General features: G+C 48.7%; 4 protein-coding genes across 14 annotated transcripts; 3 read left to right on the top strand and 1 right to left on the bottom strand.

The window, feature by feature from the left end:
* The first annotated feature begins 1,300 nt into the window (after positions 1-1,300).
* On the top strand, positions 1,301-80,700 carry SAE1 (SUMO1 activating enzyme subunit 1). The gene is made up of 9 exons (XM_004271119.4): positions 1,301-1,506; positions 14,924-15,035; positions 19,436-19,609; positions 21,794-21,936; positions 23,407-23,506; positions 34,386-34,491; positions 68,632-68,776; positions 75,980-76,049; positions 79,680-80,700. Exons 1-9 carry the CDS (start codon positions 1,409-1,411, stop codon positions 79,770-79,772), a joined length of 1,041 nt encoding a protein of 346 aa, XP_004271167.1. The 5' UTR covers positions 1,301-1,408; the 3' UTR covers positions 79,773-80,700.
* A 5,670-nt stretch (positions 80,701-86,370) lies between these two features.
* On the bottom strand, positions 86,371-95,719 carry BBC3 (BCL2 binding component 3). Of its 5 annotated transcripts, none has more exons than XM_012533496.3 (4): positions 95,497-95,719; positions 91,330-91,618; positions 89,745-89,935; positions 86,371-87,491 (listed from the first exon to the last, which is right to left on the bottom strand). In XM_012533496.3, exons 1-4 carry the CDS (start codon positions 95,551-95,553, stop codon positions 87,375-87,377), a joined length of 654 nt encoding a protein of 217 aa, XP_012388950.1. In that variant the 5' UTR covers positions 95,554-95,719; the 3' UTR covers positions 86,371-87,374. The 5 variants fall into 5 exon arrangements, with proteins under 5 accessions (XP_012388950.1, XP_004271166.1, XP_033286531.1 ...); XM_004271118.3 differs by lacking the exon at positions 95,497-95,719 and adding an exon at positions 94,323-94,463; XM_033430640.2 differs by lacking the exon at positions 95,497-95,719 and adding an exon at positions 91,998-94,316.
* An 18,999-nt stretch (positions 95,720-114,718) lies between these two features.
* CCDC9 (coiled-coil domain containing 9) lies at positions 114,719-126,815 on the top strand. Of its 7 annotated transcripts, none has more exons than XM_049703182.1 (16): positions 114,750-114,822; positions 116,537-116,610; positions 116,765-116,869; positions 118,416-118,517; positions 118,710-118,973; positions 120,434-120,517; positions 120,606-120,779; positions 121,379-121,560; positions 122,135-122,242; positions 123,214-123,260; positions 123,375-123,507; positions 123,935-124,025; positions 124,112-124,571; positions 124,909-125,001; positions 126,064-126,113; positions 126,676-126,815. In XM_049703182.1, exons 2-16 carry the CDS (start codon positions 116,608-116,610, stop codon positions 126,691-126,693), a joined length of 1,914 nt encoding a protein of 637 aa, XP_049559139.1. In that variant the 5' UTR covers positions 114,750-114,822; positions 116,537-116,607; the 3' UTR covers positions 126,694-126,815. The 7 variants fall into 7 exon arrangements, with proteins under 7 accessions (XP_049559135.1, XP_049559136.1, XP_049559138.1 ...); XM_049703183.1 differs by lacking the exon at positions 114,750-114,822 and adding an exon at positions 115,815-115,860; XM_049703177.1 differs by lacking the exon at positions 114,750-114,822 and adding an exon at positions 115,873-116,274.
* Positions 126,816-127,754: 939 nt separating this feature from the next.
* On the top strand, positions 127,755-128,532 carry INAFM1 (InaF motif containing 1). Its single transcript, XM_004271347.4, has one exon. The coding sequence runs from the start codon at positions 127,755-127,757 to the stop codon at positions 128,283-128,285; it is 531 nt and encodes a 176-aa protein (XP_004271395.1). The 3' UTR covers positions 128,286-128,532.
* The last annotated feature ends 12,647 nt before the right edge of the window (positions 128,533-141,179 follow it).

A 141,179-nucleotide genomic window follows, 5' to 3' on the forward strand; every position in this document is an offset into this window, starting at 1 on the left:
CCCCCTGCATTGGGAGTATGGAGTCTTAACCACTGGACCTCCAGGGAAGTCCCTTGAATGATATTTTGACCTCTGATGAATTGCTACCCTTTTCTGAGTCTCAGAGTCATATTGTAAAAGGGGAGGAAATATCTATCTCTGAGGTTCATAGGGTATGTACCTCACTGGACAAGGTCAGAGCACATAGCAGGAGCTTAATGTACCACCAGCAGTATAACCTCCTGAGGAAGCACATGGGCCTGGATTTGAATCCTAGCTTCACTACTTCTAAGATATAAGACTTTGTTCAGGCCACTAATATCGATACTTAACTTTGCTGGACCTCAGACTCTTTAGCTGTGAAATGGGAATATTAAAGAATTTATCTACTCTTGCAAGGGTTAGAGAAATAATCCATATAAAACCCATTTAAATTCCATGAGAGGGCAGCTATTTTTAATTCTTATTTAAAAATTAAAAAAAAATTTTTTTACTGTTCTACCCCTAGCACAGAGACTGATGGTTGACAAGCACGTTCTAGGGATTGAACCAGGGCCCTCGGTAGTGAGAGCGCAGAGTCCTAACCCTGGACTGCCAGGGAATTCCCAAACAAGTTCCCAATAAGTATTTGTTGAATGAATAATAAAAAGGTATTTTGCCTAGGGAAAATACATATTAGCTATTATTAGCTATTACTAACCTACAAGATTCCCCACCTGCTTCATATTATGATTTAATCTCTTACCACCCTCTCACTCTGCTCCAGCCACCCTGCCCTCTCCACAGCTCCTTAATTACGTTAGCATGTGCCAGCCTCAGGGCCTTTGCAGCTGCTGTTCTGTCCAGGAATGCTACATTTCCCAGTTATCTACCCAGCTTGTTTCTACGGTTCCTTCAGATCTCTGCTCAACAATCACCTGTCACCCTGTAGTCCCATATCCTGTTTTAATTTTCTCCAAAACATTTATTGAGGGCCTGATTTATATATTTTTTCCTTTGGGCCCTCCTCAAGGGAACGTAAGTTCCATGAGGGCAGGATTTTATCTATTTTACTCACCACCCTATTTCACAACATCCCCGTTACCGGGATTTCGGCAGACGCTCCATTTTACTTGCTGAATTGAAGGCCTCATAAACAACCACTTGGGTATCCTTGTGGGGCCAGAAGCCGCGCGGATTTTTGGCCAGGATTGGCAGGAGACTCCATCACGTAACTGGCTGATGCCCGCCCAGCTCGGAGGCTAAGGAGGTCCACGTGGTTCCAGGGTCCAGGGGCAGGCGGGGCTTGGAGAAGGTAGTGCGCAGGCGCGATCCCTGGCGCAGGCGCAGATGCGGCCTGGGCGCGCGGCCCGTGGCGGTTGGCGGCTTGTGGGGCCGGCGGGCGGTTGCCGTGAGCAGGACCAGAGCTCCGGCGCTGAGAGCCGGCGCCATGGTGGAGAAGGAGGAGGCAGGCGGCGGTATCAGCGAGGAGGAGGCGGCTCAGTATGACCGGCAGATCCGTCTCTGGGGATTGGAGGCCCAGAAACGGTAAGGGCCGGTGCGGCTTGTGGGACTGAGGGTTTGGAGGGTGGTCTGGCCTGAGGCGTTGGGGAGCCGGAGGGTTTAATTTGAAGAGAGGAGGCGGGAATCGTGTACCCGGCCGTGGTCGCCTTCCTGAGAGGACTGGAGGGGTTGATTTGGGATGTTTCCTCGGAAGGTATGGGAAGCGGGGACGTGCTAGGTTGTGGGAGGGCTGTTCCGAGGAATTGGCGACCTCTAGAAGGGGAGCTGGGGGAGTTCTGAGCGATCCGGAGGATGCAGACTCAGGAACTCGACGCCCGAAGGGAGCGATGGTGGCGTTTGGATCGGGGTTGGGGACTTAGGGAATAGGAGGGGCCAGGAATGCATGGAAACGATGAAAGTGGCGGGGGGGCATAGTTCATTCATTCATAGGTAGTGGAAACCTGTTCTCTGCTGGTTGCTGGGGAGACTGGCGAGCCCAGTAGATGAGAGCTTGCATTCATTTTTGTGGCCTTTAAGGAGTGGGCCAGTCTGAAAGAGTGAGGGTTTTTTCCGAGGGGTTTGTAATTTCAAGTGAGGTTCCTGAGAGGCTCGGAGAGTCTGGGGGTGCTGGAGGTACCCGAAGAGATTGCTTGTGTCTATATCTGGGGGTGTGTCCCGAGAGGACAGGATTGGGGATACCTTGGGTATGGGGGAGTAATTATCGGAGGGGATGAAGTCTTTGAAAGAGGTGGTCGATATGATCAGATATTTATTGAGCACCTGCCACCGGCGCTGAGCGGGTATTAATGAACTAGGCAGACTCCTTGCCCACATGGAGCTTACGTTCCGGTGGGGGAGGCAATGCACATAAAAAATAATAAAATATTAGGTAATGCAAGTGCTAGGGAGAAAAAATAAAGCAGGGAAAGAGGATCAATAACGGATGGTGGGGTGGGAGAGCTATTTTGATAGGGTGGCCAGGGGAGGCCTCTGAAGAGGTAACATTGAGCCTCGGACCCGTATGAAAGGAAAGAGCCCTGTGGCCATCTGGGAGGATCTTCCTAGCATAGGGGACAAGTGTAAAATCCTAGAGGCCAGAGCATGCTTGGCAAATGAGAGCAACAGGGTGGCTGCAACCAAATGAGGGGTACCTTTTTTTTTCTTTTTTAAATTAATTACTTGATTGATTTTTGGGCTGCGTTGGGTCTTCGTTGCTGCGCGCGGGCTTTTGTCTAGTTGCGGCGAGTGGGGGCTACTGTTCATTGCGGTGCGCGGGATTCTTATTGCGGTGGCTTCTCTTGTTGCGGAGCACAGGCTCTAGGCATGTAGGCTTAAGTAGTTGTGGCACGTGGGCTCAGTAGTCGTGGCTCGCGGGCTCTAGAGCGCAGGCTCAGTAGTTGTGGCGCACGGGCTTAGTAGCCCCACGGCATGTGGGATCTTCCCGGACCAGGGCTCAAACCGTGTCCCCTGCATTGGCAGGTGGATTCTTAACCACTGTGCCACCAGGGAAGTCCCAGGAGGTAGCTTTTGAACTCTAAGTGTGCTGGGAAACCTGTTGGAGAGTTTTGAGCAGAGGAGTAACACGATCTGAATTGTGTTTGAAAAGGATCGCTCTTGCTGCATGGAGAACAGGTGGAAGTGGGCAGAAGTGGAAATAAGGATTCCGCTTAGGGGGCTACTGCGGTAATCCCCTTGAGATGCAAGTAATGGTGGCTTGGAACTCTAGGGAAGGGATCAGATGTAGATTCTGGATATAATTTGAAGGTAGAGGGGACAGGCTTTGCTGAAGGATTAAATGTGTGGAGTGGGAGAGGCAGAACTCAAGGTTTTTGGCCGAAGCAGTTGGAAAGACGGAAGTGCCTTCACTGACTGAGGTGGGGGAAGAGTCAGCAGTTCTATTTTGGACTTAACGTTTTAGCTGTTTACTACATACACATCTAAGTAGAAATAAATATGTGAGTGGTTGAGTTCAGCGATGAGGTCTGAGTGATGGGGGTGGTTATGAGATGTGCCTGAGTACAGAGGGCAGAGTTAATTGATCAAGGGTTGGGTAGGCAGGCGGTTCAAGAGGCTTGAGGGGCGGGAGCTTCTACAGCTTTGTGGTGAGAGAGCGTGTGTGGTGGGTGGGGTGAGGTGGGGCTTACTTCAGGCTCATTTGAGGTGTGTGGAGCCTTCTGTGACTGGGGAGGAGGGCGCATTACGAGGCATTAGCAAGCACTGGTCTGAGGGTTGAAGGCACCTGAAATAGAAGATTGGGGATTAAATGATGAGAATGGGGCTGAAGACACAGTGTCGAATGAGTTTAGGAACTGCCGTTTGAAGGAGTGTTAGGGGTTCCTGAAGGGTTGAGAAGGGGATCCTAAGTGTACTAGAAGGGTTGATTCCAGGCGTTGGGGGCAGTAGGTGGTTTTGTTTGAGGCGGGGTAAAGTTGGTGAGGATTAAACTGGAATTAGTGAGAGATCTGTCGGAGGGGTAGGAATGAATGATTTATCTGAGGAGCATTAAAGAATGGATGGAGGGCTCCTGAGGGAGAGGTGACCTAAGGGGCAAATCAGAGTCGGGGTATGGAATTCTTGGGAGATGGGAGCTATTCTGAGGAAGTGAAGATGTCTGGAACTCAGCGGAGAACCTGAAAAGGATTGGCTGAGGGTCCTGGGAGGGTAGGAAGGGGTTACCCTATAATTTGGAATCTATAGATTTGTATACAGTCTTACAGAGTTGATTAAAGTGCTCTCTTGTCCCTTTTTCAGCTGAGTCTCATAGCAGCTCTTTGGAGAAGGAAAGGCAGTGATTTCCTCCTCTGTACAGAAAGGAAGGAGGCTCCGCAAAGCAAATTGACTTGTCTCTAAGGGAACTCCAGGTGGGATAGGAGAACTTTGGGGACTGGGGATCCTTGTGAAATAGAAAGCAGCCTGCGAATGGACAGACTGCATTCTGGCTACAGTTTTGCCTCTGACTCTATAATGTTGGACCAAGGTTGTCAGAGAATTGGAAGGGAGACAAATAATAATAAAAAGGGTCTTCAAGGGAACTCATACAGTCTGGAGGTTAAAAACTGGTGTGTGGGCTTCCCTGGTGGCGCAGTGGTTGAGAATCTGCCTGCTAATGCAGGGGACATGGGTTCGAGCCCTGGTCTGGGAAGATCCCACATGCCGTGGAGCAACGAGGCCCGTGAACCACAACTACTGAGCCTGCACGTCTGGAGCCTGTGCTCCGCAACAAGAGAGGCTGCGACAGTGAGAGGCCTGCGCACCGCGATGAAGAGTGGCCCCCGCTTGCCACAACTAGAGAAAGCCCTTGCACAGAAACGAAGACCCAACACAGCCAAAAATAAAAATAAATAAATTAAAAGAAGGCTCAAAATTAAAAAAAACCCAAAAAATGGTGTGTATCTCTCATACAGTGTTTTAATTTTTTTGAAATTAGTTGCTAGCATTTAAAAATCTAGAGAATTGGCCAAATTTGGGGCAGTTTGAGCATCAGAAGGAATAAAATCGACTTCACGTAGAAATATTTAATAATGTGTCTTCTGATGTAGTGAAATAAGAACCTCAGTGCATCATCTTCTATGTTTTCCTGCCAGATATCATGTTTTCACAGAACAGAGGAACAAATTAAAGGACACCATTGAGGTAATGATGAGATGTCCAGAATGTGGAACGTTTTACAAGACGACTGCCCTGGTTCTCTTCCAGAAGTCAATGTCATGGAAAAAACAAGAGAAGGGACTGTTCTAGATTAAGAGAGTAAAGAGTGGAGCCAAATGCAAGGTGTAACCCTGACTGGATCCTGGTTCAAAAAGAAAACTTCCCTAAAATACATCTTTTAGGCAATAGGGGAAATTTGAGTATTCAGTCCTGTTAGATGATATTTGGGAATTATTTTCTAGATGTGATAATAGTGTGGTTAGGAAGGAGAATGTCATATTTTTGGAGTTGCATGCTAAAGGTGTGAAGTGCTGTGATGTCGGCATATGGGTAAAGCCAGTAGAGCAAAACATTAACTCTTCTTTCTGTTTTTCTGTATGTTTGAAATTTTTTATAATGAGAAGTTGGGAAGATGTGTCTGTCTTCCTCCCAACCAACCCCACCCTTCCCACATATGGAGATTTCACAGTTTCTGATTTCTGTCTTTTGAAAAATAGTAAGGTCAGACATCTCCACATTGGTTGGAGCTAAGCAGTGGCCACCTCTCTTATTCGGCCGCACCGCGAGGATGTGGGATCTTAGTTACCCAACCAGGGATCGAACCCGCGTCACCTGCATTGGAAGTGCAGACTCTTAACCACTTGACCGCCAGGGAAGTCCCGAGGCTCTTTTACACAGAGCCTGGGCTCTCTACTTGGCCGTCGTCTCCAGCAGCTCTGCTTCACTCATTGATAGAATTGCCTGGCCCCTGTAAGCACGTGAGTTTGCATCTCTTGCTGTGGCGCCGAGCCCATTTTGTGGGTGAGGTTCAGGGAAGGGAGCCACCTCTCCCAAGGTCACACACCAAGTACATAGAAGAAGGAGGACTTGAATCTAAGCCACTAACTTCAGGTTCACTGCTATTTCCACAGTAGCTCATTAGCCACAATGGGAGGCTCATTCTTTCAATCAGATGAACATAAAGGAGAGTGTTGAAGCTGGCAGCCCTGTATGTTCTCAGACTGTGCTTCAGTTTTTGCACCGACTTTCACAACAAAGGCATGTCTAATTTTTCTCCTTCCACTCAGCGGTCATTTATCCCCTATCTAAGAGTGAGGAAGGAGGGTGACTGAGAAGGGAGAAGTAGAGGATAAGCTCCATGAGGGCAAGCACTTTATAAATGTCCAGTAATTAAGATGTGGGTTTTGATTGGTCTCTATTAAATTCCCAGTGCCTGCAAGTATGTAGGCATTCAGATATTTGTTGAGTGGATGAAATGATTGTACACTGCAAAGACCTAGGAAGTCCAGAAGCCTGGGTTCAATTCCCAGCTCTGCTAACTAGCTCTCTGACCCTGGGTGAGTCACAACAGTTTCTTGGCCTTAGGTTCCACATCTGCAAAAAAGGAGGGGTGAGTGTGACTAAATCTTTAAGGACTCAACTGAAGTTTTTTTTTTTTTTTTAAGATGTTGGGGGTAGGAGTTTAGTAATTTATTTATTTATTTTTGCTGTGTTGGGTCTTCGTTTCTGTGCGAGGGCTTTCTCTAGTTGTGGTGAGCGGGGGCCACTCTTCATCGCGGTGCGTGAGCCTCTCACTGTCGCGGCCTCTCTTGTTGCAGAGCACAAGCTCCAGACGCGCAGGCTCAGTAGTTGTGGCTCACAGGCCTAGTTGCTCCGCGGCATGTGGGATCCTCCCAGACCAGGGCTCGAACCCGTGTTCCCTGCATTAACAGGCAGATTCTCAACCACTGTGCCAGCAGGGAAGCCCTCAACTGAAGTTTTGACTTTACAGGAAAGGGGCTCCAAAAACTTCCCTGTTTTCAAGCACTCATTACCCTACACTGCTGCTGTTCAGACAGCGCTTCAGTTGGTTCCATAGGCACCTACTTGCCATGAAAGTGACTGAGTGTGTACTGGAGGCCAATCCTGGTTGTTTCATATAAGGATCAATTTTTTAGTTGTTAATAGTTGAGTTTGAATCTCAGCTCCAGAACTTCGTAGTTATCTAACCTTGGATACATTTCTTAACTTCTCTGTGCTTCAGTTTTCTCACTTATCAAATGGGAATAACAGAATCTACATCATAAGATTATTGAGAAAGAAATGAGATTATGCATGAATAGAGTCTACGCACAGAAAGCATTCAGTAAGTTATAGCTACCATTATTTGACAAGTATAAATCACCAGCCACAAAATAAGGGAAACTAAATAGGAAATAGGTTGAGATAAATGAGATAAAGCAGGCGTCAGTGGGATGAGTGGAAACTCCAAAAGGACAAGAAAGACTGTAGGAGGAGCAGATTTGCCCAGGCAGATCGAGGTGAGGAACAGTCTTAAGGTCTGTCTTGGATTCTGTCAGGACATTTAAGTAAGTATAATGAATGGGCAGTTGGATGGGGCAGGATTGTAGATTTAAGTGAAAAGGACTGTACTGTTAGTTAAGCGGAGAGTATTTTTAGAAGGAGAAAATGGTCAGATCTTCCAAGTGGCCCCATCATTTTCCTGGTCACAGTGACCAGAAACCTAGGAACCTCTGTCCTTTCTGTCCACATCCAGTCTATAGGGAATTCCTCTAGGCTCTGCTTCAAGCTCTGTCTCATCCTCCCTTCTTAGTCCAAGCTACCCGCATCATCTCAGGTCACCTCAACGGTTCCTCCCTGGTCTCCCCTGTTCCACGTGTGACTCTTTATAATCCATCCTCCACACAGCAGCCAAACTGATTTAAATTTAAAAAACAGATCACAGCAGTCCTGCTTAAAGCCTTCCAGTGATTTCCTGTATACTCAGATCTTTAAAAATCCGTTGCCTTTCCTGCCCTGCTTTGTCCGACCTTGCCTGCATCTCCCTGGCTCACTCCATTCAGGCTGCTTGTATCTTTATGTTCCTCAGATATGCTAAAGCTCTCTCTGGCCTCGGGGACATTGTGCTCGCCCTACTTGAAATCATCTTATACAAGATTTTTGCATGACTCACTCTCACGCATTAGACTCTCAATAAATGTGGTTTGAATATGAATTTGGTCGTCTTCAGAATTTTTAATCATGAGTGGAATTCATTGTCTTGACTTACCTTGCAGTATGTATTGTGAATTCAGATTGTGGTGTAAAGACTGGTTCCTTCCTTCCCAGAAATTGAAAAGGTATTCCCATGGCAGCAGAAGTAGAGAGGAGAGTAAATCAGCAAGTATTTATTTAGAACCTACTATATGCAAGGCAGCATGGGGGAGACATTGAGAGAGGGAAAAAAAAAATCACAGATCCTGGTTAGAATTGAATTTGGGATCCCAGCTCTGGGCACCCGTTAGCTGTGAGAGCTTGGACACCTTTTCTGAACCTCAGTTTTTTCGTTTCTCAAGGCAGACATGGATCCTTTCCTATGGAAACGTGATGGCCTACTTGGGGGCCTGTGGAGCCACTTGGCCTTTTAGGGAGAGAAATTGTATGCAACATTTAGGATGTGTGCTTTTTTTCTGAGAGAAAAACAGTGAAGAACCATAATCAAGGTTTCAGTGAGGCACTGTATGTATTGTACCTAGCTCAGTGCCTGGAACTTAGTGAGTCCTCTGTGGTTGGTAATTACTGTCACTGTTTTTTGTTTTTTTTTAATTTATTTTATTTTTGGCTGCATTGGGTCTTCATTGCTGCACGCAGACTTTCTCTAGTTGCGGGGAGCGGGGGCTACTCTTCGTTGCGGTGCGCGGGCTTCTCATTGCGGTGGCTTCTCTTGTTGTGGAGCACGGGCTCTAGGAGTGTGGGCTTCAGTAGTTGTGGCACACGGGCTCAGTAGTTGCGGCTCGCGGGCTCTAGAGCGCAGGCTCAGTAGTTATGGCGCCCGGGCTTAGTTGCTCCGCGGCACGTTGGATCTTCCCAGACCAGGTCTCAAACCCGTGTCCCCTGCATTGGCAGGCGGATTCTTAACCACTGCACCACCAGGGAAGTCCTGGTGTAAGTCCTGGTGTATCTATTAATTCAATAGTAATTGGAGTAACAGTGTGATAAGTCCCAAGCACAGTCATAGATGCTAGAGATACCATGGTTTCTGGAGCTTACTTACATTGTAATGGAGGAACGAGGAATGAACACATAAACAAGTAGCAAAATTCTAGATAGAAAAGACGTAGACCTATTTTGGATTAGGTGGCCAGTGTGGACTTTTTTAAGGAGGGGCAGTTGAGCTGAGACCTAAAGAATGGGTTATGTGAAGAGTTAGGGGAAGAAGCAGAGAGAACAGCTAATGCTAGAGTCCTACGGTGGGAGCAAATGTGGCATTTTCTGGGATCAAGGAAGGCCAGCCTGGCTGTAGGCAAGTTACCAGGGGAGAGAGTAGGATGAGACAGGCAGGAGTGGTATGCAGGGCTGTTGGTAAGGAGCTTGCATGGGAACCATTGAAAGGTCTGAGCAGGAGAGTGGCGTGGTCAGGTTTAGAAGGTCTCTACCTGAGATGGGGACAGTGGATTGTTGGGGGCAGGAATGTAAGCAGGGAGGCCAGGTGTCAGGCTCTTGTGGGTTTTTTTTTTTTCTTTTTTTAAGGGAACGCTATTTATTTATTTAACTTTTTGGCTGTGTTGGGTCTTCGTTTCTGCGCGAGGGCTTTCTCTAGTTGTGGCGAGCGGGGGCCACTCTTCATTGCGGTGCGCAGGCCTCTCACTATTCGGCCTCTCTTGTTGAGGAGCACAGGCTCCAGACGCGCAGGCTCAGTAGTTGTGGCTCACGGGCCCAGTTGCTCCGCAGCATGTGGGATCTTCCCAGACCAGGGCTCGAACCCGTGTCCCCTGCATTGGCAGGCAGATTCTCAACCACTGCGCCACCAGGGAAGCCCACTCTTGTGGTTTTTATAGGTGAGAAATGGTGACTCAGAGTAGGGCTGTGTGGCTGTGAAAATGGAGGGAAGTGGTGGACGACGCTGCTGTGAATAGCATTGTACATGATTTTTGTGCCCACGTGAGTATTTCTGCAGGATTGATTCCAAGAAGGAAATTGCTGCATTAGAGCCTGAGTAATGATAGCTAACATTCATTCAATGCTGACTATGTGCCAGGTACTATTTTAAGTGCTTTTCATGTAATTGAGCCATAAATAAGCAGTAATCTCAGGGCCCCTAGAATGGTTAAGGATTAAAAACATAAACATGATATTCAGTGTTGTTGGCAGTTGAATTAAAAAACTTCCCAAGGGACTTCCCTGGCGGTCCAGTGGTTAAGCCTCCAAGCTTCCACTGCAGAGGGCATGGGTTCGATACCTGGTTGGGGAACTAAGATCTTGCATGCTACAAGGCATGGCCACAAAGACAAAACAAAACAAACAAAACCCCAAAACCCTCCCGAGCAGTCAGAGTCTATGGAGCTCTCTAGGATGGAGGGATCCTAGAGAGGCCACGGGCTGCATGTGATTTATGTCAGAGGCATTTTTGTGGAGCAGTTACTGGAAGAGTTTAGAGGGTACTCGCCTGAGTGCCGTGATAAGGACTTTTTGAGGAAATGGCATTCGAGTTGGGGTTTGAGGTCTGGAGGAAAGGCTTGACTAGGCAGAGAGAGGAAGACAGGGTGTGTTTCAGGTGTGTGGAATGTTGTGATTTAAAGTCTGCAGGTGGGGGACTTCCCTGGTGGTGCAGGGGTTAAGAATCCGCCTGCCAATGCAGGGGACATGGGTTCGAGCCCAGGTCCAGGAAGATCCCACATGCCGCGGAGCAACTAAGCCCGTGCGCCACAACTACTGAGCCTGCACTCTAGAGCCCATGAGCCACAACTACTGAGCCCATGCACCACAACTACTGAGCCTGTGCACCACAACTACTGAAGCCTAGAGCCCGTGCTCTGCAACAACAGAAGCCACCACAATGAGAAGCCCACGCACCGCAATGAAGAGTAGCCCCCGCTCGCTGCAACTAGAGAAAGCCTGTGCACAGCAGCGAAGACCCAACGCAGCTAAAAATGAATGAATGAATGAATGAATAGCTTCTCTTGTTCCTGCACTGATTTTTATTTATTTATTTATTTATTTTTGGCTGTGTTGGGTCTTCGTTTCTGTGCGAGGGCTTTCTCTAGTTGCGGCGAGCGGGGGCCACTCTTCATCGCGGTGCACGGGCCTCTCACTATTGCGGCCTCTCTTGTTGCGGAGCACAGGCTCCAGAGCGCAGGCTCAGTAGTTGTGGCTCAGGGGCCCAGTTGCTCCACGGCATGTGGGATCTTCCCAGACCAGGGCTCAAACCCATGTCCCCTGCATTGGCAGGCGGATTCTCAACCACTGTGCCACCAGGGAAGCCCTCTGCACTGATCTTGATGCTAGCAGATTTGGGATTTCCTTCAGTGATATGACCAAAGGGTAAAATGGGGGGGGGGAGGGAGAGAACATTGACATAGGCATATGTCTGGGGCTCAGCTTCTCCATTATTGCTTTTTTCTACACGGCCCTTCCACTGCCAACCATAGCCTAGGTGACAGGAGCCTTTCAAGTGACAATTCTACTTCACCAGAATAATTGGGCAGAGGGCTTAGGGCATACAAGCAAGGTAAATAACAGAGATGATCTGGTAGTAGTGGAAGGTAAGGCAGGGAAAATGGGAGGGAGCCAAGACTGAATGGGTTTAAATGCCAGCTTAATGGGTTTTTTTTCCTCTGTCAGATTTTTTGAACATCAGAATCAAACCCATCACTGAGCCCTTTTGTAATTAAGGCAGTGGGGATTGAAGAGATGTTCAAATAACTTTTATGGAGCACCTGTTCTATGATGGGGAGGATGCCAGGTGGTTTTGCATACATGTTTGACCAGGTCGTCGAGGAGATTAAATCATGAAGTCAGAATTGGTATCTCCATTTTACAGATGAATAGACTGAAGGTCAGAGAGGTCGTGCAGTTTGCCTGGGTCACCCAGTTAGGAAGTGGCAGAGCCAGAAGTCAAGCCCAAGTCTTCACACCTGGAGGGCGTTAGTGATGGGCCATGCTCGTTGCTGAAGGAGCAGCAAGGAAAACAGTGCCCGAGGAGAAGTTAGTGGGTTTGGAGATGAGGGGACCATCGGTAACGTCTGAGGGTACAGATTTCCCAGAAGTGAGTGGGGCCGGTCTAGCTGTATCCTTGAGGTAGATACAGCAGCCAAACGGGAAAAGACTGTCACTCAGACTGAGAGGGACCGTGGAACCTGGAGTTCAGGCGCAGCAGTGTTAGGACCAGGTAAAGGGAGGGCTCGCAGGCTAACAGTGAGAGCAGAGACCTGGAAGGTACAGCTAAATGCACGGCTGCTCAGCCTTTCTAATGTCAAAGGTTTGGTATGTGCACGATGTTCTCTTTGGAAACATTGCATATTTATTATATGTGCTGATTCTCAAGGGATTGGAGCGACTCTGGAAGGCTGCGTGGCTTCCTTCCTCCTCCCCTCTGCTGGTGTAATGCTATCAATCTGTGATAAGAGACCTGCTCATTGCTAGCATCTCTGTTATTTACCTTGCTTGTATGCTGTAAGCCCTCTGCCCAATTATTCTGGTGAAGTGGAATTGTCACTTGAAAGGCTCCTGTCACCTAGGCTATGGTTGGCAGTGGAAGGGCCATGTAGAAAAAAGCAATAATGGAGAAGCTGAGCCCCAGACATATGCCTATGTCAATGTTCTCTCCCTCCCCCCTCCCCCCTGCCATTTTACCCTTTGGTCATATCACTGAAGGAAATCCCAAATCTGCTAGCATCAAGAATCAGAGAAGCCCGCACACCTCAACGAAGAGTAGCCCCTGCTCGCTGCAACTAGAGAAAGCCCGCGCACAGCAACGAAGACCCAACGCAGCCAAAAATTAAAACAAAAAAAAAAAGAATCAGTGCAGGACTCGATTTTATCAGCCATCATTCCCATTAAAGACTTCTAGCCTGATGACATGCAAGTGTCCATAATTATTAGAACCATTTTTGGAAAAGAGTTTCTGCATGTTCTCCTTAGTAGTGGTACTTGATGAGAATGGACTCATTTCATAAATTAGGAGCAAACTCATTGGTCAGCAGAACTTGAATTTAGGTGAGACCGTTCTTAGTTCTTACTAATGCTTTTCAGTGTGAATAATCATACATTTGCTGCAAAAATATTAATGAGTTTGATTACAGGGTGCTGCCTAAGATCCTGATGGGGTTTTTCATGATATATGATGCAAACTCTTTGTTTCCTTTTTTTGGCCTACTGGGCGGCTTGTGGGATCTTAGTTCCCCAACCAGGGATTGAATCCAGGCCCTCAGCAGTGAAAGCACGGAGTCCTAACCACTGAACCCCAAGGAAATTCCCTTTATTTCCTTTTTCAAATATGAAAAATTCTGATTCTGAAACACTTCTGGTTCAAGGGATTTCGAATAAGGTATTGTGGACCTATACTGCCTTCTGCTGACCTCAGAGTTAAGTCCAGACTTCTCTGACTACCTTTTTTTTTTTAAATTTATTTATTTTTGGCTGCATCGGGTCTTCCTTGCTGTGTGTGGGCTTTCTCTAGTTGCTGTGCGTGGGCTGGTCTTCATTGCAGTGTACGGGCTTTTCATTGCGGTGGCTTCTCTTGTTGCAGAGCGTGGGCTCTAGGTGCGCGGGCTTCAGTAGTTGTGGCACGTGGGCTCTAGAGTGCAGGCTCAGTAGTTATGATGCACGGGCTTAGTTGCTCCGCGGCATGTGGGATCTTCTCGGACCAGGGCTTGAACCCGTGTCCCCTGCATTGGCAGGCGGATACCTAACCACTGCGCCACCAGGGAAGCCCTACCATTTTTTTTTTTAAGCCTCATCTTCTGTCACTCTACAGGCTCAGAATGAGCTAAACACTTCCCAGATGCGCCCTCTTTCATGCCACCTTGTGTGTTATAGCTTAAATAGTACCCCTTCTCCCCTTCTCTTCTGCTGTCACACTAGTTCAAGCCATCATCCTCTCTCACCTTAACTGTGACACTCTTCCCCTTCCAACTGTAACCGCCCCCAATGGCTTTCCATCATGTTTAGAATAAAATCCAGAATCCTGACAGTGCCTGTAAGAGCCTTCATGATGTGGCCCCTGACTCTGTCTACAGCCTCATCTACCATTCTTACCTTTTTTAAAGATTTTTTTGATGTGGACCATTTTAAAAGTCTTTATTGAATTTGTTATATTATCGCTTCTGTTTTATGTTTTGGTGTTTTGACGGGGAGGCATGTGGGATCTTAGTTCCCTGACCAGGGATCAGACCCCGCACCCCCTGCATTGGAAGGTGAAGTCTTAACCCCTGGACCACGAGGGAAGTCCCCCATTCTTCCCTTTGCTCACTCTTCCCTTTGCTCTTCAGCTGCTCTATCTGCCTTCCTGCTCCTGGAATATGCCAAGCACTCCTCTGCTTCAGGGCTTTTGCACTTGCTTTTTTCTCTGCCTGGAATGTTCTTCTCCCAAGTGTCTGTATATATATGTCCTTCATTTCATTTCGATTTTTGCTCAGCACCTCTGTGGAAAGGCCTTCACGATCAGTCTGACTAAACTCACATCCTCCATCATTCCTGATCCATACCATGCTTGATTTTCTTCACTTTTTGAGATATTATATATCTCTATTTGTTTGTCTGTCTCTACAAAATACAAGCTCTGAGGGCAGGAATTGTGTCTGTTTATTCACTGCTGTATTTCCACACCTTGGAGGGGGGCCTGGCATAGTAGGTGCTCAATAAATATTTGTTGAATGAATTGTTCTCAGCAGGATAGATTGGAGCCTGTCTCTTTTTCAAGATTTGAGGCCTGGATGCTTAAGTGCAGTTAATGAAATCCAAGATCATTTCCCTATTTTTGTCTTGTTTTGTTCTTCAATAACTCGGAGAGCTTCCACTGTCCTCTTTCATCCTGTTGACAATATCTGCCTTGTAGGCTGCGGGCCTCCCGGGTGCTTCTTGTTGGCATGAAGGGACTCGGGGCTGAAATCGCCAAGAATCTCATCCTGGCCGGAGTGAAAGGACTGACCATGCTGGATCACGAGCAGGTGAGATGCCGCCTTATCACTCTCCTTCGCCATCTCCCCTCTTTGGTATAAACACGTGGAGATTTCGTGCCTTCCTACTTGCCCCTTCTGGGCTGTGAAAGAGGAGGGCTGGCGTCAGTGGCACCGTAGCCCTTGGAGACTGACAGCGCCAGCACCGGGTTTGAATTCAGCTCCACCATATCCTACGGGGTGATGACCTTTCCCATCTGTAAAGTGGAGTTAGCATCTCCCTTGGAGGGTGATTGTGAGGAGTAGAGGAGTGCTCTTCCAATTTGTACCTTTAAATCACCTGAATCACTCATTTAAAATACAGAATTGCCTTGGGGCTTTGTTTTGGTGTAGCTTTCACCCCTAATGATTCTACTTTACAAAGCCTGAGGTAAGGCTCAGGAATATATACATTTAAAAGGTATCTCAGAAGAAAAGCAGAGGTGTCTCAGGAGATCTTGATGGAGGTGCTTCACAGGCATTACCTTGGGAAATGTTGGATCAGAGAGAATGTATATGGACCACTTAATGTAGTGCCTGCATGTAATAAGCATCCAATAGTTAATTATATGATAAAATATTATTTAATTGATAATAGAACCATAGTGCCCAACCCCTATGTAGCTTTCTCTGACCTATCTTTTCTCCAAAGTGAAAATAACTGCTGCTTTGTCTACATTCTCATGCCTCAATGACATTTTGGTTTTCTTTTATAGAAAATTTCAAATATATACAGAAGTAGAATAATATTTGACACCTCACCTACTTGGCTTCTACAGATACCAATGTTTTGTTGATCTTTTTATTTATCTTTTCCCCTGTATTTTTTGGGACAGTTTTTTAAAGCAAATTCCAGAAATCATGTATTTTTTCAGTTAAAATATTTCAAAAATTGTGTTGTCACATATTATTTGTGTCTTTTTTTCCTTTTAGGCAATGAACAGGGGTCCTGTCTCATGCTAAGTAACTAGCACACACAGTGCGAGGTATAGGCTCTGTAGACAAAAGTAAATGTTAATGAAATTTTTAAAAGCTCTCCTGTTTGGAGTTTCAGGAGAAAATAATATCTAGAATTTTTGTTGTCTTAATTCTCCTGCAATACGAAGAGACACATAGGTTGGCTCACTTAATATCACAGTCACAAATTGATTTTTGACTTGAATTCAAAACTTTCTAAGGAAAGAAAATCCCTGCAAGCAAGCTGCCAGATAATTAACTGAACCCTCCCAGCTTTGACATCCCCCCCGCCCACCAGCCACAGTGCCCCCTAGTGGCAGGAACACCCCATCCAGGGGAAGAATTTGTTTGCTTGGGTAGAGAGGGTAAGAGTGGAGACCCAAGGAAGGATGGTTCCAAAACCTGGAGGCCGTTGGTGTAGAAAAACGAAACCACAATGGGATGGTAGTTTCCTCATTTGGTTGGGAAATCTGAGAATGGGGATGGAGAACACCGAGGCCATGTGATGTGGTTCTCTCACTGCCTCGGCACTGGCACGAATGCCACCCAGAGTTGGAGTCAACCGTTGCCTCTTCAGTTTAAAGACTGATAGTGCCTTCTACTTGCCTTCCGCTGTAAGGCCTGACTCCTCTGACTGGTTTTCAAAGCCTGACATGGTGGTTCTCAATCCCATCTGTGCTTTAGAATATTTGGGGAGTTATTTAAAAATAAAAGTTCTCCAGGTGAGTCTGTAAGTCAGGGAGGGTTGAGAACCACTGGCTTCGTATAACCTGGTCCCAGTCAACTTACCCAGCCTGACTCCCATCTCATAAATTTCATAGTTCGTGAACACTTTCTGGTGGTTCTGCCTTTTGTAGTTTGCTTGTTCTTTTGTCCCTGACTAGGAACGTCCCAGGAAGATGGTGCTGCATTTTGCAGAAGCTTTGGAATCATGAAGGCTTGGGCTCAAATCATACCTTCTAAAGCTGGGAAAGGGAATTAACCTCACAGAGACTTAGCTTGTTCATCTATAAGTTGAAGATGTTAATTCCTGCCCCTTAGAGTTTTTCATTTCGTTTATGTCAGCAAGCATCCAAGAGCACCTGCTGCCTACCCTGAAGTAGACTAGGTACTGGCGATAGAAAAATGCGCAAGATTTGCTTCCCATCCTCAATTTTTTTCCAGAAATCAGAGCACGCTACCTGACTCAGGTTGTGGCATATGGACATGAGAGAGACTTCCTGGAGTCTCTGAGCTGAGCTGAGTCTTAAAAAACAAGCAGAGGTTTTTCAGGGTTTGAGGAGCTGTGTTTTAGGCAGGGGACATTAGCACAAGACAGCATGGTAGAAATCGAATATAACAGTTTGGTGTTTTTAGAGTGTGAAGCCCGTGGTGCTGCGGGGGTTGCAGATTGCAGGTGAGGTCCAAGTCATGAAGGGCCAGCTGGTAAGCTCTGCTGTAAACTTACTTAATTCTCTAGGTGGTGAGGAGTCATTGAAGAGTTTCAGATGGGCGAGGATTGACTTCAGCTTTGGGCTTTCTGTAGATCACTAATACTGTGTAGACTGTGGTTGGCACAAGATATGGGGCAGAAGACTACTTAGAAGGCTGCTTTAATAGTTTAAGTGAGAGATGAAAAGGGTCTGTGGAATGACAGTGGGGATAGAGATGGAGAGAATCACGGAGAGGTGAGAGATGCTTCGGTGGTATAGTCAGTAGGATTCTATATGGGAAAGCAAGGAGGAAGTACAACAGCTGACACTTACTGTAAGTGCTGGACGCTGTTCTAGGAGCTGTAGTTGTAGTATCTCACTTAGGCCTCAAAACAACTCTGAGATGTAGGGATTATCATTCCTGCTTTACACATAAGAAAACGGAGGAAAAGGAAGTGAAGTATTGGCCCGCCCAAGGTCACAGCAGTTAGTGGTACTACCAGGACCCAGGCGGTCTGACTCCTGGCAGAGGCCATGCGCTTAGCCACGTCACCTGGTGGCTGCTATCAAGGAAGTGTAGAGGATAGGAAGACCAGGTTTCTGGCTCTGGTGACTGGATGCGTCAGAGATGTCTCTGTTAACAGAGACAACAAACATAGGAATTGGATTATGATTGGCCCATGGGATCTCCAGGAGGAACTTTCTGGTGGGCAGTTTAATATAAGACTCAGATGGATCAGGAAGCAATCTGTACCAGTAAGAGCAATTTGAGAAATAACAGCAGATTTTGGTAGAAACTATAAGGCATGGAGTTGGTTTATGGAGCTATATAGAGTGAAAAGATGAATGATTCCGAGGTGGAATCCTGAGAACAGCTGCACCTAAGAGGGCCCATATAGAAACTGGAATGTCCAGCGAGGGAGAAGGAGAGCCAGGAGCTGTGAGGCCAAGGAGTGGGGCACAGGTAGTACTGACTCCCCTGGTGGAGTGATTAGCAGTGCATCGCTTTTAGTAACGTCCTCATTTTACATGTGATTCCCTCATACTCACTCAAGGTCACACATTTAGGTGGTTGAGCCAGGATTCAAATCACGGCTGTGAATCCAACCTGAATTATCCCAGAGCATGGCTTTTAACCACTATGATGTATGATCTCGCTGTGTGTGGTGAGATCCCTGGGATGGGATGGGATGGGATGGGATGGGTCAAGCGTACTGTTAGAGGGCTGGCCTTGAACGGGAGGAGGACCAGCTCATTTGCTTGGAGGAAAGATAGTAAGGGAGAGTGTATACTGTGGATAGTTGGCAGGAGAGGAGGATTACTTCTGTTGAACCCAGTCTTGGTGAAGGTGGCGGGGTCATACATGGAGATTCATGATTAAATGAGATGTTTGATGTGTGAAGAAATGCATTTTGAACAGTGGAATCTGTAATCCTACTGGTGGCTGTCAGGTGACTATGTTATCTGTCTTTGAGGCTCTCTTCTGCTGACGTCCAGCCTTATGAGTGAAATTATCCCTCTTCTCCAACCTCTGCTCAGCTGTCCTCCTTTCTGAGTTTTAACTGAATTTAAGAGTTCGTTTCAGACATTCTTAACTGTGTCTAATTTTTGTGTTGGTCTGATTTTAAACCACTTGTAGGCAGGGACTGCATCCTTTAAATTACTTATGTCTCTCTCTGATTGCTTAGAATTGGGCACATGGTAGGGATTTGGTCAACTCTTAGCACTGATGATTATGTCATTTTGTTAGCAGTTAAACATTTACTTAAGAAAGCATGGACTTCTTTTGTTTAGAGTGAATTTTCATTATAAACACAAGGGGGTGCTCTTTAACCATCAGTGCCCAGTTTAAAGAAAAAAGTTCAATGTCTATTTTAAAGCCTCAGAAGGAAAGAGTATAGGGAGTCTGCGCTGGGCAGACTCCTATAGGAACAGTAGTACTACAATTAGATGGTAGATGTTTTAGTTATTCTTTAAAGTGGAAAAGTTCATTTGTTTTTCCCTCGAAATTCAAGTATTTAAAAAAAAATGTATTATTCCTAGGTATCTCCAGAAGACCCCGGAGCCCAGTTCCTGATCCGTACTGGGTCTGTTGGCCGAAACAGGGCCGAAGCCTCTTTGGAGCGCGCACAGAATCTCAACCCCATGGTGGATGTGAAAGTGGACACTGAGAATATAGAAAAGAAACCTGAGTCGTTTTTCACGCAATTTGATGCTGTAAGTTTCATAGAGAATGTAAAGTCTGCTTCAGGAATTCAGCAAATTAAAGCACTAATTGTATGTATACTAGGTACACTGGCGCATTAGAATCTCAAATCTGAGCTTTTTCCCAAGTAAGTTTTTAAGCTGTTTCATTCTTTAGTTTTAATATATTGCCCTAGTAGATTGAAGTCTTATATTGCCTTAGTGTATATGCCTTATTAGTGTATTGCCTTAGTATGCTGAGTGTGTCGGTAGGCAGATCCAGTCTGTTGAAATCTGCGCTGGCTGCTTGTGAGTTGCTGCCTTTTGGTTTCTTCTTTGGGCATATTTTTCCCAAGACCAGGTTTTATCATTGGTGTTTTGTCTTCCTTCCAGAATTTTTGCACATAGCTTCTATACATTTTATTGCAAATGTTTTCTTCTGAAAACTTAACAAGTTGGTGAATATCTGTAGCAGAGTCTTTTTTTTGTTGTTGGAAATACCAAACTACAGCTTGTGTTTTGTCTTTAAAAGGAGCACACCTGATCTTGGTCTGTCTCTGTCTCTTTCTTGCACACAGCCACTTTGACCATGTTGCCATGGTTAACTAGACAAAATCACTGTAGTATTAAGCCAAACGAGGCATATCCAGCCTCATTTGATTACACTGCCAAATCTTTGCAGAGGTGAAAGGATAAGTTAAATTCTGTTTCAGTGTCTGTGACCTTTCAGACATGGCTCCCTGTACCCTGGAAAAGCTTAACAAATGTTGGATAACCGTGCAATAGTCACAGATGATCTATTTGTTTTTTAAATGAAGGGCCCATTACGTGAGAGGTTAGAATTTGGGTTTGGTAGTTTTGTTTTTCACACTGTTGTATTTCATATGTGCATCTGTTCAAATGTGGGCTTGGAATGATGGATCATCTGTGCATCTTGTCCCTTAAAAAATTTTTTTAATTCTGTTTTGTAAGTCCAGGTATTGGAACATTTTCCATTTGGACATAAGTCATCTCTTCATTTCTTTATCCGTAGTAACCACATTTGGTTTACTCTAGGTGTCCTTTGAACTTCTAGCAACTAGAAGCTTTATTAGAACTGAAGCATGGGGCTGTTGCTTGTATAACGCATGTGCACAGGGCAGGCGTGACTTCCTCATATTTGAGCCACGTTTGACTGGTCTTCATAGGTTTTCACGCTCAGTTTTGACTGCAGGGCTCCATTCGGTCAGTTGATTGCATGTTCAGCTGCACCTGTCTTATCTTTTAGATTTGACTTTTCCTCGGGTGACTGCATCCTTTGAATGGCAGCAGAGACACACGTTGCTCTGTGAGCGTTATTTCAATATTCAGGCTGCCAGACAACAGCAAGAGGTTTATCAAATGAAAATCCTTTTGAAATTTCTTCTCCAACTTTCTATGTTCAGAAGAAAACATGTGCAATTTAGAAGTTGTCTTCTTGGCCCTGATCACAAAGCTTCTCCCCTAAGGTTGTGTTCTGTGCAGTAAAACTTAGCCATTTCTAATACCTCAACTTACTGGAACGCAACTTAGAGGCCTCAGAGCAACATTGATAATTCCACTGAGTGAATCACCGTCTCATTGTCTAAGTCTGAATGGGAGGTCACTTGGGCTGTAACCTTTTCTTTTGTCCTTAAATTCAGATAAAGTTTCACATCGAAAACTGTGGAAAAATAATCTCAACAGGACTTGTTTATTTTCTTTATCTTAACATATCAGTCAAAAGAAGGGGGAAAAATGCCCTTGTATTTAAACATGACCTTTGGGTAAATTTAAAAAACTGGTTTTGTTTCTTGCTGTAGCTTATTCAGATATTAATAGGTTTAATGATTTAGAAATAACTTCCTCTAAGTTATATTATTGTCTTTTCCTTTTCCTGAAAACTGTGAAATGTGGTTTATATATGTTCATGGTTTAGGGGAAATAAATTCATCGAGTGCCTTTTACTTAATAGCTAAACACGTTTCATTTTGGTTGCAGAAGGTGAAGTGACTGTCTCATGATTTACATTTTCTACACACTGAAACCTGCAACTTTTCTTTTGTCTTCTAACCATAGCATCCAAAGAACCTGTTGTACCAGTTTGAAACTGGCTTTAGCTATGCCCAGAGAGACTGTTCATTAAGGTGTATTTAGACATCAGGGCGGTGATTCACAGTCTTTACAATTCACACCCAACCACTTTCATTCTTTCTGCAGGTATGTCTGACTTGCTGCTCCAGGGATATCATAGTTAAAGTTGACCAGATCTGTCACAAAAATAGCATCAAGTTCTTTACGGGAGATGTTTTTGGCTACCACGGATACACGTTTGCCAATCTCGGAGAGCATGAATTTGTAGAGTAAGTCTGGGGAGAGGAGGAGAGAACATAACGCCTTTTCAAAATGTAGTTCTATTTACTGGTAGGAAATGAACCATTTAAGGAAAGTATTTAACTATAATACTTAGAACTTTGGGAAACCAATTCATTAACAGCTTACTGAATATATAGATTGTGTGCTCAGAATTATAGGAGATGTGGCCCCTGCCTTCCAAATTGATGATCTCCTCTAGAGCATGAGGAAAGCAGTTCTAAGGTGATCGAAACACACCATGTGGGTATCTGATCAGTTTGGACTTCAGGTGGTGAAGCCACACTTTCTATTCAGGGAGAACCTGCTCGGATTGTAAACATTTGTTCCCCAGCTGGGGCTTGCGTGTGTTCAGGTTGAGAGATGGTAAAATGAGTACTAGTTGGATGGGCAGCTCTGTAGGCACACTCAGCCAGAGTCTACCTTGGAAAAGCTCCAAGGTCTAGAGACTGCTCTGGCAGAACAGACAGACCTCCTCTCATTTTGAACACTGAGGTTCCAGACCATGGTGATTCTCACATAATGAGACCTGCAGTGTTTTGAACTTGTAGCTTCTAGATGAAAGATGGCAGATGATACCAGTGCTGTGAAACTACAAGAGTTGGTTTTGGGGCTGTAACTTTTGACCACCACCCTTGCCGATGAGAGGTAAAGAGAGACCCTGTGTGGTAGGTGAAGCCTCCTACCAAGAGTCAAGAACTGCTCTCTTTCGTTCAGCTTCTTAGGCAAGTCACTGAACTTTCTCCAGTCTGCAAGTTTCTTGCCTGTAAAGTCGAGATGGGGGAAGGACAAACATGTTCAAAATCTCTTGTATCTCTTTTTTTTGCGGTATGTGGGCCTCTCACTGTTGCGGCCTCTCCCGTTGCGGAGCACAGGCTCCGGACGTGCAGGCTCAGCGGCCATGGCTCACGGGCCCAGCCGCTCCACGGCATGTGGGATCCTCCCGGACCGGGGCACGAACCCGCCTCCCTGCATCGGCAGGCGGACTCTCAACCACTGCACCACCAGGGAAGCCCTCTTGTATCTCTTATGTTTTATGACTTTAAGAAAATCTAGTTCTTTGGGCACCTTATAAATAGATAAAGAAGTCACAGTAGAGAAAAGAAGGCCAGATTACTTTAATGTGAGCTCCCCATGGCAGAGAGGAGGAACTGAGTTCAGCTCTTTATTTCATGATTCAGGTGGAACATTTACAAAGTTTATTGAGAGTATACTATGTGCTAGGCAGTGTGCTAAGCAATTTGTTATTTCTCTTCTGATAATTCTTCAGGGATTATTATTCCCACATAGCAGGTCAGTGAGGCATCAGGTAGTCAGTGGCCGGGCTGGGATTTGAGCCAGATCTGTATGAGCTTTTGCTCTTAACCACCATCCTATTCAGTGAGCCACTGATGCTCTTTTTGTTCTCATGGCATGATTCATAGGGTAGAACTCGATTCCCTCCCCTTGTCACCCTCTAGGGAGAAAACCAAAGTTGCCAAAGTTAGTCAAGGAGTAGAAGATGGACCTGATACCAAGAGAGCCAAACTTGATTCATCTGAGACAACCATGGTCAAAAAGGTATGTGGAGGAGAGGGGTGGTGTCAAGGGTCAGAAGCCCTGGGGCTTGTAGGCTATGGGCCATAACCATTGCCAGCAAGGGAAGCAAGCATGTAGTCCTGAAGGGGGGCAGTCTGGACAGACTAGGCCAGCGCTTGTCCCATTTAAAGGGGCAGCTGTGCTTGGTGCCAGCCGGCTGTTGCTGTGAGGGAATGTGGACCTAGTGATGTCAGATGTGATTTTTCAAGAGAATGAGAAAGAAAGATTTTTTTTAATATGCTCTGTCCCAAACTTTTTAATACTGGCAACCTTTTTGCATGCTGTTTCCATCCACCCTGTAGAGACTAAAGAGGACACGCCTGCAAGACTTACCTGCTCTGTGGGCCACAGATTTGCGCCTCTGATGTATGGAGCAGCGTCAGAAAGACTGTTTCTCAGCACAGCCCCTTACTCTTTTTTTTTTTTTTTTTTTTAAACTTAGGTCACTTTTATTATTGCTACATCTGTTTTTTTAATTATTTATTTGGCTGAGTCAGGTCTTAGCTGTGGCATGCGGGATCTTTTGTTGCGGTGCACGGACTTCTCTCTAGTTGTGGCACGTGGGCTTTAGAGCTCAGGCTCAGTAGTTGAGGTGCGCGGGCTTAGTTGCCCCGCAGCATGTGGTATCTTAGTTTCCCCACCAGGGATGGAACCGTGTCCCCTGCATTGGAAGGCGGATTCTTAACCCCTGGACCACCAGGGAAGCCCCCACTCTTATACAAATTTTTTTTTTTTTTCAGATTGATAGACAATTTAGTAAGGTCCTAAGTGGGCAGGGAGACAGTTTAAACTTGAATTGCTTAATTGCTTTTTTAAAATAAAGTTTTTGGTTTTTTCCTACCAAATAACCTTTTAAGAAGAAAGGTCTCAATGTTGACAAGTGTTATCAGATGTATATATATATATACATATATATATATTTTAATGTAGTTTACGTTAGGGGCTTAGTCTCTACTAGGACTGGTGCTGTAATTCATGTTATAGAAAGAGGACTGGAAAGGGAATCAGTAGACAGATGATGGTTTTGTAGCTAGTGTTGGAATTTGAGAAGGGAATTCATGCGATGGGGAAAAAAACAAGATGAAGTGGCCAGAATTGGTTTTGTTGAACCGAGAGGAAAGACATGGCCAAGCCCTTATTTACTCTTTGCTTTGTAGATCTAAATGTTGAGAAAGAAAAACAGCTGGTCAGGGCGTCGAGTTAAAACTGCTCTAAAGGGGGGATTCTAAGAGTGCAGAAACCACAAAAGAGACTGCAGAAAACCACAAAAGTGGAACTCTTTTGAGTTTCCAGCAAGGCTGCGTTGGAGATTTTCTTTTCCTTGCTCTTTATGTTTGTATTGGAATAGTTTGATGCTATGAGTGTAATACAGAGGAATTATTAAGCCCTAATTTTAGTGTCTATTCACAGGACCATAATTATCCGGAGTGAACATTGGTGTTTTGGCCAAAACTTGGGTCTTTTTCTTTCTTCCTTTCTTTCTTTCTTTTTGAGGCCCAGTCAAGCTTTATCTGAATAGCTCCGTGAGTTTGGTGGGGGAGATAAATTGTTAACTAAGGGAGGAGTACAAAAGCAGCTTTGTGGGTGCTGTCAGTTTATAAATCACACCCTCTTACAAGTGTGACACTTGGCCTTGGTGTGAAGGGTTTTATGGCTTAAGGGCCTTCTCTGATTGAGGCAGGTCTTTCACATTCAAATGCAGAGAGCCCTAGCTTTGTTTGCCCTTCACAGCTGGAAGTTTCCTGGGAGTCAATTCTGATGGTGCCCACTGGGGCAGATCTGGAAACCTCTTTTGGGAGCCACTTTAGCTAGCTATGAGGAGAATGTGGGCAGCCCTGGCAGGCACTCGGCGGCCTTTGCGTACCATTCCTAGGGCTCTTCAGTCACACAGCTCTTTGTGTGGCCTCTTCCTACTTGGGGCCCAATTTGAAGGTATCAAAATATTCCCCAGCTGACATTGTTAGTCAGCTGTTTCACTGGGACAATTCAGGCTTGGATTCCAACCCTGAGCCCTTAAGGTTCCAAGGCATTCAGTGCATTCCTGATGACAATCCCTGGGATTCCAAACCTTGTCTTTGTGCAGCCTCACCGAGAGCGCTGTGGAAGGACCGGGCTGAGCAGGGTCTGGGCCTTGGCTTTGCCACCTTGCAATAACGCGCCGACTCCATTTTGGCAGGGACTACTCCACGATTTCGAAGTTTTCCTCCAATTCAAAAATCCCTTGATTTAGATTCTGCCCTTTCAACTAGTTGGGTTATGCTCAGCGTGCAGGATGGGGGTGGGGAAGCAACCACTTCCCGTTTCCTGTGAAAGGCTTCTGGTTAGGGTTCCCTTCCCCTCCCCCTTTCCCTTAGGCTCAACCCAGTGTTGTAAAGCCACTTTTGCTTCAAGGTACACATTGTGCTCCTAAATTAGAAACGTTAAAAAACAAAGAGGAAAAACAGAGCTTGTGGTTTTCACACCGTCTAGGAAGACACTGGCTGGGCCTTTCTAGCACCTGTGCCATCATGATAAATACGGCAGTGGGAAAATGCCCAGCCCAGAGATAGGCATGCAGTAGTAGATTGTTTGCTTCCTTTGGTGCCCAGGAGAAGTGATGAGACAGATTTCGTCAGAAACAGGTGTTGGGCACAGACCTGATGTGGGCTCTAGTATGCAGTAGATAAAGGAGATTGCAGTGGTTTTGTGATGAGGAAGTGTCCGGAAAGGCTTCCCAGAGGAAGAATTGTTCGAGTTGGCATGTGAAGGACAGTCTGCCAAGCACCAAAGCCAGGACCGGCATCCAGTCACAGGAAATAGGGTCAAGAAAAGGCACAGCTGTCGAGACGGAGTGACTCTGGCTTCCTCGCTCCAAGCAGCAAGCCCTTGCTGTATCTGCGAGTTGCAAAATGCCTGCTGTGGAGAAGGCACTGTATTGGGTGCAGGGAAGCAAATTAGCCCTCTTGTCTCCGTTTACAGCTGACACTAAAGCCAAGAGAAGTTAAGGAATCCCGCCCAAGATCACACAGCAGTGTAAGAAGGAAGGAATAGGTGGGGAGAGAGCATAGGCAGTGGCGAAGGGCACAGGCGCACCTTACCACCCACAAGGTGAATCCCCTTGGAGTTTCTAGGATAACTTGAAGTTTTGTGAGGATGGTGGGATGAAGTATGTGAAAATTGGGATCACTCCAGAAAACTTTAAAAAGCCACCAGCGTGCTCCCGTGCTGCTGCTCATATTTCTTTATTGTTAGGGGGCTGCCCGATAGGAGTAGATAGATGCCTGGTGGTGGGTACTCTCCATAATAGCTCTTTAAAGATTAAACATAAAGTAGGATTTGCTTCTGACATGCTAAGAAACCACAGATTTAATTTTACCACTGCTTCTGATGTAGTGGGTGGCTAATTTGGGCGCCGTAATCCTTTTTTCATGAATTAGTTGTGAAATTCCACAGTTGAGGAGTGATTCATTATTTTGATTTCCCCCTTTGTGAGCAATTTGTTGACAATTCTCTCATCCTCCTCTCACCCCCATCCTTAAAGCATCATTCCTGATGACTGACTATTGTAGTTCCTCCTCTTTCCTGTGGCACGTTGATTTGTAATGCTGGCTACACCTCAGATTACTTGTCAGGGTCTCCCTCATTAGAGTTGAAGCTCCATACGGGCTGGGCAGTTCTGTTCGCTGCTTTGTTCCTAGTGCGGTACCCCGCACACTTGTGTTCAGGCGATTTTTTTTTTTTTAATAAATTTATCTATTTATTTTTGGCTGCCTTGGGTCTTCTTTGCTGCGCATGGGTTTCCTCTTGTTGCAGCGAGTGGGGGCTACTCTGTGTTGCGCCAGCTTCTCATTGCAGTGGCTTCTCTTGTTGCGGTGCACGGGCTCTAGGCACGTGGGCTTCAGTAGTTGTGGCACGCAGGCTCAGTTGTGGCTCGCGGGCTCAGTAGCTGTGGCTCGTGGGCTCTAGAGCGCAGGCTCAGTAGCTGTGGCTCACGGGGTTAGTTGCTCTGCGGCATGTGGGATCTTCCCGGACCAGGGCTCGAACTTGTGTCCCCTGCATTGGCAGGTGGATTCTTTTTTTTTTTTTGCGGTACGCGGGCCTCTCACTGTTGTGGCCTGTCCCGTTGCGGAGCACAGGCTCTGAATGTGCAGGCTCAGTGGCCATGGCTCACGGGCCTAGCCGCTCTGCGGCATGTGGGATCTTCCCGGACCGGGGCATGAACCCGTGTCCCCTGCATCGGCAGGCGGACTCTCAACCGCTGCGCCACCAGGGAAGCCCGGCAGGTGGATTCTTAACCACTGCGCCACCAGGGAGGTCCCCAGGAAATGTTTGTTCAGTGTAGTTGTGGCTGTTCCAGCATCATAATGTGACCCAGCTCTGGAGGAGATTATTGTCATTGTAAAACGGATTTATTCAGTTAACTTTCTTTGTGATCAAATAAATGGATTAATGTTGTAGTACATTAGTTCTCATAGTTTAGGTTATTTGAGCTGAGCTGAGAGAACAGACTTTTAAAGAAGAGAAGGTTCTTGGCTAGGAATATGTAGAAGTAAGTCATTGGGTTGCCTAGACCAGAACCTGCAGGCCAGAGAGGTTCAAAACTAAATTGTCAGAGAATCACTTGGTTCGGGTGAGGGGAGCAGGCAGGGAGGTGCAGGGTGCAAATCGCAGAGAATTTGGTGGACTGCTGATAGTAGGTTTTGCAGGTAGGACAGTTGTGGAGTGTGGGGTGGGTGCTGGTGGTGCCTTGTCTCACCTGAGAGAAGTTTCTTGGCTCTACGGATGAGGAAGAGGAGTCCCTCCCATCATCACAGCACAGTCTAGTCTTGTGTGTATGTGTGTGTGTGAGAGTGAGAGAGAGATATTCAATATACAAAAATCCCGCGACATCATTGCAAGTTATGGAACATAACGGTAAAACAAATACTATGCAACTTAAAAACCAGAACGTTCCCAGTACTGTTGTACCAATCTGGGTGTTCTTTCTCTGTCTTCTCAGGGCTGCTGGTACATGTGTGTGGATTTAATAAGGTATCCAGGAGGGGTGGATATAGCCCTGCTTGGCATGGTGTTTTGTCATGTGTTTGTAAATCTAAACAGTGGACTAAAGCTTATTAGGTGGTGTTGTAGGTATAAATTAAAAATGAAATTAAGAATAGTAGGGCTAGTCACCATGTACCCACCACCCAGTTTAAAGCATAAAACATTACTGATGTGATCGAGGCCCCCTGGTTATCGCTCGCCAGCATGAGCACCCGCTGTCGTCGGTTGTGGTTCTTATTCTGGGCATTTCTTCTCACTGCACGTGTTTGTTTTTCCAAGTAACATAGAATTGTTTGGTGTGCTTTTTAACTTCTTAAAAGTCGGTTTTGCGTTTTAGGTTTGCTGCCGTGTGCTTCTTAAGAGCAGCTTTGCGTTTGTGAGGCCATCTGTGTTTGTGTGTGGTTCTGGGGCTTTGCTGTCCATTATGGTCGCCACCGGCCGCATGTGGCTATTTAAATTAAAATTAATGAAATTGAAAATAAATTAAAAATTCAGTCTCACCAGCCACATTTCACATGCTCAGTAACCACAGGTGGCTGGTGGCAGCCATATTGCAAAGCACCAACATGCAGAATGTTCTTGTCATCATTGCAAGTTCTCTTGGACAGCAAGCACTGCAGTTTTGTTTGTTTGTTTTGTTTTTGTTTTGACCATAGAGTATTTGTTGTGTGAAAACATTACTATTTATTTATTCTCCTATTAATGGGCATTTAGGTATATAAGGTTTTGCTCTTACAAATTGTGCTGCAGTCATTTTGTGTGTGTGTGTGTGTGTGTGTGTGTGTGTGTGTGTGTGTGTATAGATAATCTCCTTGGGTAAGTGTGTGATTTCTCTAGGATATAGGAGATTTAGGATGTGCACATCTTCAACTTTACCAGACCCCGAAAAATAGCTCTCAAGTAGTTTCCTCAATTTACATTCCAAACCCAGCAGCATGTAACAGTAACATTTGGTAACTTCAGGCTCTTTTGCCACTCTGCAGAGTGTGAAAACTGTCTCGGGTTGTGGTTGTCAGTTGTTAATATGCTTTTGAAAACTATAGTCTCCCATGAGTAGGTGTGGAAATTAGACCTAGAAATCTGTAGTTTGAAAGTTGTTTCAATTCTGATTTACATTCAGCTTTACATCCAGATCTGTATCACTTGTTATAGATGTTCAGCCTGATCTAAAAAGTAAAGTAGGTTCACAAGTCCCAAATGTGGAAAATACAGAACAAGTTGAGAAAATGTGAACCCTGTTACCCAGTGATGTCAGTATTCTTTTTATGCATGTACATAATAAATTAGAGCACTAATTAATATATATTAGTACATGCAAGACATGTATAATGATCTAATGTAATATATGACATACATATGTATTGTCTTTTCCTTTTTTCACTCCATATATTTTCATAAGCACTCCTCAAATCTTTATGCCTACTTTGGAGAGCATGATTCTATTCTATTCTGTTTATTTTTTTATTGACATATAGTTGGCGTACAATTGGAGAACACGATTTTGAATGGCTGTGTGTGTCGGTCTTCCCCTTTTTGCCTTGCCATCATCTATTGAGCCAGTTTCCTGTTGCAGTCTCCCACTATTCTAAATGGCCCAGCACAACCCCTTAATTTGATAGCTGATAGACTGTGTGGAGAATTCATCTTTATATTTATTGTTGGGCTTTTCGGCAAATGAAAAGCAGGTAGGTCCTGTCAGCTCAGGGGTATTTATTGAAAATCTAGTCCATTCAATGCTGTGCCTTTCACTGTGGTCCCTGCCTCAGGAAGCTGCTACCCATCTGAGGAGAGGGGATCAGTTAACGGTGTGAGAGGGCTTATTATTAGTCTTAACTAGACTCTCAGATTGAAATCCTCAAGGCCCAGAATCGTCAGAGGAGAAAATGGACAGTGGAGGGGAGTGGGTTAGGCATTCGAGGCAGAGGGATCCATGAGCCAAGGGCATGGAGGAGCGGGAGGGATGAGTGAGGTGTGAGAGTTACCTTCATTCAGGGGGGTGGTGGATGCTACTACCTGGCAGGCACTGCTGGCTGCTTCATCTGAAAGGCTCTTCATTCCTTGAAAGCACCGTCGAGCGGGCTTTTTATAAACTCAATGCCAGTGAGGTCGGTAAGGCAAGCACCACCTTTTGCATCTGTGCTACTACGATAGGCAGCTTGGTTAAGTTTTGTTTTATTTTTAATAGTTATGAGCCATGATAGTAGACTTTGGGTACCTTGAACCAGAAAAGGGGGCGTTAATTGAAGGCAGGCTGGAGTAGCACAAGAAGCATGGAGTAGCTCCTGTGATCTGAGAAGGGGAAAGACCAGGGCAGCTGGGGAGCCTTGGAGGCAGCAGGGGTTTGGCCTTTCTCTTTAGAGCTCTGACATTAATGTATCTCCATTTCCAACTTTCATACTCACGATTCCCAGGAGAAACAATCTGATGGGTCTGGCTTGGGACATGTGTCCACCCCTGGCTTTGTCACCTGTGGCTGGAGGGCTGGTACACATTAAAGACAAGGCCACAGGGGGTCTCCTCCTCAGATACCAGGAAACTTCTCTAAAAGTTGTCAGCCACTGACAGGCCCAAGAGAGGTTAATTCATTTGCCTAAGGTCACAAGTTAGTGGCAGAACTGAGTCTAATTCTGCCCTTAGAGTTGAGGGAAAGGGGCCTCTATCCTTGGCCCTGGTGCTATAGAAGGTCCCACTCTGGCCTTCCTCCAGCCATTCCCCTCACAGGGTAAGGATCCCATGGGATGAAGGAGCTGCATCTGCCTGGATCTTGTAGCCTTCCTCCAGTTCTAGACCACATTCTGGATACCTGGACCCCTGGAATCTCCTGCCCAGATAACCCCAGGCTACTTCCCGGGCTTTTGTGGGCTTCTTCCCTGATCTGCCTCTGGAGTACAGACCTTGCCACAATGTCTGCATGCCTAGGCCTGAGGGGTGGATGTTTTGGGGGGGAAGGATGGGCAAAGCCTTTTGCAAAGTTAAGTGCAAAGCCCCTTGCATTTTGAGTCAGAGCCAGAGCGGGGAAAGGGTACGGGTACGGCCTTCCCAGGGTATCTCGTTCTGGCACAGTACTCCCAAGGAGTGTGAGAATTCCAGATTTGAACCTGGTCTTCCAGGTGGTTATGAAGAAGGTTTATTTGTCAAAGCAGGAGAATATAATATACTTAATAACTTATTAGTGTGATTTATAACTAAATATGTAGACATGGGTTTTCATTTGTACTCTTACCCTCAGGCCCTGAAAGTGTTAGCAGTGGGCCTGCCTGGGACTAAGACTGTAAAAACAACTTTTTTCCCTTCATTTGTCATATAATGGCCTAACGAATCAGTGGATTCTTAGCATTGGTCTTTGCCAGGCAAACTACCAAAATTCTGAATTAAGGTCTTGGTAGTTTCTGAAACCTGGTTAAGACTTTTCTTATTGTGATGGCATTTCCAGACCATACTGCTGATGGCTTGATCTGCATTGTAAGACTTGTTAAGAAGGGTCTGGCAAGTCTGTATCAGGCACTAAATGTCACTCCGCTAACTACGTGACTTATCTGTTAAGGTCAAACAGACCCATTGACCAAAAGGTTTGAGGGCAGTACAAACATCTTGTATGCCAGCTTTTACAATGGATCCAGACACCAAAGGAGTGATTATGGGGAGGCAGAAAGCCCCCTTGAAAACCACACTGTTTTATCTTCACCAGCAATTTGAACTTTCATCTTTCAAATCCATTACGGTCTTCAGCAAGCTGCCTGGTAGCTGATAGGTCTTGGTTCACTTAGCCTGCTAAATTGTACCTTTGTTGTCTTTTTTCTCTTTTATTTTTAAAATATCTGGGGTGTGTGTGTGTGTGTGTGTGTGTGTGTGTGTGTGTGTGTGTGTGTAGAGAAGACAGGAAGAAAGACGCACAGCTCTGTAAGTTTGAAATTATTTATACACTTACACACATATACCATCTTAAACTTGGTAAAAGTAGCCAGTACTGACAAAAATTTGAGAGTAAGGTGCTACCACCTTATTCCCAAATGTTTCAGTCTGTATTTTCTCAAACAAGGCGTTCTCCTTAATCAGAAACCAACCATCAAAATCAGGAAATACACATGGGTACGTCGCTGCCATCTAATCCTCAGACCCCATTCCACCTTTACTAGTTGTTCCAATCATGTCCTTAACAGCAAAAGGATCCAGTTCAGAATCATGTGTGCATCTAGATTTTCATGACACCTGAAGGTTGCTAAGCCAGTTATTTTGTAAAATGTCCCTTAGTTTAGGTTCATCTGATGTTCCCTCGTGATTAGACTCTAGCTACACATCTTTGGCAAAAATATCACAACATGGATGCTTCTCATTGCATCCTGTGGTCTGGTGCATGGTTATCACATACCCCTTTACTGGTCATGTTAACTTCGATCATGAGTAAGATTGTTTGCCAGACTGCTCCTTTGAAAACAGTTTTTTTTCCCTGTGTGACTAATAGGTATTCTGTAGAGGGGTATTTTGAAAATATGTAAATACCCCATTCCTATCAAACTTTATTAATTAGTTAATTGTAGGTCTGTGGACTAATGGATCATAGTTTACTTACAGTATTATAGTCTATTTTTATCCTCAAATTGTTGTAGTATATTTATCCGCAGATTTGACCAGTGGAAGCTTCTTTAAGCTGGCTCCTATTACCTCTTGACATGGCCCATCATTCTTTGAGGACTTTCCTTGTTTCAGGCTCTTCTGTTCCTGCTGCCCCAGTTTTGAAATCAGTCATATCTCCAAGGAGAAATGTTTCTCTTAGTGGTGATTAGAAACCAAAATCTAGGTGTTAGATGTGCTCATTGCTATCAGAGTATCATTGCTTTTAGACCTTCTCAGTGGACACAGCAGGTAAATATTTGTATGTGTACACATACAAACACTTGCATCTACATTTATTTCTTTATCTGCCTATATATATAGAAAACGGGTTCATGCCAATAACTCTCACCACAGGCTTCATTCTCCTTTTCTCCTTTTCCATATTTCTAATTCTCTTCTTCTCTGACAGTGAGAAACCTGGCTCCCCAGATTCTCAGTGTAATTTCTTGTTGCATCAAGTCCTTGGATGTAATCAGTCTCCTGTTGCTGCCCTTGGGGATGCCCTTCTTACCCTGCCCTGCTCTGTCCCCTCCAACCAGGCCACCCAACCCCTCCACACACACACAGTTTCCCTGCCCTTCCTCAGTCTCAGCAAATGGCTTTTGGACTTAATTGTTTAGGAAAGGGAAAGGAAAACCATTTTCTCATTCATATTTAGTTGTTTATATTTAAAAATATAATTGTCTCTTGGCATTTTTTTGAGAAAATTTGATTTAGCTTAATAGGTTTCAACCATATTTCCTCCTACCACAGAGCTTTTGCAAATGCCATTTCCATTTCCACAGCCTGGAGGTTTCATTCCATCCCCTTTGCTTGTTTTTCTTCTCTGTTATTTATGAATATTGTTGTTTGTTTCTGTTTACTAATACAAAGAAAATTTATTGAATATCTTTAGATACACATTCTTGGTCACTTATGAAGGTATTTCCGTGGCGTAAATCACCAGAGTTCAAGAAAGAGCCAGAATGGAACTAGGTCTTTAGCTTTGCTCTGTCTTTCTTCAGTGCAGGGAGTACATGTCGTTGATTTCTGTGTCCCCAGTGCCCAGAGGAACACACAGTAAGTGCTCAATAAACATTTATTGGATTTGAATGGGCCTCAGCTTCTTTTAATGAACAGTAAACCTTACAGAATGACATTTCTCCTAGAAATGGTGAAGAGTTACTGCCTTGTGATTTAAAGCCAACATATTTTATCCCTAAGCAATTTTGTCTTTTTTCAACAGAAGGTGGTCTTCTGCTCCATCAAAGAAGCACTGGAAGTGGACTGGAGCAGTGATAAAGCAAAGGCAGCTCTCAAGCGCACAACTCCAGATTACTTTCTCCTTCAAGGTGAGGACTGGAAGCAGAGCTTCCCAGTGCGCGATTTGTGCTTTGATTTCTGCAGATGTGGCTGCAGAGGCCAGAAGGTTTCTTGAGGTTTGCCGTGAGTGGAGTTCCCCCTTAGCTGGTTCTCAGTGGCCTCTTAGAACAACAGAGTGAATGGAGAGGAGGCCTGTCACTGAGCTCTGGCTTCTTAACGATTTTTGCTTTTTTTATTATTTGTTGAAGTGAACTGCCCTCTCAAGTTGAGCCTGAGATAACAGTGCCATAAATCAAGCTCTTTTCATCACTGCTTTCCCTCTTCAGAGTTCTTCCTGGGCCTTAAAACCAGGCTTCCTCTCCTGAAGTCTTTTTCCCCACTCTCACCATCATTGCTGGTGTTCAGGGAGCATTGGCTAGGTATTGGTTGGCGTCTTAGTGTTCTTGTGCCTGGCACTTTTATTTTTTAATATTATTTTTATAATAATAATCATAAACATTGAGTGCTTACTAGCAAGAGCCATTGGGAGTTGATACTATTACTATCCCTACTTCACAGACAAGGAAACTGAGCACAGAGAGATTAAGGTTACTCGTGTTCTCCCAGTAAGCCAAGTAAGTGTATAAATAACATCGGTTTGTTAATTAGTTTAAAATAATCCATATTTGTTATAGAAAACACCAGAAAAAGAGCAAAAAAAGTCACCTCGACATTTTTGTACTTTTGGGGATGTGCTTCCCAGCTTCCCCCCGCCCATGTTGGCACATAGAAGGCCCTCAGTAAACAGCTATTAATTTGGAAAGGTTTGGGGTATAGCCTGAGCGTTTCAGTAAACAGCTATTAATTTGGAAAGGTTTGGGGTATAGCCTGAGCGTTTCAGTAAACAGCTATTAATTTGGAAAGGTTTGGGGTATAGCCTGAGCGTTTCAGTAAACAGCTATTAATTTGGAAAGGTTTGGGGTATAGCCTGAGCGTTTCTAACTGCTGCTTATAAAAGGAGTCAACCGGTATTTGAGTTTACCATAACCTGGGGATTCTCTCAGCCAGGGGCAGTCTTGTCCTCCAGGGAACACTGGCAGTGTCTGGAGACATTTTTGGTTGTTATGACTGGGGGTGGGATGGGGAGAGGGCAAGGATGTTGTTTAATATCTTATGACACACGGCACAAGATAGCCCCCCCCATGACAAGAGTTATCTGGCTGCCAGTGTCAATAGTGCTGAGGTTGAGAAATCCCGATCTAACCCTTTGCAGTTTCCAGAGTATTTTCTTGTCCGTCTCATCATCACAGCTCGGTTATGAGGTGGACAAGGTGGGAATTATCCGCAGTTTGGTTTCTTGGGATGAAGAGACAGAGTCCCAGAGAGGCTCGTGTTTTGCCTGAGGACGCAGAATGCAGATGGCAAAAGAGCAGCCCAGGTCTTTGAAGTCTAATTAATTAAATACTGTGAGAGGTCCCAGGTAATGAAAGCATCCGGGCTCCATTCTCAGTGCTCTGTGGGTATTAGCTCGTTGGATCCTCACCACATTCACATGAAGCAGCTGCTGTACCCCCACTTACAGGCGTTTTAAAAGGTACAGATTGATGAAGACACAGGCATGTGGCCACCCCTGCCCTCAGGAGCCCATCATTGAGATGGGGAGGCAAAACTAATGGCCTGGAGACAGTGTGGGGGAAAATGTTTATTGAATCCAGATAGATTCTGCTGACCATCACTATCAGAAGTTACAAGGGGCTGGGGCGTAGACAGGTCGTGAGGCAGAAGCAGGAGCTTTAATATTGTGACCCAGATGGCAGGCAGTGGTACACAGTTCAGAACTAGTGCTCTGGAATCAAAACAGACCTGCCTTTCAGTCCTGGCACTGTCATTTTCTTAGGTGAGTGACGTTGAGCCACAGACTTAAATTCCCTGAGGCTCCCTCAGATTCCCCTCTGACCATGGGGGTGTTAGTAGCGCTTGCCTCAGAGGGCTTTTGTGAGGCTTGCATGACACACACGCAAGGGGCTTAGCACACAGCAAGTCCTAGAGACCTAATATAGTTATGTGCTTGGAGGTGGGAGGTACTTCGCAACTGTGTAGTAGAATTTTGGGATTGACTCAATTTACCCTTTTCTAAAAAAATTCATTTATTTTTAAAAATTTTTTTGGCTGTGTTGGGTCTTCGTTGCTGCACGCAGGCTTTCTCTAGTTGCGGTGAACGGGGGCTTCTCTTCATTACAGTGCGCGGGCTTCTCATTGCAGTGGCTTCTCTTGTTGCGGAGCATGGGCTCTAGGCACGCGGGCTTCAGTAGTTGTGGCACGCGGGCTCAGCAGTTGTGGCTCGCGGGTTCTAGAGCTCAGGCTCGGTAGTTGTGGCGCGTGGGCTTGGTTGCTCCGCGGCATGTGGGATCTTCTCAGAGGAGGGCTTAAACCCGCGTTCCCTGCATTGGCAGGCGGATTCCTAACCACTGCGCCACCAAGTAAGTCCCTCAATTTACCCTTAATTCCATACTTGAGTAAGTATTATCATAGCAGCAATCCTATTGGATTTTAGTTTTTTGCCTGTGACACTTTGTTGGATAATATACTCCATATGTTTACTTCTCTTTTCTTTTTTCTTTTTAAAAATTTTTTTTATTTTTAATTAAAAAAAAAATTTTTAACGTTTTTATTGGAGTATAATTGCTTTACACTGGTTTACTTCTCTTTCTAAATGGTACTAATTATCTTTTTAGTTTCAAGTTCCAGGGCTTAGGATTTGGTGATTGAAACTATGTTCATAAAGCAACTATACTCCAATAAAAATTAATAAAAAACCTTCATAATTAATAGTCATATTAATTATGAATATTTCTTTATTATGGTAAAAACCACATACCATAAAGTTTACCATCTTAACCATTTTTATGTGTATAGTTTTGTAATAGAGAATTTTTATTTTTTTGCAGGCTTTTTAAATATATATATAAATTTATTTATTTTATTTATTTATTTTTGGCTGCGTTGGGTCTTCATTGCTACGCGCGAGTTTTCTCTAGTTGTGGCAAGTGGGGGCTACTCTTTGTTGTGGTGTGTGGACTTCTTATTGCGATGGCTTCTCTTGTTGCAGAGCACAGGCTCTAGGTGCGCAGGCTCAGTAGTTGTGGCGCATGGGCTTAGTTGCTCCACGGCCATGTGGGATCTTCCTGGACCAGGGATCGAACCTGTGTCCCTTGAGTTGACAGGTGAATTCTTTCTTTTTCTTTTTTTTTTTTTTTTGCGGTACGCGGGCCTCTCACTGTTGTGGCCTCTCTTGTTGTGGAGCGCAGGCTCAGTGGCCATGGGTCATGGGCCCAGCCACTCCACGGCATGTGGGATCTTCCCAGACCGGGGAACGAACTCGCATCCCCTGCATCGGCAGGCGGACTCTCAACCATTGCGCCACCAGGGAAGCCCGACAGGTGAATTCTTAACCAGTGCACCACCAGGGAAGTGTCCCTGTAATAGAAAATTTTAAAAGGAGGCAGCCCCACATATCATACCGTCTAGACCAAGGCTGGCAGCTGTGCGCTTCCCACTCTCCCCTCCATCCCTTACCTGTGGCAGACGCGGCTAATAAGGCCTTATCATTGGCCAGCCACTTTTCTCATAGCCTTGGGATCCTTTAAACAGCACTGCCTGCAGTTCCCTCTCTGATTTGGCATACAAATACAAATTAAGCTAACTCTCTCCTTATAAGAATGAGGCCTAGAAGGGAAGTAACTCCTCATGGCCTAGGTCTAAAACCCAAGTCTCCTGATTCTTTCAGGATCTAGTTCTTTTCACACCATCCCCAGTGTTCTTCCTGAGTTTTTTGGATATCCAACATAGCCTTTCCTGGGCTTTTCTCTTTGTAGCAGATGACATGTCCTAACTTTTCTTGTGTGGCGTCATATGCATATTCCTGATGATATTTTTTTTGCCCTCTTGGGTCGTTTTGAGCTCTGTGTGTCTTTCCAGAGGTGCTGCAACTGGAAGTATAAGGAGTGTTCCAAATTCAATGAGCATGAGGGCCTGCTTTGCTGTCTGGGAGTTTTGCTCTTGGTGTATATTTGATTAACTCCTTTGACTAGGGACTGGACTAAGCTTCTGGAAGTAGAGGGAAATGGCTCTCGTGATCTCTTTCCCTGGGTCCTGCCGGCAGCTTAGACTTCTGCCAGAATTCAGCTTGTAAGTATTAAGCTGACTTTCTGAGTATATCATCTTATTATTTCTTTTTTTAAATTTTATTTATTTATTTTTTTATACAGCAAGTTCTTATTAGCCCTTAATTTTATACACATCACTGTATACATGTCAATCCCAATCGCCCAATTCATCACACCACCATCGGCTTTCCCTCCTTGGTGTCCATACGTTTGTTCTCTACATCTGTGTCTCAACTTCTGCCCTGCAAACCGGTTCATCTGTATCATTTTTCTAGGTTCCACATACATGCGTTAATATACGATATTTGTTTTTCTTTTTCTGACTTACTTCACTCTGTATGACAGTCTCTAGATCCATCCACATCTCAACAAATGACCCAGTTTCGTTCCTTTTTATGGCTGAGTAATAGTCCATTGTATATATGTACCACAACTTCTTTTTTTTTACCACAACTTCTTTATCCATTTGTCTGTCGATGGGCATTTAGGTTGCTTCCATGACCTGGCTATTGTAAACAGTGCTGCAATGAACATTGGGGTGCATGCGTCTTTTTTGAATTATGGTTTTCTCTGGGTATATGCCCAGTAGTGGGATTGTTGGATCATATGGTAGTTCTATTTTTAGTTTTTTAAGGAACCTCCGTACTGTTCTCCATAGTGACAGTATCAATTTACATTCCCACCAACAGTGCAAGAGGGTTCCCTTTTCTCCACACCCTCTCCAGCATTTGTTGTTTGTAGATTTTCTGATGATGCCCATTCTAACTGGTGTGAGGCGATACCTCATTGTAGTTTTGATTTGCATTTCTCTAATAACTAGCGATATTGAGCAGCTTTTCATGTGCTTCTTGGCCATCTGTATGTCTTTGGAGAAATTTCTATTTAGGTCTTCTGCCCATTTTTCGATTGGGTTGTTTGTTTCTTTAATATTGAGCTGCATGAGCTGTTTATATATTTTAGAGATTAATCCTTTGTCCGTTGATTTGTTTGCAAATATTTTATCCCATTCTGTCTTTTCATCTTGTTTATGGTTTCCTTTGCTGTGCAAAAGCTTTTAAATTTCATGAGGTCCCATTTCTTTTTTTTTGTTTTTATTTCCATTACTCTAGGAGGTGGATCAAAAAAGATCTTGCTGTGATTTATGTCAAAGAATGTTCTTCCTATGTTTTCCTCTTAAGAGTTTTATAGTGTCCGGTCTTATATTTAGGTCTCTAATCCATTCTGAGATTATTTTTGTGTATGGTATCACCTTATTCTTATATTCAGAAATACTTCTTTTGGGACTTCCCTGGTGGTGCAGTGGTTCAGAGTCCACCTGCCAATGCAGGGGACACGGTTCGTGCCCCGGTCCGGGAAGATCTCACATGTCGCGGAGCGGCTGGGCCCGTGAGCCACGGCCGCTGAGCCTGCGCGTCCAGAGCCTGTGCTCTGCAATGGGAGAGGCCACGGCAGTGAGAGGCCCGCGTACCGCAAAAAAAAAAAAAAAAAAAGAAATACTTCTTTTGATTTGATGTGGGGCCATTCATATAACTAGCTGTGAGATTCTCCTGTAATTTGACTTCATTGGTTATCTAGGAGAGCATAGTAGCTTCCAATGCGTGAAGTTGCCTTTTGCCAAATATACTTGCCGTCAACTGTCTTTGCGACTTGAGTCAGGTAAGTCAGTTTGCTGCTATGCTTTTGTTTCCTCACCTGTAAGGTGATAGGACTAAGTTATCTGCCTGTTTCTAAAATCTCTTCTCATTCTAGGTAGTCAGTGACTCTAATAAAATAAAAGTTCCTCCTTGTGTCTCTGTATTTTTAATTTTTGTACTTTTGACAACTTGACTGAGGTGTGATTGATGCCAGAAAATTTACTCATTTTAAGTGTATTTCTTTTTAAAATTTCTAGAAATTGTTTCGTGAATTTGAACAAAATGTCCTCCAGTTTGTCTTAAGGTCTAACTGTAGTTTTGCCCAGCCAGTTTTGATGGTCAGCCATAGCAGTGGAAGTGTAGTCCAAGTAGAGTAGTGGGCAGTCTTGTGTCAGGGAAAAAGACGGGCTTTGGGGACTACCAGAGTTGAGCGCAGGTCCCAGCTCCTACGTGAAATTGATATAATTTAAAAAGTGGCCTTGATTTTGTTATTCAAGTCAAACATTGGTGACATTCTACTGGGTTGGCCAAAAAGTACCTTTGGTTTTTAAGTAAAAATAAAAGACACATTTTTCATTTTCACCAAGAACTTTATCGAACAATGTATTCACCCTTTTGTTCCACTACCTTCTGCCATTTTTCAGGCAACTTCATAATTCCATCTTCCCAAAACTTTTTATCTTTCTGAGCAAAGAACTGTCCCAGGTGCCTTTTACAGTATTCCAGGGAATTGAAACTTTTTCCATTAAGAGAATTTTGTAAAGACCGAAATAAATGGAAATCCGAAGGCACAATGTCTGGTAAATACGGCAGATGAATTAGAGCTTCCCAGCCAAGCTGTTAATGGTTTTTGCCTGGTCATCAAAGAAACGCGCAGTCTTGCGTTATCCTGATGGAAGATTATGCATTTTCTGTTGACTAATTCTGGACGCTTTTCGTCAAGTGCTGCTTTCATTGGGCTAATTGGAAGCAGTACTTGTTGGAATTAATCGTTTGGTTTTCCGGAAGGAGCTCATAATAGAGGACTCCCTTCCGATCCCACCATATACACAACATCACCTTCTTTGGATGAAGACCTTTGGTGTGGTTGGTGGTGGTTCATTTCGCCTGGCCCACGATCTCTTCCATTCCACATTATTGTACAGTATCCACTTTTTAAAAATTAATTATTTTATTTTATTTTATTTATTTTTGGCTGCTTTGGGTCCTCATTGCTGCGTGCGGGCTTTCTCCAGTTGTGGCAAGCGGGGGCTACTCTTGGTTGCAGTGCACATGCTTCTCATTGCAGTGGCTTCTGCTGTTGCAGAGCGTGGGCTCTAGGCATGTGGGCTTCAGTAGTTGTGGCACACGGGCTCAGCAGCTGTGGCTAACGGGCTCTAGAGCACAGGCTCAGTAGTTGTGGTGCAAGCGCTTACTTAGCTGCTCCGAGGCATGTGGGGTCTCCCCGGACCAGGGCTCGAGCCTGTGTCTCCTGCATTGGCAGGCAGATTCTTAACCACTGCGCCTCCAGGGAAGCCAGTACAGTATCCACTTTTTTTTTTTTTTGCGGTACGCGGGTCTCTCACTGTTGTGGCCTCTCCTGTTGCAGAGCACAGGCTCCGGACGCGCAGGCTCAGCAGCCATGGCTCACGGGCCCAGTCGCTCCGCGGCATGTGAGATCTTCCCGGACTGGGGCACGAACCCGTGTCCCCTACAACGGTAGGCGGACTCTCAACCACTGCGCCACCAGGGAAGCCCCAGTATCCACTTTTTTTTTTTTTTTTTTTTTTAACATCTTTATTGGAGTATAATTGCTTTACAATGGTATGTTAGTTTCAGCTTCACAACAAAATGAATCAGTTATATATACACATACATTCCCATATCTCTTCCCGCTTGCGTCTCCCTCCCTCCCACCCTCCCTATCCCACCCCTCCAGGCGGTCACAAAGCACCGAGCTGATCTCCCTGTGCTATGCGGCTGCTTCCCACTAGCTAACTACCTTACTTTTGGTAGTGTATATATGTCCATGCCTCTCTCTCGCTTTGTCACCGTTTACCCTTCCCCCTCCCCATAGCCTCAAGTCCATTCTCTAGTAAGTCTGTGTCTTTATTCCTGTTTCACCCCTAGGTTTTTCATGACATTTTTTTTTTTAATTCCATATATATGTGTTAGCATACGGTATTTGTCTCTCTCTTTCTGACTTACTTCACTCTGTATGACAGACTCTAGGTCTATCCACCTCATTACAAATAGCTCAATTTCGTCTCTTTTTATGGCTGAGTAATATTCCATTGTATATATGTGCCACATCTTCTTTATCCATTCATCCGATGTTGGACACTTAGGTTGTTTCCATCTCTGGGCTATTGTAAATAGAGCTGCAATGAACATTTTGGTACATGACTCTTTTTGAATTATGGTTTTCTCAGGGTATATGCCCAGTAGTGGGATTGCTGGGTCATATGGTAGTTCTATTTGTAGCTTTTTAAGGAACCTCCATACTGTTCTCCACAGTGGCTGTATCAATTTACATTCCCACCAACAGTGTAAGAGGGTTCCCTTTTCTCCACACCCTCTCCAGCATTTATTGTTTCTAGATTTTTTGATGATGGCCATTCTGACTGGTGTGAGATGATATCTCATTGTAGTTTTGATTTGCATTTCTCTAATGATTAGTGATGTTGAGCATTCTTTCATGTGTTTGTTGGCACTCTGTATATCTTCTTTGGAGAAATGTCTATTTAGGTCTTCTGCCCATTTTTGGATTGGGTTGTTTGTTTTTTTGTTATTAAGCTGCATGAGCTGCTTATAAATTTTGGAGATTAATCCTTTGTCCGTTGCTTCATTTACAAATATTTTCTCCCATTCTGAGGGTTGTCTTTTGGTCTTCTTTATGGTTTCCTTTGCTGCGCAAAAGCTTTTAAGTTTCATTAGGTCCCATTTGTTTACTTTTGTTTTTATTTCCATTTCTCTAGGAGGTGGGTCAAAAAGGACCTTGCTGTGATTTATGTCATAGAGTGTTCTGCCTATGTTTTCCTCTAAGAGTTTGATAGTTTCTGGCCTTACACTTAGGTCTTTAATCCATTTTGAGCTTATTTTTGTGTATGGTGTTAGGGAGTGATCTAATCTCATACTTTTACATGTAGCTGTCCAGTTTTCCCAGCACCACTTATTGAATAGGCTGTCCTTTCTCCACTGTACATTTCTGCCTCCTTTGTCAAAGATAAGGTGACCATATGTGCGTGGGTTTATCTCTGGGCTTTCTATCCTGTTCCATTGATCTATCTTTCTGTTTTTGTGCCAGTACCATACCGTCTTGATAACTGTAGCTTTGTAGTATAGTCTGAAGTCTGGGAGCCTGATTCCTCCAGTTCCTTCTTTCGTTCTCAAGATTGCTTTGGCTATTCGGGGTCTTTTGTGTTTCCATACAAATTGCAAAATTTTTTGTTCTAGTTCTGTGAAAAATGCCAGTGGTAGTTTGATAGGGATTGCATTGAATCTATAGATTGCTTTGGGTAGTAGAGTCATTTTCACAATGTTGATTCTTCCAATCCAAGAACATGGTATATCTCTCCATCTATTTGTATCATCTTTAATTTCTTTCATCAGTGTCTTATAATTTTCTGCATACAGATCTTTTGTCTCCTTAGGTAGGTTTATTCCTAGATATTTTATTCTTTTTGTTGCAATGGTAAATGGGAGTGTTTTCTTGATTTCACTTTCAGATTTTTCATCATTAGTATATAGGAATGCCAGAGATTTCTGTGCATTAATTTTGTATCCTGCCACTTTACCAAATTCATTGATTAGCTCTAGTAGTTTTCTGGTAGCATCTTTGGGGTTCTCTATGTATAGGATCATGTCATCTGCAAGCAGTGACAGCTTTACTTCTTCTTTTCCGATTTGGATTCCTTTTATTTCCTTTTCTTCTCTGATTGCTGTGGCTAAAACTTCCAAAACTATGTTGAATAAGAGTGGTGAGAGTGGGCAACCTTGTCTTGTTCCTGATCTTAGTGGAAATGCTTTCAGTTTTTCACCATTGAGGATGATGTTTGCTGTGGGCTTGTCATATATGGCCTTTATTATGTTGAGGAAAGTTCCCTCTATGCCTACTTTCTGCAGGGTTTTTATCATAAATGGGTGTTGAATTTTGTCAAAAGCTTTCTCTGCATCTATTGAGATGATCATATGGTTTTTCTCCTTCAGTTTGTTAATATGGTTTATCACATTGATAGATTTGCGTATATTGAAGAATCCTTGCATTCCTGGAATAAACCCCACTTGATCATGGTGTATGATCCTTTTAATGTGCTGTTGGATTCTGTTTGCTAGTATTTTGTTGAGGATTTTTGCATCTATGTTCATCAGTGATATTGGCCTGTAGTTTTCTTTCTTTGTGACATCCTTGTCTGGTTTTGGTATCAAGGTGATGGTGGCCTCGTAGATGGAGTTTGGGAGTGTTCCTCCCTCTGCTATATTTTGGAAGAGTTTGAGAAGGATAGGTGTTAGCTCTTCTCTAAATGTTTGATAGAATTCGCCTGTGAAGCCATCTGGTCCTGGGCTTTTCTTTGTTGGAAGATTTTTAATCACAGTTTCAATTTCAGTGCTTGTGATTGGTCTGTTCATATTTTCTATTTCTTCCTGATTCAGTCTTGGCAGGTTGTGCATTTCTAAGAATTTGTCCATTTCTTCCAGATTGTCCATTTTATTGGCATAGAGTTGCTTGTAGTAATCTCTCATGATCTCTTTTATTTCTGCAGTGTCAGTTGTTACCTCTCCTTTTTCATTTCTAATTCTATTGATTTGAGTCTTCTCCCTTTTTTTCTTGATGAGTCTGGCTAGTGGTTTATCTATTTTGTTTATCTTCTCAAAGAACCAGCTTTTAGTTTTATTGATCTTTGCTATTGTTTCCTTCATTTCTTTTTCATTTATTTCTGATCTGATTTTTATGATTTCTTTCCTTCTGCTAGCTTTGGGGTTTTTTTGTTCTTCTTTCTCTAATTGCTTGAGGTGCAAGGTTAGGTTGTTTATTCGAGATGTTTCCTGCTTCTTAAGGTGGGCTTGTATTGTTATAAACTTCCCCCTTAGAACTGCTTTTGCTGCATCCCACAGGTTTTGGGTCGTTGTGTCTCCATTGTCATTTGTTTCTAGGTATTTTTTGATTTCCTCTTTGATTTCTTCAGTGATCACTTCATTATTAAGTAGTGTATTGTTTAGCCTCCATGTGTTTGTATTTTTTACAGATCTTTTCCTGTAATTGATATCTAGTCTCATGGCGTTGTGGTCAGAAAAGATACTTGATACAATTTCAATTTTCTTAAATTTACCAAGGCTTGATTTGTGACCCAAGATATGATCTATCCTGGAGAATGTTCCATGGGCACTTGAGAAAAATGTGTATTCTGTTGTTTTTGGATGGAATGTCCTATAAATATCAATTAAGTCCATCTTGTTTAATGTATCATTTGAAGCTTGTGTTTCCTTATTTATTTTCATTTTGGATGATCTGTCCATTGGTGAAAGTGGGGTGTTAAAGTCCCCTACTATGAATGTGTTACTGTCGATTTCCCCTTTTATGGTTGTCAGTATTTGCCTTATGTATTGAGGTGCACCTATGTTGGGTGCATAAATATTTACAATTGTTATATCTTCCTCTTGGATCGATCCCTTGATCATTATGTAGTGTCCTTCTTTGTCTCTTCTAATAGTCTTTGTTTTAAAGTCTATTTTGTCTGATATGAGAATTGCTACTCCAGCTTTCTTTTGGTTTCCATTTGCATGAAATACCTTTTTCCATCCCCTTACTTTCAGTCTGTATGTGTCTCTAGGTCTGAAGTGGGTCTCTTGTAGACAGCAAATACATGGGTCTTGTTTTTGTATCCATTCAGCCAATCTGTGTCTTTTGGTGGGAGCATTTAGTCCATTTACATTTAAGGTAATTATCGATATGTGTGTTCCTATTCCCATTTTCTTAATTGTTTTGGGTTCGTTATTGTAGGTCCTTTCCTTCTTTTGTGTTTCTTGCCTAGAGAAGTTCCTTTAGCAGTTGTTGTAGAGCTGGTTTGGTGGTGCTGAACTCTCTCAGCTTTTGCTTGTCTGTAAAGGTTTTAATTTCTCCATCAAATCTGAATGAGATCCTTGCTGGGTAGAGTAATCTTGGTTGCAGGTTTTTCTCCTTCAACACTTTCAATATGTCCTGCCACTCCCTTCTGGCTTGCAGAGTTTCTGCTGAAAGATCAGCTGTTAACCTTATGGGGATTCCCTTGTGTGTTATTTGTTGTTTTTCCCTTGCTGCTTTTAATATGTTTTCTTTGTATTTAATTTTTGACAGTTTGATTAATATGTGTCTTGGCGTATTTCTCCTTGGATTTATCCTGTATGGGACTCTCTGTGCTTCCTGGACTTGATTAACTATTTCCTTTCCCATATTAGGGAAGTTTTCAACTATAATCTCTTCAAATATTTTCTCAGTCCCTTTCTTTTTCTCTTCTTCTTCTGGAACCCCTATAATTCGAATGTTGGTGCGTTTAATGTTGTCCCAGAGGTCTCTGAGACTGTCCTCAGTTCTTTTCATTCTTTTTTCTTTATTCTGCTCTGCAGTAGTTATTTCCACTATTTTATCTTCCAGGTCACTTATCCATTCTTCTGCCTCAGTTATTCTGCTATTGATCCCATCTAGAGTACTTTTAATTTCATTTATTGTGTTGTTCATCGTTGCTTGTTTCATCTTTAGTTCTTCTAGGTCCTTGTTAACTGATTCTTGCAATTTGTCCATTCTATTGTCCATTCTATCTCCAAGATTTCGGATCAACCTTACTATCATTATTCTGAATTCTTTTCCAGGTAGACTGCCTATTTCCTCTTCATTTGTTAGGTCTGGTGGGTTTTTATCTTGCTCCTTCATCTGCTGTGTGTTTTTCTGTCTTTTCATTTTGCTTATCTTACTGTTTTTGGGGTCTCCTTTTTTGCAGGCTGAAGGTTCATAGTTCCTGTTGTTTTTTGTGTCTGTCCCCAGTGGCTAAGGTTGGTTCAGTGGGTTGTGTAGGCTTCCTGGTGGAGGGTACTAGTGCCTGTGTTCTGGTGGATGAGGCTGGATCTTGTCTTTCTGGTGGGCAGGTCCACGTCTGGTGGTGTGTTTTGGGGTGTCTGTAGACTTATTATGATTTTGGGCAGCCTCTCTGCTAATGGGTGGGGTTGTGTTCCTGTCTTGCTAGTTGTTTGGCATAGGATGTCCAGCACTGTAGCTTGCTGGTCGTTGAGTGAAGCTGGGTGCTGGCGTTGAGATGGAGATCTCTCGGAGATTTTTGCTGTTTGATATTATGTGCAGCTGGGAGGCCTCTTGTGGACCAGTGTCCTGAAGTTGGCTCTCCCACCTCAGAGGCACAGCACTGACTCCTGGCTGCAGCACCAAGAGCCTTTCATCCACAGGGCTCCTTAATTTGGGATGATTCGTTGTCTATTCAGGTATTCCACAGATGCAGGGTATATCAAGTTGATTGTGGAGCTTTAATCCGCTGCTTCTGAGGTTGCTGGGAGAGATTTCCCTTTCTCTTCTTTGTTCTCACAGTTCCCAGGGGCTCAGCTTTGGATTTGGCCCCGCCTGTGCGTGTAGGTCGCCGGAGGGCGTCTGTTCTTTGCTCAGACAGGACGGGGTTAAAGGAGCCGCTGATTCGGAGGCTCTGGCTCACCCAGGCCGGGGGGGTAGGGAGGGTCACGGAGTGCGGGGCGGGCCTGCAGCGGCAGAGGCCGGCGTGACGCTGCAGCCTGAGGCGCGCCGAGCGCTCTCCCGGGGGAGCCGTCCCTGGATCCCGGGACCCTGGCAGTGGCGGGCTGCACAGGCTCCCCGGAAGGGCGTGTGGCTAGTGACCTGTGTTCGCACACAGGGCTCCTGGCTGCGGCAGCAGCGGCCTTAGCGTCCCATGTCCGTCTCTGGGCTCCGCACTCTTAGCCGCGGCTCGCGCCCGTCCCTGGAGCTCTCTCAAGCAGCGTTCTTAATCCCCTCTCCTCGTGCACCAGGAAACAAAGAGGGACGTAAAAGTCTCTTGCCTCTTCGGCAGGTCCAGACCCCTCCCCGGACTCTCTCCCGGCCAGCCGCGGCGCACCAACGCCCTGCAGGCTGTGTTCACGCCGCCAACCTCAGTCCTCTCCCGGCGCTCCGACAAAAGCCGGAGCCTCAGCTCCCAGTCCCGCCCGCCCCAGCGGGCGAGCAGACAAGCCTCTCGGCTGGTGAGTGCCGGTCGGCCCGATCCTCTGCGCTGGAATCTGTCCGCTTTGCCCTCCGCACCCCTGTTGCTGTGCTCTCCTCCGCGGCTCCCAAGCTTCCCCACTCCGCCTCCCGAAGTCTCCACCCGCGAAGGGGCTTCCTAGTGTGTGGACGCTTTTCCTCCTTCACAGCTCTCTCCCGCTGGTGCAGGACCCGTCCCTATCGTTTTGTCTCTGTTTAGTTTTTTCTTTTGCCCTAACCAGGTACGTGGGGGGTTCCTTGCCTTTTGGGAGGTCTGAGGTCTTCTGCCAGCGTTCAGTAGGTGCTCCGTAGGAGTTGTTCCACGCGTAGATGTATTTCTGGTGTATCTGTGGAGAGGAAGGTGATCTCCGCCTCTTACTCTTCCGCCATCTTCCGCGATTTCCCAGTATCCACTTTTTATCACCCGTCACAATTTGTTTTAAAAACGGAACGTTTTCATTACGTTTAAGTAGAGAATCGCGTGCGGAAATACGGTCAAGAAGGTTATTTTCGCCTAACTTAATGTGGAACTCGAGCATAAAAGCGATTAGCATAACTAAGCTGGTACAAATGATTTTCAGCGCTTGATTTGGATATTTTGAGTATGTTAGCTGTCTCCTGTGTGGTGCAACATTGATTATTCTCAATTAACGTCTCAATTTGATCTCTCTGCACTTCACCTCGTCTACCCGACTCTGGAGCAACGTCCAGTGAGAAAATCTCTAGCACAAAACTTTGCAAAACACTTTTGACGTGTTCGATCAGTCATAGCACCTTCTCCATACACTGCACAAATCTTGTTTTGCATTTCAGTTCAGTTTTTATCTTTCTTGAAATAAATAATAAAGCATAGTATGCCAAAAATGTTGCTTTTTTCTTCCATCTTCAGTATTAAAATGGCTACACAAAAATTCACCAATTTTGATGTCTTTTTTAAAATGCACGCTGATATGACAGCTGTCACATACAATCTAACAAAATTGTTTCTAATGAAGTTAAAGACGACTAAGTGCTACTAGAGCCATCTTACAGAAAAAAACCGAAAGAACCTTTTGGCCAACCCAATAACTTCAGGCTGTGGGATGGCCTTGGGGAATATCCAACTTGAATAATCAACTTTTTTAGGCAGTACTCTAGTTTTCATGTTTGCTTTGGAAGAGATCTTGGAGCATATATAGAGTGACCTCATTTGTCTTGTTGGCTGCAAAATGTATTTCTTTGAGTGTACTATCATTTGTGACCAGTCTCATCAAATGTAGATTGTTTTCAGTTTTTCTCAGTCCTTGGAAATTTTTCCCAAGAGCCTTTCTGGAAGTGTGACTAATATACCTGATGGCACCTTAGGAATTCCTCATGAAGTCAGGGTGCTTGGCTGTGATACACACGAGAATACCTTTGTTTCACCATTGCCTAATGGAACACTTAGTAGGTGCTCAATAAATAAATGGGTGCTCGATAAATAGCTTTTGCATGAGTGACTGGTTTGCTTGTCTGGTCATTTCTTCACCCTAGAGAGAGAGCAGCCTGCCCACTGGTGTCCCTGCAGGCTCCTCTTTCCTGCCTGCTTCCACGAGCACTTGTCAGGCTTTTGATCCCAGTGGCACCCTGGTCCTAGCCTGCCCCTCTCACATAGATGGCTCTTTCTGCCCCATTCAACTGAATTGTGAAGCAGCTGCCCTGCCGTCCATGTGTGTGTGTCGTCCATGTGCATGTGTTTGCCTTGTTTGGGTGTTGAGTGTTTTTCCAGTTTACTTAATAAGATGGTGGCCAGACCAAACGCTTCCTGCTGCATTTTTCCACCATCTTGAGAGTCAGCCTCACCATCTGTGAGCCAAAGGTCTCATCTTTTTATTATTCTCCCATGGCATGTTGCAAAACATGAAGTGTGAGCTGGTTTCCTGTGGCAAAAAGTTGACTTTGATTTGTTCTTTTTGAGGTTACTGTGAGTTTATCATAACAGGAGTGCTAAAAATATCGGGTCTAGTATGGAAACAGCATTCACTTACCAGCATGAATAATAACACACAGGTTTAGTCCAGAGCAAGGAAGAAATGGGCTTGATCTCAAGATGTGAACTACTTAGCAGAGAATCCTTGGCAATCTTAACTTTCTCAGTCTGTTCTGACGAGTCGTGGAAAAGTACTTAGGCCGTTTCTGAGCCACAGAATTAAAGATGAAAATAATCTTAGACCATTTTTGGAGCACCTGATATGTGTCAGATCCCGTGCCTGGGAATCGTCACGGGAAGAAGTCATCTCCTTGCCAATGCAAAACTCAATCACAAATAATTCTCCTTGTGAGGAGAGCTGTAACAGAGAGCTATTGACAAAGCTGTCGTGTTGTGCTGGTCTGTTTTTCAATATGTGTGAATTATTCTACCATCAAAAGCAAACTGTTATGGGAGCTCAGGGAACTGAGGGTCTGGCTCTCTTTGGGGAGTTGGGAAGTCTTCAGAGAGGAGGAGACATCTGAGCTGGATTTTAAAGAATCGGTATTGGCCAGGTGGTAAAGGGAGGTGAGAGTGTTGCCGGCAGAGAAGCAGTGCTTGCAGGCGGCCAGTGGTGCAGGGACCATGGCACAGCGAGGTTGGAGCTTGATGGGTGCCGATCAGAGATAAGATCAGGGCCTTGCTTTTTTTAGGTTTTTATTCTTACAGCCAGTTGTTTCCCAACTAAGAGGATATCAGGCTCACTCGTGGAACATTTGAAAAATACAGATTCCCTGGTTCTAGCTCAGATTTACTGAATCAAAATAATTAGGAGTGGCTGGAATATGCATTTTTGTAAACCTCCCAGGTTTCTGAAGGATCAGCCAATTGGAGGGAAACCACTGCCTTAAGGACAAAAGGAACCCATGTCCTGTGTCAAAGCCCTGATTTACTCATGTGTGGGTTTTTTTTAAATGTGTTAAGTACTGTGTTTCAGATGAGGGCATGACTGAAGCAGGGGTAAGGAGATAACCCATGTAGCTCTTTTTTTTAAAATTACTGAATGTGTTTTTTTAATTAATAAATTTATTTTTATTTATTTATTTTTGGCTGTGTTGGGTCTTTGTTGCTGCGTGCGGGCTTTCTCTAGTTGCGGTGAGCAGGGGCTACTCTTCGTTGTGGTGCGCGTGCTTCTCATTGTGGTGGCTTCTCTTGTTGCGGAGCACAGGCTCTAGGCGCGCAGGCTTTAGTAGTTGTGGCATGAGGGCTCAGTAGTTGTGGCTCGCGGGCTCTAGAGCGCAGGCTCAGTAGTTGGCACAAGGGCTTAGTTGCTCTGCGGCATGTGTGATTTTCCTGGACCAGGGCTCGAACTCATGTCCCCTGCATTGGCAGGCAGATTCTTAACCACTGCGCCACCAGGGAAGTCCCCATGTAGCTCTTGAATACAGAATTTTGACTGTATACCCTCAGATTTTAAAAAGTACCGTTGGGGCTTCCTTGGTGGCGCAGTGGTTGAGAGTCCGTCTGCCGATGCAGGGGACACGGGTTCATGCCCCAGTCCGGGAAGACCCCACATGCCGCGGAGCGGCTAGGCCCATGAGCCATGGCCGCTGAGCCTGTGCGTCCGGAGCCTGTGCTCCGCAACGGGAGAGGCCACAGCAGTGAGAGGTCCACGTACCGCAAAAAAAAAAAAAAAAAAAAAAAAGAACCGTAAACAAATATGAAGTCTCGTAAGTTGGTTTGCTTTTTACAGTGGTGTGGGTTAGCAAGTCTGAAACTATTTACTGTTTATTCTAGGATTGAGCAAATAGGCAAATATATTGTGGATGATGAGACTCAGACTTTTTTATTGCCAGAAAAGGGAGTTAGTTTTTTAAATACGGAAGGTGGGAAAGGCTAGAAGGAGCCCTGTGGGGTTGGATTGGTATTGCAGTCATCTGGATGAACTCGTGGTTTTTTGTATGTAGGTACAGAAATAGATGTGTGTATGTCCGTGTATTTACATTCATACTTATATATTTCCTAGCTCTGGCTGTTGAGAGGGCTGAGGAGCAAAAGAACTCTAGTAGCAATGAACAGACTTCATGCCCAGATCATGATGGCTAATATCCAAGGATCCAGGAGTCCTTGGAGACATGGCTGATTCTGGGGCTGGGGGAGGAAATTTACAGGTGAGCTTGGAACATCCTGCTGTGCCTGAAAGTAAGGAAGTGCTCAAAGAATGATGGGTCATGTCAGAAGATCACAGGAGTCAACTTGAAAGGGCTCCTATTGGTCAAATCTGGGACAGTTTGAGGATCAGATAAATGATAGTAATAGATTGTAACCCATAGACTAAAACAAGAACCCATGAGTCTATACTGATAATTGAATAAGTAAATGAGGGAAAGAGCAAAGTTCTTTTTTTTTTTAACAGAAGAATAACAGTAAATAAAGGAGGAATGATGAAGATTTTTAAAAAATCTGTATTTGGCCATCGTCATAGTAGTAAAAATTGTTTTAAGAATTATTGATGGATGCTAAAACTAATGGGAAAGTTCGCTGTGAAACAGGGTAGATGTCTTCTCAAGACATGTTTTAATTAATTGCAAAGAAAGACTAGAAAACCCTAGCAGATTGTTCCTCAACCAAGAGATCACAGTTAACATTCCAAGAATAGGACAGTAGGTCTCATGCGTCCTGATAGGATGCACTGAGCAAGACACGCCACCGCTCTGGTTCCCTGCCCAAAGTGGGTAATCTCAGCCTAATTATGAGAAAGCATCTGACACGCTTGGATTGAATAAGACTCTAGAAAATAGATGGCCTGTACTTCTCAAAAGGGTCGTAAAGGACCCAGGAACTCCACTTCAGATTAAAGGAGAATGAAGAGACATGATAGCTCAATGGAACATAGACCTCCCAGATTGGATCTGAGAGCAGGAGATTTTTTTTTTCTTTTGCTCTCAAAGACATCAGTGGGACAGTTGGTAAAATTTGAAAAAGGTCTGTAGATTAGATGGTAATACTCCATCCATGTTAATTTCACAGTTTTGACCATTGTTTTGTGGTTCTGTGAGAATATTTTTTTTTTAATAAATTTATTTATTTATTTTTGGCTGCGTTGGATCTTCATTGCTACGCGCGGGCTTTTCTCTAGTTGCGGAGAGCGGGGGCTTCTCATTGTCGTGGCTCCTCTTGTTGCGGAGCACGGGCTCTAGGTGCTCAGGCTCAGTAGTTGTGCTGCACAGGCTTAGTTGCTCTGCGGCATGTGGGATCTTCTTGGACCAGGGCTCGAACCCGTGTACCCTGCATTGGCAGGCAGATTCTTAACCACTGCGCCGCCAGGGAAGCCCCTGTGAGAATATTCTTGTTTGGGGGAAATACATAGTGAAGTATTCAGGGGCAAATTTCAAATCATTTTTAAAAATGTGTAATTATAGATATAAAGAAATAATGACAGGGCTTCCCTGGTGGCGCAGTGGTTAAGAATCCACCTGCCAATGCAGGGGACACGGGTTCAAGCCCTGGTCTGGGAGGATCCCACATGCCGCAGAGCGGCTAAGCCTGTGCACCACAACTACTGAGCCTGCGCTCTAGAGCCTGCGTGCTACAACTACCGAAGCCCGCGTGCCTAGAGCCCATGCTCCGCAACAAGAGAAGCCACTGCAATGAGAAGCCCGCGCACCACAACCAAGAGTAGCCCCCACTCACCGCAACTAGAGAAAGCCCACGGGCAGTAACGAAGACCCAATGCATCCAAAAATAAATAAATAAAATAAAATAAAATAAAATAAAAAGAAATAATGACAAATGTGGTAGAATGTTAGCATTTGCAGAACTAGGTGAAATTATGCAGGAATTCCGCGTACAGGTTTTCTGTTAAGTCTAAAATTATTTCAAAATAAAAATTAAAATAACGAAAAACAAAAACAACCTCCAAAACCCCAGTTCTCAGCACCTGGAAACATCCCGATATTGACGGCTGATGAGTAGTACCTGCAAAGGGCTCTATCAGTGCTGGGTCCGTAGGAAGGGCACGTATAACAGCACATCCTCATCATCTCTTCACATGTACAGTTCCTCTGGAAAGGAGCCATACAGTTCCCCCAGATTTTCAAGGGGGGCTAGAGACCTCTGCTGTGGGAGAAACAGCACACCTCTGTGACTGAGAACAGAAAGCCTTCATGCTTCAGGTAGGAGATAGTATAGTAAATAGCACCTCACTGCTGAGCCAGCCTGGGGTGGTCTCCACTTAGGGCCCTTGCTCTGCAAAAGGAATTTCTTCTTCCAGGCAGTAGTGTTGGGCAGACTGTAGGGGGTGTATTTGCATAGAAACACTTAACCCGTCTTCAACTTTCATGTAGAGCCAAGCAGGACCTTACTAGGAACAAATACAAATGGTGGCTTGGAGGTGGGTACTAGGGGTACAGAGGGTGAAGGGGTGGCCTCTTCCGAGTCACTTTCCCCTGCTGAGCCTCATGGTTGGTTGTTGGGCGGATTAAAGAGGAGCTGTCAGAGCTCTTAATATACTGCCTGTGTTGGAAACCAGTGGAGCTCTTCTAACGCATTTGCCATTTTCTCTTCTGCACAGCGTTCATCAAGTTCAAGAACTTGACTGGCCTCTCCTTTCATCCAGAAAGCACTCTGTATGGGGCTCGGTGGGACTGGAGTTCAGCCTAGACATGATCATGCGTCCTCCCGTGGGGCTGCCTTTCACCCTCAGCCTTCATCGGTGGCTTAGCTCTTTACCAGCCTCCTCCTTCAGATCTCTTCCTTTTTTTTTTTTTTTTTTTTAATATTTATTTATTCGGTTGCACCAGGCCTTAGTTGTGGCAGGTGGGCTCCTTAGTTGAGGCTCGCCGGCTCCTTAGTTGTGGCACGCATGTGGGATCTAGTTCTCTGATTGGGAATTGAACCCGGGCCCCCTGCGTTGGGAGCGTAGAGTCTTAACCACTGCGCCACCAGGGAAGTCCCCAGATCTCTTCCTTCTAATCCATTTTCAGTCACCAGTCCGATCTGTCTAAAAACTAAAACCCTTCCATGATTCTCTTTTGCCTTCAGGATACCATTTAGACTTCCTGGATTGGCATCCCAGACCTGGGGCCCACTGACCTCCTTTTCTCCTTTCCACTCCCTTCTGCCCTCCGTGAACCCTATACATTGCTGTCCCCAGACATCTGTCAGTCCCTCGTTTCTACACGTTTTTATTCCTTCTGCTTGGAATATCCTGCTTCGTCCCTTCCCACTTTATCCTCACTGCTCACTCTGATGTGACCTCCAGGAATGTAGCTGCCCTGATGTGAGTTGGGTTTCCTTCCTCTGTGATCCCATACCATCCCCTGGACAACAGAGTCCCTTGAGGGCAGGGACCACAGCTCACCATCTCTTGACTGGGCCTGACTCAGAGCAGGGCCTTGCTAAATGTGGATTGATTGATTGCTGCGGCCACCTGTCCCAAGCTTGGAGAATCTTGCCGGTTCTTAACCTGTGGCTTCATTCATTTATTTTAGGCTCCTGTAAAGCCATCTAGGTGGTGCTAATTTGCATAGTTGGCCTTTGGCCCTTTCCCTGCTGTGCCACGAGGCACACAGTACCTCAAAGCCCTAGACCTGGCTGTAGGACTGTGCCTAAATCCAAAGTATCGGGGAGCCCTTCCACTTTCCTTTAGCTCCCCACGTGCGGGGAACAGGGCTTGTTTATGACTGGAAGCTCCTATCGCTCCTAGGCGCTGGCAAAGTCAGACCTAGGGCCTTCCAGGGGAGAAATTAGAATCTTTTCTAAGATGGCTGATTGTTCTTGGTTCATAAATCTAGCCAAACAAGTTTAGAGTTCATGTCTACTTTCTCCTGCCACTAGAACCTTGATGTCTCCAGCTTTGGATTTGAAAGAAAGGCATTTTGGTCCCACTCTATCATATACTGCCAGGCCTTGAGCAAGCCTCTTTGCCTTGTGGCCTCTGTTTTCTTTTATAGAAATGAGGGAGATGTTGATAATCTCCTCCCAATGATCATGTATAGGAGAGCCTTAGAAATAGCCCTATTTTCTCCTTCTTTGAATTGTAAAAGTAAGACATCTTCTTAGTAAAAAAAAATATTCCGATACCTCAGAGGAAACTGCCATTTCTTGTGTATTCTTCCAGAACTTTCTAGTATTTTGTACCTCATTCTTCCTCATCACTGCAAGGATTCTCTCTCAAGATTTCTTAATGGTAGACACTTTGTAACTTTTTTACTGTTAGAAAACTTAGTTTGATTCCTCCTTCCTCAATTTTCCCTGCCCTCACCACAGGGAAATTTTATGATTTTTTTAATTGACTTTCTCTCTAGACCTCAGCTTGATTGGGTGATCAGTTCTCTTCAGAAGGAACTTCTTATTTTAGAACTTGTAACCTTTGCAAACCAGCCATTGCCACTTGGGCCGGCGTTCCCCAGCGGGTGTTTTGGTGTCCAGCAATGACAAGAACTGCTGAGGAAGAGACAGCCACAGGGAAATGGGTTCCGATAATGGGGCAGCAGCTGAGTGCTTGTTGATTTGCTACTGTCATAACCACAAATGTTTAAAAATAATTTGTAGAGCGGGAGGAAGAAAAAAGCAGTGGGTTTTGTTGTGTTTCTTTTTTTGTTTGTTTTTTTTCTGGTGCCACTGCCTTATCAGAGGTACAAAACGCAGACCACAGTCATTCAGAAAGGAAGAAGGCACTGCCGTGCAGAGAAGAGAGGTGAGGGAAGGGGCAGAGCTGACCCATAAGTGCAGTTCTGGGCTTTACCGCCGCCAGCAGGTGTAGAGTCTGGTCAGAGAACCAGCTGTGGTTAGGCTCGTGCTCCACTCCTCAACCTGAAAAAGAGGCATAACTCCAAGTCCGCCACATAGGGTCACAGGGATTAAATGATGGCCGGGCACATCTTGTGCACTAGTAATTGTTGATTAAGTGCTTTGTATCCATCGTGATCACATTACATCTTCACAGCACCCTCGTGAGAGCAGATCTACTATGATCACGTCATTTTCACAGGAGGAAATTGAGTCTTGGAGAAGCTAAGTCATTTGTCACCAAACCTAGTAAGTGTTTAAACATTGCCCAGTACCCCGTCTCTCAAAGCGCTCAGTCAGACTTTAATTATTAGCCTTACTAATACTAATAGCATTATGTCCATTTTTAAAGTCTGAACCTCACAAGAGCCCTGTGACATTTTCTTATTCCACTTTTGCAGATGGGAAACTGAGGCCCACCGAGACCAGATTGTAATAATGGGCAACACTGTCAGCAACCTGCCTTGTTTTCTTCTTTGCAGGCCCACATCTCCCCCTCCCCCGCAGTAGCCTATGTTTGAGCTGTTCTCGGGCCCCAAGCCCAGCTGCAATTCTTGTTTAAAGCCTCACATCTTTTCTCTGACTGTCAGACAACAGTCACGGGAATGTCCTGTGCCATCTTCCCTGGGTAAGAGCAGTTGGCAGAGAGCAGCAGATGCCCAGAGTCAAGGTCATGTGCCACTCAAGTGCTGGCCTGGAGAAAAGACCCTGTCTCTCTGCTGCTTGTGACCAGGCAGGGTGAGTGTGAATGGAAAGGGCTTTGTCAGAATAGCTCTGTAAGCGGAGGGTGCGGCTGGCAAAGCTAGTAGATAGGGGCCCTTGCAGTAGGGGACCAGCGATCTCCATACTTGGCCTCTACATCATCTGCCTCTGCATTTTAGAATGTTTTTGTCCCGTTCTGTTTGTAAATTACAGACTTTTCAGAATGTTCCACTTTATTTAAATAAATAAATTTATTTATTTCTGGCTGCGTTGGGTCTTCGTTGCTGCGTGCGGGCTTTTCTCTAGTTGCAGCAAGCGGGGGCTACACTTTGTTGAGGTGCCTGTGCTTCTCATTGCGGTGGCTTCTCATGTTGTGGAGCACAGGCTCTAGGCGCGCGGGCTCAGTAGCTGTGGCACGTGGGCTCAGTAGTTGTGGCCTGCGGGCTTAGATGCTTTGTGGCATGTGGGATCTTCCTGGACCAGGGATAGAACGGTGTCCCCTGCATTGACAGGCAAATTCTTAACCACTGCACCACCAGGGAAGTCCAGAATGTTCCACTTTAAAGGTGAGAGTCAAGCTTGGGAATCATTAGACTTTTTTTTTTTTTAAGAGGAGAACTAGAATATTTGGTCAGACTAGAGTCTGAATGGGTGGTTTGCATTATTCCAAACTGGTGGACTCCGAGGTGGGAAACTAAGGTCACTTGAAGTGATATTCTTTTTTCTTTTCTTTTTTTATACTAGCCTATCTTCTGTCTTCTCTCGGCTTCCAGGGAGGTAGTACAGCATAGAGGTTAGAAGTGTGCTGACTTTGGAGTCCATCGTGATCCTGAGCCTCAGTTTCCCACCTCTAAAATGAGGATGATAACAATTGTACCTACTTCATTTTTTTTTAAAATTTATTTATTGATTTTTGGCTGCGTTGGGTCTTTGTTGCTGCGCGCGGGCTTTCTCTAGTTGCGGCAAGCGGGGGCTACTCTTCGTTGTGGTGCACGGGCTTCTCACTGCGGTGGCTTCTCTTGCTGCGGGGCACGGGCTCTAGGCGTGTGGGCTTCAGCAGTTGTGGCTCGTGGGCTCTAGAGTGCAGGCTCAGTAGTTGTGGTGTACGGGCTTCTCACTGCGGTGGCTTCTCTTGCTGCGGAGCACGGGCTCTAGGCGTGTGGGCTTCAGCAGTTGTGGCTCGTGGGCTCTAGAGCGCAGGCTCAGTAGTTGTGGTGTGCGGGCTTAGTTGCTCCGCGGCGTGTGGGATCTTCCCAGACGAGGGCTTGAACCCGTGTCCCTTGCATTGGCAGGCGGATTCTTAACCACTGTGCCATCAGGGAAGCCCTAATTCATTCTATTTTATTTTACATAGGAGAGCTCATTCTGAATATAGGCTATTTTTGCCCCCCTTTTTTTAAACCTAAATGCTATTAAAATTTAAAAATGTGACTAAAAACTGCTTAAACATAATTTTAATAGCTGAATAATATTCCATTCTGTCAATTTATCATGTTTCATGTAATCATCGTGTTATTGGATATGAGATTATTTCCAGATTTTTTTGAAATATGCATAAATAACATGGCAGCGACCGCTTACACATAATTAAGTCACTGGCCAAGGAGCATGACCTTTTGTAAAGATCCTCGATACCACATCTTCACATGGTTTGGTGAGCATTCTCACTCCCACCAGCTCTAGGTGACAGAGCCAGTCCCTCTGCCTCTCGCTCAGGTGGAGTAATCGTGGTCTTTCATTTGGTAGGCAAAAACTGGCAGCTCATTTCTGAGAAGTAGGACTCTCCTTTCTCCCATCAGCCACTTTCATCCAGCTGCCTCAGGTTCTTTTCAGAAGAGAGTGGGCTGTAAATAACAGGAGGCAACTTTCTTTCTCTGTTTTGAGCTGATATGTGATGAGATCAGAGACTGGCCTTCATAGGAGAGGTGAAAGGGTGGCCAGGACTTGGTGCTTAGAAGGGGTGTTTCAGAAAAAGTCTTCAGGGGAGGCCGGTCTGGAGGTGAAGTTCTCTGGAGAAAGAGGTCAAAGGATCGTGTGGCCGTGGTGACAGACGGGGGCTTCTGCGAGTGCCCTCCGTGGATTGTGAGCTCTGCCGTCCGGGTCCCCAGCACAGCTCAGCACAGGCGGTGGGGGTGGAGTGCAGGTGCTCAGGAAATGTTTGTGGCTGAAAAAGTGAATGAATGAGTATATGCACATGCATACTTTTAAGTTTCTGGATTAAAGAGAAAAACTAAGAGTGAGGTAGATGCAGGGGGGAGAGGTGTGGAGCTGAGCTGAGCACATGGACAGATGCCGCAAGAGGTGGGAGGCTGAGAGCCAGCAGAACTCATGGTGGCTTCCTGGAAATGCCCCGCCTTCCTCAGTCCAGCTGTGTCCCTCCTCTGAGCTTCACCCCCGTGGGCTTTAGCCAGGCTTCTATCTTGTTTCCCTCTTGAGGGCAGATGTGGTACACTGTGTATCTTTTTTCTGTTTCTTGCTGGACATTCCATGTTAAGCATGTTTGTAAATAGTTAATAAGAGAAACAGATCCATCCTCGGTATCTTGAGGACTCCATTCAATTTGATTAGTAATAGAGCAGGCCTGGTTAGGATCTGTGAGGGCCTTGTGTCGCCTTGTTGTGAGCCTTCTGCCCACCCGTGTGATGATTTTCCTTCCTTCTCCAAACATTGAAGCTCCCCATGGAACAGATACTATCTCAGTGCCTACTATGGGGCAAGCCCTGTGCTAGGCATTAAGTAGATAATAGTGAACAAAACAGATATGGTCTCTGCCCCACGGAGCACCAAAATCTGGTGGAGGAGACAAGTCAGTCCTTGTACAAGTGAATTTACACAGATGACTGTAAAATCACAAATTGAGATTAAGACCCTGAGGGATAGAACAGGGTGCGGAGAATGAAGAGTATAGTTCAGAGCCGAGGCGCTGTGGTCCCCCGAGCTCACTGCTGAGTTAGTGGTGGTTACACAGTCACATGAGGAATCACAGCATGAACAAGTGTGTCAGCTTCTCTAAGGGCCATCCGTGCAGGCTGGATTTAGGGAGATGCGGACAAGCAGTGGCAGTTCTGGAGTAGCGCCATTTACCTGATGCTTACCTGGCACCGTCCGAGGTGCTTTACGTTTATTAGTTCCCTTAATCCTTAAGCCCCTTAATAAGGTCAGTGCTCTTTCGATTCCCATTTCACAGACGAGGCTCAGGGTCGTTGTCACTTGTCCAGGGTCACAGTAAGTAGGAGAATAGGGGATCCAGAGCTGTGCTCCTCGCTGCTGCGCGCTGCTGCCTGCGGATTCCCAGGCTCCCCAGGCCTAGGAAGGGCTTTGCAGAGAGAAGGCGCAGCAGGCCCTGACAGTGTGTGAGCGTGCTGAGGGTGAGAGGTAGGGAGGATCAGCATTTGGGGCCGGGGGACCTGTGAAGATGAGGTGGTTCTGCCCACTGGGGAGGGAGCTTGGCAGGCTGCTTGGCGAAACCACTCCCTTCTACCCCATCATGCTCTCTCAGAGCTCCTTTTCTAGTTCCCACCTTTTGTTATTTCATATGTAGTTTTTGTTTGTCACCCTCACAAAACGCTCTGAGAGGCAGAGCGTGCATTTTGCTCTCCCCTGCCCAGCTCAGGGCCCAGCACAGAGTCAGTGCTCGCTACGTATTCATTGAATGAACAGTTGACTAAATGTGAGACCTAGCGTCTTGCCTGAGCAGATAAGCTACCAGCTAAGAGGATAACTCTATTTTTCATTTTCTTGGAAGTTTATGTCACCCAGGAGTGGATCTGATTTCCAGGCCATTCCCAGAGATAATGAGTCGCCATTAAGTGAGCCACTTTGGGGAGAATGGGTGGGGAGCTCCAGAGAGGTGGGGATGGTGTCTGGCACAGAACAGCTTTAGGCATCAGCCAGGCAATTTTCTATAGATTTGACTTTGTCTCAGTTGAACTGTTTTGGGAAACAGCAATTGGGTTGGAGCTAGTTTGCAACATTGATTTCATTTTTTCCCTATAAAAATACTGGAGTCTTTGGATGGCCTTAGTGATTATGCTAAATATAACCATGCCATTTAAATGCAATAAGAAATGTTTAGAAAGAAATAGAGTGATTAGTAACATTGCTTCCCAAATTCCTGTTATAACACTAATCTGGTATTCTGATTCAGATTAAATTTGAATTTGAGTTAATTTCTTTTTGCAAAAGTAGTAGTTTATTCACACATATGCAGTTTTTCTTCTAATCCATGAAAAGGTGCTTGGTTTCCCCTTTTCAAAGTTTGTCTTCTCTGTTACATGGGCAAGTCCTGAACTATAGCAGAGACCCCAGCCTATCCTCCGTAGCGGTGAATGTCATCCCCCCCGGACTTCTGCAACCTGAGTTAATTAAAAGGTGCAGATGAAGTTAATCAAGTTTGGAACTCTTATTTTGTGCAGTGTTTTAATATGTTTCAATGAGTCATCTTTTTGGCATCCCTGACAGTATTTGATCTTCATGGAATAGTTTCATAATTTGGAAACTGGTGGGGAGGTGCTCTTCAGAAATGCAGAGTCAACAGTGCTATGTGTGTGTCTGGCTATTTGGGAGGGCAGACAGCAGAACAAAGAGGAGAATTTAATAAGCGAGAACTCGTCCAGGGCTAGGGTCAGTTCTGAGGCTGCTGCCCGTATAGAACACTGGGCTTCTTCCCACACCCCCTCCACCCCTGCTAACTGGAGTGCTGACATTAGAAAAAGAGCGCAAAATACAGCCTCTGTTTGCTTTGCTGCAAATAAGTGGCCGGACTGACTGGCCCCCTTCCCGGAGGCCCTGAGCGGTCTTCAGATGTGGTCAGCAAGGTATCTGGATGGTGCCAGGCTGCCGGCCCACGTCCAGGCGGCCTGCACCAGGAACAGGCAAGGGGCCCAGAGAAACAGCGGGGCCAGCTGCTGGCTGCCTCTGCTCCTCCTCTGAGTGCCATCTTATTTCTTTCTGAGATGAAACTGGTCTTACCCTCTGAAGATTGATGGGCAAGGTTTCGTACGGCTTCCACGTCCACTTCTCACCCACTGAACTAGTAACTTAAAAGTAATGGACTAGGGGCTTCCCTGCTGGCACAGTGGTTAAGAATCCTCCTGCCAATGCAGGGGACACAGGTTCGAGCCCTGGTCTGGGAAGATCCCACATGCCACGGAGCAACGAAGCCCGTGTGCCACAACTACTGAGCCTGCGCTCTAGAGCCCGCGAGCCACAACTACTGAGCCCACGTGCTTAGAGATCGTGCTCTGCAACAAGAGAAGCCACCACAATGAGAATCCCGCTCGCCACAACTAGAGAAAGCCTGTGCGTGACAACAAAGACCCAACTCAGCCATAAATAAATAAATAAATAAATAAATTTATTTATTTTAAAAGGACCAGTTAAGAGAGGGCAGGGCCCCGTCAGGAAAATGCATCTCACAGAAATGTTGTTGAATAGGAGTCTTCCTGAGGTGGGGGGCAAAGAGCCAGACCACTTGGAATCCTTGGGCTGCGTTCCTGATGGTCCTGGCTTTCTCCTGGATCAAGAAGCACGGATTCCGAATGCCAGCATTAGCATTTCTGTGCCACTGCTCGTTGGCGGTCCCATTGATGAAGCCGCTCAATCTCTGAACTTGTTTCCTCACCCGTAAAGTAGGAAGAGCATTCGGACCTCCCTCCCTCCCTGGGTATGGCGGATGTAAAAGGTTTAGAATGGTGCCTGGCATAGAGTAGGCACTGCTTGTTTTGCAGTTGTTATAATTGTTTGAGTATGCTTCAAGAGCTGTGTTTCATAACCAAAAGATGAAAAGTTTTGTGGTGAGGGCTGAAAAAATGATCCTCTCTCCTCTGTCCCTTGTGACAGTTGGTGCTTCTGTCCCAGTGACACAGAAATAAGAGGACTGCACAGGAGGCAGCTAGGGCGGGACTCCTGCTGCTGTCCAGCAACCTCATTCCGTTCCCACGTGCTTGCCACTGGGCCTCGGATTGTGCATTACAAGCGGCCTGCCCTTGGCACTGCCTCCCTCATCTGCTCGGGCAACACTGATGCACATTCTGGGTCCATCTTCTCAAGAGTGATTGACAGAATTAGCGCTGACATTCGATACAGTCCGCTCGGAGTATCCTCTTTTGACTGGACTAGCAGATTTCCACGTTCCTTTGTCTTCACCAGACATTGTTGGAAAAGAGGCGTGGTGTAAACAGTGATGACCTGCCACTTCTGCAGTCTTTTCTCCACCCTGTCCCCAAATGCTTGCTTGATTGCATTTGTTTACTCCAAATTGGAATCCCAGTGACACATCTGCAAAGTTGAGCTTAGGTGATGGCAGGTCTGTGTTAGCCAGCATCCAAATTGCCATCGACTTTTGAGCTGTCTGCCAAGTGGTCAGGTAGAATTGAGGGTGGTAGAAGCTGTGTTCTTGAAAACGAGAGGAGAGTAACATTCCCAGACAACAAACAGTATTCAAAACAGGTGTTCTGGAACCTTTTTAAGATAAAGAATAGAAAACCTCTGATGTGCAGTGCCCTATGCTGGGGACATGACAAGCGATCTTCCTCGGACGCCGGCACTGAGAAAAGCATAGCCCAGAAGCAGCTTGCGTCTTCTTTTACCTGGGCCTCCATGTTTTGGGATCTTCTCAGAACACTGTGTAGCCCATTTATGAACTTCTCTCAGGCTTCAGTGGAGCCATCTGTCTTGACCCCTAAATTCCCCATCCTCGCCCGCCATCGCTTTCAGACTGCAGAGACCAAGACTCCCTTGCTCACCATCGGACCTTTGGCACGTAGGTCAGCCTTGCACACTGAATGCTCGCTCGTACTGGTGAATGAATGAATTCCTACTGCTTCTTGGAGGGCGGTTCTCACCGCACTGCTCATCACCAAAACTGTTTGTGAGTCTTAAGAAAACAAAGAGAAGGACAGTGATTCCTTACTCTGGGGCAAGTTCCAAATACTTGCGTTTTTAAAGAGCCTCGCAACAGTTGCCTGAGTTTTCAGGCCACCTTATCTTTTAGGGAAGAGCCCCTTGTACTGAGAGAGAGTGTAACTTGCTGGATAAGTTCACTTTTTCAGTCAGCAAATGCTGATGAAACTTAAATGGAAGCAGTTTGTGAACTGTGAGTGTGAGGGGCTATCCCAGGGCACCCGGGGATCTACCCATCTCTACCTCTGCTCTGAAACAGCCTGTGTGGTGTGGGAGGAGGACTGCCCTAGAGACGAGGCTCCAGGCTGACTGTCCGCCTGCCTTGGGGAGCATGTGGGGAACAAGAATGCCACCCAGCCAGCCTGCAGTGGACATCCAGACAAGGTGTTGTGGCAGTAGAAGGTGCTTGTATTTTGATCGGTCTTCTGCTCCTGCCTGTGTCTTTTCGTTTGCGCTACAATTTCAAGCCTTGTTAGGGTCTTGTTATACCGTACTGCTGATTTGCTGCCATCATCTGAACCTTTCCTCTGGTTCACATCCAAAACAAAACTGTCCGTTTCTGGAGGTTGACATAATGGTTGTACTAAGTAAGGGAGTTTTTGTTTGTAATGATCTGCCTGTCTGATGAGTCTGAGCACTTGGCTGGCCTTTCTGGCTGAAGCAGTTCATCCTTTGAACTGATGCCTAGAATGCATGCCTCCTCCACCTGACCTCTCTTCTGGGTCATAATAGGGCCTTTTCCCTCTGCTGGAAGTTGCCCCTACCCTTCTTCCCAGGCCCACACATACTTCACTCATGTTGCTTCCTCAGGGAACCTTTACTTGACAGCACCCTGTAGAGGATGTCACATCCTCTGTTGTACTGTCATGGCACTCATCACAGTAATTTTAGTCATTTTTGCAATATTTGATTACCTTTCTGACTATATTTGTTGAATAAATGAAAAGTATTACCTTTCACTTGGCCCACATTTATATTTTTATATATGTGTGTGTGTGTATATATTTATTTATTTATTTATTTATTTATTTATTTATTTATTTATTTATTTATTTTTGGCTGCATTGGGTCTTTGTTGTTGCAAGTGGGCTTCCTCTAGTTGCGGCAAGCGGGGGCTACTCTTCGTTGCGGTGCCCGGGCTTCTCATTGTGGTGGCTTCTCTTGTTGCAGAGCAGGGGCTCTAGGCATGTGGCCTTCGGTAGTTCTGTCACGTGGGCTCAGTAGTTGTGTTTCGTGGGCTCTAGAGCGCAGGCTCAGTAGTTGTGGCGCATGGGCTTAGTTGCTCCGCGGCATGTGGGATCTTCCCGGACCAGGGCTTGAACCCATGTCCCCTGTGTTGGCAGGCGGATTCTTAACCACTGAGCCACCAGGGAAGCCCCCACATTTTAATTAATGTACTACTTCCTGTAGAATGAAAAAAAAATGTGTTTAATTATCAATATCTATAAAGATTTATTTATTATGAAAAGGCTTTTTAAAAAATTTATTTTATTGAATGAAGTATAGTTGATTTAAAATGTTGTGTTACATATATATGGAAACTAAAAAAAAAAGAAATGGTTCTGATGAACCTAGGAGCAGGGCAGGAATAAAGACACAGACGTAGAGAATGTACTTGAGGACACGGGAAGGGGGAAGGGTAAGCTGGGACGAAGTGAGAGAGTACCATTGACTTATATACACTACCAAATGTAAAATAGATGGCTAGTGGGAAGCGGCTGTATCCCACAGGGAGATCAGCTCAGTGCTTTGTGACCACCTAGAGGGGTGGGAAAGGGAGGGTGAGAGGGAGGGGACATGGGGATACATGTATACATATAGCTGATTCACTTTGTTACACAGCAGAAACTAACACAACAATGTAAAGCAATTATACTCCAATAAAGATGTTAAAAAAATTTTTAAATAAATGATAGTACCATAATCATTGCTAATTTATGTCAGCCTCAATTCTAATACTTTCCACTAGTCTGTGTTTAGTTGCTGTCTTGATATTGTTTTTGCAGATGGTTTTAGTCTTTAAAAGAGAATTCACCAATAGAGATGTGATGCAAAAAAAAAAAAGTCAATTTCTGCTGTACAGCAAAGTGATTCATTTATACATATATAGACATTCTTTTTCATATTCTTTTCCATTATGGTTTATCACAGGGTATTGAATATAGTTCCCTTGTGCTATACAGTAGGACCTTGTTGTTTATCCATCCTGTATATAAGAGTTGGCATCTATTAATCCCAAACTCCCAATCCTTCCCTCCCCCAAACACCTTGGCAACCACAAGTCTGTTCCCTATGTCTGTGAGTCTGTTTCTATTTCATAGATAAGTTCATTTGTGTCATATTTTAGATTCCACATATAAGTGATATCTTATGGTATTTGTCTTTCTCTTTCTGACTTAACTCAGTATGATAATCTCTAGGTCCATCCATGTTGCTGCAAATGGCTTTATTTCATTTTTTTAGAATAAATAAATTTATTTATTTATTTATGGCTGCATTGGGTCTTCGTTGCTGTGTGCAGGCTTTCTCTAGTTTCGGCGAGCGGGGGCTACTCTTGGTTGCAGAACACGGGCTTCTCATTGTGGTGGCTTCTCTTGTTGTGGAGCACGGGCTCTAGGTGCACGGGCTTCAGTAGTTGTGGTGCGTGGGCTCAGTAGTTGTGGCGCGTGGGCTCAGTAGTTGTGGCACACAGACTTAGTTGCTCCGCAGCATGTGGGATCTTCCGGGACCAGGTCTCGAACCTGTGTCCCCACATCAGCAGGTGGATTCTTAACCACTGCACCACGTATTTCATTCTTTTTATGGCTGAGTAGTATTCCATTGTATATACCACATCTTCTTTATCCATTCATCTGTCGATGGACATTTAGGTTGTTCCCGTGTCTTGGCTATCATGAATGGTGCTGCTGTGACCGTAGGGATGCGTGTATCTTTTTGAATTATAGTTTTGTCTGGATATATGCCTAGGAGTGGGATTGCTGGATCATATGGCAACTCTGTTTTTAGTTTTTTTTTTTTGCGGTACGCAGGCCTCTCACTGTTGCGGCCTCTCCCGTAGCGGAGCATAGGCTCTGGACGCGCAGGCTCAGCGGCCATGGCTCACGGGCCCAGCCGCTCCGCGGCATGTGGGATCTTCCTGGACCGGGACACGAACCTGCGTCCCCTGCATTGGCAGGCGGACTCTCAACCACTGCACCACCAGGGAAGCCCTGTTTTTAGTTTTTTGAGGAAGCCTCACACTGTTCTCCATAATGGCTGCACCAGTTTACATTCCCACCAACAGTGTAGGAGGATTCCCTTTTCTCCACACCCTCTTCAGCATTTGTTATTTGTAGATTTTTTTTTTTTTTTTGCGGTACACGGGCCTCTCACTGCTGTGGCCTCTCCCGTTGCGGAGCACAGGCTCCGGACGCGCAGGCTCAGCGGCCATGGCTCACAGGCCCAGCCGCTCTGCGGCATGTGGGATCTTCCTGGACCGGGGCACGAGCCCATGTCCCCTGCATCGGCAGGTGGACTCTCAACCACTGCGCCACCAGGGAGGCCCTGTAGATTTTCTTTATGATGGCCATTCTGACCTGTGTGAGGTGGTACCTCGTTGTAGTTTTGATTTGCATTTCCCCAATAATTAGCGATGTTCATGAGCCTGTTGTCCATCTGTATGTCTTCTCTGGAGAAATGTCTATTTAGGTCTTCTGCCCATTTTTCGATTGGGTTGTTTGTTTTTTCGTTGTTGAGTTGTATGAGCTGTTAGTATATTTTAGAAATTAAGCCATTTTTGGTCACATTATTTGCAAATATTTTCTCCCAGTCTGTAGGTTGTGAAAAGACTTGCTTTTTAACCTGTCTTCTTCCTTTCCCAGTGCTCCTGAAGTTCCGCACAGATAAAGGAAGAGATCCTAATTCTGATACCTTCGGGGAAGATTCTGAGTTGTTGCTCCAGATTCGAAACGATGTGCTTGACTCCCTGGGTGTTAATCCTGACCTGCTTCCTGAAGACTTTGTCAGGTTGGTCTCAGTACTTATCACAGTTTAGCCTGGACTGATAAATGTCTGTTTTCAGTATTCGCCTTAATTTGGGGAGATGCTTTATTAAGACCGAAAGCCCTGAGTAGAGCCTCCTTTGTCACATTCTGCCACCTCCTGTGGCCCTCTGTCCTTCTGTTGGCATAACAGCAGCATATGAAAAATCGAGGTGACCTTGTATGTGTGCAGGTATAACTGCACGATAAATGGAGTGGTGGGGTCAGAAGAATGGGTTTATCATTTGGTAGATATTGCCCCATTGCCCTCCATTGATGACCTATCAGTTTATACCCTCAGCAGCAAAGGCATCCCTGTTCCCAGTGTCCTCACCCTTAGGTGCTGGGATGCTTTCACCTTAGGCGACCAGTCTTTTGCTCTTATACACAGTCAGGTTTAGGATTTGATTGGATCGGTCCAAAGGGAGACTGGGTCAGGAACCCCTTCCAAGGAGTTCTGGGGTCATCTCATTACTCTCACTCTCTTTCGGTATATTTGGGGGACTCCCTAAACTGCTTTGCTGTGCTCCAGCTTGTAGCAGTAATAATGATGGCTAGAATTTACTGAGCAGCTGTTATAATACCAGGCATTGTGGTAGTTGCTTTCTGTACATGCTCTCTCTTGACAACAGCCCATTTTATAGGAGAAGAAAAGTTAATTTAGAGCTCAGAGAAGTTCAGTGACTAGTCTGAGGTTATACAGCTAATAACAACAGCACCACGTATTGAAGACTTTCTGTGCTTTACCAACACGGCCACGTTTAATTGTTGCAATAATCCTCAAAGTGTGTATTATTATTTTCTTCTCAGTTAAATGAAGAAACTGAGACTCAGAAAGGTAGTCACTTGTCCAAGGTTTTAGTAAGTAGCCAACCAAGATCTCACCACACTGCTAATCGCTGGTAACAGCACAGTACCTTGGCTCCTTTTCAGCAATAAAGTGAATCGGAGTCCCTTCGTTCCCTAGTCCTTTCCTTCTTCACTCGTGGCTGGGATCCTCACTTAGACACTAGCAAACCTCAGCCGATTTAAGATCGGCAGTGGGCTTTGAATCCCCTGCCGGGCCCTCAGCCAGAAAGAGGCAGCTGTCTACAAGGTGCTTTTGTAAATTAGCACTGGGAGGTCGGGGCTGATGACACTGCAGGCTGGGATGGGGTGCCTGTTTCGGGCTAACAGCAGGCACACTTCTCTTAGTGGAGGAGCAAGTGGTGCCTGGCTCTGCCCTTCATGGCAGGAGGCAGGCAGGCTCTGCAGGGCTCCAGATTCAGTAGACGTAGCCAGGCCGCAGGGCCACCGAGCACACCCAGTGCCGCGTGCCGGGCCTGAGCATGCTGCCGAGTGACTGATTTGGGTGTTTAGAGTGATGAACGGCCTGCCTCTGCATCGCCAGCCAGTGGCAGAGGCCCCACTTCCCAGAAGGAGAAAGCCACAGCCTAACTGCTAACAGCCGGACTAGCTGCCGACTAGTTTCCTCTCCAAAGTGTGTCCCCTTACCCCTTTGCAGAAACCACTTTCCCGTGACTACGCCTCGTGTGCTCAGCCGCTCCCTCTCTATTGTCTTTTAAGTAAGAGGTGGTTGACGGCCTCTTGAAGTCCGTCTGTGGCTGGTGGAGATGAGGCTGGTGGAGATGGGATAGGGATGCGGCAAGGAAATGAGCTGCCGTCTGGCAGCTGAGCTACCCTCACAAATTACCCACTGCCAGCTCCGAGCAGGGTGTGCTTACTTGAATAGGGAAAGCTGTGCCCAAGTCTCCATTTCCCTCATCTGTCTGTGAGCTGCTTGTCCTGTCCCTTCATGTTAGGTTATTTATTCTCTTTTCAGAGAGCTTTATTGCTTTTCTGATTATGAAAGTAACAGATGCCCATTGCCAGCAAATATAAAAGGGAAGAAAAGGATCATCCCTAGTCCTCCCAGTGAGAAGTGGCCACTGCTAACTTGGGGTTTCATTTGGGGGTTTAGCCTCACAGACATCGGTATGTGTATTTATTCAGGTTTTTTCTCTTTTTAAATATCAAGATTGTACTTTTCATGTGATAGCCTTCTTTTTCCAGCATATCATGGACTTGTTTGTGTCACAAATACAGATCCATAACTTCACTTGTGCTGCATAATGTTTCATTGTCTGCCATATGGTTATTTATTTAGCCATTACCTTATTGGTGGGTGTGTGAGTTATTTATAGTTTTTCACTATTATAAACACTTATGATGAACATTCATAATTTGTACGTGTAATATAACTTTTACTGTTTTAAAAAAATTTTTTTATTGTGGTGAAATACAACATAAATTATGCCATTTTAACCATTCGTAAATGGACAGGTCAGTGGCATTAAGTACATTCACATTGTTGTGCACCTGTCACTATTATCCATCTCCAGTACTTTTTCATCATCCCAAACTGAAACTCTGTCCCTGTCAAATACTAACTTCCCATTGTGCTGCCCCAGCCCCTGGTAACCTCTATTTTACTTTCTGTCTCTATGAATTTGATTGTTCTACGTATCTTGTATAAGTGGAATTATACAATATTTGTCCTTTTGTGAACTTACTGGTTTTCAAGTTTCAGAGATAATATACATATATTATGGAAAAATCAGATAGTGTAGAATAAATTCAAAGATGAAAATGAGGAGGCGTGGAGGCACAGACTGTTGGGTATGAGACAGGCTCAAGGATGTATTGTACAACACGGGGAATATAGCCAGTATTTATTTATTTTTTTGGGGCTGCACCATGTATAGCTAATATTTTGTAATAACTGAATGGAAAGTAACCTTTAAAAATTTTATGAAAGTTATAAAAAACAATTTAAAAAGAGGAAAATGAAAATTACTCATAATTCCATTAACCAGAGAAAATCACTGAATTTGTTATTATATTTTCTATCAGAGAATATGTAAAATCAAAAAAAATCCTTTGTAGATTAAAAAAACATATTCATTGTTAGTAAGCATGATGGGAAAAGGTACAACCTTTTAAGGAGGCAGTTTGGAAATAAGTATCGAGAGTCATTTAAGTGTTCCCTCTTTAGCCCAGTAATTCTGCTCCTTGATAATGAGAATATACCCGAAAGAAATAATGTGAGCAAATACTTATGTACCGAAGATATTCATTATCATATTTATAAGAAAGAGAAATTGGAAAGGCATTAGAGAGTTAATATTACAGAGCAAATGCAAGTACACAGATTAAAATGATATGAAAAATGTCAAGCATACAGAAAAACGGAAAGAATAGTGAACAGTAGTAAACATCTATATACCACTCAGTTAGATTCAGTTGTTAATATTTTGCTTTTTTATTTTGGGGAGGGGGCAGAATGATGACATGATGCTTAAGAACGCATCAGAGTTCATCTGTTGCATTTGGTTCTGTGCTGCTTTTAATCTGGGAGTTGGCAAACTGTGGCTTGCCACCTGCTTTTGTAAATAAAGTTTTATTCCACACCTACTCATTTGTGTATTATTTGTGACAGCTTTTGTAGAGTTTTTACAAAGAGTTTAAACAGAGACCATATGGCCTATAAAGCCAAAAAATTATTTGGCTTTAAAGCAGAATGTTAATGTCTGGTTCTTTACAAAGAAGGTTTTCCAACTCCTGATCTAGAACAGTTTACCGCCTTTTTTTTTTTTTTTTTTTTTTAGGAGTCCAGGCCAGTTATATTGTAGAATATCCCATATTCTGAACTTGTCTGATTATGTCTTGAGATGATGCTTGTTTTTTTCTTGTTTAGTTTTTATTATTTAGACTTATACAGTGAAATTTGTTCTTGTTTCCTCATGGTGTTTTGGTTTTATTTTTTAAATTTACATACAGTCAAATTTATTCTTTTTTGTTATGCAGTTCTGTGAGTTATTTGTTTTAAAGTTCCATAAAATTTTATGAAGACACAGAGTTGTGTAACTACCACTACAAACAAGATACAGAAAAGTTTTGTCACACACACACACACACACACACACACACACACACACACACACACCCCGCCAAATTCCCTCATGCTGCCTTGGAGTAATCAGTCCCTTCCCTACCTGCAACCACTGACCTGTTCTCTATCCCTGTAGTTCTGCCTTTTTCAATAATGTAATATAAATGGAATCATACAGCATGTGTATTCTTTTCAAGTCTGGCTTCTTTCCCTTAGCCTAATACCTTTGAGATTCATCCACGTTGTACGAGTCGATAGCTCATTTCTTCTTATTGCGAGTAGTAGTCCATTGTATGGATGTACCACAGTTGATGCACCAGATGAAGGACATTTGGGTTGTCCCCAGTTTTTGGCAATTATGAGTAAAGCCACTATAAACATTCATGTGTTTTTGTGTGAACATAAGTTTTCATTTCTCTTGGATATGTATACCAAAGGGTGGAATTGATGGCTCATATGGTAACTGTTTAACAATTTGAACTCTCTTTCACAGTGGGCACACCACTTTACTATCCCACCAGCACTTTATCCAGGTTCCAGTTTCTCCACATCCTTGCCGACAAGTGTTATTGTCTGTCTGTTTCAGTGTTAGTGGGTAATAAGTTGCATCTCACTGTGGTTTTGATTTGCATTTCCCTAATGACTAATGATGTAGAGCATCTTTTCATGTGCCTACTGGCCGTTTGTGTATGTTTTTAGAGAAATGTCTATTTAGATCATTTGCCCATTCTTAAATTGGGTTATCTTTTTATTGTTAAATTGTAAGGGGTCCCTGGATACAAGTCCTTTTGTCAGATACATGATTTGTAAAAATTTTCTCCCATTCTGTGGGTTGTCTGTTCACTTTCCTGATAGTATCCTTTGAAGTAGAAATGTTTAACTTTTAAGAAATATAATTTATCTTTTTTCCCCCCATTTTTACATGTATGTTCCCGTCTGAAGAGTTTTACAGTTTTAGCTTTTGCATTTAGGTCTGTGATCCATTTTTGAATTAACCTTTGTACATGATGTGAAGTAGGGGTCCACATTAATTCTTTTGCCTTTAGAGACCCAGTTGTCCCAGTAACATTTGGAGAGTATTGCCATCTTAACAATATTAAGTCTTCTGATCCATGAACCTGGGGATATCTTTCCATTTATTTAAGTCTTTTATTTCTTTCAACAATGTTTTATAGTCTTCAGAGTATAAGTTTTACACATTTATTGTTAAATTTATTCTGAAATATTTTATTCTGTTGGATGCTATTGTAAATCAAATTCTTAATTTCATTTTAAGGATGTTCATTGCTCATATATAGAAATAGATTGATTTTTGTATGTTAATCTTGTCTTCTGCAGCCTTGCTGAATTTAATAGTTCAAATAATTTTTCTGTGGTTTCCTTAGAACTTTCTGTATACCAGATCATGTCATCTATGAATATATATATTACTTCTTCTTTCCAGTCTGGATGCCCCTTATTTCTTTTTCCTTCCTTCCTTAAATGCCCTGGCTAGAATCTCCAGCACAATGTTGAATAGAAGTGGTGATAGCAGACATCCTTGTTTTGTTCCTGATCTTTCAGTCTTTTGCCATTAAGTAAGATGTTAGCTGTGGATTTTTCGTAGATGCCCTTTATCAGTTTAAAGAAATCTCCTTCTCTTCCCAGTTTGTTGAGTGTTTTTATCTTGAAGAGGTGCTGGATTTTGTCTCATGCTTTTTCTGTGTCTGTTGAAGTGATCATGTGTCTATATGTTGCTGGTTTGGTTTGCTAGCATTTTGTTAAGATGATTTTAAAAAAGCAGAATGTTAAATTTGTATAGTACGATCACATAGAATGTAGGTGAATTTTTTTTTTCTTTTCTTTTTTCGGTACGTGGGCCTCTCACTGCTGTGGCCTCTCCCGTTGCGGAGCACAGGCTCCGGACGCGCAGGCCCAGCGGCCACGGCCCACAGGCCCAGCCGCTCCGCGGCATGTGGGATCTTCCCGGACCGGGGCATGAACCCGTGTCCCCTGCATCAGCAGGCAGACTCTCAACCACTGCGCCACCAGGGAAGCCCTGTGAGCTTTTTTTTAAAGGAAAGATATTCCCACATTTGACTGTCTTTGAGTAGTAGAATTATGGTGACTAGTTTCGCGTTGGCATAGTTCTCTGTGTATTTTATAGTTCTGCAGTGGACCTTGGTACGCGGGAGGAAGAGCTGCCTCTGTGGATGGACAGATGGGAGTGCTGGGCCCGGCCAGGGGGTGAGGAGATGGGCATCCCCAAGCACAGTTGATGTGAGCTGAATGGGTATAGCCTTTCTGGAGGGCATTTTGGCACAATGTGTCAGGACTCAACAATTCTGTATTTTGGAATTTGCCATAAGGAATTGTTTGGACACCACTGCCAAGATGTATGGTCACAATGTTGAACCGCTTAAATATCCATCCGTAGGTTACAGGGCACAATGAGTAACAGCTGCTATGACTTGGGTTTTAAATTATATATGTTTAGATATGTGCCCTTTTAAAAATGTCTAGAAGGGTGTGTACCAAACCAAGAAGACGGGAGGTGGTCTCCTCGTGGTAGGGTTCCGTAGGGAAGCTTTCCTCTTAACTTGCCTGCACCTCAATTTGCTCATTTAAAAAACCCCTTTGTGTTCAGGGATGGAAACTGGCGAGGCATGCTTCCTCTGGGGAGGTGGGGGGAGAAGGCGTTCGGCTGTCCAGGATGGGTAATTGGGGCAGGTGACAATATTAGCTAAAATTTCTCCTCTGGATATCCATCCTGGCCCAGAAGGGTGGGTAGCTACGTGGGTAGTGAAGGCTCTTTTCTGCTCCCGTGCTTTAATCTCAGGCCCCAACTTTCCTGTGCCTCCTGCATGTTAACACAGGCCTGCTCCTGACATCTGTCTGGGAAGAGCATATAGAACCCACTGCCCATGTGGGTCAGGAGAGAATTGCGAGAATGTGACCAGGGCACTGAAACATCTGATATTTGTAGGGCTTTATTTTTAGGACGCACAGATATAGCCTTTCCTTTAACTTTAAAAAAGAAAAAAAAAAAAGTTGTGAAACAATTCTTGCCTGCCAAGGTTCAGAGGTCCTTCCCAGCCACCTACTAACCTGGATCAGATTTAATTTTCACGCCTAGTTGCCAGCATTCGCATTGCTGTCTGAATTGACTCCTCCCGGTAGGAGATGTTTTCATTCAGGTGAACCTACTACTGACCTTTTCCAGATGTCCTTACCAGCCTCCCTGTCTCAGTGCGCCATTTCATTTGTCTTCTCTTTTAGGTACTGCTTCTCTGAGATGGCCCCAGTGTGTGCAGTGGTTGGAGGGATCCTGGCCCAGGAAATTGTGAAGGTAAAAAGTCACTGTGGCATAGAAAATCGCTGACCCTCCACACCATGACCTTGGATGTGCCAACAGAGAGAACCCAGGACTGTCTTAGAGAGCTGCCTGGTTTCTCTGACTCCACTCACCCTGTCTCCTGCCCTCCCCATTCTCTTCCTTCCTTCCTTCCTTTTTCCACCCCGTCCTCTTCTCTCCAGCCCATCTAGGTGGGCCTGCGGCAAATGATCTTTGAGTGCCTGCCTACTCAGAGCTGGACAAAGAGCCCGTGAGGTGCTGCCCACCGTCCCCTGACTATACCAGCCAGTCATCTGGCACTTATGATATTTGTCAGGTATTCTGCCTTTGCAGCTCTATGAAATGGGCACTGTCCTGACCCCCATTTAAGGGGTGACACCGAGGCCCAGAGAAGGGATTCCACGACCCGTGCTTCTCCACCTCTGCCTCACGGTTTCCCTCCACACATGGCCATGGCGTCAAAGCACCCTCTTGTTACTGCACACACCATAGGCGTGTATAGAGCAGGGGCAGATCAGTACCAGTGGAGCCTGTGCAGTGTGCCAGGAGCCCCACAAGGCTCTATCCAGTGTGACCTGTGCCCACATTAGGCAGGTGTCGTTGTCCCTCTCAGAAGGGAAGCATTTCATGTAGGGTCATGGGGTAACCAAGTAACTAGCACAGCCTTTTGAGTCTCTTCTGGAACGTTTGAGTTGCCAGAACTATAGCATACCCCCAAATGTATTTTACTTTCTTTGGGGACTTTTGATCTTTGCCCAAAGATATTGAATTTGCCTTTTGCAGGTTCTTAACTGCTTTAGTGGACTTGCAGTGATGGGGTGTCCTTTTCTTTCATGGAGCAGAGTCGTGCCTGGTCAAATAATTCTCCACGTCCATTTACATGTCAGGTTTGAGCTTAGGAGGACGATTTGGAGACCAGCTGTCACTACTTTGTCCTGCTCTGGAAACATTTGACTCAATTTGATGGTCCCACCATCCTCTCAAGGCCTTTTTTTTCTCTCTTCTTTCCTGATCCTTCTCTGTGGATCAGTTGTTTCCCTAAATCTAACTTTCTAAGTCATAGGCAGTAGGGGTGAGCACCGAGGAGGTACAGTGGAGAAGAGGAGAAGCATGGGATGCTGTGCCTGCTTTCTCGCTCATGCCTTCTGCTTAACCCAGACTGATAAAAAAGTTCAGCTGTGTCCCCAGTCTGAGAAGTTAGCTGCCCAGAGGACTGTGTTGAGAAGGATTCTGAGGCTGCCTATAGAGAGTCTTGGCAGGAAAGAGTACAGTGAAAAATAAGGGGGGGAATGGGAACATAATATATTTTTTGTAGCCTACAGTGACGACAACAATAGTAGATATTCATTGAAAGCTCATACGTACCTACTGCACAGAGACCATGTTCCCTACATGGATAGACTCATTTGATCCTTACAACAACCCAAGAGGTAGGAGCTGGTGATCCCTCCTGTATGAAGAAGGCACTGAGGTGCAGAGAAGCGGCAGAGCCAGGACTCGAGCCCCTGCCATCTGGTTTCTGAGCCTGTGCTCTGCCATCAGGCCTCAGGTGCCCTCCCTAAACGCCCTCCCGTCCGGCAGGGCTCTGTGTGGACCCGGGGCCACCATCCTTGCACCCTTAGCCTCACCTCCATACCTCCCATTGAGAAGCTGCTCCCTGAGTTTTTCATGTGGGATGGAGATGTGGGTCAGGCAGGTGGCCCTGACCCCACTGTGTGCAGGGGCTTCTCTGCATCCCAGTCCTAACCTCTAGTGCAGCCCCCTCCTTCCTGCCTGCAGGGGACAGCTGTTGCCCAGCATCTTGTTTCTGTTTATCCCAGATAGCCAGAGTACTCTGCATTCTTGGTTGCTGGGTGTGTTTGGAATCTCCTCCTACCCCCGTCTTGTTTGGGAAGCACTTTACCTTTTGCCCCATGTTCACCCCATGCCCTGCTGTCTTGTCCCCACCACTCCCCCTTACTTAACACCGTTTCAGCTTCGGCCAGCTGGTGGTAAAGGCCTGCAATCTGAGGGCCGTGGACCTCCCCCTTTTCCCTGGTGGGACCATCTGACCACCCGTAAAAAGCAAACATCGGAAGATGGGGGGGCAAATGTATAAGTCTGTTCCCTTGGAATCATCTTTGTTTCCCTCCTTCCTTGCATCATTCCAGACACCACATGTTCTATCCATGTCCTCTGTCATGTCCCGCTTCCTTGGGTTTAATCATCCTTCTTTTCTCTCCCCACTGTCCGCGGTCGGTCTCCCCACCTAGAGTACTAGAGGTGAGAGTGACAGCAGCAGCCTATCAGGCTCCACGTGGAAACGCCTTGTAGCACCTCCTGGAACTCGGGTTCTTGGGCCTAAGATCCACCTGTGGGCTCTTGGGCCCTTCCCCCTGGCTGAGTGCTTGGGGCCTCAGCTATTGGGAAAGGACCTCTGGCCCCCGTTAGTCATAGCAGCTCCCAGTTATTGAGAATTTACTACATGCCCGACACGTTACAAGCTTGATCGCATTTCCTACTCACCAGGGGCCCTAGCAGGCAGGGGCCATTTATTTGCCATTTCATATGCCAGCCCAGAGAAGCAAACCTCTGATCCAAGCCCCAGGCAGGGAGGGACTTCAGAATCCTTAATATCTAGCACAATACCTGACACAGAGTAGATGCTCAATACATTGTCCTCAGAAGAATGGTTATTTCCGGAATAACCACTTGGAATAGGTATAATTGTTTCCATTTTACAGATGAGAAAGTGGATTGGGATTGGCACTCAGTCCAAGGAGGAGAGGTTCGGGACGTTTAGAGCACACTCCCGACCTTGTAAAGGAGGTCCTGCCTTAGGGACGACAGCATGGTGCTCCCGGAAACCTTGAAACCCGCCTAGCAATCTGCATAGGTGATGTCTTCCTCTTTAAACAGTAACCCTTCTTGTGTTGAAAATGTCCACTATCACCTATGGACCTTTCCCAGTACACAGAGGTACATGCATGATTCAGCATGTAATTTCAGGGACTCTTAACTGCATCTCTAACAGTGCTGTGAACTTCTGTTAACCCCACGAGATAATCATCATTTTCATGGCTGACTGGCATGTCCCAGGCCCTCTGGACCCCAGCCCTGTCCTGTCCTGTGGAGGGCAGGCAGCACTGCCTTCTCGTGGAAGCACCGCTTCTGCATCAGTGAGTGTCCCCCTAGGTGACGGAGGCTGCAGCCTCAGACATGTTGGAATGAATCAGTGCCTTTCTCAGTTGAATAGTCATAAATAATTATTACTGCCGTTAGCCAAGTGGTGCTTCTCCATGTTAGGCATTGTTTTAGATATTTGAGGTACAGCATCTTTTTTAATCCCTAGGATAAAACATTTGTTATTTTCATTTTACATGGGGAAAGTAAAGGTCAGAGAGGCTAAATGATCTGCTCAAGGACACACAGCTGGTAAGGGACAGAGCAAAGGGACATGACAATTACAATCAGAAATGTTTCCCAACATAACCAGATAGCCCCTGGGGAGCAAAATCAACGTCTCTTGCGAACCACTGCCCATGTTGCTTTTAGAAGATTTCAGTTTGGGGGTTTATTCTCTTTTCTCCATTTTATCCCTTTTAAAGCACTTGAGCTGAACCCTCTTCTTGTTTTGCTCCCCAGGCCCTGTCTCAAAGGGACCCTCCTCACAACAACTTCTTCTTCTTTGATGGCATGAAGGGGAACGGGATTGTGGAGTGCCTTGGCCCCAAGTGAACCCAAGACTTGGCAGCCCTGGTGATGCTGCCCTGCGGCATGCCCACATGTGACCCCTGTCCCCTTCCCCCGTGAAGGCCCTCTCCAGGCGAGGGAAAAGTGAAGTCATCGAACCAATACAAACCATTTCCTGTGAGCAGTGAGGTCATACAGATGTGCTGCTTCTAAGCACCAGTGGCTGCTAAGCAAGGGGCGTAGGTCCTGGCTGTCGCCGTTCCCGTCCCAGGCCTGCGCGGCCAGCACCGGACAGCCCCCTCTGACTCCTCGTCGCGGCGTCACCAGTCCCCCCGGCCAGGAACCAGCACGCCTTGTTGCTTAGAAGCCTCTTGCCATCTTCTTGGCCTTAGTCCCCGCCTGATGTCACACAGAGAGGAGCATGACTTCAGGTGGGGAGTAAGGCCTAGGACTGATGAAACACTAGTGGAACCACAGTTCCAAATGCAGACAGGTGCCCTAAGAGAGGAAAAAACATGGCAGGCGGAATGTATTTCCTCCAAAGTTTGAGACTCTGAAAAACAACAGGTGGCATCTGGTGTGCTATTCTTGAGTTTTAGTTGAGGATTAGTTGAGTTCCAGCCTGGATTTTGGACGAGAGGAAATATCACCAAGTCCTCTTGGGTATGAGGGTGAGACCTTGCAAATGGAATATTAGCGGGAAAGCTCGTTTTAAAAAGGCAGATTCCCTGGTCCCACCCCCTGGGGATTCTGACTCCTTGGCCGTGAGCTGGGACAGAGGAGCCTGCCCTTCCCACGGAGCCCCACTCCGACACCGTGCTGACCCTCGCTCTGGAGGCTGTCGCATGTTAAGGGCTGTATCGGCCCTTCATTTACCCCCCTGAATTGCAGCTGTTCATGTTTTTTTTATATTTTCTATATTTCCTTGGTTCTTTAAAAAGGAATGATTGAAATAAAGTTATTTGCTTTAGGATTTGCTTGTTTTTCTTCCACATTAGAAACTTCTTCCTCTGACAGGGAGCGATCCTATCAATTGCCTAAACCTGAAGAAATGTCCCTGGATGCTTTAACATGACACAAAGATCCTCCCCTCCGTCACTATTCCTGGGCAATGCAGCAAGAGTTATTCTAGCATGCAGAAGCTTCTGATTCTTATTGTCTGTTGAATAATTCAGTTAAGTAGTGGCTGTTCTCAGGGATAGCACTTGTAATAATAGTGGAAAAGGAGTAAAAGTGAGTGATAGTTAAGAATCTGCCTGCCAATGCAGGGGATAGGGGTTCGAGCCCTGGTCCGCTAAGATCCCATGTGCTTCGGAGCAACTAAGCCTGTGTGCCACAACTACTGAGTCCACGCGCCGCAACTACTGAGCCCACGTGCTGCAACTAGCGAAGCCCCTGCACTCTAGAGCCCGTGCTCCGCAAGAAGAGAAGCCACCACAATGAGAAGCCCACGCACCGCGGCAAAGAGTAGCCCCCGCTCACTGCGACTGGAGAAAGCCCGCGCGCAGCAGCGAGGACCCAACGCAGCCAAAAGTAAATAATATAAATTTAATTTAAAAAAAAGTGAGCGATGGTCTCATAACGGTTAAGTGACATTAAATAAAATGCCCCAAGTCGCACAGCTGGACGGGTCAGAGCAGTCGTTGGAGCGCCAGGTTTGTCTTGACTCAGCAGCATGTTCCAAGTCTCCTTACCCTCACTTGGCTTTTCCACGATGTAAATCCTCTGGCTGGTTTGAATGAATAAATCAGCTCCTTTCCTATTTCAGCCCTGTTGCAGTCAGTGAAAAAAAAACTGATCCCCTCTTGAGAGGAAGAACTCAATTCCCCCAACCCGCCTGGTCACCTCTGCTCCCACCCTAGGTGAAGCTAGGGCTGCATTTTTGGAGCTGCCCCTTTCTGGGCCCTATTAGTGTTGAGTCAGGGAATCCTTGCATGAGTCTTGCAGGGTCTTAGAAAATTTGAGCTAATTACACCCTTTACTTTGCAATGTGGGGCCTTGGTCACAAGGGGGAGCAGGTGGGTCTGCATGGATTAAAAACAAAATTGTTGAATCTTCTCTGAAGCTTTTCAAACTTTTCCACCCCTGTACCTGTAATGGCAGAGACTGAGTGATCCCGAAAGGACCCCTTGGGAATCTGGGAGGTGATGCTGGAAGCTGCCAGCCCTGGGCAGGAAATGTCTTTATTCTCTTTGCTCCAAATTTCATATTTTCCCATATTACATGTTGGTGTTATAAGAATAGATTTCCCTAAGTCTCCAGGAAGTCCACAGTGATTATCCTGTGGTTTCTAGCACCTCAGGAGATAATATAGCCCACCTGAGAAAGGGGATCTGAGCTGAGATGGTAGCAAATATTTTGGGGGTGCTGGAGTTAGCAAATGAAAGGAAATGAGTTCTCTTTGGGGCTGCCAGCCTTCTCTACTCTGTACCCCACTTCTCTTGTCTCTGGTATGTGTAGTAGCCAAACTTCGTTAGGTGCTCAATGGTTGAATTTTCAGACAGAACGTTCTAGTGAACAGGTGCTACTCAAAACGAAAAAAAAAGGTCTTGGTCCCATCTCAGCCCCACGTTCCATGATTTCCCTTTGCCGTGCAGACCCTTTTTGTCAGTTTCTTGCTTTTTTATTGGTAAGTATAAATGTATATCTTTTGAGGGATCACCTATTTGCCCCTTTACAGGTGGGGAAACGGAAGTTTAGGTTGTAGTTGGCAAGCAAAAGAGTTTTATAATATTAATAGCTAACATGCTCACACTGCTTGCCTGATACCTTTCAAAATACTTGTACTTTAGCTAAATGGTTTGAATCCTCACAGAAACTCCATGAGGGTAGATACTGTCGTGCCCATATTGCAGGCGAAGAAAGAGCCTCACCCAGCAAGTCAGGGGTGGAATGTGGGCAGACGGGGAAGGCTTCTGTACAGGACACCTAGTAAACATTCATTTAGTGGCTCAGCTTCTTGTGATCTTGGTGAAGACAAGAAAACACTGGCTTTTCCTTCCCAAGGTCCTGAGACCTAGGAGTCACCCCTGAAAACCATCAGTCAGGCCCAGGTGCTCAGCCTTCAGCTGAGTCCAGAAGGGAGTGGCTTTTGTTTTTAAGCTTCTAGTAATAAACATTCAAGCAATATTTGTACAAGTCTAAGAGGCAAAAGATTCCTCTTCCCATGCCTGTCAGCTCAGTGTTGGCCACATAGCAGGAGCAGCTGACTTAACAGCTAAACTTGATTTTGGAGAGAAATGTGAGATGCTTTTTGTGGATGTTAGCTGTATCCCTTTTCATATTTACCTCCCAGAGGGCACCCTGGCAGCCACTGAGAGTGAATCCTTCCAGACTGTCAGGTTCAAACCTGGACTCTACCACCTAGCCACATGACCTTGGGCAAGTGACGTTTTTGTACCTCAGTCGCCCCATCTGTAAGATGGTAATAGTAGAACATTCCTCTGATATGTTGGGATTAAATGACTGAATATATTCTTTTTTTTTTTTTTTTCTTGTGGTATGCGGGCCCCTCACTGTTGTGGCCTCTCCCGTTGCGGAGCACAGGCCCCGGACGCGCAGGCTCAGCGGCCATGGCTCACGGGCCCAGCCGCTCCGCGGCATGTGGGATCTTCCCGGACCGGGGCACGAACCCGTGTCCCCTGCAACGGCAGGCGGACTCTCAACCACTGCGCCACCAGGGAAGCCCTGAATATATTCTTTGAGTAGAAATCGCTCAGTGTTAGCTGCTATTATGCAGATTCACAAAATAACGATTTTTCTGCATTTTGCTTTTTCTCACTGTGTCTTAGAAGCCTTGTCAGTTCAAGTTTGGGATTACCTTGCTGGAGGCTGCACGGTTTGCAGGTGGCAGCGTACTAGCTGAGGGCTTCATTGCCAGGTCCTCTGAGCCTTGACTGCTACATTGCAGAACCACTCGGCACCTGGGTTCCAAGAGCGAAGGCCACACAGATGACTTCAGGGGTTTCCCTTCCCTCTGAACAACTGATCCCTCCTTTGTTTTTCTGGGAGCCCTTTGGACTTTGCTAACAAAATGTGGCCTTCTATTGGCCTTGATTATCCCTGGGTCTCTGCTTCTTTCCCTCCAACCTGGATGATAGGGTGGAATTCCCCACTTTCAGTCCTTAAAAATGGTCCTATTAAAAAGAAAATACAGGGCTTCCCTTGTGGCACAGTGGTTAAGAATCTGCCTGCCAATGCAGGGGACACGGGCTCGAGCCCTGGTCTGGGAAGATCCCACATGCACAGAGCAGCCAAAAATAAATACATAAATAAATAAAGCAAAAGTTAATACATGTCTTGTGGAAGTTAAGGTGTGCAGATGTGATCCGTATGACAACTACTGCATGAAATCCATCATTTCATGGAGGAGTAGAGGGTCAGCAGGGACGTGCAGTGGCAGAGCTTCTGTATTGTAAGTGACGTGGTACAATAGACACATAGCAGATAGGTTAAGGATGAGTTTGTAATCCCTAGAGCAGTCCTAAAAAACTGCTGAAACACCAAAAGATACATTTAAAAGAATTCTTAAAAAGTATTCAAATAATCCAAGAGAAGGCAGGAGAGAGGAAGCAGAAACAAAAATCTGATGAAGGGCTTCCCTGGTGGCGCAGTGGTTGAGAGTCCGCCTGCCGATGCAGGGCACACGGGTTCGTGCCCCGGTCCGGGAGGATCCCACATGCTGCGGAGCAGCTGGCCCCCTGAGCCATGGCCACTGAGCCTGCGCATCCAGAGTCTGTGCTCCGCAACGGGAGAGGCCACGACAGTGAGAGGCCCGCCTACCGCAAAAAAAAAAAAAAAAAAAAAAAAAATCTGACGAAGAGAAAACAATAAAATCGAGACTTAATCCAACCAGAGCAATGGTTCAGCGACAGGAATTCCCTGGCGGTTCAGTAGTTAGGACTCGGGGCTTCCACTTCAGGGGGCCTGGGTTTAATCCCTGGTCCGGGAATCAGGATCTCACAGACTGTGTGGCATGGCCAAAAGAAAAAAAAAATTAGTTCAGCAAACTGTTCCTGGACAGGGGAGGCCGTTGGTCGCAGGAGGAGGACGCGTTCTCTGCCAGGGGAGCAGTGAGGACCAAGCAGAGCTTCCCTGCCAGATGGTTGGGTGGGCACACCACCTCCCACCTCACCTCAGGGCCTTGGGCCCCATGCACAAGTACGTAAGCATGACGAAAATACGTAATAATATCACAGGGTATACACCCAGTACCCACCAATCATTTTGCTGCTTGCTCGCCATTATTTGTTGTTTATTCATAGGGATAAAGTTCCAGTTCATTCCAGTTCACTGCTGTCTATTGTTCTGTTGTACAACAGCAGACTTGATTTACCCTTCCAACTGCTGTTGGTACTTAGGGGGTGGCTTTGCGCATTGCCAACTCTTGGACACCTGTGCACGTTCACTCCTAAGGGAGACACCCGGGAAGGCACTTGCTGCCGTAGGTGTGTGCATCCTCAGAGTTTTGCCAAATTCCTCTCCAAAATGATGGTTCCCGTTTCCCTCGGCCTGGCCTTTTAGAAGGGCCATTGCCTCTGAACTGCCCCTTTACCAGTGAGGACAGCCAGGAGAAGGGGCAGAGCTGGGTCTGAACCTGTGTCTGGGGCAGTCCTGTATGGAAGACAACACAGGGGAAGCATTTGGCTGGTTGCCCTGTTTTCTCGAAGATCATGGTAGAAGCTCCCCTTCTTGTTCGGTTTTTTAATTTTTTGGCCACGCTACGTGGCTTGTAGGATTTTAGTTCCCCCACCAGGGGTTGAACCTGGGCCCTTGACAGTGAAAGCACTAAGTCCTAACCCCTGGACCACCAGGGAATTCCCTCCCCTTCTTGTATTAATTCAACACAGGTTTTTAATGCTAGGCCTTACGGTTAAGAGTATGCTAGGGTGGCTACATGGGTGAAGTTTCACCTTGATCCCAGATGTCATATCTGTGTCCCTGAGGGCAGGGACCAGGTCCATCTCATGACTGACAGTTCCCCAGGACTCCTCCCAGTGGGACTTCTGAGTAAGTTATAGGTCATTCATTTATTCCGTAAATATCGAGCCCCCCTGACATACTTTATCCAGTGGGGATAAAGTAAGGAGGAAACACCCAAAAAGGCCCTGTCTTCAGGGGCTTAGCTTTTAGTGGGAGCTGAGGAAAGGTGCATGAAGGTTGGTTGCACACAGTGGCACCGGGGCTGTCCTTTTTTTTTTTTTTTTAATTTTATTTATTTATTTTTGGCTGCATTGGGGCTTCATTGCTGCGCGTGGGCTTTCTCTAGTTGCGGCGAGCGCGGGCTACTCTTCGTTGCGGTGCGCGGGCTTCTCGTTGCGGTGGCTTCTCTTGTTGCGGAGCAGGGGCTCTAGGCGTGCGGGCTTCAGTAATTGTGGCATTCGGGCTCAGTAGTTGTGGTGCACGGGCTTAGTAGCTCCGCGGCATGTGGGATCTTCCTGGACCAGGGCTCGAACCCGCATCCTTTGCATTGGCAGGCGGATTCTTAACCCTTGCGCCACCAGGGAAGTCCCCCGGCGCCGTCCTTTAAACACAAGGACAGACACCTCAGGGTGATGTGTGCACTGCCCCCCACCTCCTCCGAGACAGGGCTCACAGATTCTGCGCACGCCCCTCTGCAGGGAAGGAGAGCAGGAAGAGTATCCACTGTTCCAATCTGATTTTATTGAAAAGGAAACATACAAAAATCATGTACAAAAAAAATTAACCAAACATGTACAGAAAATTCATTCCGGTATCTACAGCAGCGCATATACAGTATTTTACAGGCTGGGCCATCCCTCCCCGCTCCCAGACTCCTCCCTCTTCTGAGATTCCCCCCCTCCCTGACTCCCCGTTTCCCCCCAGCGCTTCGCCCTGGGGACTAAGGCTGGGGCGGTTTCCGCCAAAATATCCCACCCCCCAAATGAATGCCAGTGGTCACACGTGCTCTCTTCTAAACCTATGCAATGGGATTGATGGGGGGGCGGGGGGTGGTCTCGGGCAGAGCACAGGATTCACAGTCTGGGCCCCTCCTGGCCACCCCCAGATGAAGGTGAGGCAGGCATGCCCACCACCCGCCGGCTGGCTCAGGGAAGATGGCTGGGCGCTGGGCTGGGGCGGCCGTCAGACACACCCCACTCTCTGGCTCCAGGAGGCTAGTGGTCACGTTTGGCTCATTTGCTCTTCACGGGCCCCCTCCCCGGGAGGAGGGGGGGAAGCACCAGGGGCCTGAGGCCAGGCCCAAAGTGAAGGAACACTGGGAGAGAGAGAGAGAGAGAGACACCCCCCCCCCACCAGTGTCACCCCTGCAGCTGGAACGGGCAGCCAGCACCAGCAGCCTTTCCTGAGATGGTGATGGGCGGCAGAGGCGGGCGGCTCAGTCCCCACCGCCTCAGTCACCGCCGCCTTCAGACGCTGAGTCCGTCAGCCCTCTCTCCCCTGGCTCCTCAGCCAGGGACCCAGGAGTCCACATCTCCGTCAGTGCCCCGCAGGCTAGGCCGGGGCTGGGTCCGGAGTGGCTGCCCTGGCCCGCCCCTGGGACAGGCAGGGCTGGTAGTCCAGTATGCTACATGGTGCAGAAAAAGTCCCCCGCACTGGCCAGGGCGTCAGGAGGTGGGAGGGTCCTGCCCCCCACGTCCCCGACGTCCACCGGGCGGGTGCAGGCACCTAATTGGGCTCCATCTCGGGGGCTCCGCGGCCCCTGGGTAAGGGCAGGAGTCCCATGATGAGATTGTACAGGACCCTCCAGGGGGAGGGGCGGTGTCGCTGCTGCTCCTCTTGTCTCTAGGGAAAGAGAGCGAAGACCAAGTTAGAGTGGCCCTGAGATGGGCGCGCGTAGGTGGTCGGGTCGAAGGGCAGCGAGGAACAGGGCACGGTTCTAAGAGTGAGCTACGCCCTCAACCAACCCTCTGAGGTCGGTACTATTATTATTGTTCATGGGGTCCAGATACATTTCTCTGCCCACCTTGGGCCAAGGTCCTCTGGAACATGAGACTAGGACGGAAGGGATGCAGACAATGTCCTCAGCACAGGGCCTGCACATATTAGCTGTGGTCTCCTAGTCCCTGGTCTCCAGATGAGAAAGTTACCCAACCAAAGTCACACGGGGCTGAGGGGTGGGGCTGGATTGCAGCCCATCTGCCCTCCCATAAAAGGCTGGTGAGCCACACAGGAGGGGGCAGGGAGCTCACAGTCTCAGCAATTCTAGAACAATCTGTGGAAGAACTGGGAATGGTTCACCATCTGCGCTGAAGCTGCACGAAAGCATGTCGAGGTAAAGCTAACCCCCTGCCCTTTCCTCAGTGGCAGGATGAAGGCTGGGGGTAGCCTCTAGGACCATCTCAGTTCCACAGTGTTAGAAACGAAGGAAGCTAGATACAAGAAAAGGCCTCCCACCAATAAAAATTAACAATACTAAAAAACTTATGAATACCTATAGTACTCTCCACTCCCTGTACTGAATGCAGGGCTAAATCCGGTGCTAATTAGCAGGGCCCACCTAATCTCAAGAAGGTCAGATAGGGCTTCCCTGGTGGTGCAGTGGTTGAGAGTCCGCCTGCCGATGCAGGGGACACGGGTTCGTGCCCTGGTCTGGGAAGATCCCACATGCCGCGGAGCGGCTGTGCCTGTGAGCCATGGCCGCTGAGCCTGTGCGTCCGTCCGGAGCCTGTGCTCCGCAACGGGAGAGGCCACAACAGTGAGAGGCCCGTGTACCGCAAAAAAAAATAAACCATCCTAATGATCCTAATGGGTGCCTGGGGGTGGGCTGCCTGGTACCAGCCTGCCTCCTTATCACTCCCCACTAAACTTTGCAGCCAGGAGAAGGTGGCCAAGGGGGCACATCAGATTGGCAGAAATTTAAAAGCCTGCCGCTCTTACACTGCTGTGGAGTGCCACCTGGCACAGTCACCTTGGTGAGCAGGCTACCATTTACTAAGGTTGAGGGCCGGCAGACCAGACAGGTATCTGCTCTGGAGACACATGCGTGCACCTGGAGATGTGTATTTTTTTGAAGAGCCAAAAAAAAAAGCCCAAATCAACCAACAAAGATAAATAAATAAATAAAATTTTGAGACATTTCTCACCAATGAGAAAATGAACAAGGATACTACATGTCGATCCAATAAAATGCTACATGGCCATGAAAATGAATGAATTAAAGCTCCTTTGCCCATATGGATGAATCTCGAGCCTAACACTGAGAAGCAGAGAGTTTGGAGAGGAATACATACTATATCATGTATATTAAGTCTGAAACGCCCCACAATCCTAAGCATTGTTTGTGGCCTGGTAAATATGTAGTAGAAGAATCAACACCTGCAGAGGAATGGACAGGCCAATTTGAGAGGTTTGAGAGGTTTCCTTTGGGAGGGGTGAGGGGAAGAGGGTCAGGGAGGGAAACAAGGAGCTTCACAACATCCGGTTTTTGTTTTTTCTTTGAATAAGCAAGCAGTGTGGGTGTAATGTTCAGGTTGGACAGATCTGGGTGGTGGGCGCCCTGGTGTTTGTTATTCTCTGCTCACTGCTGCAGGCTTCAAATATTTTGTTTTAATGAGAGGTCTGGCTGTGGGCCTTGGGGGCGGAGCCTCAAGCGGGGCGGGGCTTCCGGCGGGGCGGGCCTCCTCCGGGCCCGCCCCCGGCCCGCCCGGGAAGCGGGGTGGCGCGCCGCAGCCGCGCGGGCGGGCGGGAGGGGCGGGCGCGGCCGCGCCGCCGCTGCTGACTCACCGGCTATAAATAGCCCGGGATATATGAGCCGCTCAGCCGAGCGCCGCCCTCAGTCCCCGCCGCGGCCGCGGACCCCGGGCGCGCTGCAGGGCTCGGGGATACGCCGGCCCCGGCCCTCCCCCGGGCCGTGACAGCGGCGGCGCGGGCCTTAGCCCTACGGCGGCTCCGCGGACACGCCGCCCCTCCCACCTGCCTGTCCCCAGCGCGACCCCGCCGCGCAGGGCGGCAGCTGCCGCACATCTGGCTGGGCCGCCGCAGCCCCCTCCCCGGCGGGAAGTCCCACCTGCCGTCTACCCCTCCCCCAGCACTCACCCGCCGTTCGTACAGCGCGTTGAGATCGTCCGCCATCCGCCGCAGCTGGGCCCCGATCTCTCGGGCCCACTGCTCCTCCTCCCCCCGGACTCCCGGGGCCGCTTGGGTGGGGCCGCCCGCCAGGGCCCCCGGGGCGCTGGGCACTGGCGATTCCAGGTGCTGCTCCGCGGGCGAGAGTGAGGGTTGTGGACCTGGGAAAAGCCGGGGGCCGTGGTCACACCCACCACCCCTCTAGGCCCTGAGGTGTCCCGGAGGGACCCGTTATCCAGGGCCTACTTCTCCCTTTTCCAGCCGCCTGATTTCTCTCCTGCACCCCACCTCATTTTAGAGATTCTGTTTTCCCCTTTAAGAGCCAGATTTCTCAGCTCCTACTCCCCAGGCAAAAAAGAAGTCCTGGGGAGGCCTTCCTGGGGTCACCTGTCTAGCCAGCCACCACCTCACTACCCGTGTTAGTTTGGAAGTGCTTCCTCTTATCCTACCTAAATACTTCCAAAACGGTGCCAAATTTTGACTGCTCCACTCAACAGATGGGGAAACTGAGGCTCACCCTAAGAAGTGGCCCAAGGTCACACAGGGCTACGGTGACTGACTACACCCAGTCACAAGCCTCAGGTCTCCTGCCCTCTAGTGTCCAACCACAGTGAAGCCACACCCCCGGATGTGGCCGAGGCCTGGAAACCTGAAGGCCAGACTGTGGCTGCCTCTGAGCAGGGGCCTGGGGGCTGGGATGCGGGAGATGCCTTCCTGCCTCCTCCCCACACGCACATTCTGAGCTCCCCTGACGTCTCTTCTTCCCTTCTGTCACGCCAGGTCCTGGCACGAGGGATCCCTGAGACCTAAAATCAGGGCCTCAGTTTCCACACCTGTGACTCTGGTCTAGAAATCGGGTCTCCTCTTGCCGCTGCTGCCAAGGAGCAGAGCCGGGGAAGTTTTCTCTCTCCTGATCTCTCTGGGGTCCGGGGATGGGGTGGGGAGGGAAACCGGGACAATCTTTCCATTGCCACCGAGTGTGCCGGCTGGGATGGGGCTAGCCGGGCACCACGGAGTTAACAGCCCATCAGGCAGGGGACCTTTAACCCTTCCCTCCCCAAGACCCGTCTCCCACCCTTTCCCCATACAATTGCCCCTCCCCCTCTCCTTCCTCCGGCCGGACTGCAGAGAGGGCGGGCCCTGGCCAAAGAGATGCAGATAAAAGGCAAAAGGCCACCCTCGACCCCTCCCCAATGTCCAGAAGTGACAGTCATCTCTGCCCACTCTCTCCAACTACAGTCCTCAGGGGGCTTCAGGGGACCCAGACCGGGAGAAGGGGGCTTGGAAACAGCTGTTGCCCGAGGCCCGGAAAAGGCCGTGGGCTGCAACTCGGGGACTGCAGTCAGATTCCAGGAGGGACTTCCCATTCGGCTTCCCCCCACCCCCTGCCTCCCACTCAGTCTTCCTGCTTCTTGCAACACAAAGACCACACTGGCCACACCCTCCCCGTGGCCCGGCCGGCTCGCCACCTCCCGCCACTCGCTCCCACTTCTCCGGTTCCTCCGTGTCTCTCTTTCCCTGCTCCCAGCATCCCTGGTGCGGGGCGGGCACTCACCGTCGGGGCGCGGGCCTCGGGGCCGGCTGCGAGGACCCCCAGGCCAGCGGGGGGCCCCCAGGGCGGCGGTGACGGCGGGCGGGGCGGTGGGGGCGCAGAGGTAGGCGGCGGGCAGCAGGGCGGGGGCGGCGGGGGCAGCAGGCAGGCCGGGTTCGCAGAGGCCGCAGGATACGGCCGAGGGCACCAGGCGGCTGAGGGGGAAGGGACGCGGGCCGTCGCGGGCCAGGCCCTCTACGGGCTCGGGGGAGCTGCCCTCCTGGCGTGCTCGGGCCATGGCGCTCCCTGGGGCCTGCAGGACAGGGCAAAGGGATGCGGTCAGCCGGGAAGTGCAGGGACCCATCCCACCCGGGGTACACAGGGCACCCCACTCCTGTACACATGGCAGGCCAGGCAGCCCAGGGCTGGTGCCCACAACACACGCAGGGCCCAGACGGAGGGGACTGTAGGTGCGTGTGATGGCCCCTCAAGACACATCCCTCCGGGCTGACCCGAGGCCTGGGCTGGCCGGAATAGCCTCCCGTGCACATGGTGATGGGCACACATGAGGGACAAGGAGGCACAGGATGGCTGTCACAGCAAGGACAAGGGCTCACGCAGGACCCAGACTTGTGGGTCTGTCAGGTGTGTGTGTGTGTATGAGGGCTGACAGCCCCGCAACACAAACTCACCCAACGTGGGACTCACACAGGGCCTGGGCTGGTGGGATTAACTTCCGGAACACAGTGATGGGCACACAGGGAGGGCAGCCAGGTACTGTGATGCCTCGCAACACACATGGGGACTCACACAGGACCCAAAGGGGTGTGTGTGGAGGGTACACAACACACACACAAAGGCTCACGCAGGACTGGCCAGCCAGACCTCCCACCTCGTCTCCCATTTGCACAGAAACATTGAGATGTCCCAGGACAGACACATACAAACACTGACCAAAACGTGGACACACACATACACACAGGCCACAGGAAGAACTATCCCCACAATGCAGAGTGGCTGGCACAACCCATCCCCTCCACCCCATACACACACATATACAAACTGTCAGGATCTCACCCGCTGAGCCACTGTTAATAGGCCCACAGACACACACATACACACTATGCAGCCCTCACAAGCACAGACAGAAACACACACCAAATAGGCACTGCCACACTTCTCAAACACACATGCCCCTCCCGACAACACACGCGCAATAGATAAGACCCACACACCTCAGTACTCACACACATATCAACACAAAACAGACCTCCATGGACACACACATGGACCGACACAACCGAAACACACCCACTTGTCACCAACTCTCAGACCCCAGGACACATGTAAAGCTGGCACACACAGACACATGTCATCAGACCCAGATGCATCACCACATGCCGGCAACAACACAGAGACGCAACAGCAGAACAGCAGACACCAACCCTCCCTCCTCCCCCAACCTCCAAACACCATCACCAACTGTCAGCCCCGGACACACACGCAAATGCACGCGTGCATGCACGCACACACGCGCACACACACACACACTACAGCTAACTCTAATCCTACACTGCCCTGGCAGCGCGCACACCTAAAGCACCCACAGAAAACACTGGTCTCACGTGACTGACATAAACACTACACACACGCAGCCCACATGACACACATGAGCCAGCCAGCCGATCAGAGACAAGCCCCTCAGACCCAACACACACACACACACACACACGCACACACACACGGGCTCAGACACAGCCTCATACAAGAGGCTGCCAGCAACATCCACTGACTGCTCTGCTCAGACCCCACAGAGCCCAGCTCCTCAATTCCCAGACGCCGATGCCAGACACACAAGGCAAACACAGACCAGACAACCCCCAGCACACACACACACACAGACACACACACCACGCAGAACTCACACAGACACCTGGAGAGAAAACAGACATCGGCACTGGGCAGGCACACCATCACAAACGCTTAGCTGAGATAGTCACAGACAGTCACAGACAGTACACACAGGCAAGACACACAAGCACACACAAACACAGCACATCGGGCAAGACACACATGTAAACACACAAACAGCTCACTCAAGCAACACATCAACACACTACAACCACACACTATAACACAGGCAGGCAATACAGACCCACAGAATCACCCCCAAACAGCACACACAGACAACTCTCACAGAGGACACAACACAGGTACACCACACATAAACAGAGCACCCGCCTTCAGGCGCGGCGTACACAGACAGAACCCCACACAAACACGCATGGGGACGGCGCGCACACCACGACGGGCCACAGCCCCACCATTCCCCGGGACTGACACAAGCACTCCCTGCAGACCCCAGCACAAACTCGGAGCCAGACACACGCACACACCCAGGCGAGACACCTGCAGATCCACAACCCCGCACACGCGCGCTCCCACGGCGGGCCCAGACGCCCCCCTGCGCTGTCACAGCCCCCCCTACCCCGCCGCCGCCACGTGCGCCCGCCCCGCCCGCCAGGCGAGCGCGGGGCCAATAACAGGCTGTTGCTGGGGCGCAGCCCCCGCCCGCAGGAGCCGCAGACTTCACGGCCCGCGAGCCGCCCCCTGTCGCCGCCCCCGGCGCGCGCGCGCGCCCGGGGTGTGGCCGCCCCTCCACGCCGTTCCCCCCCCACCCCCCGCCCCCCCCGGACTGCAGGGGCCGGGGCAGTCGGGGTCGACTCACTTCCCCGGAGCCGCACTGGCCGCCAGGAGGCGCTGCCGAGCCCGCACCCCATTGTTTGTAAACAAACCCGTCAGACCGCTGAGGCACCTGCGCTCTCGGACCCTCAGTGCCTCCCGCCCAGCGACACCAGCCTCATGGGGGGTGGGGAGGGCAGGGAGAGAGGGAGGCACGGTGTAGGGACTCAGCGTCCCCCCCACTGCTCTCCGAGTGCACTCCCGCCACCTCCTCCAGGGAGCCCACCCGGCCTGGCCAATCGCCGCTGGCTGGGACTTGGGGCGCGCACACTCACCCCGGGGGCATGAACACGCCGGAGGGGACGGTGATGGGGGGCGGGCGGCTTCCTTCAGGAGGGCGCGCCCGCCGAGCGCCGCTCGCTGCGGCTGCTGCTGTGGCTGCTGCTGCTGCTGCTGCTGCTGCTCTAACTGCAGTGGCTGCCGCTGTTGCCGTTGCTGTTGCTGCCTCGGCTTCTCCTCGGGCCGCAGGCGCGTCCGCGTCCTGGCCGCCGCCGCTGCTGGTTTCGCTGCCGTCGCCGCCGCCACCAGGCACCCGCTCGCATGTGGCTCGCGCCGCGTCTCAGGCCGCCCGGCAGATCCCGGGCCCGCTCGGCGGCAGCCCCGCCCCGCCCCGCCCCGCCCCCGCCTGGCGGGTCCCACGCCCCGCCCCCGCGTGACGCCACTGCCCCGCCCGCCAGCCGCGGACAAGTCGGGACTTGCTGGCGCGCGCCGCGCCCCCAACCTCGGCGCGGGGGGTTTCCCTGCAACCGGGGGCGGGGCAGGACCTGGCCCGGGGCGCGGAGGCGCGCTGATCGGCCGCTCAGACAGCGGGACAGCCGGACACACACACTGACACACTGACTGGGACCCACAGACACACACACCCAGAGACGTGTACGGAGACTGACCGTCTGGCGCTCCAGGGTACACAAAGTCACGTGCTGACAGGGCCTCGGGGACAAGCCGACTTGCAGACACACAAATGCACACCCTGGACAGAGGCGTGGATGCACAAACGCACACACTGACGGAGCACTCACACATCCAGACACAAATACATAATCTGACTTGCTAACAGGGTCACTGGGACGCACATACTACAATGTCAGGGACACACACAGTTGCACAAACACCCACAATGCTGAGCACACCTAGACCCACAAACCTATCAGGTTCACAAGCATGCCCACTGAGCAGGTACCCACAACACACACACAGTCTGAGAGCTTCTCAGGAAATAGAAACTTCCTGATAGGCTCAGCTGAACACACACACATACACACACAACACCTGTCACAGGGACACCTGGACACACAGCTTGATCTCGATGAAACTCCTACAGAGACACACACAAACACACCCACCCCAGCTCACAACTGACACATTAAAATTGTCAGAAATTGACCGTCACAGACACAGATCAAGTCAGACATAAACTCCCCCCATCAACAGACAGTCACAAAGTCACACCTGTGACAGGTTCCTGCTAACTGGCCCACTGATGGGACACTCCAGAAGCGTGCACATCTGACCACACTCGCCACGAGTCTGGTGGGGGAACCAGGGCTATGAGAAAGCCCCGGGCACCTGGCACGGGACATGCCCGGGCAGTCCCTGCAGTGACTCTCACTCGGGTTTTCTGCCTTTCAGTTCCCTTTCCTTTCTCAGTTTCCCATTGTCACTCCTTCCCCCACTCTGATGTGGTCACTAGGTGGTGTCCTGCCCCCCCACAAAGACTCTGGGTTCTGTCTCCCCTGCACCTTCCATTTCCTCTATGTCACACCGCAAACCAAACTGTGTCATCACAGGGCAAGTGTCCTCTGAGTGCCCAGCTCTGGGCTAGCTGAGAAGGGGTGCCAGACCCCAGCAAAGGTGGGCATATCCAGGTTCTCAAATTTGGTTCCCTCCAAGGCCAGACCCTTCGACTTCTCAAGAGCAGAAAACGCAGATCTCAAGGGTAATCTCCCTACTTTGAATATTGAGGACTAATTCAGCCTCCCTCTCTCCTTCCCTTTCCTTCCCTCATTCATTCATTTCCCCTTCCTTCCTTTCCTCCAGTGTTTTTTTCAAATCTTTTAAAATATTTATTTTAATTTTTTGGCTGCACTGCCCAGCTTGTAGGATCTTAGTTCCGTAACTAAGAGATTGAACCTGAGTCCTCGGCAGTGAAAGTGCAGAGCCCTAACCACTGGACCACTGGGGAATTCCCCGTCCAGTGTTTTTCAAACTGTGGGTCATGACCCACACGAGCAAACCATGGACTGTGAAATCACTTGTGTGGATCTTATTCTGTTTTATTGAAGTTTATTGAGATATATTTACATGCCATAAAATTCATTCTTTTTAGGTGTATAGTTTGGTGAGTTGGGACAAATGTACGCTACTGTACACCACCACAATTGAGATTTGGACCGTTTCTATCACCCCCAAAACTTCCCTTGTGCCTTTTTATAGTCAGTCCCTTTTACCTGCAACTTTAGCAGCTCTTGACCAGACTTAAAAAAAAAACAAAACAGAATATAATTTAAAAAAATTATGAAGTCAGAGGAAATATTGTTTCCTGAAAATTTTATGTATAGTGGATACATACCAAGCCACAAAGAAAATGGATGTATTGCTGACTGTAGGTTGAAGTTAACGGTGCTTGAGGGATGCTGCTTTAGACGTTTATTAAATGAGATCATTCATGGAAGTCACTGAATACAGTGTCTTACACGTATAAGTGCCTAATAAATGTTGGCTACTATCACTAGTATAACTAATTATTGTCAGTGTTTGCTCTGTGCCTGGCAGTGATCACGTTGGGAGAGAGGCTCGCAGACCAGCCTGTACCCCTTACTCCCCTTACTCACTGATCAGCGCCCTAAAGCTGCCTAGTCTAGGACTGGACACCAGGACGCCAGATGTGCTGGAATGTTCTTCTGAGAAGAAAATGAATGTGAAGGAATCTGGCTTGGTGGGTAGGAGTGGGAGAGGAGAGGGCCAAGAATCTACCAGGCCATAAGCATTGGCACCAGTCAAGATCCTCCCCACTATGTAGTCCAGATTCTGTTCCAAATTCTGGCATCCTCTTACCCCCAGACCAGGGATCTCAAACTCAAGAGCCAATACGAAATAAATGAGAGAAGTGAGTCCAGTGTAAGACAACAGGGCATGGTGGGGACTGTGGCTAAGGAGAGAAAGTGTGTTTCTCCTAGAGACATACAAAGTCAAAATTAAAAACTATATTGTGACTGGCTGAAGGGCTGCCTTTTTGAGACCCCCTACCCTAGGGGCCCAAGGAAGGAGAAGCCCCAGACTCTGTCTTCCAGACTAAATTCCCCTCCACACCTACACCAGCAGGTCTCCTGAGGGACCAAGGGACTCCCTCCTCTAAGTTCCTGGAGGAGCATTCTGGGCCTCCAGCCCTGCCTCTGGTCCCTGCTCCCCCGGAGAGGGGCCGAGAGGCTCTGAAGACCTGAGCAGGCAGCAATGCCTCTGATAGAGGATTAGAAACAGAGGCGAATAAAGGTACAAACAGAGGAGTCAGATGAGGGGAATGGAGGGAGTCAGAAAGAGAGAGGGAGAGACCAGATGGAGAGAAAGTGAGAGGGGTCAGGGATGGAGGGATGGCTTGGCTCAGGTCGGCAGTCAGGCTTGGCAGAGAGTGGAGGTTGTTTTTTTGGTTGTTTCTGTTTTTGTTGTTGTTTTGTTGTTGTTTGGGGCTGCTGGCATGCAGGATCTTAGTTCCCTGACCAGGGATTGAACCCGGGCCCCCTGCAGAGGAAGCGCGAAGTCCTAACCACTGGACCGCCAGGGAAGTCCCTAGAGCAGTTTCTTAATCTGTTCTCTACTGACATTTGAGGCCGGATGATTCCTTGTTGTCTTGTGCTTTGTAGGATGTTCATTAGTCACTCTGACCTCTATCCACTAGATGCCAGTAGCACCCCCTCCCTCTGTGAGAATCCAAAATGTCTCCAAACACTGCCAGATGTGCCCTGGGGGAGGCAAAATCAACCCAGGTTGAGAACCATTGGCTAAAAGAAATCCGTCAGGGTCTCCATAACTGTGGCTCAACCCCCCCAAAGCCTACACAAAAACTCACCCAAGAGCCGGAGCTCTGGGAACTTGAGGGCCTGACCTAGAATCCCCAGCTCGGCCACCTTCTGGCTGTGTGACATTGAGCAAGTTGTCACGTCTCTGTGCCTCAATTTCCTCACCTGTGAGTTGGGACAGCACAGGTCCCTACCTCATAGGATTGTGCAGAGTAAGAAGGTCAGTAAAAATCGGGCTTCCCTGGTGGCGCAGTTGTTGAGAGTCCGCCTGCCGATGCAGGGGACACGGGTTCGTGCCCCGGTCCGTGAAGATCCCATATGCCGCGGAGCGGCTAGGCCCGTGAGCCATGGCCGCTGAGCCTGCGCGTCCGGAGCCTGTGCTCCGCAACGGGAGAGGCCACAACAGTGAGAGGCCCGCGTACTGCAAAAATAAATAAATAAATAAATAAATAAATAAAATAAAGCACTGGGGCCTCCGTGGGTCCTTAATACATGTTACCCATCATTACTACTACCAGTGTGGGGGGGCTATTGACTCTGAGAATCCAAACAAGATCTTCAAGCTAAGACCCTCAGGTTGGGGCAGGGGTTTCAAACCGCGCCCGCAGGCCAGCCACTAAGGTGTTTCTCCAGGCCGGCACAGTTTCTCATTTTGAATTAATGCCTCTCAAAGGGACATTCAACACAGTGAAGAGATAGAGCCTCCAGACTTCGGAGCCAGGCTGCCTGCGTTCAAATGATGAACGCGAGGAAGTAGCTTCCTCTCTCTGAGCCTCAGTTTCCACACGTGTACAAAGGGGATCACCGTAGGACCCCCAAATGAAACGTGAAGATTAAATGAGTTCCTATTTGTAACGCACGTAGAAGAGTGCCCGGCAGCAGCTGGCTCCGTGTGAAGTCCCGCTTAAAGAAAATAAATGTCCCAGCTAGTTCACTGCAGACCCATAACCTTCCCTAACATCTTGAATGCCGTTCCGGGGAAGTAGATTTCTCAGCACGGGAGAGGGAGTTGGGAAGGACTTAACTTTTCACTGCAGGCTCTGAGTCCTGGCTTTCCGCGGTGGGGAGGGGGCCTCCTGGGTCCCCTCAGTGCAGCCGGCCTCCCAGGCCCGGAGGCTGGACGGGAGCCTGGTGGGGGCTGGGCGGGGGCGCCGGTGTCCGCGGGGTCCGAGCGGCCAGCGCGTGTGAAGGTTACCGCTCCCTGGCGGGGCGGGGGCCGCGCGCTGTTGCTGGGGTCTGCGGGGCCTGCCTGCGCCCGCGCCCCCCCTCCTTCCCGGCCAGCCAGTGAGCGGTACCCGCCGCCGTTGCCAGGGGAAACTCGCCGCCCCGTTACCCAGCAACAAGCCTGGCCCAACCAGGCGCGAGGACCCCCCAGGCCCCGCCCGCCGCTGCCCACCGCGTGCCCAATGCCAGGCGGGCAGAGCCGGCCCGGCTCCCGGAGACGGCGAGCGCGCTCATTGGCCGCCGCAGCGCCCGCCCGCCCGCCCGGATCTGGGGGAGCCCTCGGCGCGGGGGGCGGGGAGCCGGGCCCCGGGGAGCTGCCAGGCTCACTGCCTGCAAGCCTGCGGCCGGCTGGGGTGAGGCCCGGACTGGGCACTGTCCTCCCTCCCCCGCCGCCCTCCTCCCCCGCCCCATACTCGCACTCTGGGGCGAGGATGGGCACTTGGGGTGGGCTGGAAAGAGAGGCTGCGCCTCCCATCCCTCCCCAGCAAGGTACGCTAGAGATGGCCTTGTGAAAACAGAGAGCAAGTGTTCCCCTCCCAGAAGGAGTCCTGGGCATCCTGACCTCGTGAAGACAGGGGCTGGTTGTCCGCACAACACGCCCCCCACTACGCGCCCCAAACAGGATTCAGGCACCGTGACTTTTAAAAACAGGGGCTGAGGATCCCCCACCAGAAAAGGACTCAGGCGTCCTGAGCCCATAAAAATAGGGGTTCCCCCCTCCCCAAAGGACTCAGGGTGCCCTGTCCTGTGACAACAGAGATATGAACCACCTCCCCCAAGGGGAATGCTGGTTTCCCAGTCCCTGGAAAGAAGGGTTGCGGATGCCCCCAGAAGGGCACCCAAGCAGGTCTGATTCTGGGAAAGTTAGAACTAGGCACTCCACCCCCACAGGAAACAGGGGCTCAAGGCTTTGGGCCCCAAAGCATAATATGCCTCAGAGCCCCTGGGCATCCTGGTCCCTCACCATATTGATACCGGAAGACCCCACACATACACCAGGTACCAGACCCTCAGGTGTCCAGTTCATCCGGAGGACCATCTGCCCAGCCCCAAGGTGTAGACTGCCAGCCCCCCTCCCCTCCGAGTCATTTCCCCCAGGGTCTAGCTTGTTGATCTCCCAGGAAGCAGGCATCTGAGCCCACAGCCATCCCCTCTCCTCCCTGGTACTCAACCTACACCCCTCCCCCTGCCCACACACATGCCAAGGACCCAGGAGTCTAAGCCCCCAGTGTCTCAGACCCCCCATCCAGACACCTGGCGAGGTGACCCAGCCCCTCACCGTGGTGCAGGGGGCCCATTCCCCGTCCTGGGGCCCTGGGATGCCCAAGACCCTAGATCTGGTAGATCCAGTCTCCCAGTGCCTTTAGTTGGCCACCAGGGATCCAGGACTGGGAGCCTCCAGCCTCAAGGCGTCCTGATGTGAGCGCCCAGGCCACTCCAGAGAGGCTCAGATTCCTCAGTCCCCACCCCCGGGAGACCCAGGCAGCGGAGCCCCCAGCTCCAGACCCTGGTTGAATCCAGGTGCGGCCTGCCCCTACCCTGGTACCTGGGGGGGTGGGGGGGCGGAGTCGAGGATTACTCAGCCTCCAGAATGAGGCGATGACATCATCCTTGGGGGGGTTTGACTAAAGGCCGCGCTGGGGGGGGGGGCGGGGAAGTTTACCCGGTAACAGCGGCTGCCGCATGGCCCTGCCCCCCCACCTCCCGGAAGGGCCGGGAGAGGGAGGCATAAGCACACACACACAAGCACACACACACACACACACACACACACACACACACACGCCCACTCAGCATCCCCCCCTTCCCCCTGCAGCATCCCACATCACACACATCTTACTGGGGCAAGGGCAGGGATGAGTGTGTGCGTGTTTGTGTGACTGTGTGTGTGCTGGAGAGTTCTCTAAGTCTGCTGGGCCAGTGTGCTGCGTGTCAGGGGGTTGACTTATGAGAGTTGTGGTTGTGTCAGGGTGTGGTGTGTGGTTGTGTCAGTGTACTGTTGTGTATCAGTTGATTGTGTCAGTGGGATGATGTTGTGTGTCAGCATTTGTCCCATGGGATGGCTGACTATGTGATTGTGTGTCAGTGTGCTAATGTATGATACCTGGGCATGCTGTGTGTGAGTGTGATGGTGTATCTGTGTGTTAGTGTCCATGTGCTGTTTTGTGCAACGTGCTTGTATGCATGGGTGAGATGATGTGTGTCCATGTGATTGTGTGACAGGGTTGGAATGATGTTGTGTGTTAGCAGAAATGTTTGTGGACATGCTGTGTCTTACTGTTGTGTTAGTGTGGTTGTATGTATCAGTGTAACACCGTGTGTCAGTGTGGTTGTGTCACTATGATTGTGTCTGGACAATGCTGTGTATAGTGGGATTGTGTGTGTAACACTGTCATTGTATCTCAAATGTTGTGTGTCTGTGGGACTGTGTGTTACTGAGAGTATGTGCGTCTGTGCAGTGCTATGTGTCCTTGTGGTTGTCATTGTAATTGTGTGCCACTGTGATTGTGTTTGTCAGTGTGATGCTGTGTGTCCATGGGACTGTATGTTAATGAGATTGTATTTGTCTGTGCAATGTGTGTCACTGTGATTGAGTGAGCTATTGTTGTGATTGTGTGTGTCACCGTGATAGTGTGTGTGTCAGGACCAACTGGCTGTGGAATTATGAGGTGTCACTGATATTGTGTGTCTTAGGGATTAAGTCACGGAGATTGCATGGGTCTGGGCGACACTGGGTGTCATTGTGGTTGTGGGTCTGGGCAGTGCTGTGTGTCCTGGAACAACATCTGTGTCCCCGAGACTTTGTGTATCTGTGTGATGCTGTGTGTCTCTGCGTGTTCCTGGGACTGCGTATGACACTGTGTGTGTCACTGTGATTGTGTGTGTGTGTGTGTGAGGTGATGCTGCGTGTCCCTGGGACAGTGTGTGTGAGCCACTGTGATTGTGTGGCAGCGTGCTTCGCTGGGTGTCGGGGGAAGGTGCATCTCCAGGCCTCCTGCCCGAGAACAGCGACGCTGCTCTCTGATTGGCTGCGGCCTCGCCAGTGAGAAGCTTCCGAATCCTGCGGTAACTTGGTAACTCGGTAACTCGGCCGCCGCCGCCGCCGCCGCCGCTGCTGGGATGGGGGGTGTGGGAGGGGAGGGGCCCCGCCCAGATCCCGCAGGGCCCGCCCCTGCAGGCGACCCTAACCCCGTGTGCCCCTCCCGGATCCCCCTCACCCCACCGGCTCCCCAACCTCACCTCCGTCTCTACATCCCTGACTCCTTCTCCCTCACCTCTGCCTCTCGGCTTCTGCTTCCCCATCTCTGCCACTCGCTAGCACTCTCTCTCCGCCTCTTACCCCTGTTTGTCTCTCCCTATCTCTGTGTCCCTGCGTGTCTCTTTCTCTTGTCTCTGTCTCCCACGTCCCAGCTCTGTCTCTCCCTGTCTCTCCACCATCTCTGTCTCTCCTTGATCTCTCTCCCCATCTCTCTCTTCTTTTCTCTGTCTCTCCACCTCTGTCCCTCTAGAGACTTTCTCGGGCTGTGTCTCCGTCTCTCTGTCTCTGTCTCCCGCTCCTCTGCCTCAGTCTCCCCATCTTTGTGTCTTTCTGCTTCTTGGCTCTGTCTCCCTCCCTTCCCCGTCCCCTCTCTCTCCCACTCCCACAGCCAGGCTCAGAATTCACTTTTCACTCCGCGGAGACAGCCAGGGGACCATTCGCTACTTCACCCTCGCCCCTCCCCGCACGCCCAGGCTTCTGCCAGCAGGCCTCACGCAGGTCAGACTTCAGGAAGGACTTCCCGCCCTGGTTCAGCACCGGAGTTTTATCGCTAGGGCCAGGCGGAGCCCCGGAGGCCCCGTGGCTTCCGGAGGCGCCCGGGCGGGATGAGCTCACTGCAACTTGGCTTGGATTTCATCAGCTTCCTCTGCCGGAGTTGCCCCCGCTCCTCGTCCCGCGCGGGCCGTGCGGACGAATCCGCCGGGAGCCTGCTGCCGCCCAGTGGCGAAAGGAGGAAGCGCAGGCGCCGCGTAAAAATCCCACCTCTCCAGTTCACGATGTCACCAGCTCACGAGCGCTGCAAATATGAACCCATTTCACCCTCACGACAACCCCATGAGATAGAGATTATTTTAAATCCCACTTACAACTGGGAAACTGAGGTCAGAAACTTGAGGTCGGCCGTCTGAGGTCTCATTGCTGATGAATGGAGCCCTTTGGAGGCTGGAAGGTCTGGAAGGAAGTGAGCAAGGCGGGGGGGAGGTGAAGTCCGATACAGGATTAGATCGTGGTGAGGACTTTACTTTTTACTCTGAGTCAGGTGGGAGCCACCGGAGAGTTCTGAGCAGAAGAGGGGACGTGAGCTGACCTAGTTCTTAAGCCGCCCCCTGGCGGCCAAGTGGGAAACAGGTTGTGGACAGAGAGAGCTGCGAGCCCAGGGAGGAGGAGGTTTTAATAACATAGGTTGAGGTGCTGGAGACTGGACCAGAGTGGATACTGTGGGGTCAGGTTGAACGTGCAGCCGATGGGATTGGCTGAGGCATTGGGTGCAGATGTGTGGGAAAGAGAGGAGTTTAGGGGGTTCCCGTTTTGGCCTGAGCAGCTGGAAGGATAAAAGGGTCAGGGTGGTAATGATAATAATAATAATGGCGATTCTCACATTCTGTGCACCTATGTGCCAAGCTCTGTGCCAACTCACTGCTTTACACACCTGACGTCGTTAAATCCTTAGGACCATCCTGAGAGGCCAGAGCTGGAGGTGGGTGATGTAGGATTCTGAATGTACTGAGATTTTATTTTGCAAGTAGAGTCTATATGATTTGCTCAGTAACTATGTGTGGATTTGATGGATAATAACAATAATAATCTACAAATAGAGTGTGTGTCTGGCATGTTCTCAGCGCTTTAACTATATCATCTTATTTAATCCTCACAGCCTGCCATGATTAGCAGAATTTTACACAGGGGGAAACCGAGGCAAGAAGGATTAAGTCCCTTGCCTAAGCACAATGCAATTAATAATTACAATCATTTATTATAGACGTGGTAGAATGGGCTCCAGGAGTCAGAAGGACCTCTCTGGGTTCAAATCCCGGCGGCTGGGTATGTATAGCTGATTCACTTTGTTATGGAGCGGAAACTAGCACACCATTGTGAAGCAATTATACTCCAATAAAGATTAAAAAAAAAAAAAATCCCGGCTGGACATGTGACCTTGGACAGCTTACAGGGACTCTGGGCTTTGGTATCCCGCTTTGTAAAATGGAGATTGCAAGAGTACTGTTGGCACTGGGCTTTTTTTTTTTTTTTTTTTTTTGCGGTACGCAGGCCTCTCACTGTTGTGGCCTCTCCTGTTGTGGAGCACAGGCTCCGGACGCGCAGGCTCAGCGGCCATGGCTCACGGGCCTAGCCGCTCCGCGGCATGTGGGATCTTCCTGGACCGGGGCACGAACCCGTGTCCCCTGCATCGGCAGGCAGACTCTCAACCACTGCGCCACCAGGGAAGCCCGGCACTGGGCTTTTGTGATGAGTTCATGAAGAACAAAAGTGAACCCCAGAAGTAGAAAATGCTCTTTAAATGTTAGTACAGACTCTCTTTAAGGGCTGGGGCTACTGAGATAGGCAGGACCTGAACACAATCATGATAAAACAAATATTCAGTCAGTCACTTCAGAGGTCCTACAAAGTTTGAGTCTTGTGATGACTCCTCCAGGCAGGACGCTCTGATTGCCCCCCTGTCGCCCCAGGCTCATAGGAGCTCATCTTGTCTGCACCTCAGCCTGCACTGCTTGTGTCAGGGAATGTGTCGCCCTTTGCCTCCTATTGGGCCTGGCTGGGCCTGCCTCAGCCTCCCTTTCTGTCTTACAGCTGGGGAATGAAGCCACCATATTCCCTTTCTCCACCTGGGACATGCCTGTATTCACCTAGCTTGCCCCCATGTTTCACTCTGGTCTCTGCTGAAACGTCACCTCCTCAGAGAAGGCTTCTAGGACCACCTCTGTCCCCTCACTCTGCCTAATTTTGCTCCACAGCTCTCCTTTTATATATTCATTTGTTTAGCTACTTACTGTCTGTTTCCTTTTGTTGAAAGTGAGCTCCATGGCGGCAGGGACATGCCTCCAGCATAGCTGTACCTTCTAATCCCCATTTCACAGAGTGAAAAACCAGACCAAGTTTCTGCAAAGCACATTTCATGGTTCAAGGACTATTTGTTGAATGAATGCGTCTGGGGTCTAAAGCGGCAGGGAGTGCGCTACACCGCCCCCTGGTGGCGAGTGGGAAACTCGCACCGCGATAGTCGCCTGCACGGCTAGCAAATTTCGTACAGATCTTCAGGTAGCCCGATATTACCTATGTACTAATGCTAGAACTGAACTCCATTTCACATTAAACACAAAGTATTGTTTACGATTATTTTTTGAACTTCCAAATTTTACTTTTAAGATACTTTAAAACGTTGTTTCAGCTGAGGCATAACTTCCATACTTTTGTAAGACCCAGAAATCCCAAATGTAAAACTCCATGTAATCACTGCTTACCTGGGCTGAGGGCGTGGGGCGGGGGGTGGTGGCCTAAGAAACAGACATTACAAGCTCCCTAGGACCTTCCCTCAGACCCCCTTCTAGTCACTATCCCCCTGGGTAATCATTATCCTGGATGCTAACAGCAGAGATTAGTTTTGCCTTTTCTAGAACTTCATACAAATGGAACCATGCAGTATGTGCTCCTTTGTGTCTGTTTGGCATTTGTCACTCAGCCCCATGTTTGTGAGATTCATCGTGTCTTTGTGCACAGTTAGAGACCGTCGTTCATTTTCATCTTTGTATAGTTTTCCTTGGTGTGAAGACACCACAGTATGACTATCCACTCTGCTGCTGAAAGGCATTTGACTTGTTTCCAGTTTGGGGTTGGATTAGTTTGCTTAGAGCTGCCATAAGAAAGTAGCACAGGGGCTTCCCTGGTGGTGCAGTGATTGAGAATCTGCCTGCCAATGCAGGGGACACGGGTTCGAGCCCTGGTCTGGGAAGATCCCACATGCCGCGGAGCAGCCTGCCCCGTGAGCCACAATTACTGAGCCTGCGTGTCTGGAGCCTGTGCTCTGCAACAAGAGAGGCCGCAATAGTGAGAGGCCTGCACACCACAACTAGAGAGAGCCCTCACACAGAAACGAAGAGCCAACACAGCCATAAATAAATAAATAAAAATTTAAAAAAAAAAAGCAAAATCCCTTTAAAAAAAAAAGAAAGAAAGAAAGTAGCACATACTGGATGGCCTAAACAACAGATATTTATTTTCTCATAGTTCTGGAGGCCAGAAGTCTTAGATCAAGGTATCGGTGGGGTTGGTTTCTTCTGAGACCTCTCTCATTGGCTTGTAGATGGCCACCTTCTCTCTGTGTCTTCCCATGGTCTTCCCTCTGTGTGTGTGTGTCCTAATCTTTTCTTATACGGACACCAGTCATCCTGGACTAGGGCCCATCCTAATGACCTCATTGTCACTTAATTACCTCTGCAAAGGGCTTACGTTTTCATTTGTTTTTTTTTTTTCCCCGCACTGCACAGAGTGCAGGAACTTAGTTCCCTGACCAGGGATCGAACCCGCGCCCTCTGCAGTAGAAGCATGGAGTCTTAACCACTGGACCCCCAGGGAAGTTCCAAAGGGCCTATATCTAAATGAGGTCACATTCTGGGGTCCTGGGGGTGTTAGCACTTCAACATGTATCGATACATTTTTAGGGGCCACAAACCAGTCCCGTAAGAGGGGCTATTATGATAAATCTGCTATGAATGTTCTTATACATGGCATGTCTTTTGGGAACACGTGTATGCAACACTGTTGGGTAAATCCCTTGGAGTGGATCTGCTCGCTCATAGGTTATGTGTGTGCGCTGTGTTGTAGTAGAACTTGCCCAGCGGTACGTCACAGTGATTGGAGCATTTTAGCTGCTCCACTCCAGCAGGGGTTGGGAGTTCCAGTTGCTCCAAGTCCTCGTCAGCATTTGACATTGTCGGGCCTTTTAATTTGAGCCATTCTGTTGTTGGTAAACGCAAGGTATTATTTGCATAGTAAAATAATATTTGCATGGTTTTCATATAGCCTGAACTTCCCAGGGATGCAACTACTTCTTTCAAGGGAAAATTGTACCTTGTTTTGTTCAGAAATCTGTCCAGGGTTCATGTCACCACTGCAATCCCACTTCTGCTATCAAAGTCACATCAAAAGTGTCTCACCAAAAAAAAAAAAAAAAAAATGTCTCATCACAGCATCTTGTGTCAGGCTGTTGTCCCAGCTGCTGCATCCAAGCTGAGTTTACACACACACACACACACACACACACACACACACACACACACACTTAGCCGTTTCTTAAAATCTCAAATATAGAAAGGTTGTTGACAATATTCCGCTGGTGATTTTTCTAATTCTTTTATACTCAAACCCACTAATTATAAGTAGGTGAAAGCATTTGGCTATTTCTTTATGTTTTTCAGTGTAGTTGGACTAATGCATCTTTACATATGTACTGATTTAGCATAAATTACTTTCCTTTAATTTCTCCTTTATATTGCAGTTAGGTTATTAAATTGATTTGAAAAAAAATGATTATGTAAGGACTTCCCTGGTGGTCCAGTGGGTAAGACTCCACGCTCCCAATACAGGGGGCCCGGGTTCGATCCCTGGTCAGGGAACTAGATCCCACATGCACGCCGCAACTAAAGATCCCATATGCTGCAGCTAAGACCAGTGCAGCCAAATAAATAAATATTTAAATAAATATTTAAAAAATGATTATGTAGGTAGGACACTCTATCTATGCATCTCATTTCAGGAGAGGAAAAGGCGTGTTGTGAAAATAGTGTTTGTCCTAAAAGGTGTTTGGGATCCCCTGGGGTTGGGACGTGTTGGTCTAATTGGTTTGGGAGACTGAGAAGGCTCTGTGAGAACCAGGTTGCTTTGGTTATTCAACATGTATTGAGACCTACTGTGTTCGTGGCCCTGTGCTGGACAGTGCTGGGGACACAGCAGTAACAGAGACAACTCCAGCCCTTCCCCTACACGGCTCGGAGGCCAGTGGGGGATACAGAACTGTCCCTGGACAGTGAGGACCCTGAATGGGCAGAGCTGGGATGTGGGGATCCAAAGACAGCCTAGAGGGGCATCTGACCTGGCCTGAGGTCCAGGAGGGCTTCCTGGAGGAGGTGACATTTGAGCTGAGCCTGAAAGGATGAGGAAGACTTAACCAGAGGAAGAGGCTATGAAGGGTGATCCAAGCAGGAGGAATGACTTATGCCAAGGCCCAGGTGAGGGAGAGCGTGTTGTTTTCAAGGAACTGAAAATATCGTTCAGTGTGGCTAGTGCAGGATTTCTCAACGTCAGCTCTGTTGACATTTGGGGCTGGATGAGTCTTTGCTGTGGGGGCTGTTCTGCAGATTCCTGGCCTCAACCCAATAGATGCCAGTAGGACCCTTTCCCTAATCCACCTCAATCCAAGATAATCTCAGCTTGAGATCCTTGCTTTAACCACATTGGCAAAGACCCTCCTTTCAAACAAGGTCACAGTTTGAGGTTCTAGTTGTGACAATCAAAAATGTCTCCAGGGACTTCCCTGGTGGCACAGGGGTTAAGAATCCGCCTGTCAATGAAGGGGACATGGGTTCGAGCCCTTGTCCGGGAAGATGGCACATGCCGCGGAGCAACTACGCCTGTGTGCCACAACTACTGGGCCTGCGAGCCACAACTACTGAGCCCACGTGCCACAACTACTGAAACCCGCGCACCTAGAGCCCATGCTCCGCAACAAGAGAAGACACCGCAATGAGAAGCCCACGCACTGCAATGAAGAGTAGCCCCTGCTCACCACAACTAGAGAAAGCCTGCGTGCAGCAACAAAGACCCAACGCAGCCAAAATTAAATAAATAAATAAAATATAAATAAATTTTTAAAAATATTAAAAAAAATGTCTCCAGACATTGCCAAATGTCTCCTGGGGGGGCAAAATCATCCCTGTTGAGAACTAGGGGCTGAGAACGGGCAGTGTGAGGAGAGGAGAAAGGGAAAGATGTGGCTGGAAGGGTCAGCAGAGGGATGGGCATCAGCTAGTCAGGGACACTTCCTGTCTGAGGGACACTATGGAGGACTGGGCCACGTGGAGGCTGGCAAGCCCTGGGGACTGGGTTCAATTCTTTTTTTAAGTACAATTAACTTTTTATTTATTTATTTAAAAATATTTATTTATTTGGTTGCACTGGGTCTTAGTTGTGGCAGGTAGGCTTCTTAGTTGTGGCATGCGAACTCTTAGTTGCGGCATGTGTGTGGGATCTAGTTCCTTGACCAGGGATCAAACCTGGGCCCCCTGCATTGGGAGCACGGAGCCTCATCCACTGTGCCACCAGGGAAGTCCCTGGGTTCAAACTGTGACCCTGCCGCTGTAGTGGTAGAATTGTGGCCCCCAAGATACGTCCACCCCAAACCTCAAAATGTGATCTTATTGGGAATAAGGTCTTTGCAGATGTAGTGTAAGTAAGGATCTCGAGTTGAGATCATTCTAGATTAGGGCGGGCCCTAAATCCAGTGACAGATGTCCTTATAAGAGACAGAAAAGGAGAAGACACAGAGTCACAGAGAGGAAGCCCTGGGAAAGGCTGAGGCAGAGGCTGGAGTGATGTGTCTACAAGCCAAGGGATGCGAAGAGTTGCCAGCAGCCTCCAGAAGCTGGGAGAGAGGCAGGGCCTCCAGAAGGAACCAACCCAGCTGACACCTTGATTTCAGACTCCTGGCCTCCAGAAGGGTGAAAGAATACATTTCTGCTATTCTGAGTCACACAGTTTGTGGTCATTTGTTATTGGACATCAACCCAGCCACTTAGCAGCTGTGACACCTTGCACAGAGAAGCCTCACTGAGCCTGTTTTTTCTCTCTGTAATGTGAGTATAAACAAAGGCACTTACCTCTTAGGACTGTGATGCAAATGAAAAAAGAGTGTCCCTTTAACCAATAAATTAGCAAACATTCATGTCATGTTCAGAGGCAATCAGCTGGTATTATGTGGTCAAGGGTCTTTCAAGTAACAGTAATATAATACTGGCAGTTAAATGCACCTCCTGTGTCCCTGGCACTGTTTTAAGTGCCTCTTGCTGCTGTCAAACAACACACGTTTATTCTCCTACTGCTTTGGGAGTCAGAGGTGCAAAATCAATTTCACTGGGCCAAAATCAAGGTGGCAGCAGGACCACGCTCCCTCGGGCGGCTTGAGGGGAAGATAAGTTTACTAACTTTTTCAAACTGCTTTTTCAGGGACTTCCCTGGTGGTCCAGTGGGTAGGACTCTGTGCTCCCAATGCAGGCGGCCCGGGTTCGATCCCCTGGTCAGGGAACTAGATCCCGCATGCCATGCTGCAACTAAAGACCCGGCACAGCCTAAATAAATAAATAAATATTCAAAAACAAAAACAAACAAACAACAACCAAAATATATACATGTACACAACTGAATCACTTTGCTGTACACATGAAACTAACACAACATTGTAAATCAACTATACTTCATTTAAAAAATTAAAAAAGGACTTCCCTGGTGGCGCAGTGGTTGAGAGTCCGCCTGCCGATGCAGGGGACACGGGTTCGTGCCCCGGTCCGGGAAGATCCCACATGCCGCGGAGCGGCTGGGCCCGTGAGCCATGGCCGCTGAGCCTGCGCATCCGGAGCCTGTGCTCCGCAACGGGAGAGGCCACAGCAGTGAAAGCCCCGCGTACCGCAAAATAAATAAATAAAAATTTAAAAAATTAAAATAATAAAAAAATAAAATGGGAGTGAGAATGATGAGCTGGCTGGGAGCGGCAAGGGCATCGGGACCACTGGAGCCTGAGCTCCAGGAAGGGGTGCCATCCGTGGTAGCTTAGCTGACCTTTGGGTTCTTCTTGCTGGGACTCTGCATTCTCCTTTGTAAAGTGGAGATGATAAGGAACTCCCTGAGTTGCTCAGAGTTCCGGTGAAAATGCTGAGTGCCCCAAGGAGGGATTCTCAAGGTCCAGCTCACTCTTCATCACACCTTCTGATCCCCAATAGACATACTGAAAAGCGTTCAGTTTCACTTTTTAATCAGAGAGCGGCAACTCAAACTACACTTGAGACACACCCTTTGGCCGCCATATTGGCAAAGATCAAAGAATGAGAAACGCAATGTCAGCGAGGCTGCGGGAGAGCACGCACTCCTGTCCTGCCTGGGGAAGCGGAAGCGGGCACACCGTCTTTCCCGAGCTGCCACCATCAGAGGTGGCTTTCCTGCAAAATGGAGGAAGTGTAAGCTCTGGGCCCCTCGTTTCCATGGCTTCGTCCAACACCCTGGGAGCTGCCCTTGCAATCTTGTACTCTTTTTTTTTGGGCTGCGCCAGCCGTGGCTTACAGAACCTTAATTCCCCGACCAGGGATCGAACCAAGGCCCAGCAGTGAAAGCGCCAAGCCCTAACCACTGGACCGCCAGCAAATTCTCTACTCTTTTTCTTCAAGAGGGTTTCCAACTTGGTATAAACTTCAGGCTCTACGTATCCTGGGCCCGCCTCTGTTCTTTTTTTTCTTTTTGCGGTACGCGGGCCTCTCACTGTTGTGGCCTCTCCCGTTGCGGAGCGCAGGCTCCGGACGCGCAGGCTCAGAGGCCATGGCTCACGGGCCCAGCCGCTCCGCGGCATGTGGGATCTTCCCGGACCGGGGCACGAACCCATGTCCCCTGCATCGGCAGGCGGACTCTCAACCAGTGCGCCACCAGGGAAGCCCCTTTTTTTTTTTTAATTTATTTTTGGCCACGTTGGGTCTTCGTTGCTGCGCGCAGGCCTTCTCTAGTTGCAGCGAGCGGGGGCTACTCTTCGTTGCGGTGTGTGGGCTTCTCACTGTGGTGGCTTCTCTTGTTGTGGAGCACGGGCTCTAGAGCGCAGGGGCTTCAGTAGTTGCAGCACGTGGGCTCAGTAATTGCGGCACGTGGGCTCAGTAGATGTGGCACACAGGCTTAGTTGCTCCGAGGCATGTGAAATCTTCCCGGACCAGGGATTGAACCCGTGTCCCCGGATTCTTAACCACTGCGCCACCAGAGAAGTCTCCTGGCTTCAGAGTGTTAATCATCACATTGTGAGTCCTTTTTTTTTTTTTAAAGTCCATATGATTTAAATTTATTTATTTATTTATGGCTGTGTTGGTTCTTCGTTTCTGTGTGAGGGCTTTCTCTAGTTGTGGCAAGCGGGGGCCACTCTTCATCGCAGTGCGCGGGCCTCTCACTATCACGGCCTCTCTTGTTGCGGAGCATAGGCTCCAGACGTGCAGGCTCAGTAATTGTGGCTCACGGGCCCAGTTGCTCCGCAGCATGTGGGATCTTCCCAGTCCAGGGCTCGAACCCGTGTCCCCTGCATTGGCAGGCAGATTCTCAACCACTGCGCCACTAGGGAAGCCCCTGTGAGTCCTTTTCGAGCAAGGTCACAGATCATATGCTTGTAAAGATATGTGCCTATAGAAATTCAATGTGAGGACTTCCCTGGTGGTCCAGTGGTTAAGACTCCATGCTCCCAATGCAGGGGGCCCAAGTTCAATCCCTGGTCAGGGAACTATATCTCGCATGCCACACCTAAGAGCCTGCATGCCATAACTAAAGATCCTACACGTGGCAATGAAGATCCTGCATGCTGCAACTAAGACCCGGTGCAACTAACTAATTAACTAACTAACTAAATATTTTTTAGAAAAAGAAATTCAATACGGCATTGTTGGCAACCTCCCCAACTGGAAACAACTCGAAGGTCCACGAGACCAGTTGGGCCAAATTATGGCTCATCTCTGGGATAGAACATCACATGGCCGTTTAAAAGGTGGCCAACCATCCATTGTTAAGTTCAAGGTACAGAATTTCAGTGCAGTGCACATACTTTTTGTTTATAAAGAAGGAGGAAAATAGTAGTAATAAAGATTCACTCAGGGAATTCACTGGTGGTCCAGTGGTTAGGGCTCTGTGTTCTCACTGCCAAGGGCCTGGGCTCGATCCCTGGTCAGGGAACTAAAATCCCACAAGCCACACAGTGCGGCCAAAAAAAAAAAGTTTCACTAAACAAATAGGTTTTGAGAGCTTCTTATGTATAAGGTACAGTTGGAGGCACTGGGGACATAAAACAGACAATATAGTGGAGGAGACAGTGAACAAGAGAAGTGAGTGAAACATGGTAGTTTAGAGGGTAAACAGTAACATGGGGGAATAAAATTGGAAGAGGAAAGGATGAGAGATTTCGAAATTGTCAAATGGGTGGTTTCAAGGAAGGCCCTGAAGTGGAAGTGACATTTGAATAAAGAGCTGAAGCAAGGGTGTCCTGAATTTGGCAGGTATTTGGGGAATTTTATATTTATTTATTTATTTTTGTGGCCGCACCACATAGCTTGTGGGATCTTAGTTCCCTGACCAGGGATTGAACCTGGGCCCCAGCAGTGAAAGTGCCAAGTCCTAACCACTGGACTGCCAGGGAATTCCTGGGGAATTTTAAGAGAATTAAGTTGTATGTGTAGAGAAGGTCTCTGAAATGCTGTTAACCGTAACCACATAAGGGGCAAGGTACTCCCCCTTTTCATGCTTTAAATCACAAAATAAAATTATCAGCAACCTCAGGGAATCTGGTCTGCCCACTTATAAGTGTCATCACCTCCTGTAAGGGTGTTCCATAACATTTAGCATCACTTATAAAAACAGGTTAATTATGTCTAAGTTTTGATTAATGCACGTAACCCTCTGGACTCTGTAGCCAAATTCAGCAGGTCCTTCTCTGAGCGTCTTTCAGTTCCTAGAATGCACCAAGCTCACTCACCACAGGGCCTTTGCACGGGCTGCGTGCCCTCTGCCTGGACAGCCACCCCCTCTCACCCTCAGCCTCTCCCCAGTCCTTGTTGCAAGACATCGCCCACATTTCTGTTTTCTGTTATTTCACGTGTACTTGTGCCTTCCCTCACGAGGACAGGGATAGGGTCTGCCTTTTCATCACCTTAACACGCTTCACCCCCCCACCCCCAGCACACAGCCTGTCACTCAACTCTGATTTAGAGGATGAAGAAACGATTCTTTCCGTTGAAAATTTTAAGCTCCCACAACTAACTGTAAGGTTTCATTGGCAGGAGGGTGGGGCATCCCCCATCCACCCCCAGCACAAGCTGGCAGGTCAGGCTTCCAGGAGTCATTGCCCAGTGCCTGGCATCTATTTATTGGAACCAGAAAAGAGGAGAAGCAGATAGAGGCCAGAGAGAGAGGATGGTGTCTCCTCTCCGTGGAAGAAGGTAATTCAGGCATAAAGCAGTAACACAAGCTTCCAGAACACCTTCGAACACTCTTGCGGACCGACTCAACCCACTCCCTCCTTCACCCGGGGGGGGGGGGGCGCGGCGCCTTTAAGGCTCCCGGAAACGGCCGGCAAGACCGGAAGTGACCCGCTTTAGTGCACCTCTTCACGTGGTGCGGGGGGGAAGTGACGCGCGCGGCCCGGGAGCTGGGGACGCGGAGGCCGACGGAGCCGGAGTCACGGACGCCGCGGGGTCTCCGGGACAGGTGACCGGGGGAGGGGGCCGGGAGCGCGCCCGGAGAGGGCGGGGCCTGACGCCCCACGTACAGGGAGCGGGTGCGGGCACGGGCGGGGTAGCGAGCAGCCCGCGGGGGCGGGGTCAGAGTACTCTGCGGGGGGCGGGGACTGGACGCCCACATGGGAAGCTGGAGGGGTACTGGAGGGGCGGGACGTCGGTGGGTGGGCAGGGCCGGGGTGGGCCGGGCTGAGGGCGAGTCCGGAGCGTGGGTGGGCAGCTGGGGGCGGGGCCGAAAAGTAGTGCTTGGGCTGGGAGCGGGGCCAAGTGTTACCCGTAGAGCTAGGGGCGGGGCCGGGACGCTGGCCGAAAACTCTGGGGGCGGGGCCAGAAAGTTTTGCCTGTCCTGGAAGTGGGTTCTTGAAGTCAGGGGCGGATCCAGGGGCTGACCCAGGGGCTGACCCGAGGGTGAGGGCGGGGCCAAAATAGATGCCGGGGAGCTGGGGACGGGGCCAGAGTGCTGGCAGAGAATGCTGGGGATGGAGCCAGAAAGTTTTGCGGGAGCCCGGGGCGCGGCCAGAGTGTGGTGAAGAAGCTAGCCGTTGATCCAGAACCTAGGGGTACCGGGAGGCGGGGTCAGGTTTTGACGCGACTAGGCGGGGGCGGAGCCAGGGGGCGTGACCAGAAGGTTGGAAGGGCGAATTGGAGGCGGGGCCAGGGTGTGGCTGGCGAGCCGGGGGCGGGGCCGGTGTAATAACGCGAGAAGGAGGGGGCGGGTTTAGGCTGTTGCCTGGGGATCTAGAGGGCGGGGCCAGAGGATTGGCTGGGAAAGTCGGAAGCCGGGGGTGGGGGGATTAATGACGCGAGCATGTGGGCGGGGCCATAGGTTTGGCGGGAAAGGCGGGGCCAGAAAGTTTGCCCTGGCCCGGGGCGGGCCTGTGGCGTTCTCTACCGGGTGGAGACTGAAGCTTTTACCTAGAAAGCCGCGGGCGGGCGGAGAAGTTTTGTCCGCGCTAGGGCGGGTACAGTTTCCCCTGGGACGTCAAGCCAGACCCAGGAAGTCTCTCCAGTGGGTACCGGGCCTGTAGGCGGAATCTTTGTGGGAGTGCGGGAAGGCAGCGGCACCTTTCTTAGGATGCTGCGGGTGGAGCTAGAACATTCCTGAGTGTAGGGGCAGCAAATAGGAGTGGGGTTCGAACTGTATTGACTGTGGGGTTATAAGACGTTTGTGAAACTCCTGGGAAAGAGGCATATGTAGACTGCTAACGGGGATGTGGGCGGCGCCGGAATGGGCACAGGGAGTTGGGCCTAGAACTTTCTTGTGCAGGTTGGGGCAGAGGCCCTACCTAAGCTCTCCTGGGATAGAGGCCCTGGTTTAAACTCCCAGCACAGAGGTGTGGAGACTGACCTAGAATTTCCGTTTTGAAGGGAGCAGTATGGGATGTTTTCCTAAGTGGTGGGGCGGGACCAGAACTTTTCCAAGGTGGGTGTGATTACATTGTTTTTATGGGAAATGGGTGGGTCCAAAACGTTTCGGAGAGGACTGAGTCTAAACATTTCCAGGTAAGGGGCGGGCTAGCACTTCAAGAAGAAGGTGTGGGAGTGAGGGCTAACGTTACCTTGGAGTGCAGGTGTTTGTGTGCCCGCGTGCAGTGTGTGCGTTAGAGGAGCCCCCGTCATGGGAGAGGAGGAGACAGATTGGGTAGAGTCATTGGCCTTAGTCCTTCTGTTCCCTCTGACCTCAGGAACCCCGAGTGCTGTGTCCAGATTCTGCAGGGAAGGTTTGCTGGGACCCTGGTCCCATCCTGCCAGCGGAATGGTGAGAAGGAAAGTGGGGTCTCTGGGATCTGAGCTTTGGGGCAGGGGCCTTGGGAGGAGGGGACCCAGGTTCCTGACTCTCAGACACCAGATTGAATGGCACTGGGGTGGGTGTAGGTTTTCCTCACTGTCTCTGAACTGTCTACCCCTCTCAGTCGGCCACACTGGATCTGAAATCGAAGGAGGAGAAGGATGCTGAGCTAGATAAGAGGATCGAGGCTCTTCGGCGGAAGAATGAGGCCCTCATCCGGCGCTACCAGGTGCCCTAGCCCCGCCCTGGGAGACCCCATCCCCTCTCCTCCCCGCAGTGAGTTTCCCTCACCTCTCCCTTCCTTAAAACCTTTTCATGACTTTTCATCACTTTCGGGATAAAAGCCAAAGGCCTTAGCCTGGGATCCCTTCTTTCATTCCATCATTCATTCATTTATTTGTTCACAAGTATTCTCCAGTGTCTTCACTGCGCCAGGCCCACTGCTGAGTGGTGCTGGGGAAGCAGCAGTGATGGAGATGGCCCTGGTCCCCGGGCCTCACAGGCCAGTAGGGATCCAGCTGTGGCTTCAGTCAGTGATGACAGAGTGGGCAAGGCTGGGATGGAGGAGTTCAGGGTTCTGTGGGAGCCCAGAGGGGGCTCTTCACCCAGCCCAGGGGATACTAAGGGGGCTTCCTGGAGGAGGGGATTCGGAGACCTAAAAGGTGAGTAGACCATTAGTCGGCCGAAAAGGGAAGCATAACACGTTTCGCACAGAGGGAACGGTTTGTGCAAAAACTTGGAGCTTAAAGTGGGAGGGCCAGTGGGGTACTGACCTGGAGTGATCATCTGGGGCCAGGCCATGCAGGACCCCGCTGGGGGGCTCTGAGGGGGAGTGGGGCCAGGCCAGAGTGCCTTTTTGGGAAGACCCCTCTGGCTGCTGTGTGGTGGTGGGCAGGAGGAGGGGGTACTGGAGACAAGGAGGAAGCTGGGGCAGGGACTTCAGTGGGGGATGTGGAGAAGAGGTGTCCGGCCTGGGACAGGGCTTTCGGGAGGGACTCAGTGACTGACGGGCCGTGGTGGAGTTAGAGAGGAGAGAGGGTCCAGGACGAGGCCCAGGTCCCTGTCACAGGTGACAGAGTAGGTGGTGGGGCTGACCCTGAGATGGGATGAGGAGTGGGTTTCACTTATTCATTCTTCATGCGTTCGTTCATTTAAAACAAAAACAAAATCATACTGAGCCTCTGTTGTGTGCCAGGCAGTGTTCTAGGCTCGGGGTATACATCAGTGAACAAAACAGGCAGACGACTAGCAAAATACACATAACGCGGGGTAGTGATGGGGGGAGGGGGAGAGGTGAGAGAATGGCAGGGGAGCTGGTCAGGGAAGGCCTTCCTGAGAAGAGGACTTTTGAGCGGAGACCTGAAGGAGGTGAGGGACTGGAGGATCTCTGGGCGAAGAGTGTTCCCGTGGGAGGGAACAGCAGGTTCCCTGAGGCAGGTTTGAGCCTGGTAGGTTCCAGGAACAGTGAGGAAGTCAGAGTGAGGGGAGAGAGCAGGAGGTGAGTTCATGGTGGTAACGAGACCAGACTCTGTAGGGCCCTGTCGGCTGTGGGGAGGCCTTTGGCTCTGACTCAGAGATGGGCACACAGGAGGGTTCTGAGCAGGGGAACAGCCTGGTGGAGTTTGAGGGAAGATGCTGAAGTGACCAGCTTTCTTGTCTAGAGCTCCAGAGAGAGGTCTGGGCTGGGGCAGACTTGGGAGAAGTTCAGGGGGCTGTGGGAATCCAGCTGGTACAGAGGACCCCTGACACTTCCTATCTCTGTTGTTTGCTCCTAGGAGATTGAGGAGGACCGTAAAAAAGCTGAACTCGAGGGAGTAGCGGTGACAGCTCCCCGGAAGGGCCGCTCAGTGGAGAAGGAGAATGTGGCAATGGAAATGGTGAGCTCCACGCCGGGGTGGGGAGTCGTGAGTACAGGGCGGGGGGGGGGGAGGGGAGGGTTGAGAACTAAAGGCCTTCCCAGCTGCCCCAGACCTGTGGGAGCCTTGATCCTGGCAGCTGCCCTCTGGGCCTGGGATGTCCCCGTCTCCCTGCCCCAGTGACTGTACTTTCCCCCCCTCCCCCCTTTCCAGGAGAAGAACCTGGGTCCCTCCCGGAGGTCTCCTGGGACCCCTCGGCCCCCAGGGGCCAGCAAGGGAGGCCGGATCCCCCTTCAGCATGGAGGCCGGGCAGGCATGGGCCGGGCAGGCATGGGCCGGTCATCCCGCAGCTGGGAAGACAGTCCCGGGGAGCAGCCTCGAGGAGGAGCTGGGGGCCGCGGCCGGAGGGGTCGGGCCAGGGGGTCCCCTCATCTCTCTGGAACTGGAGATGCCTCAACTGCCGACCGCAAATCCAAGGTAGGAGCCGAGCAGGGGCTGGAGTCCTCTGGCGAGGCTCCACGTTGTCCTGTTTTTCTTTCTGTTCCTGCTCTCAAACTGATTGTCTCCTTCATCCATCTTTCTCTGCTTCTTTTTCGGCCCCTCTCTTCAGCTCTTTTTCATCTCTTCCCTCCCTCCCTCCTTCCCTCCCTCCCTCCGTCCCTCCTTCCCTCCTCCAGGCCAGTGCTTGTAGGTACTCTCCCTGTCTGTTTCTATCTCTCCTGTTTTGCTCTCTGTCTGCTGTGTGCTTGCCCACCTGCCTTTCCTTGCCCGTCTCTTTTTTCTCTTTCTGGTGCCGTCTGGTGGGCTCTGTCCAGTAGCGCATGTGCGCACGCTTTCTCTTGCATGTGTGCGTACGCACGTGCTCTGTGTCACTCCCCGGATTTGTTGGTGGGAAACAGTGATGTTCTTACTGTAACTGCCCCCAGTGCCCCACCACGCAGGTTAGCAGAATGGGAGGCTGTCTGGCATGGTGGCTGAGGGGTCAGCCTTCTTCTGTTAGTTCCCTGTCCTTGGGCAGCTCACTTCCCCTCTGAGAACTTCCTGGTTCTCACTCTTAAACGGGAATGAAAATCAGGTTTAAAGGTTATTGTAAGCATCATGTGACATCAGACATTGAAACCCTCAGAGTAAGTGCTCAGTGAGTGTTATTTAAGGATGGTTATTATTTGTAGGTGCTAAGCTGTTGTAACTGAAAGACCCCAAAACGCCATGGCTTCAGTCAAATGGAAGTTCATTTCTCTCTTGTATGCTGAGTCCTGGAAATGCCACGTGCTCATCTAAAATTCTGTTACCTTGGAAGGAGAGGAGAATGGATTGTGGGGGGTCACCTGGCCATGTGCCGAGTTATTACTGTGGCATTGTTACCGTGCCAGCCATAGTGTGCTGGGGTTCCCACCCCTCTCCCAGGTTCAGAGTTTTGCTAGAAAGATTCACAGCTAAGATTTATTACAGGGAAAGAATACAAAATAAAATCAGCAAAGGGAAAGAAGGGCCCATGGGCTGAAGTCTGGAGGATACCAGGTGCCAGCCTGCAAGAGTCCTCGCCCAGTGGAGCCACATGGGCTGCACTTCATCCTTCCGGCATTGACAATACGTGTCAGAGGTCATCGACTGGGGACTCATTAGGGACCTAGTGCCCAGGCTTTTTATCCGGGGCTGGTCATGTAGGTGCCCTCTGCCTAGTACACGCACAAATTCCAGACCCCAAACGGAAAGCAGGCGGTCAGCACACGCTGTATTTGCACAAACAGTCGAGGTACGTTGAGCCCCTTTATCAGTTGACCGCGGACACACTGAGAGCCAATGCCCAGCTGCCAGCCAGGGGCTGCCATGCACGCAGGCCTAAGAAGAGAGCCTCAGAAGGTGACGGACGCTCGGGTTGAGTGGTTCTTTCTGACGCCCTGTGTCTCTCTTTGTCCCCTCCCTCCCCCAATAAGGAGTGGGAGGAGCGGCGCAAGCAGAACATTGAGAAGATGAATGAAGAGATGGAGAAGATTGCAGAGTACGAGCGCAACCAGCGGGTCAGTGCCTCGGGCGCCCCCTGGCGGTGGGGCGGAGCCGCCGGGCCCCGGGAGCCCGCCAACACCCCCCACCTCCGTGTACCCGCAGGAAGGCGTGCTGGAGCCCAACCCAGTGCGGAACTTCCTGGACGACCCCCGGCGACGCAGCGGGCCCCTGGAGGAGCCTGAGCGGGACCGTCGGGAAGGCAGCCGCCGGCACGGGCGCAACTGGGGGGGCCCCGACTTCGAGCGGGTGCGTTGCGGCCTCGAGCAGGAGCGGCAGGTGCGTGCCGGCAGCCGGGGCTCCCGGTGCCACGACATTCCTTCTGGCAGCCAGTCTCTGGGTTCAGGGGTGGGGTGTGTGTGGAGGGCCGGATGCGGCGCAGGGGACACAGAGTAGGGAGAGGCAGCAGCCCTGCACTCAGGCTTCGCCCCCCCCCCCCCCCGCCCAGTGATTGTCGGTTCTTGAGCCAGCACCACACTGCTTTCCTTCCGAAGCTTTCTAGTGTGTTTTGGCGATGTTCTCTCATTACTAACATTAGTGATGTTTACTGGGCGCCTGCCGGGGCCAGGCACTGTTTTGGGTGCTGGGACTAAATCAGTGACCATGTAATAAGATGTCAGGTAATGGCAAGTGTAGAGAAGAAAACTCCAGCCCAGCCGGGTCAGGGGACAGAGGAGAGAGGGATGCTACTAAGAGACAGAGACCTGGGATGGCCTCTCTGAGAAGGTGCCACATGGGCAGATGTGGCTTTGATCTTCCTCACGTGTGACCTTGAGCCGGTGGCTCTACCCCCTCCCCCCAGCTTAGAGGGCCTGGGGGAGGGGGTGTGGCGGGGGAGGGTTGTAGCTGGGTCCTGACTGCCTGTCTGCTGGGGGCAGGGCCGCCGGGCCGGCCTGGGTGGCGCTGGGGACATGACGCTCTCCATGACGGGCCGAGAGCGGTCCGAGTACCTGCGCTGGAAGCAGGAGCGGGAGAAGATCGACCAGGAGCGGCTGCAGCGGCACCGCAAGCCCACCGGCCAGTGGCGGAGGGAGTGGGATGCTGAGAAGACTGATGGCATGTGAGTCTCCGCCCTGCCTCTTCTGTTTGGCTTCTCGACCTCGGCCCTGACTTCTGACTCCTTTGCCTGTCTCTGGTTTCTCACCCTGTGTATCAGTTAGCAGTTGCTAGGTGATGCTGCGTAACCACCACCAAATCTCAGGGACACATGAAAGCATTTCTTTCTCACGTGTTCACAGGTCTCCTGGGTTGGGCTGATCCAGGCTGGACTTGAAGCTGTGGGTCTACCTGGGTGTGCCTTCCCTTCAGGCTCCCTGGGGACGTGCTGGCTGTGGCACTGGCAGATGTGCAGGAGGGAGAGTGGACACACTTCCCTATTCTGTTAGCCAGCAGACCCTGCATTGCTGTGGCAGGAACTTAAACTCTGCCCACTCTAGTGGGTGGTACTGCAGTGGCTACATGGCCAAGGGCACAGATGTGAATTCTCACACAGGGAGGGCATGAAGAGTTACTTATAGTGATTACACCTCTGCATCCTCCCTTCATCCCTCTAACCTGTTCCCCACCAACCCAAACTCCTTATCCCGGTGGCATTATTATCCTCAGGTCTGACTCTGTCCCCTTTCGGGTCCCAGGAAACATCCCGTTAGTCAAACTGAAAGCAGAGGCATCATCCACAGGAGCACTGACTTCCACAGCGAAGACAGAGAGGTTCTGGAAGAGCCGCCAACGGCAGTCTTAAGGTCAACAGCTGTAGTTTTTACATCATCCTGTATCCTCTGCCGTGGCGCTGGCTGAAGAAAGAGGATCTTGTCTGTGTGCCTGGCGGTCAGAGCATTTATTTTTGGATTGTGAGCTAAGCCTGTGCCAGCGTGAGAAATGTTTTGCACAGATACTGTAGCTGATCTTTCTAAGGTGTAGACAGGTGGGGCTTTTGGGGAGATGTTCTCAGGGTTAAGACTGAGAAAGTAATTGTTTTCCTCTTATGTCCTCAAAGCAGCCGGCAGCAAGTCTCACTACTGCACATGTGCAATGATTTCATGAGCAAACGTTTATTGAGTCCCTCCTATGTGTCTTGGAAGGTTCTAGGTGATGGGGATATAGCCGTGAGGAAAATGCTTCTGTCTTCATGGAACTTAGAGTCCAGTGGGAAAGATGGGCAATGAATAGAGCTCATGTCAGATGCTGAAGAGTAATGAAGCAGAGCGTGGAGAGGGTTGGAGGCTGCTGTTCTGGACTTAGATAATATATATAATAATATGTGATTAGGAAGTTTAGGAAAGCCTCCAGACTGAGGGCTGCAGGAGGTTAGGGGGTGAGTCGCTGAGAGATCTGAGGAAGAGCAGAGGCCCTGAGGCAGGAGCTCCATGTGGTAGGAGAACTTGCTTAGCTGGGGAGGTGAGAGAGTGACAGGAAATGAGGCCGGACAAGAGCTGGGGATCATGTACTTTCCAAATTTTTGTTCACGGGCGGGCAGGCTGTCAAATACTGAATTTTTTTCTTCTGTATTTGTCACTATGATGTCAAATTTGCCCCTTGTCTTTCACCTGGTCCTGTCCTCCTTTTAGTCAGTGACATTCCTCACCTCTGCCCGCTTCTGGTTGACCACCTTGCCGTCTGTGATCTTGATTTCTGACCCTGGCCCCCATCTCTCCCCCTAATCTCTTCCCACCCTGCCCCCAGCTGCCGGCTCACCCCCTTTCTCTTTCCCCAGGTTCAAGGATGGCCCAGCCGTGGCCCTGGAACCATCCCACCGCTATGGTGAGTGGGAGTCCTTGGCGGGGTGAGGCAGCTGCCTGCGCCGGGGCCAGGGGAGGGGTGGGCGTGGTTTGTGCCATGCCCTCCACCCCCAACTTCCCCTGGGTTCTGTTGCAGATGACCAGGCCTGGGCCCGGCCTCCCAAGCCCCCCACTTTCAGGGAATTCCTGTCCCAGCACAAAACTGAGGTCAGCCGTAGAAAGAGGAAGAGCGGCCGACCTCAGGCCAAGGCAGCCCCCCGTGCCTACAGGTGGGGGCACCCCTTCCCCTTGCACGTGCACAACCCCAGCGGGGCTGTGTGGCTCTACCCCTGGCCATTCTCTGGCTTGTGTGTGGGAGGGTGTGTCTATCTGTCCTGTCTTGGCCCTGCCTGCCTCGGGCACTCGTCTCCCTGTGGGTCAGGAACTTGGTTTTGGGGGTGTTGGGGCCTGGCTTTCCACTTTGCCCTCATCTGTCCTCTCCTCCCCTCCCATCCGAGTCCTCTTCTGCCACTTGGCCCTCCTCCATCTGTCCGTCCCTGACAGACACGCCCACCATTTCCTCCTCCTGGGTGCTCCAGCGTGCCAGCTCCCCCCACCCAGCTGAATGTTGCAGCTCTGTCTCTGGGGGGGCGCTGGGGGTGGGGGAGCCCTTCCTCTTTCCACCTGGGCTTCACCCCATTCCTCTGTTCCCTCCAGTGACCACGATGACCGCTGGGAGACGCAGGAGGCAGTGTCCGCAGCCCCTGAGCCCACACAGCCCTCTACCCCTGAGGAGGCGCCCATGCAGGTAGGGTGGCGTGTCATCTCTGGCAGGTGGTGTGAGAATGCCCAGGGCCCACACCCTCTCCCCGACCTGCCTTGTGTTTCTCACAGCCGCCCGAGAGCCCGGCCCCTGCCCATCAGCCTCCCGAGGACGAGGACGAGGGTGAGGAGGGCGAGGGCCAGGAGGGCGAGGGTGATGACGGGGAGGCCGAGGAGTGGGAAGACATGAGTGAGGATGCGGAGGAGGAAGAGGTCGAGGAAGAAGAAGAGGCTGATGAGGAGGGAGAAGAACCAGCCCGGGACCACCGGCCCCACGAGCCTGAGCCCAGCGGGAGCCCCAGTGGGAGCCCCAGCGGAAGCCCCAGCGGGAGCCCCAGCAGGAGCCCCAGCGGGGAACGTGGCGACGAAGAGCCCGCCAGGCCGGAGGAGCCCCTGCCACTCCCCCAGGCCCCTGCCACACCTTCCAGCCCCTTCTCGCCCACCGGGGGCCACCAGCCTGTGTCCGACTGGGGTGAAGAGATGGAGCTGAATTCTCCCCGGACCGCCCATCCGGCTGACGCCCTCTCTCCGGGTGAGGCCTGGCCTTTCGGAAATGCATGAAGCTGGCTGCTTGTGTGTGTGCTTAAGGGGTACATGGGGGACCCTCAGGCTCAGCCCCAGGACCCCGTGTGTCCCACCGCCCTGGTGGCTAGGGAGGATGGGCCATGCCTGCCTCTGGAATGCCCACCCCCAGATCCTGCCCTACTGCGAGCTATTCAGAGTGTCCTCCCCAATAAAGAGTTCACTTTCTCCAATGACCCTCCCCACGTGTGTCCTTGAACCCCCCTCTCACTCCCCAAGGGCCTTCTGTCTTGGGTGGGGGGATACTTGGAGGGGAAGGGGCTTGACTGGGCCTCCTCCTCCTCCAGGAGGTGACCAGCCAGCCCCTGCCTCCTTGAAGAGTGGGCCCAGCCTCCCAAGAACCCAGAAAGCTGAAGAGGAGGGGTCTGAGACAGCTCCAGGTGGGGGAGCGGCTGTGCGGTGGCCTTCTTCCTTCCGCTTCCTCTTGGGTTGAGGGGAAGAGCGTTTGGGGGGAGTAGAACGGGGTGGAGTGGGTCTCCACCATGGGTGTGGGGAGCAGCTGGACGGGGGTGGGGTGGGGGTGGGATTACGCTGCTGGGAAAGGTGGGCGTGAAGGGGGTGGGGCTAAAGGAAGGACTTCCCCCAGGTCGAGCCGCTAGGAATTGAGTGTGTATGGGGTTTGCGGGTGAGAAGGTGGAGCCAGGATGGGATTAGGATTTAGAGGCCCGTCCCAGGGGTTCTGGAAAGTAATCTAAAAATAAGGGGGTGGGCTAGGTTCAGGGGGAGGAGCTAAGGGCAGGATTAGAAATTTAAGTAGGTCAAAAATAAGAATGGGGAGGGGCAGAGTAATAGATTTAGCTGTGGGCGGGATTAGAGTTTTGAGGTGTAAATTAGTAAATTGGGGTAAATTAGAATAGAAATAGGTAAAATAGTGGGGTAAAAAAATTGGGGTAAAATAGAATGTTGGGGCCAGCGGACCTGGAGCCAGAGGCCAACCCTGTCTCCACCTCCAGCAGGTGGAAGCCAGATTGTGAACCACGGACCTCCCCCAGGAGTGGGATTAGGATTTCGGGGCAGAGCCAAGGAAGGTCTGGTTAGGACTCAGGAGGTGGGCAAGGGAAGTGAAGGGTAGGTCCTGTAGGGCAGGCGTGATAGAGGTTGGCTTAGGCCCGTGGTGGGGTGGGCCCGCGATCCGAGAGGACGGAGTTTATGGTGGTCGCTGAGGCCGGGGTGCCCAAGCGCTTTGCCTTTGGGTCACGTGACTGCGATCTCGTTATATCAGATTATGTATTCGATTGTAAACAGGGTACTGCTGGGGTGGGTGTTGCTGCGTGGGTCCACTCCGAGGATTAAAGGAGTCTGAGACTCGTAAACCGCTTAACGCGGGGTGAGCGGCAGCCAGGCTCAGTGGGGCAGAGGGGCGGGGCTAGAGCGTCCCGGGTCCGGCGGTAGGGGTGCAGGGGTTACTGCTGCCCTCCAGTGACCACCCCTTCTCTTTCCAGAGGCGGACCCTGAGGGCCAGGAGACGGCGGAGATCACCGACTTCCAGAGGGTGCGTTTCTGCAAAGTGGTGGCGGCCGCTTCGCCACCGGGGGCCGCCCGCTGACCGCGCCCGCTGACAGTGGCCTCTGCGCTCTGCACTAACCTCCTGCCGCCTCGCTCCTCTGTCCTCTGCTTCCGCCACACTCCAGCCAGGAGAGGGTTAAATGTAAGGGGGGAGGAGCCAGGGATAGTGAACCGGGTTGGGCCAGGGCAGTAGTCCCGTCTCACAAATGGGGGCGCTGTGGCACCGGGGTGGCTGAGACGCCCCCGAGTTACCGCCTTATGGAGGCCATGGGGGTCTAGGTGCCAGTTCCCGGGCCGTTTTCCGCCTCCAGGAGCTTACATCTGGGGCATGGCGAATAGCCGGTGACTCCTGAAGGACTTGATTTCCTCGGCCGCCAGCCCGGTCCCTATTAAACGCAGTGCTTCCGCTAACCTTTGAACTGTGTTGCTGGCGGGGGCACGCTGGGTTGCTGAGCTTGGCGGGCTTTTTCGTGGCGGAAGAGGCGGGAGGAAGGGGGTCTTTCTTCCTCCACCCCCCCTGATACGTCTTCCCTCCCCCCCTCCCACAGGCCTCCCCGAATTCCTGAAGACGCTGCTGGGAGGGGACTGAAGCTTCCCCGCCTTGATGGGGAGGGGGAGGCAGGAGGGGCTTAGTCTGGATCTCCGGGCTGTGCTCTCTCGTCCCCGGAGCCCACTCTGGACCCCATGGTTTTAGAGAGGGAGAAATTGAGGGTGGTGGGGGAGGAGATGGGGAGGGGGCGTGATTGGTGTGTGGGGCGGATCTGGAGCTTCGGGTTGTGAGCTTAGACCTCAGGACACAAAGTATGGAGAAGGAGGCACGTCCCGTGAGGGGGCGTGGTTAGGGTGACTGGGTGGGGCCAGAATTCTGGTGTATGGAGTTAAACCATGGGACGGAGGATGTTAGGATGTGGGATGGAACCACGAGAGCAGGTTTAGATGGGAATCCCTTATGCCGGTGTGGGGCGCAGCCAGCGGTGGAGGGCGTGGTTTAGAATGAGGTGCGCAAACTAGTGGAGAAAGGAGGTGGAGCCTGGACCGAAGATGGGTGAGGGTAAGGGGAGAAGAGGGTGGGATCGAAAGTTAGAGTAGAGTTTAGCTTGGAGAAACGCAAGTTACAACTGGGGCGGGACTGCGGCTAAGGAAGGGCGGGACTTAAAAGGCCTGAGCTTGGCAAGGGAGTGGTGGAGCTAGATGTTTGGAAGGAGTCCGAGTTCCGAAAGGGGACGGGGTTAGGGCGCAGGGAGGAGGACAGAAAAGGGAGAGCGGAGCTAAGCGCCGGTACAGGTATAACATCTGCCTGGCCAGCCTGGCGGGTGTCGGCTGAGCCGAGACTTAACGTTTGAGAAAAATCGAGGTATTGCGTGCTTGGGGCGGACCCAGAGCCAGGTGGGGGCGGGGTCAGACGCTTAAGATGATTAAGCCTTAGGTTGATGATGGTTGGCCGGAGGCTGAGGAGGGGGCGGGCTTACAACGCGGAGGAAGCCCGCCCGCGCGGGGGCGTGACCACGCTGGCGGGGGCGGGGTTGGACGAGGGAGTGTTAGAGCGCGAAGGCGGTCCTCCGGAGGGGGCGGGCCCAAGGGGCGGGTCCTGTGTGGGCTGTGGCGCTGGGCCGAGTGGGCTGCGGGGATGCGGGGCACGAGCTGCGTGGGTGGCGGCGGCGAGAGCCCGGGTGGCGCGGGGCTGAGCGAAGGCCCGCGGGGCCGCTGGCTGCGCCTGGCTCCTGTCTGCGCCTACTTTCTCTGCGTGTCGTTGGCTGCCGTGCTGCTCGCTGTCTATTACGGTCTCATCTGGGTTCCCACGCGGCCCCCTGCGGCCCCAGCCGGCCCGCCGCCCAGCGCGCAGTCCTCTCCCTGCGGCGCCCGCGCGGGTGCTCTACCTGCCTCGGTGCCCGCCGCTGCGTCGGTCTCTTGTCTCCTGGGAGCCCCTGGCGGGCCGCGACCCCACCTCGAGCTGCCGCACAGCCGCCGCCGCCGCCGCCACAGCGACCCCAGCCGCCGCCCGAGCCGCCAGACGCCGGGGGAGACGCCGGAGGCCGCGGGGGGCGAGGACCCGGGTAACCCTCCTTTTCACCCAAGATGGACCGCCGGCCCTCGAGAGCCCGGCGCCCCCGCCGCGGATGCGCCGTTCCCGGATTGGGGTTTGGCTCCCTCTTCATAACATCGTGTAGTGTCTCCGGAGCCGTCATCCTGAAGAATGGGGGGCGAAGAGGGGCTGGCTCTGGGCCTCGCCCCTCGCAGCTTCTCCGCCGTCAGGCCGGTCCTCCACCATCTGGCCGACCGCATACTGATCTTTGCTTCCTGACCCTCCCTCTTTAGGATTCTGAGTACAGAGTCTTCAGCCCGCCCCCCTTCTCCCTGAATCTCCGTATCCATCTTCCACCTGCAATAAACTCAGCCCCAGCTGCCTCGTGCTGTGTTTGTCGTGTTGTCTACAGAGGTGCCGCCCCTCTCAAGTTTGTGAGGGCAAGTCCTTCCTGGCATCTGATCTTCGTTTCTCTCCCTAGGTGGGCTGTGTGGGTTCTCCCCTTCCCTCGGGGGGCCCTTTTCTTCTTCCATTGGTATCATGTATTTTCTGGGTTGGGGTGAGGAGAAGAGGCTTGTCGGCAACAGGGTAGTTGAAGGTCAGGCAGTGTGAAGGACTTCGTGGTTTTTTGCATGCTTGGGGCAGAGTTCAAGTTCCTCTGGAGGGGAGCAAAGGGTCCGGCCTCCTGTTACAGCACAGGAGATGAGAGATGGGATGATATCAGCAAGAGCTGGGTTTCTGGGAGCTGTGATTCGTATAATTATAATGTCGGGGACAGAGGCTAAGTCACCTGGAGATGTAAGGGTGCTGCTGGGAGAGAATGAGGCCTTCTTCCTGGGATCTGAGAGATGAGCATGGACAGGGGTGGTGGTAGAGCTTCTCTGCCCCTCTGGAAATCACAGAGGAAGTTATCAAAGCACGCTGCTGCCTTTGAAGATTAGTGCAACCTCTCTGGTCTGCAATGCTGCTTGCAAACCAAGGTAGAGAAACTCCAGTCCTGCTAAAAGAGTCAGAGGTGGTCGAGTCCATTTTCCCATCCCGACTACTAAGGCCTAGCTCTGGGCAGGGCGTTGGACCCTACAAGCAGGAAGTGGTTTCCTGTCCAACTACCTCCCTTGAACCGGAGTCTTCCCCAGGATGGTGAAGCTGAGCCTCTTTCCTAGACTGGGACATCTGTGGATATGTACCTGGCTAGGAATGTCAATCCGTTTACCTCCTCTGCTTCCTCTACCCCTCCAGCACCATTTCCCAGAGCGTGCCTCCAGAGTGAATGGAACTCAGGCAGCCAGCACCTTTTTCCAGTTAGCATAGATGGTGGTTAGGGGCACTGACCTTGGGCCAAGACACCCAGTTTCAAATCCTAGCTCTTCCTCTCACTAGCTGTGTGACTTTGGGCCCGTAACTCAACCTCTTTGGTCCTGTAAAACGAAGATGATCATAGTATTTATCTCATGAAGTTTTCTCTGAGGATTAAAGAAGCTGGTGATTTGAAGCCCACAGAACAGTATATGTTCTTTCTCTCCACCCACCTCTGTCCCTTGGGGTTTTAAAAACCACAGCTTGGATCTCAAGGAATATCCAGTCAGCCCAGAGCCCTGGACACCAGCCAATGGTGAGTTAGAGGGAGGGACTCCATCTCTGTTCCCACTGGCCCCCTTCTCTCTAGTTCTCAATTCACTTCTCCCAACCCGTTTTCCTGCTCTCTTGGTTTCTCGTCTGTGTGTCTCCCTCACCACTGTCTCCTCTTCCCCTTTTCTCTTTGTCTCTCAATCTTTGTGTGTCTCTGTCTCTCTGTCTGATGTCTGTCAATATTATCTCTGTTTCTATCCCTCACTCTGTTCTGACTCGCTCACCTCAGCTCTCTATTTCATCCCGCTTCCTCACTTTTCTCCCCCCCATCTTGATCCAACCCCCGCTTCTCATTTTTCCCCTAGTTCAGCCTCCCTCACTCCCCTGTCTCCTCACCCCCCTCTTTTGTGTGTTTCTCTTCCCTTCTCTCTTCCTGTTTTTCGCAGGCTCTCTTTTGGTCGCTGTCTCTTGATCTTTCATCTAACAAATATTTATGCAGCACTTACTATGTGCCAGGCCTTATTTTAAGCACTGGGGACACAGCAGGGAACAAAACAGGCAGAAATTTCTGCTCTCAATGGAGCTGACATATCAGTGAAGAGACAGACAAGAAATATAGATGAATAACTTAAGTATATGTTATTACTATCAGGTAGTAATAAGCACAAAGGAGAAAAATAATCAGGGCATAGGGGATAGGGAGTGGTGAAGTTGCTGGTTACTGGCTAGAAGCCTAAGAGAAGTGAGGGCAGGACATGCAGATCTTGGGAGAAGAGTGCTCCAGGAATCAGGAACAGCAAGTGCAAAGGCCCTGAGGCTGAAGGTGCTTGGCTTGTTCAAGGAACAGCAAAGAGGTCAGTGTGGCTGGAGCAGAGTGAATGAGAGGGAGGGCAGGAGAAGGTTGGGGGAGAGAGAATGGGAGTAATTTGTGCAGGGCCCCATGGGACAGGGTGAGGACTTTTACTTTGATTGAGGTGGGGAAGGGGGAGGCTTCTGAGCCCGACATAGGTGTTAACAGGACCCTCCGACTGCCACGTGGGGAATGAACTGCAGGGAACGGGGGTGCAAGCTGGGAGCCCAGTAAGGAGACTACAGCCGTGATTCAGGTGACGGACGATAGCGGCTAGACCAGGGTGGTGATGGAGAGGCAAGGAGAGGTGGGTGGTCAAATTTGTGTGTATGAAATACCCATGGCATATAAGTTACTATTTTAACCATTCTGAAGTGGACAGTCACCACCATCCATCAGTCTGACAGCTGTGAAAGGAGAGAGGGAAAGAAGGACTGGGTCAGAGGAGCCTTTGGCTGTACGTCTGTGGGGTGGGGGTGGGGGTGGGGTGTGTGTGTCTCTGGGGCGGTCTTTGAGCAAAGGTTGCCCATCAGAGGACTCCTGGGTGGGGCTGCAGTGGGCTGGCACTAGTACCCACTGTGTTCTCTCATTGGGAGCTGCCCAAGGGAGGCGCGGCCTTGGCACCAATGAGGTGGGGCTGTCAGACAGCTGTGCTGTCAGCAGCAGGATCCCTTAGAGGGAGATCTGAGCAGCGCCATTCCATGGCCACCACAGGGATCTAACTGTTTCTAGTTCTTTCTGGCCTCATCCCCAAGCGGCTTCACCTGGTGCCCACAGATCCAGGAACCTGTGAGCCCCTCATTCCCATCCTAAAGAGAGAGGGAGGCCTAGTTCCCTACTGATGAGCCAAAAGGCTTGTCTTCAGTCTGATTGGATCAGCTTGGGTCACATGACAACCCCGGAACCAATGCCTGTGCCAGGAGGGTTAGACCAATCAGGACCTACTGCTGGATCTGGCCAAAGCCGGCAGACTTGACAAATCCTCAGCCAAACTGCAAGGACTGGGGATACCAGGAGGGGGCGCTAAAGAGTCGCAGTCCTCCAGGATCCTGCCGTTCTCCCGCACGTCCAAGTTGAAGTCGAAAATTTACAACAATCAGAGCAGGAGTATGGGTAGATGACGTGTGAAAGGCCTGCCGATAGAACCCCCTATCCCTTATCCGTAATTCCGAATTCCAAAAAGCTCTGACAACCAAAAAAAGAGTTTCTTCAGGGGGTCATTTTGGCCCAGTCTCACATGGCGGCAAGTCAGCTAATATGCGTTCTTAACACTATTTATCTCCGTTGGTGTGAATTTTCACACATTTTGCTGCAAATATATTAACATGTCTGATGGAGCAGGGTCTGCTTCAATCCCCTGGGAGCGTTACATAATATATGGCATTCGCTCAGAATTACCTTTCTAAAATTGGAACAGTTCTGAGTTCTGAAACGCATCTGTCCCCAAAGACTTCAGCTAAGGGATTGTGGACCTCTAATTGGGCACGCTGCCAAACCTAGATTCATCTTAATTATTTGTTCAACATTTATTTAATGGCTTTGGGAAGAAACTCATTTTCCATTACGATCTTTTTTTAAAAATAGAGAATGACGTTCATTTACTAAATCCCTTTTGTTAACGATATGCTATTTTAGTGTGTGTGTGTGTCTGTGCATGTGAAAGTGTGTCTGTGTATGACTATGTGAGTGTGTCCATGTGTGAAACTGTGTCTGTATGTGTGTGAAAGTATTTCTGTGTGTGTACATATGGGGGTCTGTGGAGAGATGGTGTGTGTGAGTGTGTGTTTGACCTTGTCTGCGTGTCTGTGCCTGTGTGTGTTTGTGAGCATCTAGTTATGTCTGTATGTAATTTTGTGTGTGTGCATGTGACCGTGGATCTCCGTGTGAATGTCTGTGCGTATGTGTGTGAATGTGCAGGAGAGGAGACATGGTTCACGGTTTAAAGTTAATATGCTGAAATAAAATCCTCATTTCTCGCGACTATCTCTGCTTCTGTCTTAGAATTTCAGCGAACTCCACAAAACGACTCAAATTTTGCGCTGTCAAGCAATACCTTATACTTCCACTAGAGGTCGCCTGTCCACCTGGGCCAGAAGAAACTAATTCCTGGGAGTTTGTAGATCCTTGCAGAGAAGTGCCAGGGACAGCTAGCTCAGGCTTGCCTCAGCTGCACATAGAGCAGCAGTTCTCAAACTTACTGGTCTCAGGATTCTTTTACACCCTTAAAAATTCTTGAGAACCCAAAGAGTTTTTTTGTATGTGTGTTATATTTATCGATATTTAAGCATTAAGGGGCTTCCCTGGTGGTCCAGTGCGTAAGACTCTGCGCTCCCAATGCAGGGGGCCAGGGTCCGATCCCTGGTCGGGGAACTAGAGCCTGCATGCGTGCTGCAACTAAAAGCCCGCATGCCTCAGTGAAGATCCCGCATGTCGCAACTAAGACCTGACACAGCCTAAATAAATATTTTAAAAATATATATTTAAGTATTAAGATGGAGAAGTTAAAAATTATTTAGTAAGTCATTTAAAAATAACCATGATAAATCCATTGCGTTTCTGCAACGGTTTTATTGTGGTAAAATGTACATAACATAAAATTTACCATTTTAACCATTTTTAAACATACAGTTGAGGGCTTCCCTCGTGGCGCAGTGGTTAAGAATCCGCCTGCCAATGCAGGGGATATGGGTTCGAGTCCTGGTCCAGGAAGATCCCACATGCCCTGGAGCAACTAAGCCTGTGAGCCACAACTACTGAGCCCACATGCTGCAACTACTGAAGCCCGCGCGCATAGAGCCCATGCTTCACAACAAGAGAAACCACTGCAATGAGAAGCCCGTGCACCACAACGAAGAGGAGCCCCCGCTCCCCGCAACTAGAGAAAGCCCGCATGCAGCAACGAAGACCCAACGCAACCAAAAATAAATAAATAATTTTAAAAAAATGTATACAGTTCAGAGGCATTACGTAAATTCACATTGTTGTGCAACCATTATGACCACTCATTTCCAGCATTTCTTTTTATCTTCCCAAACTGAAACTCTACTCACTAAACAATAATTCCTCATCACCCCCACACCAGGTAATCTCTATTCTACTTTAGGTCTCTATGAATTTGCCTATTCTATGTACCTCATGTAAATGGAATCATACAGCATTTGTTCTTTTGTGCCTGTCTCATTTCACTTAGCATCATGTTTTCAAAGTTTATTCATGTTGTAGCATGTGTCAGAATTTCCTTCCTTTTTAAGATTGAGTAATATTTCATTGCACACAGATACCCCATTTTGTTTATTCATGTGTTGATGGACATTTTGAAACATTGCATTTAAACATAAATAACATTTTAAATGAGAAATGCTATATTTTCCAAAATAAAAAAAATTTAATGAGAAGAATGGCATTATTTTACATTTCTGAGAATAAGTAATGTCCAGTTCAAGAGAAGACAACTGGATTTTCAGAGTTGCTTTTTCACTTGATCTGTTGCAATATCACAAGTCATCTGGCCTCTGGAAAATTCTGGGTGAAGTCCAGCCAAGTCATGGGAAATCCTGAGAGTGGGCTTTTCCAGCCTGTTAACCGCCAACCACACCACCCTGAAACTTATGTGGTTGTAAAACCGCCTTTAGCCTTCCATGTCATCTGCATTTAACATCTGGTCTGGGTACAATTACTTATGATTTTGCCAGTGTCATCTTGCTATGTGGTCCATGGATCGTAAATAAAATAAAAATAATCTGGTGGTCATACAGTCACACTGCAACTACGTAATGATGATGAGTCTGTGGATATACTGCTGGTAATGTATCAATTCACTATAGTTGGGTAACAAACAATCAAAACCTGTGTGTGATGTACACATATTGTAACCAAAAGTGTGGTCCAGCTGCTCACAGCTCAAAAGCCAATAAAGAGGCAAGGTTGGTGGCAAGGAAAGTTTTCTTTACTTTGGTTGCCGGCAACCAGTGGTGGGGCGGGGAGGGTGGACACATGTTCAAAGGCTGACTTTCCCCCCGCCCCGACAATCAGGAGGCAAGAGCTTTTATAGACAGAGGGAGGGGGCTCCATGCAGAAACAAAACAATCAGCTCTGACAGTCGTCTTGAAATTGGTCATCAGTGGTCTGATTAGCATCATCTTGATTGTTTTAAGTACAGTTAATCTTCAGTTCCAGGGTCGGTTTGTTCCCATTTCCTTGAGGCCAGTTCTCAGAATTGTGGCAGCTTATGTCATGGCTACACTCTGGTCATCATGTAGTTAACTTCTTCCACTTGCTGGAGTTTTCAGTATCAGACAGCTCACAGGATAGGCTCAGAATATTATCTATAGCCCTTGAGAAGGAACTAAAGGTCCTTGACTATGCTTAATGACTAAACTGTTATTATTATTTAGTCTTGTTGGACTGATTTCCTCTGTTTCTTCATTTTCTCACTTCTCTGATTAAACTTATTCTTGGGCTAACATTTTTCCACAGACGAAAGGCAGGTGGAGGACATGCGGAGGGGGAGGGACCTTAGGGTCTTGCTCCGTTTCAATATGAACATTTATTTAGCTCATGCTGAGAGTCACCTAGCTGATTGTGGCTGGATAGCTCTACTGATTTGGCTGGGCCATCCCATATGTCTGAGGTCATCTGGGGCATGATTGATTGGGGCTGGGCATGGCGGGCTGCCTCGCTGATCTTGACTGGGCTGCCTCAGGTGTTTGTGGATGGGCTGATCTTGGCTGGCCTTGGCTGGTGCATTCAATGCTTGGGACCAGCGGTCTATCCCAGGACCTCTCCTGTTGATGGCAGAGGTGTGAACTTAACTATACAGGTACATGTCAAGCCTCTGTTTGTGTTCTGTGTACCATCATACTATTGGCCAAACAAGTCACATGGCCAAGCCCAATATAAAGGGATGGAAGTATTATACAGTCCTTCCAAGGAGATGAGGTGGATGGAGTGAAGACTTCTGAAGAGTAATCCAATCTGCTACAGGTGGTCATGTCCCAACCTAGGCCACCATGTGGGGGGAGGGGGGGTTGGGGAAAGGGCCGGGACGTTGTGTTCAAACCTGAACCTGAGAACCAAAGTATGAGCATCCAGTGAGGGTGATATGAACGGCATGAATATTAATATTGTGCCTCAGAGAGGTTAAATAGTAATTTGCAGAGCAGTGAGTGTGTGTGTTGGGGGGATGAGTGGGTGGGAAGATGAAAATCCAGGCCATCTGACTCTGAACTGTTTCATTTCACTGTTTATTTTGCTTCTTAGCCCAAACCATATGGAGAGCCCACGTGCAGACACTCTGGTTTAAAATCCTGGCTGTGCTCCCACTTGACAGCCAGAATCAACTGTCAGTCATGTGAGTAAGCCCCCTGGGACATCCAGCCAGCCAAGCCTTCAGATGAGTGCAGCCCCAGCCAGCATCCGACTGGCCAAGGGAAAATTAAAAATACGGTCAAGCATGGACTAGTTCTTAGAATTTGCAGGCTGAAGTGGTACATATTCCTTCTTCTCATGTTTCACTGGGCAGGGAAAGTCACATGGCCCCGCCAAACCTTCAATAGGTGGAACCCTACCATGTGCCCAGGAGAGCCACAGTATTTGAGACCGTCCCTAATGACTGTCACAAATGGGTTGTTTCCTGCTCTGAACCACGAGTCACACATTCTGCAGATCCTCTGTGAAAGACACCATTTTTGACTAGAAATTGGGCTTGCTTTCTCTTTATAACAGAATAGAATCACCATTGTCCACTAGTGTCACAAGTAAAAAGTGGCCACAAATCTCCCCACTTACGCCCTTTGCATTTGACTTTGTAGCTCCTCCTTTCAAGGGGTAACATCAGTTTCCCCACCCCTTGAATTTGGGCTAGCCTTGACCAATAGAATGTGGCAGATGTGCTGTTGTGTTAGTTCTGAGTCTAGGTCTTGAGAGTCTTTGTGTCTTCCGTTTGCTTCCTTGGAAAGTTTCCACTGCCATGGGAATAAGCCTGGGCTAACCTGCTGGAGGATGAGAGCCTGCACCAAGAAGACCACAGGCACCCATCCAACTCCCGGAAACAGGGCCACCTACCCAATCCACAGCTGACTTCAGATGCATGGGTTAGGTCATCCAAGACCAAAAGAACCATTCAGCTGACCCATGGATCTGTGAGCAACAAGAAAAGTTATTGTTTTAAACCATTAATATTGGGAGATATTTGTTACATAGCTGTCTTTGTCCATTTGGGCTTCTGTAACAAATTACCATAGACTGGGTGGCTTAAACAACAAATATTTATTTCTTATAGTTCTGGAGGCTGGGAAGTCCAGGTTCAAGATGCCAACAGACTCTGTGTCTGGTGAGAGATCACTCCCTGGTTTGTAGACAGCTGCCTTCTTGCTGTGTCCTCACATGGCAGAAAGAGTCAGAGAGCTCTCTGGGGTCTCTTTTATAAAGGCACTAATCCTGTTCATGAGAGCTCCACTCTCATCACCTAATCACCCCAAAGGCCCTACCTCCTAATTCCATCACATTCGGGATTATGTTTCAACCTACGAATTTTGGAGGGGACAAAAACATTCAGTCTGTAACAAGAGCCATAGTTAACTGATACACCACGGGTTCTTCATTTCTTCTCTTAGTGTGACAATAAAGGTCTTGGAACATTTTAACACTTTGTCAGCCAGTCTTCTTTCAGAACATTGTTCAGAGGATGAGAAATCTTTTTGTTGTCTGTCCCCACTGCCCAGGAAGCCCGGGGCTCAGGACTGTGGATGATTTCCACTTTCTGGCAGAGGATGGGAGCAATGATGGTAAACACCTAGGAAGTGCTTGGCACTGAGTTGGATAGGGAACAAGGAGAGAGTGTTTCTTGTTATCTATTCTGTTTTCTGATGTCCTAAAATTCGCACTTTACTGTGATAAAAATAATCAAAGTGTGGTTTTCGTCAAGAGAGAAGAGGCAGCTGTAATTCTGGCTGTCAAATTGATAGACAGAAACAGCAGATGTTGTAAGGAAATGGAGAAGAGGGAGAGACAGGAAAAATGAGACAAGGAAAGACCTGGGAGATGGATAATATGTGGGTTTGGGAAATGGAAATGGAGATTGAGATAAAGACCAAACGGAGATGAAGTCGCTGGAATTCTGAGAGGTGTAAACTGAGAAACACCTAGACAGGTGTGTCGGGGGTCCCCAAGACAACTCTCAGGTTTAGAGACTTACTAGAAGGGCTCGCAGAACTCAGAAAGGCTGTCATAATCATGTTTATGGTATATTACAGTAAAAGGCTAGAGATTAAAATCGGCAAAGGTAAAAGGTGCACAGGGCAGAATCCAGGAGAGACCAGGCACAAGCTTCTAGGGGTCCCTCCCAGTGGAGTCATAGCACAGTACTTATTTCTTTCCAGTATGTCATGTGATGACACGCATGGAGTACTACCAATCAGGTAGCTCACCTGAGCCTCCATGTCCAGGGTTTTCATTGGGGGTCAGTCACATAGGCATGAAGAACCCAGGGACCATTATTCTGTCTACCACACTGTACAATGGAAAGTTAGAAAGAAAAAGGTATAAACTCCTGGTACCTGCAATGACATGATGAAACTCCAGAGCATTTTACTGAGTGAAAGAAGCCGGGTCAAAAAAAAGAAAATCTTCATGCTGTGTGTTTCCATCAGTATGAAGTTCTAGAAAATATAAAGTAATGTATAGTGGCAGGAAGACCAGTGGTTTCCTGAAAATGAAGGTGGAGGGAGCGAGAGATAGATTACAAAAAGCCACAGAGAAACTTCTGGCTGACCACAGCTATACCTCCTTGGGGTGTGGTAGCTGCAGCCCCCTACTTAGTCCTGCCCCTCCACATGGGGTCAGCTCTGAACGATCCTAGGGTCTTGAGGTCACAAAACCACGAGTCTATATGCCACTTGGTCACAATCCTTTTCTGCTTTCCCTTTCCGTTGCGTAAATTTTAAGCCTCTCAGGGCTACTTTAAAAAAAACAACAACCTGGGACTTCCCTGGTGGTCCAGTGGGTAAGACTCCGTGCTCTCAATGCAGGGGGCCCGGGTTCGATCCCTGATCGGGGAACTAGATCTCGCATGCGTGCTGCAAACTAAGAGTTCTCATGCCGCAACTAAGACCCGGCGCAGCCAAAATAATAAATATTAAAAGAAAAAACCTTTCATTGAAATATAGGACACAGACAGAAAAGTTCACAAACCATAAAGGGGCAGCTTAAGGAATTTTCACAGTTGAATGTCTCTGTGGGACCAACCACCTGATCGAGAAAAAGAATGTTTCTAGCCCCCAGATTCCTCTCTGCCCCAGTGCCCCTTACCATTTCTACCCCTCGAAAATAACCTCTATCCTGGATTATGACACCAAAGCCTAGTTTTGTCTGCTGTTGACGTCATGTAAACAGAATTATACAGTATGTACACATCAGTGTCTGGCTTCTTTCATGCAGCGGAATCACTCTGAGATTCAGCCATGTTGTTTGTTGCATGTATTAGTTTTCTTCTTTTCTTTTCTTTTCTTTTGGCCACCCTGTGTGGCATGCAGGACCTTAGTTCCCTGACCAGGGATTGAATCCGCACGCCCTGCATTGGGAGCATGAAGTCTTAACCACTGGAATGCCAGGGAAGTCCCCTAGTTTTTTTTTTTTTTTTTTTTTTTTGCGGTACGCGAGCCTCTCACTGCTGTGGCCTCTCCCGTTGCGGAGCACAGGCTCTGGAAGCGCAGGCTCAGCGGCCATGGCTCACGGGCCCAGCCGCTCCGCGGCATGTGGGATCTTCCCAGACCGGGGCACGAACCTGTGTCCCCTGCATCGGCAGGCGGACTCCCAACCACTGCGCCACCAGGGAAGCCCTTCTCCTTCTCTCTGCTGCTATATAGTATTCCATTGTATGAATGTACAATGTATTTATCCATTCTACAGCTGATTGGATACTTTTAGATTGGATTCCAGTTGTTGGTTATTATGAATAAAGCTTCTATGAACACTCTAGTACATTATTTTGCTGGACACATGTTGGGTTCTCTATCAGGTAAATACCTAGTAGTGGGATTGCTGGGTCATAGGTTAGGTGTGTATCTAGTTTTAGTAGATGCCATGTTTCTTAAATTAAAACAACCCTTCCTGATGCTGATCTGACTTCTGTCCTCTAGGATGTATTTTCCCATTTGCCCACTGGAATAGAGTTTTAACAGGACACAGGAACATCCAGCTCAAGGCCAGGTTTTTCAGCCTCCCTTGCAGTGATCAGCTGACCATGTTTCAGGCAATGGGCTGTGAATGGGAGGCCAAGGGTACCACTTCTGTGTCTCATCCTTAAAAGGTTTGGGCATCTGTGCCCTGTCCTCTTTTTTCCCTTCCTGCTCGGATGAGGTGAGAGCCAGCACAGCCACCTTAGACCCCACAGTGGAAGCCATGAGTTACACTGGTTTGTGAGAGAGAAATGAACTTAAGGGGAATAGTCAGAGATGGGTCCCCTGGTCAGATTGTGTGTGTGCCCTGACATGAAGCGCTGTCTGGAAAGGGTACCTCTTTATACGTCACAAAGGTTTTGGCTGGGCTAATGGTGGCTCCAGGGCAGGGCTATCCTATAGAAATATATATTTTAAATTTATTTATTTAATTTATTTACTTTTGGCTGTGTTGGGTCTTCGTCGCTGTGCTTCAGCTTTCTGTACTTGCGGCGAGCGGGGGCTACTCTTCGTTGCGGTGCGCGGGCTTCTCATTGCAGTGGCTTCTCTTTGTTGCAGAGCACGGGCTCTAGGCGTGCAGGCTTCAGTAGTTGTAGTGCGCGGGCTCAGTAGTCGTGGCTCACGGTCTCTAGAGTGCAGGCTCAGTAGATGTGGCGCACGGGCTTAGGTGATCCGCGGCACGTGGGATCTTCCTGGACTAGGGATCGAACCCATTTCCCCTTCATTGGCGGGCGGATTCTTAACCACTGCGCCACCAGGGAAGTCCCTATCCTATAGGAATATAATGTAAGCCATAAATGCAAGCCTCACAGGTAATGTTAATTTTTCAAGTGGCTGTGTTAGAAAAGAAACAAATGAAATAATAACATATTTAATAATATAATTGTATTTTAGATTAATATCAAAAATATAAACATATATTAATATATTATAGTCATAGTAAGATGTTAATATTATGTAGTTGTATTGTAACATATAATGATGTTTTAAAATTTTTTAAATTATTTAAAAAATTTTTATTGGGGCTTCCCTGGTGGCGCAGTGGTTGAGAGTCCGCCTGCCGATGCAGGGGACACGGGTTCGTGCCCCGGTCCGGGAAGATCCCACATGCTGTGGAGCGGCTGGGCCCGTGAGCCATGGCTGCTGAGCCTGCACGTCCGGAGCCTGTGCTCCGCAACGGGAGAGGCCACAGCAGTGAGAGGTCCACGTACCGCAAAAAAAAAAAAAAAAAAAAAAAAAAAAAAATTATAGGAGTGTAGTTGATTTACAATGTTGTGTTAGTTTCAGATGTACAGCAAAGTGAATCAGTTATACATATACATCTATCCACTATTTTTTAGATTCTTTTCCCATATAGGTCATTACAGACTACTGAGTAGAGTTCCCTGTGCTGTACAGTAGGTTCCCATTAGTTATCTATTTTATATAATGATC

Source organism: Orcinus orca, chromosome 20 (assembly GCF_937001465.1).
Source record: "Orcinus orca chromosome 20, mOrcOrc1.1, whole genome shotgun sequence".
Lineage (NCBI taxonomy): Eukaryota > Metazoa > Chordata > Mammalia > Artiodactyla > Delphinidae > Orcinus > Orcinus orca.

What these genes read in the sequence shown, in the direction of transcription:
- INAFM1 (XM_004271347.4), top strand. Translation starts at nt 127,755, where the DNA reads ATGCGGGGCACGAGCTGCGTGGGTGGCGGCGGCGAGAGCCCGGGTGGC.
- SAE1 (XM_004271119.4), top strand. Translation starts at nt 1,409, where the DNA reads ATGGTGGAGAAGGAGGAGGCAGGCGGCGGTATCAGCGAGGAGGAGGCG. An exon ending in AGATTACTTTCTCCTTCAAG is followed by an intron (nt 34,492 to 68,631) that starts GTGAGGACTGGA and finishes TTCCTTTCCCAG; the next exon opens with TGCTCCTGAAGTTCCGCACA. An exon ending in TGGCCCAGGAAATTGTGAAG is followed by an intron (nt 76,050 to 79,679) that starts GTAAAAAGTCAC and finishes TTTGCTCCCCAG; the next exon opens with GCCCTGTCTCAAAGGGACCC.
- CCDC9 (XM_049703182.1), top strand. An exon ending in CTGCCGACCGCAAATCCAAG is followed by an intron (nt 118,974 to 120,433) that starts GTAGGAGCCGAG and finishes TCCCCCAATAAG; the next exon opens with GAGTGGGAGGAGCGGCGCAA. An exon ending in GCAGCCCCCCGTGCCTACAG is followed by an intron (nt 123,508 to 123,934) that starts GTGGGGGCACCC and finishes TGTTCCCTCCAG; the next exon opens with TGACCACGATGACCGCTGGG.
- BBC3 (XM_033430638.2), bottom strand. Translation starts at nt 95,070, where the DNA reads ATGTGTGAGTGCTCCGTCAGTGTGTGCGTTTGTGCATCCACGCCTCTG. An exon ending in GGCGTGTTCATGCCCCCGGG is followed by an intron (nt 89,936 to 94,322) that starts GTGAGTGTGCGC and finishes GGCTTTTCCCAG; the next exon opens with GTCCACAACCCTCACTCTCG. An exon ending in ACGCGCTGTACGAACGGCGG is followed by an intron (nt 87,492 to 89,744) that starts GTGAGTGCTGGG and finishes CTCTTTCCCTAG; the next exon opens with AGACAAGAGGAGCAGCAGCG.